This window comes from Ornithodoros turicata, chromosome 5 (assembly GCF_037126465.1).
Source record: "Ornithodoros turicata isolate Travis chromosome 5, ASM3712646v1, whole genome shotgun sequence".
Taxonomy (NCBI): domain Eukaryota; kingdom Metazoa; phylum Arthropoda; class Arachnida; order Ixodida; family Argasidae; genus Ornithodoros; species Ornithodoros turicata.
Window position 1 is genome coordinate 25,105,142 of NC_088205.1, and position 121,896 is coordinate 25,227,037.

General features: G+C 45.1%; 3 protein-coding genes and 1 long non-coding RNA gene across 6 annotated transcripts; 2 read left to right on the forward strand and 2 right to left on the reverse strand.

Moving 5' to 3' along the window:
• The first annotated feature begins 35,026 nt into the window (after positions 1 to 35,026).
• Positions 35,027 to 36,172, forward strand: LOC135395152 (uncharacterized). Its single transcript, XM_064626398.1, has one exon. It carries the CDS (start codon positions 35,027 to 35,029, stop codon positions 36,170 to 36,172), a length of 1,146 nt encoding a protein of 381 aa, XP_064482468.1.
• A 27,290-nt stretch (positions 36,173 to 63,462) lies between these two features.
• Positions 63,463 to 78,236, reverse strand: LOC135394234 (uncharacterized). Of its 3 annotated transcripts, XR_010422799.1 has the most exons (7): positions 77,765 to 78,236; positions 77,502 to 77,688; positions 76,944 to 77,139; positions 76,833 to 76,880; positions 73,281 to 73,445; positions 71,766 to 71,920; positions 63,463 to 64,903 (listed from the first exon to the last, which is right to left on the reverse strand). It is a non-coding gene; the product is annotated as an uncharacterized LOC135394234 (long non-coding RNA). The 3 variants fall into 3 exon arrangements; XR_010422800.1 differs by lacking the exon at positions 71,766 to 71,920 and having other exon boundaries at positions 77,765 to 78,231; XR_010422798.1 differs by lacking the exons at positions 63,463 to 64,903; positions 71,766 to 71,920 and having other exon boundaries at positions 73,073 to 73,445; positions 77,765 to 78,225.
• Positions 78,237 to 79,138: 902 nt separating this feature from the next.
• Positions 79,139 to 80,494, forward strand: LOC135395405 (peroxisomal membrane protein PMP34-like). The gene has a single exon (XM_064626625.1). It carries the CDS (start codon positions 79,423 to 79,425, stop codon positions 80,350 to 80,352), a length of 930 nt encoding a protein of 309 aa, XP_064482695.1. The 5' UTR covers positions 79,139 to 79,422; the 3' UTR covers positions 80,353 to 80,494.
• A 6,997-nt stretch (positions 80,495 to 87,491) lies between these two features.
• On the reverse strand, positions 87,492 to 121,650 carry LOC135394235 (general transcription factor IIH subunit 1-like). Its single transcript, XM_064624873.1, has 13 exons — positions 121,547 to 121,650; positions 120,653 to 120,831; positions 115,636 to 115,837; positions 115,217 to 115,313; positions 108,952 to 109,111; positions 108,708 to 108,857; positions 106,932 to 107,014; positions 105,936 to 106,199; positions 100,834 to 101,043; positions 100,489 to 100,579; positions 95,498 to 95,613; positions 90,760 to 90,852; positions 87,492 to 88,112 (listed from the first exon to the last, which is right to left on the reverse strand). Exons 2-13 carry the CDS (start codon positions 120,804 to 120,806, stop codon positions 88,023 to 88,025), a joined length of 1,710 nt encoding a protein of 569 aa, XP_064480943.1. The 5' UTR covers positions 120,807 to 120,831; positions 121,547 to 121,650; the 3' UTR covers positions 87,492 to 88,022.
• Between the last annotated feature and the right edge of the window lie 246 nt (positions 121,651 to 121,896).

Sequence of the window (121,896 nt, forward strand, 5' to 3'; positions counted from 1 at the left end):
TATCGACAGACATTTACAGAACACACCAAGGTACCAAAATGAACCAGCAGAAAAGGAGATCTTGAACATATGTATATTACAAAAACAGAAGTCTGTCGAGAGGTGACACATTGTGCACAAGTGCGATTCTGATGTGAGGAGAAACCATGGTCGCTTTACCATGTATGTGGAAAAAAGAACTATCTTCTAAGTGAGAAGCAATGCATAAAAGTGCGAGGAAGCTAGCGAGTCAAAACAACTGACCTATGTTTGCTAAGCTGAACACACCCAACGAAATGGAGAATTGCAGCAGAAAAAAATTTATTCCACATTCGTGTTGCAGAGGCGAGCGCAAATGGCAATACAGTATTACATAAAACGCACACAACCTTGAGGAATATGAGTGTACAGTAACGCAGGAGACACTACATTACTGCGTTATCAGCGTTGGAGGCGCTCTGGGACGAGTTTGTGAGGTACTGCATTGCGCTGGTGACGGTATGTGAACCTGCATGTGGGATCCTGGGAACAAAAGTTTGGGCAATGAGAGTAACATTTACGGAACCATTCAAATCCGTACAAAGCACAAGGTACAAATCAGCATAAATGCGGGAAGGCGTTCACTCCGCGATTGAGTCTTAGAATATCGTAAGAATACAACAAGTAGGAAGCTGCGAATTATATATCTCGATGCATATATCCGCAGCTCGCAAAATGCACGCAGGTGTATTGACTTGGCGACCAAGTAAGAGCAGAAAAGTAGCAAGCGTAAGTGGCGTTCATATGCAGGGCCGCAAAACGCTTGCCATAATCACAACAAACATGCGCTAAGAGCTCTTGCTATCAAAATAACGCACGTACCTAGCACAAAATGTACACTTACCCAGTGTATGAAGTGTGTGAATTAGGGCTGCGGTGGTGACGTTCGTTTTCGGTTATATATTCTTTGCAGTCTTTGCACTCACTACACTTTCCCCTCAGAACACCGAAAATATACTTGTTTGCTAGCGACATCTAGCTTTTCCGGTGTTCCTGACGATACTATGATAAACGCGAGGAAAACCACTGATTAAAACAGATTACACTTGTTAACGGACGGACGACGAGCGTTAAGCGTTTCAAGGAAACCGCTCTCAGTGTGGATAGACCTAGACCAGGCTCGGCTACGCAGCGAAATCGGAAATCTTGGTGGTTGCGGCATTGACAATTGTTTTCCACCCTTTAAAAAGAAACATACTATCTGTATTTCAGACTGCGAACTTATAATCTGTGTTCATACAACATTGATAACATGTAGTTGACGTATAGGTGACACTGAAACAGATAAAAAATAACAGCGTAGATTCGCAACTGTCGTCTCGAATGGGAGGCTGAAACGCGGTATTATGCTGAAAAACAAAAGGAAAACAAACGATAAGAAACTAACAAAGAGATTATCGTTGGAGATTTCGCTTAGAAGTTACAGTGTCGGAGTAGAGGGTACATTTATAAGTTACAACAAGCTGTTTTTGTTTTTTCCGAGATGTAACTTCCATTCGTGTTGTAAAGACATGACCTTGGTCGCTTTTAACCTCTAAATATACGTTACAGTGGTGTAACCTATAAGAAATCTCGAAATCTACGTCTATACAGAAGTTACATGTTTCTAAAAGTTACAATAAAAGGTACGGGTTTGAGAGTGTAGGTCTGCATCCTGAGCTCTGTCATTCAAAGCCGGAGACGTCGGCAGTAGCAGACGCCAATAATTCTGTTAACTCTCTGGCGTAGTTCTCCCGGTCGCGGTGTACATCGTGTGCTCCGCACTCCACGTTTGTTGCAGGCTATCCCGAGTTGTGCTGAGAGGGAACCTTTCGTTTTGCGAACGCATGTAGGTCATAGCCTGGGCTATATAGCTACAAAATATGAAGGAAATCGGAGCTGGGGTTTTTGAGAAACGAGAGTCCAAAAAAAAAACATTTTTGAAAACATAGCTGTACTTTACACCGCCTTGACGAAAGTGAGCAAGGTACAGACATGTAAATTTGACATCAATTTAAAGAGCACGCTTCGACCTACACAGCGGTACCTCATATATCTCGATGGCGTATATAGCAGGAGTACAGCGTAAGGACAAATATGAGCAAAATATGAATTTTGTTGCAACTTTGGCGATTTTTAATTAAAGATCAAAATAGAATTGACCGGTGCTGTCTATATACGCTGAAAGTCGTTGTACCTGACATATTGTGCAAAAAACGTCTATAGTTTGGAACCGTCCGATGGCGAGGAATAAAATGTCAAAGTCGTTTCTTCAGAAAGCTCCGTCGCTGAGTCAATTTCTTTGGGATTTTTTTCCGGGCGGACCACAAAACATAGAGGCGAAATATTTATTGCTCCTGTGTGTATGCGTGTTGTGGTACAACATATATTTTTTCAAGGGAAATCGGTGATGGCGTCCGGACCACTCTGCCTGAGTTGAGATGGAATCACCCGTATATACACTCTTAAAAATGAGTTTCACCACATAGCACGCTCCTAACCAACCATCATTCCGAATGACAACGTTCTCGCCCCTGATTTGTTGAAAACATGGGGCGGAGCCTATTTTGTGACACTTATGCTGTTCATAATTGTCACAAGAAAGGCGTACGCCTCCCGTTTTCGGCAAATCAGGGAAGATAACGATATCATTCGAGATTATGGTTGGCTAGGAGCGCGCTGTGCCGTGAAGTTCATTTCTAAGAGTGTATACGCCGCTTATATAGCCACAGTTAGTTCGCGGCGCTAACATCAAAACAAAAAGGAACTTCCAGTCACAACCCAACAGAGGTCCTTAATGGAAAGAACCTCCCATGGCAGCTCTCAACAGGAAGTCACGAACAACCTGAGAGAAACAATCCGATGCCTCTCCAAGCTAAACCCCAGCAGTCCGCCAAATTGTTATTGCGACTATCAGGAGCACCCAAGAACTCCAAATGTGGGACACAACTTGCGGGAGCGAACTTGTACCTAGCTAAACGACAACATGACGGTATAACAGAGAAGGGGAGTTTGCCACGGGATGCATATTACCAATGAGCGTCCTATACGGAAGTGCCTTAATCAGATTCAGTACCGAGCATAAAGTCGGTGTTCGGGTGCCGGTCGGGCGTTCGCATCATCAAGAGACCGGATAGCTGCGTGTAAATTACATTGACCGATCTGCAACACACATGCTTTATGTCTGTACGACTGTCATAACTATAGCTGAGATAACTGAGAGGATGGCGGCTAGCTGGTGATGATTCATAGTGCAAGCAAAGTTTTCAGCAAAGCAAACGGAGTTTTCTTGCACTATGTCACAATTAGAGCGCGGATGAGTATGCACTAAGAACTCCCGAACTAGGCATGCAACAATGTACCAAAATTATTCGAAATATGCAGCAGAAACTGTGAGTATATGCAGTTTTTCATCGTTCTTGGTATGAAGGTACACATCTAATAAAGAGACATTTGGCAAAATTTGAGCATTGTAATGGCAATCACACCGTAATATAAAGCCGCCTTCCTTCGAGAGCACACAACAAAGCAAATCATGTATCAATCACATATAAATTTATTTATATATTGATTTTCATAATTTTATTGCTTTATATATGAAAAACACATACAGGGTATTTGCTCTAACGTGTCCAGAAATTTTATTTAAAGCGAGCGATCAAAGAGAAACGAGCGCTGCTTTTCAGCTACTTGACTAAGAAACATGTGCTACTAGTGAAGCAGTACATGTTTCTTACTCAAGTAATAGAAAAGTACCACTTGCTTTTCTTTTATCGCTCGCTTTAAATATAATTTCTGGACACGTTAGAGCAAACACCCTGTATAAATTATGCAGCTGCAAGCTTTGCTTTCGGCATTATTCCACAGTGCAGATTCAAATGCGAAAGGCGCCTGTCTCCGTAACCGGTAACGGCAAACCGGTACGGCTCACACAGCGAACGGAAGCAAACGCCATGGGAAGGCAAAAGCCTTGGGCGCTTATTCTGTAACAAAATATCTCGAACATATGGGCTGTATTTGGTGGAGTGGAGCATGTGTACAGTGGAGAAGGCAGGGAGCTGAACGCCAAATCCCATCGAAACATCGAAAATATTTTGTTCTGAGTGAAATTCTCGCGAAAGAGGACCCAAAACCCTTCCGAAGCAAGCAAAAGCTTAGTTAAAAGGAAGAAGAGAGCTCTCCCACCTGGCCAATATGGAAATATTGCAAAATACGTATATGCGTGCATTTGCATGCGGAATATGCAATTACGTGCAAAACATTCATTTATGCACCATGGAACCCTACTAATCGGTCCCAAGTCACGACCAAAAGTGGTTTTTCATCGCTGAGATACGAAACCACGTCGAGAAAAAAAAAGATGCTCCTTATCGCGTAAAACACTCACTACGTTAGACGCATACTCGAAGACACAAGTATCACAGAGAGAAAATGCGGTAAACAGGCGGTAATGTTGCACTTTAAGAAAAAGAAAAGGACGATTAGGAGAATAAGAAATAATTGGGAGTAGATTTACACGTAAGGTGATTAAACAGAGATTAATATGTAAAGAGTAATATGTAAAGATCAAAAGCGATCCCGTTGTCGAAAGACGTCATGCGCCTCAGTCCTCAGTTCGTTGATGTCGTCAATATTTGTAAGGAGTCCCCGGTAGTTCCACTGTATATATAGCTCATGAAACGTGTAAAGAGAAAGAGTAAAAATACGACTTTAGTGCCAACTGGTCGCAATGGTTCGGTTGGCTAGAACCAATTACATCGAGCTGTTAGGTCAGTATGTTTTCGATTGGTAAATATTGGCATGCCAATCAATTGCAAATGGCTGAGACCAATGGGTTGCCGAAAACACGACTGGAACCAATTGAGCACAACCAGTTGGTACCAATGCGGAATTTTCCAACTGGACCCGTTTTCGTTTTCTGCTTCAATTTGAGCGGTATAAGAAGCCGAGCTGGATGGCGTACTTTTCCTGCGTACAACGCGCATTCCCACGATATAGCGAAATTAAAAAAAAAAAAAAACTTGCACCAGCGGGTAGTGTAACTTTGTTGGTATCTTTCGTATTTTCGGAGAAGAGTACAATACACTCGAAAAACATAACTTCACCGCATAGCACGCTGCGCGCCAACCATTGCCGCGAATGATATGGTTGTCGCTTCCGATTCGAAGAGAGAGGCGGGCGTACGCCTCTTTGTGACAATTTGGATATATGAAAATTCCCACAAAAAGGCGTACGCCCCCTCTCTCTTCGAATCAGAAGCAATAACCCTATCATTCTTGGCAATAGTTGGAGCACAGCGTGCTATGCGGTGAAGTTCTGTTTATAGAGTGCAGATAATACAGACAGGAAAAGCAAAAAGGGAAATCAGAAGCAATGAATCTACAACAATTCAATTGAAATATATTAGTAGTAATAGTATTGTTGTTGCTTTTAATTTAATGGACACGTCCTTATTCTACAAACGAAAAGAAACGTAGAGGAGTCGCAACAAATTCGTTTGACGGTGAGCCGCTGCCATCAGATGACGATTCTGAAGATTGCAGTACTGAATCAGAATTTCAGCGTCCCACGTCCGATTCAGAGTCTGAAGACAACGACGATGGCATTGCGTACTCGTATCGTCGTGTCCGCTACCTTTTTTACTAGCGATCCAGCTGTATTTTGCACTAGTGGCGGAAAAACCATTTCCGCTACAAATTCGGGTTGCTGCGGTGTTTTTCTCTGCTATCGCTACTAGCACTACACCACCTCGCAGGCATGCGGAAGACTCAGTAGTCCAATCAAGGTCCAACCCTGATGTATGAACTCACGTTTCAAATACAATTGCTCGGCGGATGTCTCGTATCATTGGATGTTCCAAGATTGCAGCACGGAATGGAATGCATTCATTGTGCAGCTGCACTATGCTGCGAAGAACTGGACCACGCCAATACGAACCCCTTCTTTTCGCGTACCGTTCAATATGCTGCTCTCTTCCGGCCTTTGTGTCCCACATGTCTTGATAAAAGGACGGGCGCAATGAGACCCCGGTGGCTGAATTGCAATCACGGGTCAATGCCAACTGAACGAACACAAACAAATCACCTACACGAAAGAAGCGGAAGTTGTGGAAATTATTCCACTCCATCCATTCATTTAGCAGACACCGCTGTATTGTTGACCTCCTTTTGTTGAAAGCAGTATCAGAGGTTGAGTGCAAACATAGCAGTTTATGTGCCCGTCCCCATAGCAAAACAAAGTAACAGAAACCTTCAATTCAGCGGTATCAGAGCCATATATTAAAAGGGAGTCCGGCCATTGGAGGAGTCACAAAAAGAGGCTCGACCTGTCAATCACAGTTTCGCTCCTCTGGTTGGTTTGCTTTATACCAAGGTGGTCGCCATGACACCATACTGGCACCCAAAATGGCGACGAAAACAAACACAGTGAAGCGGGGATTTCGTGACAAAAAAATTTCACAGACAAACCTGATTTTACGCTGCAAATGTACATCCTAATATAATTTTCTCGGAAATCAGTTTCAACTTATGCTCATCCATCGATATCTAACTGAAAACAGTACGTTTTGTCGCCGGTGTTAGGCCTAGTGAACACGGCGATCACAACGAAACCATAACAAAAACGGCGCTGTGCTGTACAATCTTATATTTAATTGCTGGATTTCATGGATATAAACATTCTTGCCTCTTATATTCCAACTATTCATGTGGATTTGTTTAAAAATCAAACCGACAACAGAATGTGTCCCAGCTGCCGGCAGCGGTACAACGACGGAAGCAAAGGACAATTCCCGACGTGCCTTACGCTCCCTAGGTGGCGCTCATCAAATTTGCACCAACAATCCACTACTTTTGCAGATTACGAGAGGTATCCATTTGAATCCCATCCAATCCACTTGCCACCCAAAATGGCGCTGCCCATGTTGGATAGGGGGGGGGGGGGCATTTAGTGGGGATAGGCTGATTGATAGTGCTCCATATTTCAAGACTTCATTGGTCGGAAAGCCGAAAAAGTGGATGGAGCTTCAGGTATAGGCATGACCCATTAATGGCCAGACTCCCTTTTAAAGGTACTGTAAAGCAGTAGACAAGCATGATATGCCGGTGATGTGACTAGAGACTTTGTTGCTTCTAAATACCATATGCGGAACCATGCGGCCGACAACGCACTATAAATATTTTTAATTTGCCATGAAAGATGCGGCGTAGTGGAGCGGTGCGACGCCTGGTGTCAAACAACCCCCTGTACAGCGGGCAACACTGAAAATTGGTATTACACACTATTACACCGGAACTTCGTTATTTTAGGAACCATATTATTAGTTTTCCTGTTTACCTATGCATTCTGAAACCCCTGTTAACAGTGTTTTTTGCGAAGTAACCCAGCTTTGGCGGCTGTTCGATGGAGGCTCTCCCTACTTCTCTGCTGCGCCTGCGCACTCCTTCTGTTCGCGGCCTCTTTCGAACGAACAAACTCTCTCTGTGAACCTCTGTGAACAAACAAGTCCCGACGCTGTCTGGCTTCTTGAATGTCTGACACATTTTTTTTTTCAAAGGCCCAGCATTTCATTTCAGTTCGCTTATCCGTTTATCCTCAGATGTGGATCGTTGTGTGGACTGCAGGGGCGGATTTTATGGTGGATTGTTATGTCGGGCCCAGTGTTATACGCATGTAATGTGGTTACCGCCGTATGTGTCAGGAGGACGGATTCATTTCGAATACCTCGTACAGTGTTGCCCATAATCTTTTATTGTAATTTTCTAATTAATTGCACTGTCGATTCGAATGAAACTTGCGCAGTTTTTGTCCTGGTGGCTTGGACTATCGAATAGCCACACTAAATGACATTTGATCGGTGCTGCTTTACAGTACCTTTAATATACGGCTCTGCCCAGAACGAGCTGAGCAGCCGCTCACGTCATTTTGACGTCATTAGGGTACAGCCCGGTCATTGGGTTAGAGAAAAGTCGTCTGCTACTTTTCACTCGGAACGACGCCGTAAAGCCACTGCGGTGGAAGAAGTGTTTATTTTTGCTTTTTTTTTTTATTTATCAGATACAGTAAACGAACATTGGTCCACGGACACCGTCCAAGGCATGGTTCAAGGTTAGGCCGTGAGATTGTGGCCGTTAGCCAAAAATCGGTCAACCTGTCCCCGCTCGAGCTGGATTTTGTCTCGTGAGACCTTCCGGAGTATAGGTAGATCCTCAAGAGCACCACAGTGGCAGCAGGTGGGAGAGTCAACTTGTCTCAAGCGGTAACGCCACTGAGCTGTAAAGGCCACATCGAGGCGCATTCGGTGGATTAATGCAGCATCTTGACGAAAGGTGTTTCGTGGCATGCGGAAAGCGAGCGTTGGATCAACTCTGCTCAACATAGAGGGGGGAAGAATGTCGGTTGTCCGTTGGCGGGAAGCCAGGGGTGTCACTAGGCGTCGCAGAATTGAACGGCGGTCTCCTCTCAGCAGAAGAACAATCGAAACTGGCTGTCTTCGGGGCAAGCCAAGCTCAAAGCCGCAGGCGTGACATGACAAAGGGTATCGGCGACTTACTTCCTTTCCTTTAGACCGGAGCTCGGGTGCAGACCTTTCATATTGTATTTTTAGAGCTGACGAGGCTACAGTCATCTCTGCTGCATCGTTGATCATTTGCCAATGATCTTTCTTTACTGAACGCTGCCGCTGTACCCTGCTGCATCGTTGATCGTTGGCTATTCTGTTAATGGTAATTCTTCAGCATTTTATATGTTTCATCAACCAGTATTGTACCGTGTACCTAGTACGGTGCCTCAAAACAATGCTTTGCTCTTGGTAATAAACAGCTTGCATCTGATATATTTCTCCTTGTTTGTGTAATGTTTACCTGTACAGGTATATCAAGCAAATGTCTCCCCGTTACAAAAAGAAAACCGCCTGGTGATATCATTTAGGCGTACCCAGGCATAGTTTGTCCACTCGCTGAGGTCCTTGAGCCTGAACAGAGGGGAGCCTTACAGTGGGACTGTAAAGTGGTTCTGAACGGCATTTTCGACAATGTAGTAACGGGAGAGCAAACCGAGAGTCTATTTGATCTCCTAAAGGTCATGAGAGGGACACGCACGGTGTTCCATTATAGCATTCACAGTAAACTTTTTTACACTTTTTTGGTTTAAATAGCTTGTCCCATGGCGCACACCTTTCTGGTGTTGCCTTTACACTCAAATGATGGGTGTTTTCTAATGCACCCTTTAGTTAAGTGTATTCGTAATAAAACACTGTTATAATGGGTGTTTAAAAACAAAAACACCCTTAAAATGGGAGTATTCTATTGAAAACACCTTTTATGGTGGAATTATTTGCTAGCAAATATTCCCTCGCAAATAGGAGCTTCCGCGGCAGCATACCGACACCACTGGCCGAGACATACAGTTCGACGTTCTTGCTTCTATGGCAAGCAGCACCGCGAACGCGGTAGACTTCCATCCGTGGTTCCATCGTAGAACCTAAACCGGTGCGCAATGCGTCGCAGGCACGCCTCGTTAGCTTGCTAACACTGTGAGACCAACGTGAGTGCAGAGGCATAGAGAGACCTGGGGCCCCCTCCGTAGCCTATATTGGCGTGTCGGATATATCATATACTGAAATAAAATTTGTTGGGGCACGTTGGTTACATGTGTTGGGGCGGGAAACGTTTGTTACGGTGGCGGGAATGTGTTTTTGCAATTAACACTCACGCTTGCAACGAGTCAAAGGTATAAGCTAAATTTCTAACATCCCTCCCTGTCAAATACTGTGTTTTTAACTCAGGTTATCGTCTATAATGTGATTACTTGCTGAGCGGAGCTGTGAAACCAGCATAATTTTTCTCTCACGAAATAAAACACAATTTTTAACACCATACTCCCAAATCAAATGGGTGTAAAAAAGGTGCATTCGACGGAAAACACCTGTTTCAACACCCCACTTTATACCCTTAATGATCCACATTGGATAAGACGTGGTGTATGTCGATATTACACCTTTAGTAATGCACTTTTTGCACTCTTTGTGGAATAGAAAAGGGTGTTTTTATAAGAATACACCTTGTTTGAGCAAATAAAGGTGTAAAATGATTTACTGTGTTCCAACAAAAATGCCAGGGCGTAGCTTCATAGCGGGTCTCTTGGAGAACATAAGTAAGTAATAAGTAAGTAAGGTCACTGCTTTTTTTCGAAGTAAACGTCACACTGCACGAAGACCCTCGAACATAGCAGTAAGAAGAACCGGCGGGAGTATACCTACAGTAAGCCTTTCATATTTCCCTCTAATCTGCATGCGTTATGTTAGAAAGCAATACTGTTTGGCAGAATTTGTGATATATCCAAGTAAATTTCTACCGCAAGTGGTTTGGGTATAACTCTACATTATCTCCAGGTGGAATGCAAAGCGGAAACTTCGCGGCGTTTTTACGGTGTACAGACGCAATTAACGCTTTCCGCCTTTCTGTCTCACAAGGTTTTCCGAGGAAGCGATAAAACCTTATTTTTTGACGTTTTGGAATCTGTTATGGTAGCCAACGACGCAACAGTACTGTGTTCCCGATTTCTGTTGTGGTTTGCCGTGCGTTGGCAATCTGAAAGGCGGCATATTTAACCACGATACATGCTTGGCTGCCTGGCTGTGCGGACCAGTCACTGCTCCCGCTCCCGCTTGGGTCCCGATTGGCGCTCGCGTCGCCGGGCAAACTTGAGCGCAACAGGCCTATAGGGAGCTTTCACGTGCGTCACGCGCGCGGAGACTCCTGGGAAGGTTGGAGCCGGTGCGCCATATTGTTGTACTGCCTCCGTTGGGCTTACGTTGTGTGGGTGCGGTGGAATTGCGTGGTCGGGAATAGCTATGGTGTTCTGTGCAATATTTGGGTGTTCCACCCGGTCCCACACAAAACAGCAGAAACTTGAGCGAAACGTGAAGGACCTACGGTTTTTCAAAATACCGACGGTAAGACATAGGGAGTGTACGTGAGAAGACGCGGGAGCTTTCAACTAAGCGAAGAGCGTTGTGGGTCTCCAGGATACGGAGAAAAGACCTGGATAGTGAAAATCTCGACAAATACAAAGTGTGTTCTCGACATTTTATCAGGTGAGCGAATATTCTTTTGTGGGAAGTAATAGAACATAACGCAGCACTACGTAACGCGTGTTTCTTTTTTGTGCAGTGGCTCTCCTGCACAATTGTTTGATGACTGCAATCCCGATTGGGCTCCAAGTCTGCACCTCGGATACGGCTCGTCGCCATCTGAAAAACATGGAGCGCGTTATAGTCGTCTATGCACCCGAAAGAAGGCTAGTCAGAGTATGTTCATGCTTGTCCCAGGCGAACGCCGTCTGTTAGAAGATCGCATTCCACGCCAAACTGGGCCCGATAGAAACCGCTTCAAGGTTGCAGGTGCGTTTATTATTCCAATGCTTCTTTTAAGGTGCCAGCGTATGTGACGCACTGCTACATCCATCTGAGCAGCTGCCACAGGAACAACCAGGTACTTCAAATTGATCTGTTGGGATTGGAGTTCCACAGTGGTATGATATGTCAGATTGCTCCATAGAGAAACTTTGCTTCTCCAAGTTTTTTAACATTAGCTGCTTGCCATTCAGGGGGCCAGGAAACAATTCAACATGCTGATAATGCTGAATCACTAGGTAAGATACTTTTTACAATATCAGAATTTGCAAGTAATTCAAGTAAGTAAGCAAGTAAGGCAGCAGTGACGCACAGATGGGACGTGACATGCAAATGGAACCAAGGACACCAACGTCTGATTCACTCGATGTACCTGCAGTTGTTGAAGACGTTCCCGCAGGTATGGGTGAGCTCATAAGGCCCGGTTTCACCAACGCTGGTTAACTATGAACCGAGATCAAGCGTTGCTAAAACTTGAAGCTAACGCTCAATTCTTTTTTACGAACGTTAGTTGGTGACGCGATGAATGTTTCAGTAACAATAACTCTCTGTACAGAAGCAGAGCTAAGCATTAAATTCAAGTTAAGGAACCGTTGATCTCGGTTCAAGTGTTAATCGGCATTGGTGAAACCGGGCCAAGGTAAGGGATGGACGAGCCCTGGTCGTCATGTTCAGAAGTGTGGAACGAAACCCGGATGACACAACACTTGTGCTGTCTGTCCATCGTCCAGCTGTCTTTCCCGCTTTCGTTAACATCTGAACATAGGCGTTAGAGAAGCGACTGGATAACACCTGATGAAAAATTAACTTCACTATGTTTTAGTTATGCATCACAGGAATATCTTTTGGTTCACATATGCCATGTTTTGCAGGATATGGAATTTGCACATGAACCTGCTCCTTTTTTCTTTTTCTTTCTTAGGCACTGTTACCCATGATGACCTGCAGGCTGAGATCCGCAGGTTGAATGCAGAATTGTACAAGTGCAGGAGCGCCCTTTCAAAACACAAATTTTCGTTCACCAGTCTGGAAGGGGATGATGCGAGAGTTCTCTTCTACACCGGGCTGCCTAGTTTTAAAACTTTGGCAGCTGTCTTTCAGATTGTCGAGGCACATGTGCCACACAAAGAACTAAATGTGCTGTCAAAATTTGAGGAGTTGGTGATGTGCCTCATGCGGTTGAGGCTTAACCTTCCTCTCCAGGACCTTGGATATCGGTTTGGAGTATCCCTGTCTACTGCGTCACGAATTGTGGAACCATGGTTAAATGTCCTGTGTGACAGGCTAAGCCCTCTAATCAGGTGGCCAAGCAAGGAACAGAACATGAAAACCATGCCAATGGCGTTCAGAGAGAACTTCGGATGTGAGGTCCGAGCCATTCTTGACTGTTTTGAAGTCTTCACGGACCGACCGAGTTCCTTAGATGTAAGGGCTGGGACCTGGTCCCAGTACAAGAATCACAATACTGCAAAATTTCTCATTGCTATTTGTCCACTAGGTAGTGTCATCTTCCTATCACAGTCATATGGTGGTCGTACCAGCGACAAGACCATAACAGAGCACAGTGGACTATTGTCGAAGCTTGAGAAGGATGACGTTGTCCTGGCCGACAGAGGCTTCCTGATTGCCGAAAGTGTTGGCATGTGCTGTGCAAAGCTGAACGTTCCAGCTTTCACCAGGGGCAAACAGCAGCTCAGCTGCGCTGAAGTGGAAGCGACCCGCCAGTTGGCAAATGTGAGAATTCATGTTGAAAGAGTAATTGGAATGGTTCGTAATAAGTTTACAATATTGAGGGGCCCTGTCTCAGTGGAAGCACTGTCTACAAACAATGGCAGGGCAACTCCACAAATAGATAAAATCGCAACAGTATGTTGTGCCCTCGTAAACCTGTGCAACTCAGTTGTCCCTAGCGAGTGAGCACGGTTCGTATCGCAGCCCTCAGCTTATTAGTGTTATACTTTTGTATGGTGAATTAACATTATTACATTAATATTAATATTTTGTGAGCATGCATTCTCATATCATTGTGTGTAACATTCTCATATCATATGATATGTCGTACCAATAAACAGTATAATGCCTTTTATTGCAAGCATTGAACATTCTATACCTCACCATCAACAGAACAGCCACATTTTCACGTCACATGTGGGTGTGAAACACTTGAAATGACACTGTCGCTTGAAGGCGGTGGCAAGTTTTCATTTTCACGAGTGAACCATTTTGCTACTAGCTCTGGCAGCAGTGCATGATGAAAGAACGTTTTAGCTTTCTCTAATGCCTGGGAGATGAATGTAGCAGCAGGCAGTATCCGCTGAATACTGATCTCCCTAGCATTCCAAAGGACAAAGTCCCCATATTTAGCTCCATGCACAAAGATCTGACCCTGGACCTGAAAGTAATACGCATGGTCAGGCACAAGTAGCAGTTCACCCTCATGTTCATACACACTTGGCGGTGTCCTGGTAAGCAAGTCACGTAGGGTAGAATCTCTCACGGTGTAGCGGCACTTGACCTCAACTGTGCCAAGCCCACAGCAGTCGCATTCGACAACCAAATCTGCTGTTGCTCCAAAAAATGGGTGGGACTTCGAAAGTAAGAGCCCTGTCTCCTTAAATCTCACATTGACATGTACCTCAGATGCAACTGCTTTGTATCTAGTCAGTGCATTTGCCTCGTTCTTTCTGCCATACCGGACTTCTTTACTTGAGAACTGTGAGTCCTTGGGGTAGCATATTTTCCGAATAAGGCTACGAGATGGATTTGTGATATTTGTGCGGCAAGCGGATTTCAAGTTTGAAGCAATTACTCTCCCTGTGCGGTACATGTACCACTGTGGTGCTTGAGCTTGCTTTCTCGTGGCCTTTTCAACAGCTGCCACTGCTGCATCGTCAATGTGTAGCCTATCTGCCAAGTCACTGCAATTTTTTAACAGGGTGTCCCAATCCATGTTCATGGCTTGAGGGTCATGTAATTCAGTCAACACTGCAGCATTGCTTCTGACTACTGACGGCACATAAAGGTCACTGTAGCGGGGAAGTGTACCGGCACACACAGGTCGTAGTCCTGCACTAATTAGTTTGTCAAAGAGCATATTCCATTCCTCTTCTGTTGGCTTGGGAACTTGCCCTCCTTGTCGGAACTTGTCCGGATCTGGCAACCACCCATCCAGCTTGCGTTTTCGGCTCTGCGGAGAGGAGAAATCCATCTCCGCAATGGGTGCTGGCACAATCTTCCGTGTATGTGCAGGCAACCAAGAGTTGCTCCCATCCGTGCACGATGTGTTCTTCAGCATGTTTATCCCAATTTCAATGTAAAACAGGATGGCTGCAGTATGGGAACACACTTCTCCCCTTCCTGCCATGCAGGTACAATGGCCAAAGACGATTTCGCCATCTTTCCTTGAATACACCCACGCCGTCAAAGGTGGTGATGAGAGTGTTTGTGAGTGGTTCACCTGAAACATGAAAATTGCGAGGTTACACTTCACATGACGTTTACTTACTCCGGTCGAATTAATGGACAGGAAATCATAAGTAAATATGCACAGTGAACGTAAATTAGCCAGTGAAATAATAAACCGTTGGGCAGAACTCACCTTCGCCATGATCACAACGCCGTTCTGCACATGCTTCACCAGCGGTTCTTTTACCCATCCACTCGTTACGTAATTATAAGCATCGAGGGATTTGTGTGCCTTCAGTTGCTTCCGAGTAAGGTAGCTAGTCTTGCTCACCAAATAATCATGAATATCCATGATAGTAATATCAGGCCAGACGTCGGAGCCCCTTTGACACTCTCCTTCTTCAAGCATGAAGGGATCGACTCCACAAACGTTCACTTTATACTGGTACCGCCGCAAATCATCTCCCGTGAGTGTCGAAGAATATGCACGAGGCTGAATAACCTTCGGGGGCGCCATACAGTATACCTGTGTAAACACAGGCCGCGTTCACAGGGACACGATGTACGTAGAGTCCGGCAGCGCACGTAACACAAGGCACACGTGGAACAACAATATGGCGCCGGGTGCTCTGTCGTCTGCTAGTGACGTCACGTGCAAGCCTCCTATAGGACGTCCATAGAGAGTTCCATCGGGAAATCTTGTGATTTCAGACGTGACGGCATCGCGACGACATCCTTGGGACATTATGTGTTGTCTGGGCGTACACTCTTAAAAATGAACTTCACCGCATAGCACGCTCCTAGCAAACCATCATCTCAAATGGTATCGTTATCTGCCCTGATTTGTTGAAAACGGGGGGCGTACGCCTTTTTTGTGACAATTATGAACAGCATAAGTGTCACAGAAAAGGCGTACGCCCCCCGTTTTCAACAAATCAGGGCAGATAACGATATCATTTGAGATGATGGTTGGCTAGGAGCGTGCTATGTGGTGAAGTTCATTTTTAAGAGTGTACGTGTGGTGTACACTCTTAAAAATGAACTTCACCACATAGCACGCTGAAGGCCAAACATTGTACAAAAGTGATGCCTCTATCACGCTTGATTTGCGGAAAGCGCAGGACGTACGCCTTTTTGTGACAATTATCATAACAGCATAAGTGTCACAAAAAGGCGTACGCCTCCCGTTTTCAACAAATCAGGGGAGAGAACGATGTCATCCGGGATGATGGTTGGCGAGGAGCGTGCTATGCGGTGAAGTTCATTTTTAAGAGTGTAACCCACAATGTACAATACAAAAATGCACGGAAATGTTAAAAGTTAAATATGAAAAAAGTACTGTACTTAATTCTTACGTTGAATGTGTGATACAACACAATGGGCATTGTAAGGGGTATCGGGCATTGATCGCCGTCGTACATTCTACAGTTAGCAGCAACGAGTAAAACTGTGTGCAGTTATAGTGCAAGAGGCCCTGATCAGGAAGAACACCTGTGGTAAATATACTGCAATGAACGTCATGCACTCCTGTAATTTGACTGATTTTATGTTTTCAATGTTAGATTTCTTTTCAATGCAGAAAGAATAAATTGATGTTGAACATCTAAATCCACAGTACATTACACCCTATATCACACCCTCATCACAATACTTCAGATAAGGATGTAATACACCATATTCACACCCTCAAAACTCCGAAACGAGACTCATGCGGTGTAAAAAGGGTGTACTACTACTATATACACTCATTCTGCACTTTTAAAGATGTGAAAAGATTTAGAGCGTATCGACTACAGTATTCCACGCCTTTATCCTGCTACTCCTCGCATGTATGCCATTTGCCAACAGAACAGCGCACACCAGAGCTCCCATGCGTAATTATTATCAGGATATTTTTAACACGCAGCAACGCGCGTGTTTAAACACACCACCGCGCGTGTTGATTATGCACCGCGTCCTCCTTGGGTTTACATAAGTACCAATGCCATCATTGTAGATTCTGCTGTGAATTCGGAACAGGACTGGAGTATGAAGTTCCCATCCTGGCCTTCATATGTATACAGACCGTCGTCAGTTAGCGGGACATAAATATGGAGTGGTGTTAGCTATGCTCCTTATGCGTCTTCGGGTAAGAACTTTCTCGTGAAAACGGCCACGAAGTGCCGTGTTTCATTCAGCATTCTGAAGCGATTCCCGGTGTGATCAAAACAAACCTTCGCCAAATTTTCTCTGGCTGTAGTAAAACTATATGCATACTTGTTCCGCTAAACCGCTTACTTGAATAGATGTTCCTCAGTTTTCTGGCGAAAGGAACTACAAATGAGTTCACCTTTGACGTCACTCCTACTTCGGGCAATGGGGACAAGTTATGGAAGGCACCGGAGGACGACACTATAGTTTCACGCAAGCTGAGCATAGCCAATTAATCCACCCACATCGGATTAGACCACTATAGATTCAATCGGACGCTTCCCCCATATTGTGAGTCAGGTGAAACCAGATTATGCAAATATATGTTCTGCACCTACGATATTACGATCGTGTTAGATGCACGTATACTAGACCGGATTAGATGGGGACAGAGAACACGTCGGTGGCTTCGCCTCGAGTTACTTATTAGTTAGCACCAATTAATAAGCGGAGCAATCAATTTTAGGCAGAAATTCAAAAATACCAAATATCAAAAATATTGCTATTCTTGTGCACGCAAAGAAAGATTACATTACCATTTAGCTCGGTCTCGCTCCGTTCTGTCTCCAGCAGTAAACATTTTCAAAGGTCATAGTTATCCAACGCAACAGTGCCAACCACGGTGGTGCTAACAATGTGACATCAGGCGACTGAAGAGTTAAGACAACCACTCAACAAACAGGACAAACGGGCTCAGTGATTCACGTATGTTACCAGTGCTATGGGCCCGGAAAGCAGAGGCCATGGTTAGAGGCGAGCGCAGATGAAATACGTATGTCCGCACAGGTATTGAGTACGTCTGCACATCCCCGTTATTGCATTTTTACGAAAAAGGTATTCATGACGGAAACGTTATGTCACAAACGTCTTTACTTTTCAGCATAGAAGCTTTTCCAGGAACGGTATGTCACCCGCAGTTTCCCAAATATAATTAAAGCTTCAGCAGTATAGGCAAATAACACCGGACAGCAATGCAAGGGATGGCACATTTGGACACCATACTGAATTTACTGCGTGCTCTCGACAACGGCTCCTTCTAGGGGACGATGGCAGAGACACTAGTGCTTATTTGCGGATAAAATGCGGATACCTGCGCAGATCCGCATAAAGAACCGCACCCGAGCATGCTTATGCCCATGGTACCCCGACAGTTCGTACATTTCGTAATGCAGTCCCGCAACGTTCCGCGAACGAAACGATGCACTTTATAGAAACTCATTACACTTTCTCTTTCTTCTTCGTAAGGCAGCGGCTCTGCTATCAATTGTTTACCTCGCAAGAAATTCCTTTCTCTGAAGCTGGCGAAAGAATGCAGGACAGGAGAATAAAGAAAAATCCTTCATAAAAACGAGAAGGAATAAAGCCATTCCCTCTCCCCCCCCCCTGTTTTTTTTTTCTTTTTCGGCACGCCGCACAATATGTGAGCAAATGCACCTTTTACCCACCGTCAACACTGTGCGCTTGAACGAAAGAAATGAAGTACATATATGATCGCGCCACACTTTCAGGCATTCCTGTGAGATGGCCTTTATGCTATGGCTCCAGGCTACGCACAGCAACAATGAGCAAAAGGCAGTGCAAAAGGCAATGCGCAACTCACGAAGAAACGACCATGTTATCACTGGAGCCCGACGAATGTAGGGCACCAACCTACACGTAAAAATAAAGTGGGAGGCGAATGTAGTGACTCTATAGGCCAAACGACAGAACACAAAGAAAGCGACGATCATACGAAATGTAATTTTTATATCCCGCTTCTTTGCAGTCGACGGGCCGGTAGCCTATAAATTTCTAGGATTCGGTCCGGACCCCGGGCCGAGGATTACAAATTATTCGGGCTCGTGCCCAGCCCTAGCCAGATATGGAGCAAGTGGGCCGGGCCCGTGCGGGTAAATATTCCTGTAGTTAGCACGCCGCGGGGCTACTTTTGTCGTCGCAACACGGCTCGCAAAAAAACAATTCTTGCGGACAACTTCTCAATTAGAACATCCTCAAGACCATCATGATCGCCGCGGAAGTTGCACTATGACAAGGAACCTCATTCAAGTATCCCAAGTGACAACTTCGTAGCACTGCTTTTGTTACTTATGGCCCTCACTTGTTGTGTCGTGTGAAGTTAATTGTCAGCAAAAGCGAATATATCGGGCCTCAGACAAAACTGTGCATGCCTTCATAAGAACATATGCAATAAACGAGGCCAGACAGTCCGGCTTCAGCTGCCAACGTAGTAGAGACTATGCGCTCGCTCAGGGAAGCATTCTTCAAGCTATCGTGTGACTGAAGGATTAAAAGTTATTTCGAATGCGATGTCCTCCTTTTGTTCGACGTTGCATGTGCAGCATTTCTTGCCTTTTTCTACGCAGATGTTCGGTTGGGTGGTGTTTCATTCGGTATTGCTCACGGATCAAGCAGGTATTTTTCGTATACAATCGAGAACTCTATGGGAGGAGGGCACTGACCAACAAGGATTGAGACATGACGCTAACGATTGTCCAGATTTTGATCCTCAGAGGCTACACAGTTATACATCCCACTGAAACGCTGCCTTTATGCTATGGCTACCACACCTCGCCATTAGCAGGGGTGGACATGTATTTTATTATAAAGTATTATAATAGTATTACTGTAATATACTTTTTGGCCGGCATCAGCCCCATCTCATCATCGTCTCTTTATGTGTTTGTGTGTATATTAGTATTATAATACGAGCTTGAAAAAAGTATTTCTACTAGTATTATGATACGCAAAAATATGTATTACTTGTATTAGTGTGACTCATAAGGAATACTGGGCTTAATCGCTCCGCACGTGCAACTTAACGAGTCGTTCAGGTTAACGAACCGGGTAACTTTATCGATGCTTTGCTGTGGTCACAATCTGTGCTCCTCGTGAAGCTTCTTCTTTGTGGCTATTGTGCACGTTACGAGCGCTCACGTATTGTGATGTCACCGCCCTGAGCGAAGAGCAGGCGGTGGTGGTGATGAAAGGGCTTGCCGTTGTCGGCCTCACATAGGTGGCCAACGTCACGACTGACGCCCTGGGGGAATGTGCGTCCTGGGCCGACTTCTTATGGAACTGTGACGACATATGTCTCAAAGCGTCTGAGGGAAACCGAGGTGAGGGAAAAACCAGCTCGCGTGGCTCAGTGGTTAGCGTGCTGGCCATGTCACGTCGAGACTGGGAGGTACCCGGGTTCGAATCCCGGTGCCGGGTGAGCGAAGAGCAGGCTGCTACTAGGAATCAATTTTTTTCCTCAGTTGGGGACTAATTAACAAATATTTTAATCAACTTTTTAATTATTGACTTTAGGGAGCACATTGCAATTCCAATATTAAAGCCTGGTCACAACATAATCCGCTCGAACCACTGATGAAGCACTAAGGTAATCTGAGCGCCTATTTCACCTCGGCCGTCCGCTGGAAACAGAAAGTGATCGCGCAAAGAGCGACGGTGACGTCGATATCTCCACCCTCACTTACCGTCGCACAAAAACGTAATGCTTCAGGTCTTTGTTTCCTTTTGTTTTTCTTTTTTGCTTGCAAAGAACTTTGTGTATCACCTCTACATATCAGCGCTTATCGTACCCAGGAAGGGCAAAGGCTGTGTCCGGGAGAATGAAATGACTGATACGGCAAGGGACTGCGATCACATGAAAGAACGAAAGGACGGAAAAGAAAAACAACACAAAGATCGTGAAACATACCGCGATAAGGATTTGCCAACATGGCGTATGACGTTTTTCTGTGACGTTAAGCGAGGACAAAGATATCGAGGTCACCGTCGCTCTTTTTATGATGACTTTGTTTCCAGCGGACGGCCGAGGGGTGAAATACCTGGGTCTACAGCGCGCGCTGAGATTACTTTAGTGCTCCATGAGTGGTTCGAGCGGATCATGTGGTGATCAGGCTGTAATACTGGAATGTGCTCCCTAAAGTCAATAATTAAAAAGTTGATTAAAATATCTCTGTTAATTAGCCCCCAAGGAAAAATTGGATTCCTATAGTAGCAGCCAGCAGCCGAGTAATCGAATGCCAAAAGATCAACCACCCTGTTGAGTATGCCGAAAGGGGGTGGCAGTGGGGGAAGAGGACCGAACGCTCTACTTGGCACGCGCAAATCGAATACACAGTTCCCCGTAGAATACGGTCTGCGTCAGCCTCCTCTATCCTTAACAATTGGTGCCGAAACCCGGGAGAAGGCTGACCTCTGACATATTCATCCATGGAGAAGCTTCGGCGTAACCGAGCTGTCCTTCGTGGCGCCGTGACCTGTCATTCGCTACCGAACTCGTGCAACAGCCATCACCCGGCCCATCTGACTTGCAGGTAGCTGGATGAACTTCTCGACAAGGACCGGGCTCTTACCGCTCTGAACGATAAACGATAAACGCTAAAATAAAAACGCTCAGTAGTAAAGGGCCTTGTCCAGGCTTCGGCGGTGAGAAACTACGGCACCCTGCCCTGAGCCCTGCGCGTATTTTTCCCCGCGCGGCGCGTGTGCGGAGGCTTGTCCGTGGGCTTATAACATGCAGAAACATGCAAAGAAGGGTCATACACAAAAAGTACAAGTCAAAATATTTTTATTAATGCCAATTGTAATGCCAATCAAGTTGCCAATTGTAAAGCCAATAGTGCTGGGAATGGTGCCAATCAGGTGAAGGAGAAAAACCCAGCCGAAAAAACCTTCACCACCTGTAATAGAAGAAACAAAAACACAAGACAGTACATGGGAATAATATACAAATTTATTATATCCAGTCCCTAGATTCTGGAAGAAAACATAAAATCAACATTCGTCAAACTGCTTACCAATTGATCACTTACAGACCCCCACACCAGCGACCTGAAAGACGACTTATCTTTATGACATCACCGGAGGGCTGCGTGCGCGCTTACCATTTACCCTGGGCTGACATCTTTCACCATTTTCCATAGCCATACACAAAAGTACAAGTGAAAATATATTTATTAAAATCATTAGTGTCAGAAATTATGTTATGACTCTGCGTGAATGGGAAAAACTTAGCCAAAAATCTGAAGTAGAAGGAACACAATACACGTAACAGTACATATACTTATTACAGGTGTGATACAATAGCATTGAATAGGTATCACAAATCAAACACAATATTTTTATTAACAGTAATCACAAGTTTTCACTGAATCAGAAGTGATAACACATTTTATTTATTTATTTATTTAAAGTACCCCAAAGGCTCATCAGAGCGCTACATGGGGGAGTAGGATGGTACATGCATGTCAGCAACACAAAAACGATGAGAGAGAAAGAAAAAAAAAGTACAAAACACTGAACCAGTCATATTGCCTGGCTGGCACGAAAAGTAGAGCATACAATAGAAAAACATAAAACATTATAAAAAGAATACAAACATCAAACGGAAAGTTGGCCACGGAAATTATCGTAATCAACGAGCTCAGCTAGGTCAGAGGGAAGATCGTTCCAGTTAATTGGCGGTTCGACAAAAAAATGATTTCGCAAAGATGTCTGTTCGACATTGAAAACGATTTACTTTGCATCGATGGTCGAAACGTGGGAATATAACTGTAGAGCGGGTAAGCGGAGAAATGTTAGGTGGGATACTGTGGACGAATCTGTGAAAAAGTGATAACCTTGCGACGGTTCGGCGACTGTCCAGGCTAGTGAGCTCAAGTAGCTGTTTAATTGGCGTTACCGAGGAACTTCGCGAGTAGTCGCTGACAATAAAACGAGCTGCTCTGTTCTGGACAGCCTCTAAAGTAGAGCACAAGTACAGCTGAGGGGGATCCCAGATAGCTGAACCATACTCCAATTTCGATCTAACGAGAGAAACGTATGCTAATTTTCGGATACCCTGTGGGGCCGACTTAAGGTGACGTCTAATGTACACCAGGGAGCGGTTAGCATTCTTAATTATTGATTCGATGTGTTTGTTCCAAGATAAATCCTGGGAAAGATGAATACCGAGATATTTGTAAGAGTCGACCCTGACAAGAACGTAGCTGTCAATTGAGTAAGGAAATGAAAACATTTGGTTAGGACTGTGACGAAGAAAAGATATGAGGTTACATTTATCAAGATTAAGAGGCATGTCCCAAGTCAGGCACCAGGAGTGAATTAGAGAGATGTCATATTGTAATGCAATCTGGTCGGCAGGTGATGAGATTTTCCTATAGATTACACAGTCATCGGCGAAAAGACTTATAGTGGAGGAAATGTTCTTAGGGAGATCATTGATGAAGATTAGAAAAAGAAGGGGACCAAGTACCGAGCCCTGGGGGATACCAGGCGTCACAGCAAAGGAGGAACATTACAAATGAGGAACGGTTAGTGAGAAACTCTCTGATCCAGTTGTAAGACAGAGTCAATATGTGTCGCACGGAGCTTTTCGAGAAGGTAATGGTGAGGTACCTTGTCGAACGCTTTGCGAAAATCTAAAAAAATGGCGTCAGTTTGTGAGCAGGTATCCGCATTCATGAAGAGGTCGTGAAGAAAGCATGCAAGCTGTGTCTCTCAAGACCGTTGTCTGCGGAAGCCATGTTGTAGCGGGTAAAAAAAGTTGCTCTCCTCTAAAAACTGCACAACGTGAGAGTAAATAATGTGCTCCAATAATTTACAACAGACACTGGTCAGCGAGATCGGCCGGTAGTTACTGGCAACTAGGCTGTCGCCTGACTTAAAGACTGGAACAATCTTTCCTACTTTCCAATCATTCGGCAGCACAGACTCCTGTATGGATTGGGAGAATATGTAGGAAAGGAAGACACTCGAAATTTCCTTTGTCATGCGTAGAACTTTAGTATTGACGTCATCAGGCCCTGAACTTGTGGATGGCTTCAAAGATTCAATTAATTTACAAATGCCCCGGGCACTGATGCTGCATAGTTCTGCACAAAAATGAAGGGGAGCATACTCGCAACGGTCTTCGTGACTAGTAGCGAAAACCGATGCAAAATGTGTTGCGAATAAGGAAGCGGCCATGTTAGAAGATACCGGGTTCCCACTGGAGTCAGCTATACAGATTATGTTATCTTTTCGGGGGGATATCTCCTGCCAGAACCTTCTTGGGTTATTAATTAGCAGAGAGGGTAAGTCACGACTGAAGTATTTGTTCTTAGCTTTCTTCAGCGCAGATTTATAAGAACTAGCGCACAAATTGTACTCCCTCCAAGAATTAGAACAGTTAGAGCTCTTAGCCTTCCTAAATAGTCGCTTTTTCTTATGACGCAGTGCACTGACTTCGTTATTAAACCATGCCGATTTTGGATGGCGTCTTATACGTAATGTAGGAACATGTAATTTTGTAAGGCGGTTGAGGGTGTCACGGAAAAGGCACCAGTTATCGTTAACGAACCTGTCATAGAAGCCCAAAGCAAAATCATCATGGAACATGCGTAGACCATCGTTAATCGCGTCGAAGTTTGCGCGTTTATAATCTCTGATTAATTTCGTTGAAGTGCCCCTATGACGGGTAGGAGTGCTCGATTTTAACAAGAAATGTATGACCTTGTGGTCACTCAACCCATCAAAAACAGAAAGCGATGACACGTTATCAGGATGCGAAGCAAAAACTAAATCAAGTACAGCATCCGAAGAAGATGTAATTCGCGTAGCAACAGACACAAGTTGCTCTAAGTTGAACGTTAGGGACAGGTCAACCAATGCGGCACCATTAGCAGATGAGCGAGCTCTCACACTGGTCCAATCTACATTAGGGTAATTGAAATCACCGAGCAGAATTAAGTGATGACATGAAAACTTGCTGACAATATACGATAAGGAATCGTGCAGGGACTATACATATGAGTCAGGGGTACCAGGTGTTCTGTAGCACACTCCAATAAGAAGATTAGGATACACTTGTGACAAGGACACCCATACAGATTCAATTTCAACGCTAACTTCAACATGGGTGGGCGACAGTGTTTTTTTTTACTGCAATTAGTACACCACCTCCTCTCCTTCCTTCTCTATCACATCTGAATATATGGTAATCGGCAAAACATGGGTTAAGCTCATCATTACAGATATCAGACGATAACCACGTCTCAGTTAAAATAACAATGTCCGAGGAGCAGTCATACAATAGGCTACACAGGGCATCAAGTTTGGGCATTACGCTTCTAATGTTCGTATAGAGCACAGAGAGCGATGGCACTGTTTCAGTGATGACAACGGGTGAAACAACATGAACATTATTTAGCTACGATGAAGTTTCTTTAACACAAGATTCTTCCTGGCTATAATAGTAGCTCTTGGATCCGATGACTAGCTTGTCGTACCTCAGTTTGAATGGAACAGCCTGGCTTTTGCCAAACTCGACGAGTTTCTGCCGGGCGAGTCGAGTAGCGGCAGAAAAATCATTTGAAATTCTTAGGTTCGTTCCCTTAAGAGCAGGGCTGGATACGAGTACCTTGTCTTTGAGTTTAAAAGAACAAAACTTTGCAACAATGGGGCGGACCTTATTGGCATGATAAGAACTTATGCGATGTACACGTTCAAAATCCGACGGTGAACACTGAATACCAAGTTTACTGTTACACAGATCGATGACCTTCAATTCGGACTGAGACCATGTTTCTCCAGCTACGTCAGATAGCCCATAAAAAATAAGGTTAGATCTTCGAGAGCGATCCTCAAGGTCATTCAACCGGGACTCAAGGCCCCTCACGCGTGTTGAGGTGGCACTGCTGGATAGCCGAATCTCAGAAATGTCCGTTCGAATGCTGTTCAGAATGTCTGATTGAGTGCTCTTAACCTCTGACAGGTCTTTCTGAACCTAGTTCAGCTTAGAGGATAGGGCAGATAGGGCTTCATCGCTGGATAGCTGTCTTTGTTGGAGTGATTTCACATCGGACATTAATGTGGTTACATTGGTATCTAGTCTAGACAGTATTTCCAACACAGTGGCTAGCTGTTCTTCCTGAGCCTTCGTCATCGAGCCAGGATTTGTTTCGACATCACCAGATAATAGAATCGCTAGCAACTTGTGGGCAAATTGTTGCATTGACATACAAATACAAACAAGCCGTGGGGAAGGCAGCAGCAGCATCAGACAGGGATCATCACTACTATAGGAGTTATCATCAGCATTACTACCCTGTAATGCAATGAAGAACGGATGGGGCATACTGCCGGAACCGCTGCTGCCGTTCCCACTGAAGTCGAAGTCGTGAAGACACGGTTTTAAAGGATCATGTGATGACGTAATCAGAAACCGGAAGCACGGAGCTTGAAGAGGAATGCCGGTGAAGTAGATGCTTAGTCCACGTGCCGAGGAACTACTATCTCCTGCGGAGATAGTGCCCTCGTCGGGGACGATAAGGTGGACCGGTAACCACACGCTGTTGGATCGAGGCACATGAGGGTTGCCGAGCACTGGAGCTATCAGCAGCTGTAATGCAATGAAGAACGGATGAGGCATACTGCCGGAACCGCTGCTGCCGTTCCCACATTATATTTAACACACACATTTAATCAAAGAAGATATTCTTAATCACTACGATTACAATGAAAATTACAAGTTTTATTATAAAAGCCTGAGACGTGAGAACCTGATAGATCCAAGTAATTTCGAGCACAATATGGAAGATGAGTTTAATATTCCAACATGACACAAATTTAATTTCTCATGAAGTAAATAGCGCAGACATAAGGCAATAATTCGAATCAACACATAGCATTAATATAGAACCAATCATAGGCATGTAGGGAACAACAACAACATATATATTGTGATGATGAAGTGGGGAGGTTTTCCACTCTAGGAGTGGAACGCTACCCCATAGCTACCCCATGTAGGGAAATAATAGCTACACCATATCAAAACGAGAAACGATCACAACATTTAATCAAAGAAGATATTCTTAATCAATATGATTATAAACAAAATTATAAGTTGTATTATAAAAAGTCTAATATTCCTATACGTGAGAACCATCAGTGCAATAGCTGGAAGTTCTGATAGTTTTATGTAATTAACTGTGAACAGCAGAGACCCTGGAAGACTATGGGACACGAACACAAGACGAAATAAAATCTATACCACTACATTGGTTAATCAAAACAACATAGTAATCTATCATTCAGAAAATCAGAAGAAAAAATCAAACTCATCAGAAAATAGACACGTTAAAAATGAACTTCACCACATAGCACGATCCTAGCCAACAAACAGAACAAAGAACGGCACAAACACAAGAGGAAATAAAATCTACACCACTACAAAGAAGATATTCCTAATCAAAACAACAGAGTAATCTATCATTCAGAAAATCAGAAGAAAAAATCAAACTCATCAGAAAATAGACATGTTAAAAATGAACTTCACCACATAGCACGCTCCTAGCCAACAAACGGAACAAAGAACGACACGAACACAAGAGGAAATAAAATCTATACCGCTACAAAGAAGATATTCCTAATCAAAACAACAGAGTAACCTATCATTCAGAAAACCAAAAGAAAAAATCAAACTCGTCAGAAAGTAGACTTGTTAAAAATGAATTTCACCACATAGCACGCTCCTAACCAACAACGAGATCTGATGATATCTGCCCCGATTTGTTGAAGACTGGTGCCGATAGATGTATGGAAGACCGCGGAACACGAACGACAAGAGGAAATAAAATATATACCACTACAAAGAAGATATTCTTAATCAATATGATGACAATCAAATTACAAATTGTATTAGAAAAAGTCTGAGACGTGAGAACCATCATTGCAATAGCGTGAATATCTGTCATAACATTTCGAGCGCAATAGGGAATCTCAGTTTCATATTCCAACATTACTCATTTTTTAATTTCTTATTAAGTGAACTGCATAGACGTAAGGAAATAACGAGAAACAACACAATCAACAGCTACAATTAATAGAGAGCCAAACCTGCGTACCATCCAACACATAGAGAAATAATAGCTAATCAATCTATCAAAGGCGAAATAGCAGACTTAGCGCTGAAGAACAGAGGAACACGCGGCGACATGTAAACAACAACAGAGGAAAATAATCTATCATTGAACCACCATAAAATCGACCAATATACAATTTTCATTCTAACAAACACTACGAACATTGATGGAGGTATCCAAGACGTAGAATATATGCACTGTTTTCACTCTTTTCCTCAAAGCCAGGAGTCTTTATGTCTCTATCTATGTGACCATAGCACCACGCATGCTTTATCACTCAAAGGGTTAGGGGCTATATTACTTCGTCCAGAAAACGGGGCGCTCTAGAGGTCAGATAAGAGAGTTCAAAGGCGATATATTTTATTGTGCAGCGCAAATAGATGTCGATATCACTCGCGGGGGTCACTATCTTTTCGCATCCTTTCCCTGAAACGGAAATCTTTCGTCAAAGTGGTTGACAAGTCGGCTAAGTTTGTAGAGAAGCGATATTGTTATTGAACATGTAGAGAAAGTCCAAATTATTAATTGGTAGCAACGATACTCAATCAGAAACGAGAAACAAATTTAATTACATCAATTTTTGTAATATCTTGCAACAGAAATTTCTAATGAACCACACAGAAATATCAAATGTGAAATGCAACTCAGAGTTATGAGGCATTCACATCTTAGAGGTACTTACTTATGTCAATCGAGTGAACAATTGAAACAAATACAAGAGAATAATTATTTCGAGCAGTAAGTTCACAACTCATAGAATATCAGTCGAGTGAATACTGTGAATACTGTAGTCGAGTGTAATTTCAACAAATCCGTAATGAATCGTGCGATATAGCCCGCTTGTATATGATAATTTGATTCGACTGCCTTCTTGATGAACGCAATGCCCATTGCAATGATTACAATTACATCTGGTCTAGTGTATTTCAATTCTTCGTTGGCAAACCTCAAAAACTCCGCCATCAATCCCAGTGGCCCTTCCGACGTTGATGTGCAGATATTTTTATAAGTATTGTAGATTCGGCATATAAATTCTTGCACTTTCAGTTCTGTAGTTTGTACCATTTCTCCGAATACGACCATGTCTAGGACGTATTGAAATGCAGCGATGATGAAATCGTTTCGCGGCTGATCCTTTTTGAAGCAGTTTTTTATCACATCTTCCCATGACTTATGGTATCGAGTACAAAATCTGTCCATCTTTTGAATGTAGAGCAATTGTCTCTTCTGTTTTCAAGTGCACATCTACACTTAATTAAAAGCATATCTATGTTTATTTTATTTATTAAAATTTTATTATCTGGTTTAGAATGCTATAATCTCCACCTGTCGTGAGAATTATTGTTTTGATTTTGTTTCAAGTATTCACTCGACTGATATTCTATGAGTTGTGAACTTACTGTTCGAAATAATTATTCTCTTGTATTTGTTTCAATTGTTCACTCGATTGACATAAGTAAGTACCTCTAAGATGTGAATGCCTCATAACTCTGAGTTGCATTTCACATTTGATATTTCTGTGTGGTTCATTAGAAATTTCTGTTGCAAGATATTACAAAAATTGATGTAATTAAATTTGTTTCTCGTTTCTGATTGAGTATCGTTGCTACCAATTAATAATTTGGACTTTCTCTACATGTTCAATAACAATATCGCTTCTCTACAAACTTAGCCGACTTGTCAACCACTTTGACGAAAGATTTCCGTTTCAGGGAAAGGATGCGAAAAGATAGTGACCCCCGCGAGTGATATCGACATCTATTTGCGCTGCACAATAAAATATATCGCCTTTGAACTCTCTTATCTGACCTCTAGAGCGCCCCGTTTTCTGGACGAAGTAATATAGCCCCTAACCCTTTGAGTGATAAAGCATGCGTGGTGCTATGGTCACATAGATAGAGACATAAAGACTCCTGGCTTTGAGGAAAAGAGTGAAAACAGTGCATATATTCTACGTCTTGGATACCTCCATCAATGTTCGTAGTGCTTGTTAGAATGCAAATTGTATATTGGTCGATTTTATGATGGTTCAATGATAGATTATTTTCCTCTGTTGTTTACGTGTCGCTGCGTGTTCCTCTGTTCTTCAGCGTTAAGCCTGTACTATTTCGCCTTTGATAGATTGATTAGCTATTATTTCTCTATGTGTTGGATGGTGCGCAGGTTTGGCTCTCTATTAATTGTAGCTGTTAATTGTGTTGTTTCTCGTTATTTCCTTACGTCTATGCAGCTCACTTAATAAGAAATTAAAAATTGAGTAATGTTGGAATATGAAACTGAGATTCCCTATTGCGCTCGAAATGTTATGACAGATATTCACGCTATTGCAATGATGGTTCTCACGTCTCAGACTTTTTCTAATACAATTTGTAATTTGATTGTCATCATATTGATTAAGAATATCTTCTTTGTAGTGGTATAGATTTTATTTCCTCTTGTCGTTCGTGTTCCGCAGTCTTCCATACATCTATCGGCACCAGTCTTCAACAAATCGGGGCAGATATCATCTATGTGGTGATGTTCATTTTTAACAAGTCTACTTTCTGATGAGTTTGATTTTTTTCTTTTGATTTTCTGAATGATAGGTTACTCTGTTGTTTTGATTAGCAATATCTTCTTTGTAGTGGTATAGATTTTATTTCCTCTTGTGTTCGTGTCGTTCTTTGTTCTGTTTGTTGGCTAGGAGCGTGCTATGTGGTGAAGTTCATTTTTAACATGTCTATTTTCTGATGAGTTTGATTTCTTCTTCTGATTTTCTGAATGATAGATAACGCTGTTGTTTTGATTAGGAATATCTTCTTTGTAGTTGTATAGATTGTATTTCCTCTTGTGTTCGTGTCGTTCCTTGTTCTGTTTGTTGGCTAGGAGCGTGCTATGCGGTGAAGTTAATTTTTAATATGTCTATTTTCTGATGAGTTTGATTTTTTCTTCTGATTTTCTGAATGATAGATTACTATGTTGTTTTGATTAACCAATGTAGTGGTATACATTTTATTTCGTCTTGTGTTCGTGTCCCATAGTCTTCCAGGGTCTCTGCTGTTCACAGTTAATTACATAAAACTATCAGAACTTCCAGCTATTGCACTGATGGTTCTCACGTATAGGAATATTAGACTTTTTATAATACAATTTATAATTTTGTTTATAATCATATTGATTAAGAATATCTTCTTTGATTAAATGTTGTGATCGTTTCTCGTTTTGATATGGTGTAGCTATTATTTCCCTACATGCCTATGATTGGTTCTATATTAATGCTATGTGTTGATTCGAATTATTGCCTTATGTCTGCGCTATTCACTTCATAAGAAATTAAATTTGTGTCATGTTGGAATATTAAACTCAGCTTCCATATTGTGCTCGAAATTACTTAGATCTATCAGGTTCTCACGTCTCAGACTTTTATAATAAAACTTGTAATTTTGATTGTAATCGTATTGATTAAGAATATCTTCTTTGATTAAATGTGTTATCACTTCTGATTCATTGAAAACTTGTGATTAGTGTTAATAAAAAATATTGTGTTTGATTTGTCATACCTATTCAATGCTATTGTATCATACCTGTAATAAGTATATGCACTGTTACGTGTATTGTGTTCCTTCTACTTCAGATTTTTGGCTAAGTTTTTCCCATTCACGCAGAGTCATAACTCATAACATAATTTCTGACACTAATGACTTTAATAAATATATTTTCACTTGTACTTTTGTGTATGGCTATCCTTTGCATGTAAACAGCCTACTGCACACCTGTTGTAGCTGAAAATGACGAAAATCGTCGGGCCAGGCTGAAGGGTAAACGCACACGCAGCACTCCGGCCACGCGCCGCCCACAACAGCAGCCCTCCACTCGACCGCCGCCCACCTGTCGCGGGAAGGAAGTCGGCCCAAGTAGGAAAATGGTGAAAGAAGTCAGCCCAGGGTGAATGGTAAGCGCGCACGCAGCCCTCCGGTAATGTCATATAAAGATTAGTCGTCTTTCAGGTCGCTGGTGTGGGGGTCTGTAAGTGATCAATTGGTAAGCAGTTTCACGAATGTTGATTTTATGTTTTCTTCCAGAATCTAGGGACTCGATATAATAAATTTGTATATTATTCCCATGTACTGTCTTGTGTTTTTGTTTCTTCTATTACAGGTGGTGAAGGTTTTTTCGGCTGGGTTTTTCTCCTTCACCTGATTGGCACAATTCCCAGCACTATTGGCTTTACAATTGGCAACTTGATTGGCATTACAATTGGCATTAATAAAAATATTTTGACTTGTACTTTTTGTGTATGACCCTTCTTTGCATGTCTCTGCATGTTATAAGCGCACGGACAAGCCTCCGCACACGCGCCGCGCGGGGAAAAATACGCGCAGGGACGCGCCGCGCAGGGAAAAATACGCGCATGGCTCAGGGCAGGGGTGCCGTAGTTTCTCACCACCGAAGCCTGGACAAGGCCCTTTACTACTACGCTCTGAACGATAAAATCGCAGAGCTCATTGACGACGACACCTACGAGCAAGAAATCAGCACCGCTCTCGATTACCACGAGAAAATTTGCCGTTGCGTAAGCCGGATTCGGTTCCTTCTGAGTTCTCGTCCCGCATCTAGCGCTGCAATGACTAGTACCGCTACTCAAGACCAATCAGGAGAGCGCTCAGGCCAAGGGTCGGGTACCGTCAATGCCGCTGAGAGCACTACTGCGAGCAGCTCGCGCTCAGGAACGCAACGGGTTAATCTACCGAAACTCCAAGTGCAGTCTTCTCCGTGAATGGCAGGGGTTCTGGGAACACTTCTACGCAACTATCCACAGACGTCAAGATCTCCCCGACATGGAGAAATTCCAATACCTGAAGACCTACTTGAGTGGATCTGCAAGGCGTGCAGTCGAGTGGATTCGCCTTAACGAAGGCAACTACCTGATGGCGGTGAGCGTGCTCACCGAGCGATTTGGCCGTACCGATGATCTTGTTGATGAACATATTGATAGCCTTCTTGCCATCGCGCCTATCCCAAGTTCATCTCAGATAACTCGGCTCCGAGACCTCTACGAACAGATACGGTTCCGCACTAGCTGCCTCGAGAGTCTTAGGGTTCCTGCAGCGGAGTACGCAGTAGTTCTCCATCGGGTCCTCATGCGCTCCCTACCGGAAGATATCGCAGTTCTTTACAGACAGCGCTTGAAGACGAAAGATAAACAAGATTCAGGTCCAGCTCCGCAGCAGGCTCTCGTGCGGAAGAAGTAAAGACTGTCATGGAGTTTCTGAAGGTCCAAGTGGAGAGCCGAGAGGAGACCAAGGCAGAACGCGTGAAAGAAAACTCGAATCTCTCATCAACCGAACGAGTGCAATCGGTGCATGCCGCTTCGCTTCGCGACGGGGTGTGCCGTCTACCATCTATTCGGTTCGGACGACGCCAAGCCATTCCGTTACTGCTCTAAAGTGCTGCGCGCGCTCTTCGACGATTCTGTCCAAGACCATGCCAGTTCCCTCCGCAACCAGTGGAAGTTTATCGCTGAAGGTGCGCCCTGGTGGGGCTGTTTTTGGGAACGGCTCATTCGTACTATCAAAGACGCACTGAAACGTTGCCTAGGGCGCAGTAGTCTCTGCTATGAGGGGCTTCTCACCATGCTACTCGAAGTTGAGGCTGCCATCAACTCTCGTTCCCTTACCCACCTTGTCGACGACACAGAAGACTGCGAGGCTCTGACTCCTTCCCACTTCTTGAACGGAAGGCGCGCTGTGGCGTTACCGACTAGTCTGGGGTTAGAGCTGCCTAATTCCAGTCCCGTAGATCTTCGTCGACGAGTTTGGCACAGACAGGCCCTTCTTCGGCAGTTACATGCCCAAGAATTAGGGACAAAACGTAAAGCAGGCTTCACCTAAAACGGCTCCCATAGAGCCTGTGTATTCTGGAACGAAAAGCGCGTGCTACATATTCTGCTGACAGCGCTTTGCATTCGTTCTCTAATGGCATCTTGCCTCTGCCAGGACAATACTTTTGAGCAATTTTTTGGGCATGAATAGTGGCATCTTCAAGGTTCCATTCGGGTTCCAAATTTTGAACCTGTAAAGGAGCCTTCAATCGCCGCACGAACGCGTAGCGGCGAGGCCTACGTTCAAGGCCACGCGCAACCACAGGTTTGGAAATGGCTCGCCGCAGAAGAGACTACAACAGATAAAGAAGACAAACAAGAAATAACAATACGAGGAGCAAAGGTGTGTGTGTTATTTCACGTGGTAAGGGTATAGGATATAAAAAACTAAAAACTTGACAGCTGTTAGGAGAACTAACATTGTTATAAAGAGCAAACGTGTGTACATTATTGCTGTTACGAAGTCTGTTGGTATCTGCTAAACTGTGAGCAATCAAACAAAACATAAAATAAAGGTGTGGTCGGAGTGAACGGCACAACCGATGGGATGGGGTGTTTCACCGCGGAGGTGCGCAATACCCCACTGCACGAGGAACATTATGTGAAGATGATGAAGGAAGGATGAAAACACAAGAAAGAACTAAAATGAACGGCAGAAAATAGACCAACGACAGCTTAAGACGGGACACGTACTACTTTGCATAAGAAAATGTGGTATCTGAGGTTCTACGATGTGCTAGGGTTGTCAAACCAAGTTTATCGAGGTTGTGGTGACCCAGTTTGGGGGACACATGGGGAGCCGTCCCGTGACCTCATCTCCCCCAGGCGATCCCTCGACACAGGAACTTTCCACTGGCCAGTTTGGCCGCGTGGGCCGATTTGGCGCATGGAAGTAGGTCAGTGGAAGGTGTCGCGGGAGGGGACCCTGGGGAGGAAGAGGTCACTCGTGCCTGGGACTTGGAAGTGAGCAGACATTGCAGGAATAAAGTCAGAATGTAAGTTATTCCAAACCTGTGTCAGAGTCATTCTTGGTTGGCGATAGGGAACGTACCGGTTATTTAGACCGCAACCCGGTGGGGAAGGCTACTTGCAGGAGCAAATCCCACATCTGGCGCCCAACGTAGGCCTACGTTCCTTTGTCGTCAATTGAGAGTGGTTCTGAGCGCTCTACATTTTGGGGGCCCTGTTAGGATTTTGGGGGAACACGGGTGTTAGGCGCCTCGTGGCATGGTAGTGCATACGCGATCCATGGAAAATCAGTCCGGGTCAGCAACAAACGGGGACACTATTAACCCCGGCGAGGCGGGAGCACGTGGCGGCAACGGCGATGCCGGAACCAACACGGGGGCAGGTGTGCATCCACCTCCCCCCACTCCACAAGCGGTTGATACCGCTAGCTTATTGCTGCAAGTGACAAATATTGTCGCTTCATTGACCCAGCAGTTGAATGCGGCGCAGACTAGCCCGCATTCTACTTTTCCCCCACGGCTCCACCCGAGTATGACAATTCCGACGTACTCGGGATACTCTGATAGAAAGTCGGTAGCTGACTTCATATTGGAGATGGAGACCTATCAGGTTGCATCTAGAGCGTCCGACGAGGTAGTGCTAGGGCAGGTCTTGCCAGTAGCGCTAGTGGGGGACGCCGCTCGATGGCGAAGGCTGCAGGAGCCTTTCACCTCGATGGCGGACTTCCGGCAGCGTTTTAGGGAGGAATTTTTGCCACCCGACTACGCAATGCGTGTGCGCGAAGAGTTAGCTTTTCGCACACAGCACGCCGACGAGAGTCTCATTGAATTTGTGCGCGCAATTCAAGAGCTCTTCGATAGGGCCGACCCGACGGCCACAGATCAGGATAAGGTTTCGCGTGTTATACGGCAGAGCCATCCCAGCTTCCGTCCGTATCTACGGGGGCGAAATTTCGAGATTCTTGATGCGCTTGCACGAGAGGCTCGTGTGATTCAGGCTGATTTATTGTCTGAATTGCGGTACCAACCTCCACCGCGCCCGGAACTATCAGTTGAGCCGGGTTGCGCTTGGGCGGGTGTGAAGGACTCCGTTCCACGGGGAAGGGAAGCGACGTCCTTGGTTGCGGACGCGGGAAGCCGGTCGGACGTCATCGTCCCGCCGCGCTCCCTGGATCCTTTCTCCTTCGAACAGAGGCGCCGTGCGGGGTTTGGCGAAAACTCACGCGGCGGTCCGAGGAGTGGAACATCCACTGCTCGGAGGGTTCAGGATAGGCAGAACCAGGTAGAGAGGGACCCCAGTAGCAGAATGCCACAGGCGGACCGCGGGCGGGCGCAGCCCAGATGCTATGGCTGTAATCAACCAGGGCATTACAAGCGTGACTGTCCTGTGCGTCGGGGAAATTTCCGCTCGGCGCAGGGAAACTAGTTACGCCGGCGGCGGCAGTTGGGGTTAGCCCTAATCCGTCGTCGGCAGTCAGAGAGAGCTCGGGGCGTGTGTTTCATACCTCGCCGCAGTCTTTTGCCGAGGATGGATCAGTTTTCGCCCCAATAGCTTGTAGAGTTCAGGAGTCTGCTCCTGTGTTCGGTCCGTACATAGGCGTAACAATAGCTGGGAAAGAGTACATTGGCCTGGTGGATACCGGTGCCACGCTCTCGCTAATTGGAGACGCCGTGTACGCGCACTGTCGTGAACGAAATGTCCGCGTCAGGAAGGTTGATATCCCTTTGCGGTTAGCATCGGGAATGTCCAGTGCTACAGGCGCAGTGAGACTTACAATGCGCTTTAGCGGGGGACGGTGCAGACAACGGTTCATTTACCTGTCAGGGCTGTCAATCCCAGTTATTTTGGGACGAGATTTCATTGTCCGAGAGGGATTGATTCTCGATTTAAAGGCAAACGGATATCGGTGTGGGGGACCGCTAAGCCCACTGATTCCTTTCGCCTCTCCTTCACCGACTGGCCGTTTAACCAGTCGTGTGGATACCCACTCGTCAGAAACTAAGCTTGTGCAAACTGTGGGGAGAATCCCACAGGATATCGAGCGGGTGGTAGCGTCTTTCGGGGGCAGAGGAGTTGAGCGCGCCAGGCTCTTGGACGCTTTGCTACCCTTTTCCGAAATGTTTACGGAGCACCCAGGAACAACCGATGTTCTAGAACATCGGATTGATACTGGTACTGCGAGGCCCTGGCGGTGTAACCCCAGGCCCCTCAGCGCGCGTAAGAGGGATCTCCTTGACGCGGCGCTGGATGAGATGATTGCGACAGGCGCGGTTAGGCGGTCGCAGAGCCCCTGGGCTTTCCCGGTGGTGCTGGCACCTAAAAAAGATGGGACGGCAAGGCTGTATGTGGATTATCGCCAGTTAAACGCCGTGACGGTCAGAGATGCTTATCCTTTTTCGTCCATCGAGTCGATCATGTACGCGTTGGGGAATGCCAGCGTGTTCACGATTTTGGACTGTAGCAGGGGCTTTCTGCAGATTCCTGTAGGGGAGGAGGATATCCAAAAGACGGCATTCACGTGTCACAGAGGCTTGTTTGAATTTACGAGACTCCCTTTTGGATTGTCCAACTCGCCCGCTAGTTTCCAGAGGCTAATGGACGTCGTGCTGGATGACGCGAAGTTCAATTACGCCATGGCTTACATGGACGACGTAGTGGTATTTTCTAAGTCGTTCGATGAGCATCTCGTTCACTTGGGCAATGTGCTAAGTCGGATGAGGGACGCGGGGTTGACCATTAATCCCGGCAAAGTTCAGCTTGCATCCCCCAAGGTGGATCTCCTTGGTTTTGTAGTTGATCTTGGTACGCTAAGTCCGAATGAGGATAAATTGAGGGCCATACTCGAGTATCCTCGTCCGCATGACGTCAAGAGCCTTCAGAGGTTCCTAGGAATGGTTGGCTTCTATCGCCAGTTCATCCCGCATTGCGCGTCCTTAGCAAAACCACTGTACGAGCTACTGCGGAAGAATTCCCAGTGGGCTTGGGGGCCTAGGCAGGAGGAGGCGTTCAGCTCCTTATCACAAGCTATAGCGGATACAGCTAAATTGTGGTTGCCAGATCTTAACAAGCCTTTCGTTATGCAAACTGATGCAAGCGATTACGGGCTTGGTGCAGTGTTGCTACAGGAACACGACGGTGGTCTATGCCCGGTCGGGTTCGCTAGTCGCACACTGTCGCCGGCGGAGATGAACTATTCCGTTACGGAGAAGGAGTGCTTGGCGGTAATGTTTGGCTTGAAAAAGTTTGACATGTATCTGGATGGGACAACCTATACCATTCAGACCGACCACCAAGCACTCTCTTGGCTGCAGCGGTTGAAGAAACCGTCAGGCAGATTAGCACGCTGGGCGTTAGCACTGCAGGGCTATTCCTACCATGTAGAATACCTGAAAGGAAACGCGAACAAAGTGGCAGACGCTTTGTCCCGTGCGCCACTGGGTTACAGCTGTGAATTACGGCAGGAATCTCAGGGTCAGGGCAGGTCATCGACCGGTTGTGTGGGTGACTTGGACCTGGTTAGAGCCGCTAGACGCGGGAGGTCCTCTCTCCCAGCGGAAGAGAGAGGAGGGGAGATTGGGTGCGCGTGCGATTACGCTAATCTCCCGGAAGGCGTGGAACGGCAGACCGAGGAGGGGGATCTCGTGGCCGCGATTGGTTTGAATCGGGCAGGTAACTCCTTGTCTTGTGGCACGATCGTAAGCAGGGAAGAGCTCTTAGAGGCACAGAAGTCGGACGGTTTATGTCAGCGGGTGTCGGAAAAGCTGGCGGATAATAGCGCAGCTGACACCGGTAACGCTGGCAGGGATGACGACGGGTGCCTCGACTCATATCTCTTGAGTGAGGACGGGCTTTTGCTGCGATATGTGCCCGGGTTAGACGAGGAGGACGAGAGTGTTTCCCCCTTCAAGGTCGTAGTTCCCAGGAAATTGCGAAGGGTGTTTATGCGTTATTTCCATGACTCAGCCCTTGCGGGTCACGGCAGTGGCAGCAAGACTTTTCATAAGTTATGCCGCGTCGCGACCTGGCCGGGGATGAGGCAGGATGTTATGCGCTTTACCCGGAGCTGCCCCGTGTGCCAGAAAGCAAAACCAAGGGGTGGTAAACCCCCAGGGTTCATGCAGCCAGTAGTCAGTAGCTACCCCTGGCACATAGTAGCGTGTGACGTAATGGGTCCATTTCCCAGAAGTCCACGGGGGAATCAGTACCTGTTGGTGGTTACTGACCACTTTTCCAAGTGGGTGGAGTTATTCCCGCTTAGGAAGCTGGTGTCGGAGCGGATATGGGACCGGCTGATGGAGACTTTCTCCCGGTTCGGTTTTCCGGCACAGTTGATCACTGACAACGCCAGTTATTTCACTGGCCGAGTCTTTGTCGACTCTTGTGCTGCACTTGGTATTCAGCACAAGAGAACGACGCCGTATCATCCCCAGGCGAACATTACTGAAAGAGTGAATCGCAACCTTAAGCATATGTTGGTAGCTCTAACCGACAGGCACAAGGATTGGGATGTGCGTCTTACTGAGTTGGGATTTGCAACCAGGACGACAGTAAACAGGTCAACGGGGTTTTCCCCGGCATACCTTAACTTTGGGAAGGAGGTTGCTTTCCCATTGGAGAACGGACTGAGACAGTGCACGGAGCCGATTGCTCGGAATCTGTCGAGGTACGCGAGCGAGCTGCGTAGTCGGCTCTCGGATGCGGTGAATTCCGCAAGAGAGAGCTTGGACGCCGCCCGCTCGTAACAAGCGCGTCAGTACCATAAGGGGCACCGTCCTCTGTCATATGAAGTAGGGGATTTGGTCTTGAAGCGCACACACCCGCTGAGCAACGCTGCTATAGGTTTCGCAGCGTCACTGGCGCAGCGCTGGGAGGGACCTTTTCGGGTGATTTCCCGATTATCTCGCTTGTCGTACCGACTCCGTCGTGTGAACACGGCGGAGGAGACAGGGCCCGTTCACGTTGGCGACTTAAAACGCTATCATGAACGCGACCACGCGGCGGACGAGGGGGGGCGAGTCTATCCGCCCACCTAATCAGCTGCAGGGTGACCAGGGCGGCTTTAGCCCAAGGCAACGTGGTAGGGCGGCATGCCCTACCCGCGGCGGAACACGGGCTGTAGGTCAGCGTTCTCGCGCGTACAATTTGCGCGCTCGATAACATTTCCGTGTCTCCGCACGTTCTGTCTTTTCAGGACCCCCAACCCCAGGCATGCCACTCCGAACGCGGTCGTCAGAGACCGTTCGGCAACGAGGAGCACCTGTCTCCCGAGAAGAGGCTCGAGGACTGCGCCCTCGGCCGGACCCACCCCGCGGGCGACTCCCAGTCACCATTCCGTAGCCACCTGGACCGTGCAGGTCGGGGAGGAGCCAGTGTGCTTCGTGTCATCGAGGAGGTGGCGCGACCAGCCGCGTCCCCTCCGTGGCGGTGCTTCGCAGACCGTGGCAGCCACCTTCTGGGGCCATCTCCTGTCCGACCGGCACCCCTCGGAGCCCCCGGCCGTCTACACGGAGGAGGAGACGGCTCGTCTCTGCGGGACCTGCGGTGGGTTGGTGATCCACCGCACAACCCACGAGCTGGGTGACCGTCACCGGACTGCAGTGGCCACCCGAACACCGGCAGTCCCGGACGCTCCACCTGCGCCCTCCGCCGAGGACGCTGTCGCCGCCGCCCTGCGGATCCTTCGGGAGTTTCGGCCGGAGCTTCTGCTGGAGGCTGGGTCACCGCCGCGCGGCAGAGCCACCGCCGAGGACCTTCCCACCGCTGGCGTCACCCCCAACCCGGTGCCCCCCAGCGACCAGGCCCCGAAGTCGACCGCTGCGTTCGACCAGGAACTCCGGACTTTCTGGGTTCGAACCACCCGTCGGGGCCTTAGGTGGGGGGGGAGTGTGGTGACCCAGTTTGGGGGACACATGGGGAGCCGTCCCGTGACCTCATCTCCCCCAGGCGATCCCTCGACTCAGGAACTTTCCACTGGCCAGTTTGGCCGCGTGGGCCGATTTGGCGCATGGAAGTAGGTCAGTGGAAGGTGTCGCGGGAGGGGACCCTGGGGAGGAAGAGGTCACTCGTGCCTGGGACTTGGAAGTGAGCAGACATTGCAGGAATAAAGTCAGAATGTAAGTTATTCCAAACCTGTGTCAGAGTCATTCTTGGTTGGCGATAGGGAACGTACCGGTTATTTAGACCACAACCCGGTGGGGAAGGCTACTTGCAGGAGCAAATCCCACAAGGTAAGGTTCATAATTATAGACACCAATGTGTCGGTCATAGAGAATGTACAATGACTCCAAGGGATTCGATGCTGTCATTCGGTCAATCTCTTATCTTTGAAAATTAGTAAAGCTAATTAAGTATACCATTTTTGTTAGCCATCGAACACTGATGCGACCGGATAGGAAAGATATCCGAGAGGCCAGGTATGTTGGGCGCCCAAACGGCACGTCCGGGGCTCTCATAAATTTTTAGTAACTGTGGCACCGGACAAAGGACAACCTGTATATCCTTATGTGTTTCCATACTGACACCCGGAAGAATTCGAGGCCCGTTCGAGAAGACCGAATGTACAATCGTATTTATGAAATAGCACACAAAAAAAAAAAATTGGACAAGGTTGCAAAATTTGAGACATACACAAATAAAAGATTTGACTAAAATTGGAGGGCTAAAGTGTGCCTAACGAACCAACATTCAGTTTACTTGTAGAAACAAGGTATTCTGAGGCACGATAGATCTATAAGTTGAGTGAATGTTGGCGTGGATATGTCGCGGTGACGGAGATGGTGTCGTCTAGACGAAAAAAATGCTGAAGGCTCGAAGGTTCGGCAGTGCAGAGAACCTACGGATACGCATGTAAGATGAGGGAAGTAGGGCAACCATGCACGCAAGCGCATGACGCTGAACTATAAAACCGATCTACAGGGTGTTACCCTATAAAAGTCTACCCGCGTCGGCATGCCGTGCTCGCCAATCACTCAATGCAGGCGGTACAATGTGTTGTCTACGTATAAACCTCATAAGGACATTCATCCATGGCAAATATCGACGTGATTGAGCACCGTTACGCAAAGTTATAGCGCAAAACGTGAGGTTCCCGTAGGCAAAACAGCCAAGATGGCGCCTCTCAGTAAGCAGACGACATCCCTTTTGGGTATCGTCTGCTGAGTACGTCGGCATTTTTCGTACCTCACGGTGCTTACTTCTGAGCAAAATACGACAGTTAGACGAAAGCGAAATGAAAACTGCAGTTCTATCCGGCTGGCAGGATATGCGACACGTCGTCGTCTGGGGAGCAGCATGGCAAGTGCTCTTCTCAACGCCGCCATCTTGATTGTTTTGACTAGGGGAATTTCACGTTTTGAGTTATAACTTCGTGTTGCGGCGCTTGATCACTTCGAAATTCACCAAGATTAAATGTCCTTACCAGCTTTATATGAAGATCGCACAATGTGCCACCTGCATTGAGTAATTGGCGAGTACGGCATGGCGGCACAGGTAGATTTTTATAGGGTAACACCCTGTATATATTCCGAAACTCCGAGTGGCTGAACACACCGTTTGTATAGACTGCGGTTTTGTTTCTTCTTTCTCGCTCTCTCCTTTTTCATCTTATTTTGCGGGGGGGGGGGGGGGCTTATTAATACTTTAAGACAATTTATGATACAGCTATAGGATGTCAGGCTTCCCCGCCAATGCAGGAGCCTCTCTAGCGAGGAAAGTGCAATTGTAAAAGGCGGTCACGTGGTCGGTTTGTATTATAACACATTACTCTGCTCTCTTTTGACCACAATAATGCTCGTTGCCCTGTCAATGTCATCTGCATTTTTTAGATACTCTAGGTATGTCGTTCACGACTTTCTGTTGTTTTTGTTTGATTTGCGATTATCTGGCGACTTTCTGTTGTCGTCATCTCTCAAAATCTATCAAAATAAGCGCAATTTCAGACAACGAAAAAAAAGCAAATATCGTTCTGCGTTGCTGTCTTTTATTTTCCATACTTAGTACAGCTAACGCCGTAGTGGCTCAAATCTATCCCTTCCGCAGCCTAATGCCGCGTGCTTTTCGACAGCCGTACTCCTGGCTTTTCTTTTCGTCAGTGGAGAGGGTGCTAGCGGGTGTGCTGTCTTATCAGCGTAGTTCTTCTGAAGATTTACAATCTTGATCCAGCCGTACAGGCTCGCGCTTTCAGCAGGCTGCTTGGGACTGTGTTGTTCGCTATCGCGTCTTTTTTCATTCGATCATCTTTGTTTCTGCAGGTGTGAAGAAAAGTTTATTGACTGGTTGATAAGCAACTGCGTGCACCACGTAAAAGTCAGTTGTGTAGCATCGATTGCTAGTACGTATGAGTTTAATAAATACGAATGAAGCACGATGAACATTTGATTTACACATAAGAGTTAGTGACATCTTCATGTTGGGAAAAACTTCGCATGGCTGCATATGCGATCACAATGTCCTCCTTTTAACGTTCAAGCCAAAATAATCGGGGGCACTTCAAACCACCTTACTCAAACTGTGACGCAACATTTGCCTCAGCTTGCCGTCGTCTGGATCTTTGGACGTCGTTCCCGATTTCCGTTCTTAGCTCACCTCGCGTCATAGAGTCCACATCTAACATGCGTGACACGCGCTGGTTGAGTTCAACACTTATACGTGGCCTCTTTCCTCTTGTCTCTTGGATGCCACCTTCTTCGGTGTACGTGACGTCACGTTTCTAATATCTCCTAGCCTGTAGCGCAGATGAATTTTCTTCTATCCTTTAACATGTTTTAGCCCATCCCGTGCTGCGTCCCTTTTGTTTGTTCGCCGATGATGTAGGTTCTCTAAGACACAATTTTTCTTTTTTAGTCCTTGGCTAGAAGGCCATCCTAGTCAGCGCTGCTGCATGTGGCTCATCGCGGCGTGAGGCGAAAAACCATGTATATACGGGGTCACGCTCTACTATCCGTACCCCTTGCATTTGTTTCCCAGATCTAGAAACATAGTGTCACGAAGCCAAATGGGCCGGCGAGTCGTCGAATAAACAGCAAACGGTTTATTAAACTATATTTGGTAGAAAAAACACAAGAGTGATAGCTCTCTGAACACAACTGAGTCCAAAGCAAGAATGCTGCAGCCTGGAGCGCACAAGCGTAGCGTCGAAAAGTCTAGAAACAGCTCGTGCGTTTGCCAGAGAGCAGGCGATGTGTCTGGAAGCTTCTTGCCTCTTCTTCAGCACGCGCCGGGATGGGATGTACCGTTTCGTGCCTGCCCTGGATGTTTCTCGAAGATGATTCGTGGCAATAGTTAGGACGTTTAACGTCTCCTGACGCAGATCTTTCCCTGCAGTACCTTGCTCAAAAATTATTTTACCACACGTCTGAAAAGATCCCATAAGTGTACTAGTTCATCTCTGGTGTCTGAGGAAAGGACTGGAGTCACAACGCGTGGTAGATTATCAAGAAGTGAATCGACATCCTTTCCTGTTAATGATGTGAATTTAGCAACTTCCGTTTTGCTGTCAGTGAGCAGTCTGACGTTCGCGTCAGTTTCCTTTATAATGTCCACCAGTTTTCTCACGGACGTGTCTTTTCCTTTCGGATCGCGCAATCTATTAGCAGTGTCTACGTCCTGCATTTCCAAGAGCAGGTTTTCAAGATGCTGCTCGACTATTCGTATCTTCATGTGCAAAACATCAGGGACAATGAAGCGGGGTTCCATAGAGAACAATGGGGGGTGCCGCACCGAGTTTTTCATGTTGCCGTACATCTACGTCTGCTTTCCACTCGCCGAATAATAACTTGTGAGTGTTCGTTTCACAAAATTGATTATCATAATAATACCTAAGAGGATCGTTAATCCAAGAGCTCATATGCATTCCATCACCGATGCCAAACAATTTAAGAAATGATTATGCGACCATTTCAGGTGGAGGGGTGACGTGGAAATTGGAGTGATCTGCATGCCTACACTGGCGGCACTTTGCTCGGGGAAGGGATGAAGAGGGGGAGATGAAGCAGGAAGGCTCACGCGTCTGGCTGGCATGACCATTGCGCTGCATCGCCATTTTTCAATTTCCACTTTGTACGTGTTTGCTCCAGTTGACCAAAATTTTTCATGTACTTGTTTATTTACCTCCACGTATCTGCACATTTTTTTCATGTGGTTGTATGCTGCTATGTTCATTATGCTACCAAATGCTAACTTCTCGTTTGTATTGCCTCATGGCCGCCAGGGGAAATAAATAAGTGAGTCTGTAGGTCTCACAGCAGGGCTGGGCAGTATTACAAATACATTGTATTATAATACCGTTACTGTAATACTTTACAGTATTTGTAATACGTATTATAATATCCATCTGATAAGTGTATTTGTATTACGTATTACGGACGACGACAACGATGGCCACGCGCGTGGAGCACCCGCTTCTCAGTTCCACCGGCGCGGCCATGGAGATAGGCCACCGTCACCGCCTCTCCATGGCATACCATCATCGCCGGTCGAGGCTCATGTAGAGGAAGACCACCGTCCTCTACACGAACGTCAGACTGCTCACTGACAGCAAAACGGAAGTTTCTAAATTCACATCATTAACAGGAAAGAATTATGATTTACTTCTTGAGAATCTACCACGCCTTGCGACACCAGTCCTCTCCTCGGACACCAGAGATGAACTAGCACAGTTATTGGATCTTTTCAGAGGTGTGGTAAAGAATTTGAGCAAGATACTGCAGAGAAAGATCTGCGTCAGGAGACGTTAAACGTCCTAACTATGTTTCTAGATCTGGGAAACAAATGCAAGGGGTACGGACAGGAGAGCGTGACCCCGTATATACATGTTTTTTCGCATCACGCCGCGATGAGCCACATGCAGCAGCGCTGACTAGAATGGCCTTCTAGCCAAGGACTAGAAAAAAAATTGTGTCTTCGAGAACCTACATCATCGGCTAACAAACTAATGGGACGCAGCATGGGATGGGCTAAAATATGTTAAAGATAGAAGAAAATTCGTCTGCGCTACAGGCTAGGAGATATCAGAAACGTGACGTCACGTACTGGGAAGAAGGTGGCATCCAAGAGGAAAGAGGCCACGTATAAGTGTCGAACTCAACCAGCGCGTGTCACGCATGTTAGATGTGGACTCTATGACGCGAGGTTAGCTAAGAACGGAAATCGGGAACGACGTCCAAAGATCCAGACGACGGCAAGCTGAGGCAAATGTTGCGTCACAGCTTGAGTAACGTGGTTTGAAGTGCCCCGATTATTTTGGCTTCAACGTTAAAAGGAGGACATTGTGATCATATGCAGCCATGCGAAGTTTTTTCCAACATGAAGACGTCACTAACTCTTATGTGTAAATCAAATGTTCATCGTGCTTCATTCTTATTTATTCAACTCATGCGTACTAGCAATCGATGCTACACAACTGACTTGTACCTGGTGCACGCTGTTGCTTATCAACTAGTCAATAAACCTTTCTTCACACCTACAGAAACAAAGATGAACAAATGAAAAAAGACGCGATAGCGAACAACACAGTCCCAAGCAGTCTGCTGAAAGCGCGACCATGTACGACGGCTGGATCAAGATAGTAAAACTTCCGAAGAAATACGCTGATAAGACAGCACACCTGCTAGCACCCTCTCCACTGACGAAAAGAAAAGCCGCGTTAGCTGTATTAAGTATGGAAAATAAAAGACAGGAACGCAGCACGATATGTTCTTTTTTTTTCGTTGTCTGAATTTGTGCTTATTTTGATAGATTTCGATAGATAGATTTTGAGAGATGACGACAACAGAAAGTCGCCACAAAATCGCAAATCAAACTCGAACAACAGAAAGTCGTGACTTCTTTGCAGTTTCGAGGTGAACGACATATCTACAGTATCTAAAAAATGCAGATGACATTGACAAGGCGACGAGCATTATTGTGATCAGAAGAGAGCAGAGTAATGTGTTATAATACAAACGGAACACGTGACCGACTTTTACAATTGCGCTTTCCTTCCTAGAGAGGCTCCTGCGTTCGCGAGGAAGCCTGACAACCTATAGCTGTATCATAAATTGTCTTCAGGTATTAATAAGCCCCCCACCCCCACCCCACCCAAAGAAAAAAGAAAAGAGAAAGGAAAAAGGAGAGAGCGAGAAAGAAGAAACAAAACCGCAGTCTATACAAACGGTGTGTTCAGCCACTCGGAGTTTCGGAATATATAGATCGGTTTTATAGTTCAGCGTCATGCGCGTGCGTGCATGGTTGTCCTACTTCCCTCATCTTACATGCGTATCCGTAGGTTCTCTGCACTGCCGAGCCTTCAAGCCTTCAGCATTTTTTTTTCGTCTAGACGACACCATCTACGTCACCGCGACATATCCACGCCAACATTCACTCAACTTATAGATCTATCGTGCCTCAGAATACCTTGTTTCTACAAGCAAACTGAATGTTGGTTCGTTAGGCACACTTTAGCCCGCCAATTTTAGTCAAATCTTTTATTTGTGTATGTCTCAAATTTTGCAACCATGTCCATTTTTTTTTTTTTTTTTTGTGTGCGCTATTTCATAAATACGATTGTACATTCGGTCTTCTCGAACGGGCCTCGAATTCTTCCGGGAGTCAGTATGGAAACATATGAGGATATACAGGTTGTCCTTTGTTAGGCGCCACAGTTGTTACTAAAAATTTATGAGAGCCCCAGACGTGCCGTTTGGGCGCCCAACATACCTGGCCTCTCGGATATCTTTCCTATCCGGTCGCATCAGTGTTCGATGGCTAACTAAAATGGTATACTTAATTAGCTTTACTAATTTTCAAAGATAAGAGATTGACCGAATGACAGCATCGAATCCCTTGGAGTCATTGTACATTCCCGATGACCGACACATTGGTGTCTATAATTATGAACCTTACCTCGATAAACTTGGTTTGACAACCCTAGCACATCGTAGAACCTCAGATACCACATTTTCTTATGCAAAGTAGTACATGTCTCGTCTTAAGCTGTCTCTATTTTCTGCCGTTCATTTTAGTTCTTTCTTGTGTTTTCATTCTTCCTTCATCATCTTCACATAATGTTCCACGTGCAGTGGGGTATTGCGCACCTCCGCGGTGAAACACCCCATCCCATCGGTTGTGCCGTTCACTCCGACCACACCTTTATTTTATGTTTTGTTTGATTCCTCACAGTTTAGCAGATACCAACAGACTTCGTAACAGCAATAATGTACACACGTTTGCTCTTTATAACAACCTCAGCAATGTTAGTTCTCCTAACAGCTGTCAAGTTTTTAGTTTTTTATATCCTATACCCTTACCACGTGAAGTAACACACACACCTTTGCTCCTCGTATTGTTATTTCTTGTTTGTCTTCTTTATCTGTTGTAGTCTCTTCTGCGGCGAGCCATTTCCCAAACCTGTGGTTGCGCGTGGCCTTGAACGTAGGCCTCGCCGTTACGCGTTCGTGCGGCGATTGAAGGCTCCGTTACAGGTTCAAAATTTGGAACCCGAATGGAACCTTGAAGATGCCACTATTCATGTCCAAAAAATTGCTCAAAAGTATTGTCCTGGCAGAGGCAAGATGCCATTAGAGAACGAATGCAAAGCGCTGCCAGCAGAATATGTAGCACGCGCTTTTCCTTCCAGAATACACAGGCTCTACTATGGAAGCCGTTTTAGGTGAAGCCTGCTTTACGTTTTGTCCCTAATTCTTGGGCATGATGGACGCGTTGGAACGAGGAGTATCTCCTGCTTCTGCGTTCTGCGCACCACAGTCCACCGAGGGCACCGCAGCGCATACGCATCGGCGACGTCGTGATAGTCGAGGACAATACACTGCCACCTCTGGTTTGGAAGGTTGGACGCATAGTTGGTTCCTTCCCAGGAAGAGATGGTGTCAAACGCTGTTTCAGAGTTCTCCTCCCGAGTGGTCAGCAGCTCCGGCTCCTCCCCAACGCTTGTACCTCCTGGAAGCAGACTCGTCCAACGCGGCCGTGGGAGGATGTTGAGTACGCCGGAAGGGGGCGGCACTGGGGGAAGAGGAGCTAACGCTCTACTTGGCACGCCCAAATTGAATAAACAGTTCTCCCGTAGAATAAGGTCTGCGTCAGCCTCCCCTATCCTTAACACGCCCTAAGGAAACTCCCCCTTTTTTGAAAATTTGTTGCAGATCAAAGGAAACACCCTGTATAGATTTTGCCATGAAAGTTTCTCCCTGAGAAAATTATTAGTTACGTTTACTGGTTGATTGCTCAACAAGTGATTACTTGTAACCAAGTTGCCTCCCAAGACGGTTATGTGTCCCAGACGCTATATACAACGTTACTTGTGTATGTACATGCTTCCCTACACGTCATGCACATAACACGGCCGATTTTTCAGTCTCGCTACAAAGCGAGTAATCCTCCGGGTCAGCATGAACCCCACAAACCTTCGAGTCAGCAGCCTTTATTTTTGTGAGGGAGATGCAGTTGAAAAAAAAAGGACATAGCACACAACAAAAGTCAAAGCGACCACCCTGCATTCCAATTTGCCAAGATGTCTACGACGGCTGAAGTTGGAGAACTAGCGTCCGCGTTTTATCCCGCGTATTCTCAACGTCCTCTCTGCGCTATCTCCATTCCAATGCGGCGCCTGCCTGTGACATGTGCTCTCAGTGCTCCAATCGTGTTGCGTATGCTATTGGTCTAAGTGCAGTAGTGAATGGGACCGTGTTCTAAAAGAGCTGCCCGTGAGACGTGAAATCTGAACCGTCTAACGAGGGAAGGAAGAGGAAAGGGAGAACGCAAGCAACGAATATGGGGCATTTTCAAAGAAGGCCTGCACTCCTCTTCCTTTCGTCACCGCCGCTGTTGCTGCTGCCGGATCCAATCGGGTAAATGGATTCTGATTGGTGATGAAAACACATCGACACCACATGATGAGAGCCTTGCTCAAAGACGCAAAATATAAACGCCGTCAGTGTGCGCTTCCACAAAGTTTCGATAGAACCCACGAGTTTATAGTAGTTTCGAATTCTCCTAGAGTAGTGATGTCATCGGGAGTTGGCGTCTTTCTCCCAGCAATAGCGCGAGCAGGTCCCCCAAACTCACCTCGGAAAAGCGTGCAACGAAGAAGGCCGCCACTAGATACCCCACTGTTGCCGTTCCGGATCACTTCAGCGCGCTAAGTTTAGCGGCAAAATGTTTTTGTTGTTTCTGCGAATTAATCTAGTCTTCATATGTCCAAATAAAACGCGTATAACAACTTTCTGTGTCGTGTTTCACTTTTTGGTCCCGTTTTTAAACGTGTTGAGCGATCGGAAGGATCTAGTGCACGGCTGCGTGCATCACATAGCGTACCTGTCGTACGAGGCGCCGCAGGCGCAGTCGTCCATTTCTCCTTCGGTGACTTGGCCTGGCTTGGATTGTGCTTCAACTGGATCTTTAGCGCGCTACAATCAAACGCAAGCCAACGTCTGGTAACAATGGGGTATCTAAGGGCGACCTCCGGCATTGCACGCATCGGGATAGGAACAAATACATGTGAAAATGGCGACCTTGGGGGACCTGAGCGCGAGCGTCTCCGCTCTTGGCCCAACTTTGGAAGTCTGCCAGCTGGCGATAGGAGACGGAAATCGACCTTTGGGGAGCAATGTTACCAGACAGTGTCCTTGAGGTTTAGTCCGAAGTATGTCACAACGGAATAAATCTCGCGCCTTCAGAGTCATTCACAATTCAAAGACGGTGCAAAACCATATTTGTGACTCCCACTTGAATCCAACCACAACAGCAGTCAAAAAATGAAGAAAACACAATTTTCACTATCTTCCAAGTGGATTTTCAAACACCTAGATGCCATCTATACAATTCGGAGAGAGCAATTCAGTCCCAACTGACTCGCATCAATACCAAGCCACTCAGCATTGCCGCAATCTGTAACTCCGAGCAGCACTGTCAATCTATGTACTCATTTCACCAGTTCCTGGCGTATACTGGTCTGCTTGAACACCTTTACCCTCAGAGACTTTTGCGGAAATGTGATCTGTGAGACTTGATCGTACTACATCATGTGTGGCCGACTGGATGAACTGACTGCCCCTATACGGCGCCTCTGCACGTGCTGTATCTCACTCGCTATGTGTCCTGTCATGTGTGCGTGCGTATGCGCATGTCGGGTTCCGGAAAAAAGGATCCCGGAAAGAATGGTCTCGGAAGAAAGGGTCCCAGCTGGCATGGGAGGGAAAAACGTTCTCGTGCCCGCCGATGGTGCCTCGGCTGTGTATGTCCACACGTATAAAAAAGAAAGAAAAAGGGAAACCCAGAAAATTCATTTGTTCCTTCGTAGAGTCGCCCTCATGGTTAAGTGAGCCGAGACTGGGAGGTGACCCGGGTTCGAATCCGGGCACTGGCTGTACTGTCTGGGTGTTTTCCCGGGGTTTTCCTCAAGTGCTTTAAGGCAAATGTCAACACAGTCCCTTGTGAAGTCGGTCCAGGACGCACGTTCCCCTCTGTGACGTCGCCCGCTTATTCTGGCCTCATCAGAATGATTAAGAAATTGATTCGTCACATGACCTCTTGGAGAGGTGAAGAAGCATTCCTGTATTTCACCCTGAGTTACATGTTCGGACAGAAGAGAGCGAGAGCTCAACAGTGGGACTACATAAGACACAAGGGGAGAGAACAAAGGCACGTGATACAGACATCCAAAGCCTTGTACACGAAAGGAAAGGAAAAAAACCGTAGCGAACCATAAGCACACCGAAGCCACTCACCTCATCCCGCCAGACCGCCGTAACGCAATCGTGTTAAACCCAACTCTTGTTGTGGTTATGGCCTGTGGAGTCAGACAGGGGTTTTTCGAACTGTATCGACACCGGGTCTCGCTTCGAGAAGGGTGGCATGTTACGGTTCCCCCCAATCTGCCTTTTTGTCTGATACTTTGACTGCTATGATTTGGTTAGAGTACAAGAAATTCACACTATAACAATACAGAGCAAAGAAACGAAACCCGTGCCTTGTAAGCGGCAGCACACCGCCTGGGGGTGGCCGACTACGGCAAACAATCCCATGACCACCATTACGACCACCACCTTGAGTGATGTGATGTGATAGGAAAAGAAAAAAAATGGGATTTAAGTCACGACAAAGTCAGACTGGTTACCCCAGACTAGAGCACCGCACGGGCTAAAGGAGAAAAAGGAGAAAACCTAGTAGTTGGGGGGCCGGGAGACAAACATACCGAACTAGTAGGTGGGAGCACTTGTCACAAACGAGGAACCAGAAAGTCAGTCAGATGCGTTCCTTCAAGGAAACGTAGGAGCGCTTTCAATGCAGCTGCTTGATGATTGAATGGCTGAGGACCCTGGAGCTTTACAAGGTCCAATGGCCGGATGTCCAGGCGAGCCAGACTTGCTTCTAGTGTCTTGCGGCTGTCGGCATACTTGGAGCACCTGAGGAGGAAGTGTTCTATGTACCACCTTGAGTAAGCCTGGCTCTAGAGCAGACACAAGGCCCGTTTGAGTCTAAAGTTCCGGTTTTGGTGTGATGGAGGATTGGCGGCCCAACAGTTGATATAAACCAGAAAATGCATGCCGTTTCCCAGTTTAGGCCACTCGCTGTTATTCGGAAAGACCGCAGGTACTTTGCATTTTCAACTTCGGTGCTAAACTGAAACCATGGTTTTGGGAGATGTGAAGAGCACAGAAGAGGGGATAATATTTTTCAATGTCATCATCACACGTGGGCGGATCCAGGGTTGGTGGTGGCCTGGGAGCTACTTCGTCTAGACGAAGCCCGCGTTAGGCAGTATGAGGATATGGGCTTCACATTTATTTGTGAGGGGTTAAACCCGATTCCGCCCGCTTGTTCCCTCCCGAATTAGTTTCGGACCAATTCCGGTTAAACCCAATTTCTAACGGAATTCCAATCACGTGTCACGTACACGATTTTGTGGCAATCTGTGCGCACGTCTGATGAAAATATTATCTGAGTGCAACAATAAACTATGTGAAGCACATTTAATGTTACATCATGTGGTGTTACCGTGTTTGTGACCAGAAATCGAGAGGAATGCATGTTTTCTCAATATGTGCACCTTAAACCGCTTGCTGGACAGAAAAAAAAAAGTTACCCGATAACACACGATTGTATCAATAGCAGCCGAATTTCAGATTTTAAAATAGCACCCGATTCCCCCCCCCCCCCCCCCCGAATCTGGGAAAGACGTTTTACCCGAAAAAGTCAGACCCTAATTATAGTCAGTCGTGCAATTTTCCGAATCAATCACCACAGAGACCGGAATAGAAGTGGCACAGATAACGGTAATCCGATAACGGATATTCCCGTTCTGGTTCTCCGGTTGCAATTACAAGAAAGTTTGCACGAACACGATGAATGTAGTCGTCTATTTCGATCTCCAATGACAAAGAACGTACCCCAAGGTCTGGTATCAGCTGTTACGCAGTAGATATCCATATGAGCTGCTGTAGTTGTCTGTATGTAAGTTTGCCCATCGCTCAGATTCTTTTTTCTTTTTTTCTTTTTTTATTCCGTGTTAGCGCCGTCAAGCAACTGCGGCGGCTATTTAGCGGCGTACAGATGTGGACAGATGGAGAGAGGACAGCAGGAAGGAGTGGGATACAGTACAGAAGGGTTTGTGCGCGTCCTGGGCCGGCTTCAGGGGGAACTGTGCCAACATTCGTCTGAAAAGTCTTCGGATAACCCAGGAAAAACCTCAGACAGCACAGCCAGTGGTAGGATTCGAACCCACCACCTCCCAGTCTTCAGCACGACAGTGGCTACCACCAACCAGGGAAAGGTAACGGTAATGGTGATGGAAACAGAAATGGTATATTACCGAAATTGGAGATCGTAACGGAAACGGAAACGCATACCACGGTCCTCCATCACCGGAAATAGAAACGGAAACGAAAATTATCGTCCGGTATTGAATTTGGGTAACGGCTATTCCTGGTGTGCGTTGACGTTTGAGTGACTTTTGATTTTATTTTTGTATTTTGATGACTCCATTCCCTGTAATGCTCTAAATACTACACGTGAGCTTGGAAACAAAGCGCAATATTGGATCTCGAGGGTGCATCCCTCGCTTACCTCGTCCCAGTCCTGATAACTCCATGACATCAACACATGACAATACTCCACCATAGCACGAGGATTGCCGCCTACGATTTTTAGTTGTGTATTTCTTTACTTTTTTTAATTTCACCGTGGCTATGGCAGTATTATTTACTACTGAGAGCGTTCGCTTATAAATGCGACATTGCATCAAGGTTACGCTATTCTTGAGTTGCTGGACTCAGAGTGACTGAAGACATGTTCCTATATTTAAAAAAGAATATATTGCAAGATGTGCGCATCCCAACGACGTAAAATTACTTGTGTAGTGTGTACGCGTGACACTGAAGCAGCACTTGGGCAAAACAAGGTGCTGACAGAGCCGGAAAGGTTGTCCTCACGCAGCTCTCTAACGGCCTTTCCACTAGCAGAAACAGTAACGGAAACGCAACGGAAACGAAATTTAAAGGCTGGTACCAGAAACGGATAACGAAAACACAAATAAAGCAGTAACGAAAATGGAAACGGTAACGAAAATACGTCCGTTACCCTTCCCTGCGGCAGTCCCGACCGCTGGTCGCTCAGGTTTATCAACGCTGAGTTTGTCCACCAGCTTGCCTGAGTTTATGAGATTCTCTGTGTTAATATACAGGGTGTTACCCTATAAAAGTCTACCAGTGCCGACATGCCGTACTCGCCAATTACTCAATGCAGGTAGCACATTGCGCGATTTTCATATAAAGCTCATAAGGACATTTAATCTTGGTGAATTTCGAAGTGATTGAGCGCCGCAACACCAAGTTATAACTCAAAACGTGCAATTGCCGTAGTCAAAACAATCAAGATGGCGGCGTTTAGAAGAGCACTTACCATGCTGCTCCCCAGACGAAGACGTGTCGCATATCCTGCCAGCTGGATGGAACTGCAGTTTTCATTTCGCTTTCGTGTAACTGTCGTATTTTGCTCAGAAGTAAGCAACGTGAGGTACGAAAAATGCCGACGTACTCAGCAGACGACACCCAAAAGGGATGTCGTCTGCTTACTGAGAGGCGCCATCTTGGCTGTTTTGCCTACGGGAACCTCCCGTTTTGCGCTCTAACTTTGCGTAACGGTGCTCAATCACTTCGATATTTGCCATGAATGAATGTCCTTATGTGGTTTATACGTAGGCAACACACTGTACCGCCTGCATTGAGTAATTGGCGAGCACGGCATGCCGGCGCGGGTAGGGTAACACCCTGTACATTCGAAACCAATGTGTGCAAACGGGTTGACAATTCATCCCGGCCGGATAACAGCCGCCAGAAATGCAAGGACGAAGGGAAGCTTCCAATATGACAGCTATTCTTCTTCCGCGCGTATTGTCACCGAATAAAGAAATTAAAACAAAGCAATCCTGGAGCCATATGTATTTCGCTAAAAGCGTCATTCTCAAAAACGATTTTCGCTAAAACATAAGATGTCGCCATTTCCCCTCTCATAGCAGAGCCTGTGACATAGTATTTTCTAATAGAGGCTCGTCAGAAAACTGTACAAGCAGCTTCGCTCTCCTCCCTCTCCCACATACACACAGACACACATATTCCGACATACGCAGCCAAGAGGCACCATCGGTCATCGGAGAGCATTTTTCCACACCATGCCAAACGTAACCTTTTTTTTTTTCTCCCTTTTCCCTTGCACCGAACCCTTTTCTCCTGCACCGGTGCATGTCTCAACTCCTTTATAGCCACTCTCCTCATATGTTAACTCACATGCACTTCATACTATCATCATGCATGTAGCAGTTGTTTTCAAACACCTACGAGAAAATCCGGCTGCCTCACTGCATTTAGCTTTCTTCTTTTCTTAAAGTCATTAAGCCCATTATGAAACAAGCCACGTAATTTTTCATTAACTCTTATTTGTCTTTCATGCTTATGGTTCTGGGAACAAAAGTACGGTTTATATATTTCAGCCACTACATTCGTTCTCGCTGAATTAGAGCAACAACATGTTTTCGTCGCTATTCCGCTTTCCGTTTGAGTCGTCCATTCCGAGCGGTTATATTTCTGGTGACCATTACAAAGTGGAACTGCCATCCTATGTGTGTATACGTAAAGCGTATATGTTACATTGTTGTGTGCTCATGTAAACAGAGGACGTATTTGTTTACACGCTTTTGCCAGCACGACACAATGGACAGTCCCATGAGACGACACAGTAGCGCTTTTAGTTTCCACAATAAATGTCTGTTTGATCTTGTGTTGCGGATGCAGTTGGAAGCTGTTTACTACATGATGGAAGACTTCCTATCATCTGTTCACTATATTTCACTCTGTGGACTCCCTGGAGAGCAGAAAAAGCAGGACTGGGTTGAACCTTGAAAACGGTGAAAAGCGTCTTCAATGACGTGGTCCCATCGAAAATCGGACGCGTTAGAATGCAGGCTAAACACGGGTGCTGCCAATCTTTATCTTTTCTCAAGCCCCAGCAGTGTAATATTTCTTCTAGCGGTCTTCTTTACGATGTTCGCTCCCCTGAGATCTCTCAACGTTTTTTTGTCTCCGGTAACGCTCCTAGTGTACATTGCTTTCTTTTGTATTTTCTTTTTTCGCGCCCTCAGTCCTCTCTAATAAGAATTTGTATTTCCTCCTCACCACCTTCGTCGTCCCCTTTCTCTGATGTACATTAATATAAATATCTCTACCAAGTGTTCAATGTATCGCACCTGATGAAGGACGGACTCGGTCCGAAAGCTTGTTTTTCAGTAAAATAAATGTTTCAATCTCTTTAAATACTTATTTTATCCACTTGCGAGTGCTAGACTTCTCCCATTTTTGCCTGTTAGTTTCCTTCCGAACATGTCTAGCCAGAAGAGATTGGAACATCTTCCTAGTATCGTGATCATTGGAAATTCGCTCATCAAGTTAGTACCTAAATTCCTGAGTTCTCCACAAGTTACCTTCAAGCCAGTCATTGGTGGTCGGATTCTGGACGTCATCGAACTTTTGAGCGAGTTACCCTCAGACGTTTCTGTCATCCAGAGTTGTGCTTAACTCGTTACTTGGTAACGGTCACTTTTTTTAGTAACGAAGTAACGATTCAGTTACTTTTTAAAATATGGTAATAGTAACGGAATCAGTTACAAAAATTGGTAACTCGTTACTGACGTTACTCGTTCCTTTTCTTCAACGTGGGGAATCACATTTCGGCACTCCGTGTGGCGCAATGTGTGCAGATCTGACCTGCGTTACCCACGACCACGTGTGACTCAAACTAGTATTGCATTCCTCGCTGGATGTGTTGTTGTCTTTTCTATTGTTTTCCGTAATCTCCGACCATCACTCCTTCCCAAGAATGGGCACCAATTGTGCAATGGCTACAAAAAACGCGTTTCGACTTCTAGCCTTTTCTTGTCTTTGCTAAGCGTCTGAGCGCCCTAAATTATGACGCAGCCCCTCGTCTGTTTTGGGGAACCGTTGGTGATCGGTGGCACGAAAACCGGTGTCTTTTCTTGTGTTTTTATAGTCTCCGATCACCCCCACTTCGGAAAGAAGGGAGGGTCCAGGCAAGCTGATATAGACTCATGGTAAGAGGCCGAGAGACACGGAACACGAAGGACGGACTACAAATTATCAGACTCAGCAAAAGGTTTATTACAATGACCCATACCCAAGATGCGACGCAGAGGGGCAACAAGACAAAACGAAGGGTCACTAATGACGTTGCCAGGTGTGGCGGCATGTTTGTTGGCTCCTTTAACTATGCGGAGGTAACGTAAAAGTAACTCGTTACCTGTAAGTAACGGGAACTCGTTACTTTTGTATGTCGGTAACGAGTAACGTATTTAGTTACTTTTTTTCTGAAGTAACGGGTAACGGTATTTAGTTCCTTTTTTTTTTTTGGTAACGGGCACAAGTCTGCTGTCATCATCCTGCAAATCGGTTCCATTGATGTCAGTGAAGTGCCGATACACACTTGCGTAGAAAGAGTGGAAACCCTACTGTCGCACGTGCGCTCAACACACCCCAACGCACTGGTGGTATTCTCCGGCCTGCCCCCTCTGATTCCATCGTCCTACACCTCCCACAACCAGTCACGTTTCCTTCATCGGACCAACGCAACGATCCAGCTCTTCAACCACCACCTGTGATATCTCTCCATCATGGCCAATGAGGTGGCCTTCGTCCGCCATAGAAACTTCGAGTGGAACCCCTGGGAACTACTTGCTTTAGATGGGCACCATCTGAACCTGCAAGGAGCCCGGGTTCTAGCCTCTCACTACCACAGCTGTCTGCTACACCACGTACCGCCAGCTCGCACCACCCTGACTCACCACCTGTTCAATGAAGAGGATTTCCCGGTCCTGACCTCTCAACCGGCTCCGCATTCCTTATACGATCCTCCAGGTAGTTCTTCCTGGTTGCCGCCTTCCTCCCAGCACAGTTCAAGAGGCCGCTTTCCATCTAAGACCCCCTGCAATCGACGCTCTGTTTCACCACAAGCTACAACGTCGCGTCTCCAACGTCCTCCTCGTGATGTTGTGTGTGCACCTACCCAGGCACGTCGTTTCGTCGGAAGAAGAGACACGCAGCCTAGACGCAGCAACATGGACAGTCACCTGTGACGTTATGAAAACTCTGCGCACTCAACCAGCTCTCACTTTCTCAAAGCACGTAAGCTGTTAGACAAAAATATTAGGTTTCTTTCCCACCGAATGTTCCTGCCGGATTGCATTTCTCACAATGTTACTCCCAATGGATTTGCCCTCAGAAACCACCCTACTTTTGAATTCCATTCCCCACGCAATGCCACCCGCACCCACACAGCGAGGTTCACGTGGGTTAGCAGACGACGGAACCCGAAGACGAGCGAAGACGAGGTGACGCACCTAGCGTAATCCAAGCGTCTAAAGCCGCTAGGTGCCTAGCATTATGGTGGGCTAGAAGGACTGGTGTGCCGTTCGGTGGTTGTCATATGTACCCGCCGATGTTCCTGCCGAGAGATGGCACCAAGCGTATCTCGGCGCTATGCGATCTAATCGCCTCTCGCGGCTCATTTCAGTGCTACTCGTCACGTGATTACACACCTGCCGTTAACCCATGAGCGTGTCTTTTCTTTGCTCTGAATGCAAAATGCCCCTTGAGTGTCACCTGCAGGAGCAAACGAATGGCACACCTAGATATCACTGCTGACATCGCCGCGTCCCTATCAGCCCTCGGGTCTGGGACACGTGTACTTTGATAACGATAAAGACGTGTTCGAGCAGCCGGTTCTGCCTTTGGGTAGTAATATTCGTGTTATCTGCTCATCGTTCCCTTCATTTGAGCGACCTTTACCTTTAACGCGACCTTTAAGGTTGCGAGGTCCCGTGACGGGGGATTGTGATAGAAATGTTTAAGTCGGTGGTGGGCTATAAGCGTGAGATACACGTTAACTGCAGCTAACCAACGGAAGCGATAGAACTGCTGATTACAGTCTGCATATGAGCAGTCAGTAGAGGGAAGGAATCCGGAAGACAAAGGGGACGACACGAAAATATAACGATTTATTCATTTATTTCAGAATACTGCTGGTCCCAGAAGGGACCCGGGAAGGAGTAGGGAACGTACATTAATTATATAATATATACACATAATACACTCATATAGTGGCGACAATTCGAAAGAAACCCGCAAAAGAGACGATGCTAAGGGGTCCCAAGTTACCTTCGCCAACGTGACGATCGGTAGCACGAGTGTTCTATATACCGGTAGTCTGACCTAAGCAGTAGCACAATGAAGTGCTCTTCTGAGATAGAAGAGGCGTTCGCTATGACGCCCATTAAGCACACGTGCAAATTCCATCCGAAATCGGACGGGACGGAGACCCCAAGATATTTCTACTAAGCTGTCTAAGCAAGTATGTGATGTTGGCAAAGCCTTTGTTCTACATATAACAGCATAGACACAGTTTTGTCGGTGTTCAACTTGATTTGCAATTTGTAACACCCCTCGTTGATGTGTTCTAAACTCCCTTGCAGTAATATGAGGCGAGCAAGGTGAGCCATAAGCAAAGCACACAAAAAAAAAAAGAAAGAAAAAGAGAGAGAACGATCGGCCTATTGAAGACGCACTCTCAGACATCCCTAGATTTTTCGGAATATACTACCGCGATATGTTATGCAGAATAAACATGCTTTACAATTAATGTTACTTGACATATCGTGCTTATAGACAAGAAACAGTGAAAGTCTCAAGACTGACTCCTGTCGTATGCCCCAGATGTATGGGGTTCGATCAGACAGGGAATCAGTCCCGAAGCCAATCCATGATCTTGGTACTAGGTGTGCGCAGCTTACTCGGCGTACCTTCTAAGAAAATCATTCGGAATATTGTCTTGCCCAGAAGACCACAATATCGCGTGCTGGAGTAATCAGCCCCGCGACTTTTTGGGCTAGCATATCCACTTTTTTCCTTTGCCAATCTACCCGCAGAAGACTTCTTCATATTTACCTCCCACAGTGGCATAATAAGAAATAGAGATACAAGTGCTGATTTAAAGTAATATCATACTAATAATAATTTGGGGGTTTAAGTTGTGCGACAACGGTGATAGATCTATAGGATAGATCTATTAGGAGTTTGCCACATCTTCTATATAATCTGTTCTCTGCTGTGCGTCATTTTGTTCCTCTTTTGCTCGATACTTTGAGTAGTCATATGTCAAATTTGCTGGGAGTACGCAACAAAGACGTGGCTATAATATTTCTTTTCAGTCTCACTTAATTTACTCATTTCCTCTTTCAGTGCCTTCGTCAAACCTGGAACCATGGTTAGTTTCCATCGCCGTCTAATTTTGTTTATGCGACGTTTAAGATGCTAAGCTTCGCGTGTCAGCCATGGTCTTTGAGTGTAAACTTTGTCTTTTCTTTTTCGTTTTCCCCGTTTTTTCCTTTGTCTTTCCTTCCTTCTCTTCTTCGTTTTCCCCATTTTTTCTTGGAATAGCAAGCAAGCTCATGGCTAACCTTTCCTTCTTTTTTTTCTTAATAAACATATTACCCCCCCCCCCCCCTGTAAGGCTTCTTGGACACGAGCTTTGTTGTGGACAGTGGCCTTGAAAAAATTTCAGGCCATATTAACATTTCTCGAGATGCTACAGATCCAGTTAAAATTGTACAAGGATCTGCCCAAGGAAAATCGTGGAATATCTGGATTTTAGGTCTGTCATATATTTTATATGGTGCACCTCAAGAACCATCTTGTGATCTGAATGTCAACCAAGTACTTGGCAGTCCCATTTCCAGTCAATACTCTTGAATTCTAGTGTGCCTCATAGCAAAAGGCAATATCAAGTAATACATTCTCATTTATGAAGTCTCAAACTCCGGTTAGGGTTTCCTAATTTACACTCCAACATGGGATCATATACTCAACAATCATGACATTATACCCTTAACCGTATTCAATGTCAATATGTTTAATTTGTAACTATATGTTACACCCTTTTTAGTATAACCTGATGATGGCTGTGATAAGGTAACAGAAAAAGATGGGGATATGAGTCGCGACAGAGTCGGGGACACGCCAGGACGCCTACAAGCGATGAAAATGCAAACAGATGCAGATACGGTGAACGGGTCAAATGCAAAATGTAGGACAAAGGTCTCAGAACGAGTGAGGGTAGTATGACAGAAGTAATATGACGGGGGGCGGGGGGGGGGGGGGACACCAAGCGCACACTTAGCAAGTCATAGGGCACATGTATATTACGCTTTTCAACTTGAATCTTCATAATCTATCATGTCGGCATTGTGGCTGTCGGTTGTGGCCACAAACCCAGGTGGCGAATTTTCCCTTTTATCATCATCAGTGTATTTGTTGTTATTGTATAATGTCACGCTAACAGCGCTCTTAGGCCGCCGAGTCAGGGGAATGAAATGAGTTTAACATGATGTTCTAGGAACCCTTTGTATAACATCAATTCCATTCAAGCATTTTCGGTTAATAATACAAGTGTGGCATTTTTTCTTCTCTCTCTCTCTCTCTCTCTCTCTCTATATATATATATATATATGACTCGGTCGTTCTACTGGTCAACAGTAAAACCGTGCGTGCACAGAGAATACTACTGCGGTGCTACAATTTCGTGTTTTACGGCCGATACCATGTTCCTTTATATCGTTACATAAGAAGCAAAATAATTACGTAACAACTAAGATGTGCGGCGAGGTACAGGTTGGGACAAAAGTTTACGGAACACGCGAGCGGCGTACTTTTTCTTCGGTGCGACACCCTAGCGGCCACCGGAAGCGGGTGAGTTCACTGCTTCGGAGGGGTGGAAGGATGTGCTGTTAGCGACACACAGCGGTAGCTTCAACATCCCAGACACTCCCAAGCCACACTGGACCTACCACTGTGTGTCGCTAACAGCGCACGCAGAGGAGGCACAGCAAGCGGGTTTCGCCGCCGCGAAAATAGTGTCGCCCCTGGCATTTCCCGCCAAATTCCGGCTATTTACTTTCCATTGGCTCCGGTCCCCCACGTGACCTTTCTCGATCATGATTGGCTGAGGCTCATTTAACCGGTGGATTCTCCCGCGTTCGTTTCTCCGAGACGCCGACCCGTCTGACCGACCGTTGTGTACCTGGCGTCTACGTATGTGAGCAGACGGTGATTTCGTTTCGTGGATTTCGAACGCCTGAATGAAAGGTAAGCAGACAAACGTATGATGCATGTCAGTGATCAGACGTTTAATACTGTCGCCTAACTGTGTGCATGGAGGTACGCCTTGTCCCGTATTACATCGCTTTCTGTCGGTTATCAGTCATGATCTGGTAGATAATTATGCGTGGCGTTACTTGTTGCGTTCTGTTGCGCTATTTGAATGTGTCTGATGTTTAATACACTGGTGTGCATGAAAAGGAAAACAGCGTGCATCGCGTACGCCAGGCTCCTCGAATGTTGTCATTAGACGCGTAACGATAGCATGTCTTACATAGCGTATTCAGCCAATTAACGTTGCCTGTACTCGGGTTTACCATATCATTAACGGGTTCCTTTTCTTTTTTCTTTCATTCAGACGCCGACAGCTGTTCGTTGCCTTGCGATCCGCGAGCATGTGGCCCCTGTCACCTGAAAATTCTACAGTTGTGCTCGGATGAAACGGATGGCTTCTGCGACTCATCACGTGCTATGTATGTGTGTAACAATATCTACTTTGTCCAAACCTAATAGGTTCCCTTAAGGATTGTGTAATATGATAGTCACGCTTTCTGTTGCTCGGCACCATTTATTCTTTATTTATTCTGCAGTATTCTGTAATAATCGTGTAGATTTACTTGCATTTAAATGTTGCTTCTTGTTTATATGTTTACCGTGTCAATAAATTTGTACATGTGAATTCCTTCGTCTTCTGGATCTTCATTTTCTGCTTCTCGATAATATTAGCAGATGGCCTGGCGAAGCTCTCGGAACAGGGGGGAGGGAGAGAGAATTCGAGTGAGAGGGTGTGGAGAGGGCACGCGGTGCACATGCGCAGTTCGATCAGCCAGCGCGCGCTTTTTGGCGCCGTTTTCCGGCTACTTTGTCATGATTCGTTACGGATGATCACGTGGTCAAGGGGGGCGGTGGTGTTCGTGGCGAAACTGTGGAAGCTACAGCTGCACTCCACTGGCGCACGCTTCCACCCCTCCGAAGCAGTTGACTCACCCGCTTCCACCGGCCGCTAGGGTGTCGCACCGAAGAGAAAGTACGACGCTCGCGTGTTCCGTAAACTTTTGTCCCAACCTGTACACTGTATGGAGAGCGCCATAGTTAATTGACAATTTAGTTCAACAATCCACCATCAGCCTATGTTCCGTGACAAAATGTTCCCAGCTTCCTGTACACAGCAACTCGATAATCTAGGCTGAAAAGAAAGAGTGAAGAGAAAGAAACCATCAAGGAGGCGAGCTCTCAAACGCAGTAGCCGCTCTTCGTTTTGTTTTTCGACACGTCTGTCATCATCCAACGAAGATACGACATGCGGTCACGTGCTTCGCAACATTCCGATATCTTTCGCTTGCAGGGATCGTCGACTAGGCAGACGTGACGATAGCAAATGTCACGTGGTTTAGCTACAAAAAACTGCGGATGCTAGTAAACAGTCAGTGCGGCAAACCAACGTAGTGCTGGTCCAAATATATTAGCTATAAAAATAGTCAAGCACACATAAACCGTCACACACGGGACATGTTGGACTAGTTCAACGAGAATCCGCTTGGTTCGCAGCGAGCGCATAGCGCCAGAGCTCGGGAGCTTGGCTTCAAAACAGGGGCATCGTGCATTCCATGTATTGGATATGGCGGTAAGCACACCAGTCCTTCTAGCCCACCATACTAGCACGTTCTGGTGGCAACGGTCACATGACCCAGCGCGAGCGTCGACCTGGCAATTTCCGAGCTCTAGACGGTGTTGCCACGAAATGTCCACCCGAATTCGCCGTAATTGGGCGCGTTAAGGTGGTGCTCCGGGAACGTTCCCTCTCTCCCGGGATCACTTAAAGGTACTGTAAAGCAGTAGACAAGCATGGTATGCCGATGATGTGACTAAAGACTTTGTTGCTTCTAAGTACCATATGCGGAACCATACGACCGACAACGCGCTATAAATATTTTTAATTTGCCATGAAAGATGCGGCGTAGTGGAGCGGTGCGACGCCTGGTGTCAAACAACCCCCAGTACAACGGGCAACACTGAAAATTTGTATTACACACTATTACATCGGAACTTCGTTATTTTAGTAACCATATTATTAGTTTTCCTGTTTACATATGCATTCTGAAACCCCTGTTAACAGTTTAACCTGTTAACCCCTGTTTTTGCGAAGTAACCAAGCGCTGGCCGCTATTCGAAGCATGGAGGAAGGAAACACAAGGAGCGGCTCTTCCCTCCAGCGTGTATGCCTCCGTGTATCTTCCCTCCGTGTATGCCTGTAGCGGACGCTGGACGACGACAACGACGACAACGATGGCCACGCGCGTGGAGCACCCGCTTCTCAGTTCCACCGGCGCGGCCATGGAGATAGGCCACCGTCATCGCCTCTCCGTGGCATACCATCACCGTCGGTCGGGACTCATGTAGAGGAACTCCACCTCCTCTACATGCCAAAGGGAGTCTGGCCATTAGGAGGAACCTAAAAAAGAGGCTCGACCTGTCAATCAAATTGAGCGTTTTTCATTGGCTGCCGTTTCCTATGCGGGCCACCATGACACCAAAATTTTCCCGAAAATGGCGGCGTCGCTTGGAACGGCGAAGCGAGGATTTCATGGCAAATTTTTTTCACAAATTACTTCAATTTTATTCCGTAGGTGTATATTCTGTTGCAATTATCTTGCAAATCACCTTTAAATTACGCTCCAGTGTTGATGTTTACCTGAAAATAATATGTTTCGACGTCCTTGTTAGAGCTAGTAAAGACAGCGATCACAGGCAAATAGCAAGAAAAACGCTACGGAATACGGATGGCTAAAAATTTGCATTGTATGACATACTTTTATTCATATACACACCTTTGCCCGTTCTTGATTTAATCTTATGTTTCATAGTTAAAATATATATAATACCGGCAGCCTGTTCCAACCACGACCTACTAGATTATAACGACCATGTCAGGCGCACCCCTTCTATGCGCCGCATTTTTGGAAGGTAGCGGTGGCGCTTACCATCGTCCCAGTTATTGCTTCCTCAACTTCTACAATACTTTGTACTTCAGCTTACCTTACTATTTCTGTTCAAGCGGTGGACGTTCCACAGATGTTTCATTCTGAGATTGGTTATCATCATCATTCTATGCGTTTTCATAGGGGCTATCGCTGTCGTCTGCTATGGTAGTCGTACACACGCATCTGCGCGTTCAGAATTCAAATTTCCATCGTCCAATCGTGTTGTGCCGATCAGTAGCGCCCCTGGCGGGTCTTGCGGACAGGCTCCTCATAGGGTTTTCTGATTGTGACATGGTCGTTATAATCTAGTAGGTCGTGCTTCCAACAAGCGGTTCTTCCGGCCAATCAGTTCTGCTAGCAAGCACTTCTGCTATTCTGAGTCTTCCCGACATGCCCCTCTCCACCCAGATGGCGCCTTCAAAAGTGGGCGCAAAATCCGTTATGTTAGTAGGTCGTCAGGGAATATCCTATTCAATCTAATCCAATCCAGTTTTCCGAAAATGTCGGCACCCAGTAAATACAGGTAATATATAGTTTGGATAGCCTGGGATTAATAGCGAACTGTATTTTGGATCGTGATTGGCCAGAGAGCTCAGAAAGTGGGTGGAGCTCCAGGTATAGGCAGGTCCCATTAATGGTCAGACTCCCTTTGGCATACACGGCACTGCTCTAGACCAGAGCCGTATATTAAAAGGGAGTCTGGCCATTAATGGGTCATGCCTATACCCGAAGCTCCACCCACTTTTTCAGCTTTCTGACCAATGGAGTCTTGAAATATGGGGCGCTATCAATCAGGCTATCCTCACTATTTGCCCCCCTATCCAACATGGGCAGCGCCATTTTGGGTGGCAAGTGGATTGGATGGGATTGAAATGGACACCTCTCGCAATCTGCAAAAGTAGTGGATTGTTGGTGCAAATTTGAGGAGCGCCACCACGATTCACAACCCCTTTAAGTGCGGACATCTAAGCTATGTTCCCCTAAGAACCCGGGAAAGGACGCTCGAGAGCCTGCTTAACGCACCCATCCTTAAGTGGAGAGGTGGCGCTACGCATGCCGGGACTTCGAACGTCCGGTCCGAAATTTTAGTTTCGCTCAATTGGAGCAAAGCAAAAGTTTATAAACTATGGCTCAAACGACAGCCAAGATGAGTTCGCCCGCGGAACGCCTGCCCCCCAAACAAGTAAGTTACTTTAACAAATACTTCGCGCGCACTTTTTGCAAAGATTAGATTTCGCGACACTTCGTACATGTTTCGTTTGGCGCGCGCTTTGAAATCGCGATCTTTTGCTGTGCGAAATGTTCCGTTACAACGCGGTCAACTTGACGTTTCAGATAATACAGATAACAAGCAACATTTAAATATGGTACAACAAAATGTACAGACAGTATTTTACGCAGCAAGCTTCTGCACTCTGAGGATCATACGCATGTAGTCGTTTCCTTTTAGTTTGAGACGAAGTCGTGACATCAATGAAATTACTTTCACAGTATGAGTTTACAATGTTATCACAGCCACTCTCAGTATACAGCATTGCATTTGGTGATAAGTGCCTGCACCTCTTAGTTGTTTAACGGTGATGACATTTTTCCAAAGGCGCAGAATCCTAGGGTACGCGATACATTTTAGGTCCTTTTTCCGGTAGCACCCCGATTCGTCCAAATGTTTACTTCGTCCAAGTATTCACAACGTCCAAGTACTCAGCACGTCCGAAAAAAATTGGACATAGTGGGCATTGGACGAACTGAACCAAAGGGGGGAAAACTTGACCAACCCGTCCAAATAACCGTACCGTCCAAACGCTTGTTTCGTCCGAAAAGGGAGGGGGATCTCCGAATGCGAGTGAACAATTGCTTCGTTTACGATTGAAGGTAGGATTTAAACATTCACACCGAAAGATGCCGTGCCATACACCAAGTAAAACGAAAAACAAATGCTCAGCCTGCTCTGTTTATTTATTTTTCTTTCTTTCTTTTTTTTCATTCCAACAACTGACTTATTAGTTGAAGGTAAGATTTAAACATTCCCACTGAAAGATGTTATACACCGAGTAAAACGAGAAACAAATGCTCAGCCTGCTCCGTTTAGTTTTTTTTTTTTCCTTTGAACAACTAACTTATTAGTTAGCATGGCCCAGCAAGTGGGACATGCGCTGCAGGTATGCCTTGATGACATGAGCAAACTGCTCTGTTACGTCTGTGAAGGGTGCTTCGTTTCCCAGCATGGTTTCCCCTGAGCTGTATTTGGTATCATCTCATATGGCCCAAGTGTGCATAAGGCCCAAGTGATCAGAACGCCCAAATGTTCATAAGACCCGAAAAAATGTTGGGCCTTTTGAGCATTTGGGTCAAATGCGAAGGGCAGGGTAAGGTGTCCAGAAGGCCAAAATATTCATATGGCCCGAATGGTCATATGACCAGGAGGGAAGACTAGGAGAGACCTAGATACTGTATTTTCTTTGCACATATGCGCAATATTAATTAAACGCTGAATGCGACAGAGGAGAAAAAGGTAACTGAACTAAAAATAATAATAAAATAAAAGTAACTTAACTAAAAATATTAATAAAATTACTGAAATGAACAAAAGAATTTTCAAGCAAATAAGATATAAATGTGACAAAAAGTAAAATACAAATAAATATTGAATCCTTACAGCGTTCAATATTTCGCTCGGTACAGATTGGTAAGCTCTGTGCCTAATATATTTATTGAACAACTGATTCGTTTGCCGCATTAAAAGCTTTTCAACTTTCGCTTGAATACTGCTATGACGCACAATATGTAGCGCTTTTTCTGCGAAGGTATCCAAGCCGGGCACGGCAGTAGCGTAGCTAGAAAAAAATATTTCTGGAGGGGTTCAGGAGGAAATTTGCATGGGAGATAAGGGTTTACTCCTCGTTTCTCTCTTCCAGATGCGCTACCAAAGGTACGATTTCGGGAGGGGTCTGAACGTCGCAAACCACGCTTACGCATGGGACCGTTTTTTCCGCTCTAAATTAACCCATCGGTGTAATTTTTTTCGAGACCATTTGTTCCGTCACCAAATTTTCCGGGGCCATTTTTTCGGGGCCGTTCGACCAAATGGCGCTCTATCAAATAGGCGGACACCTTCGAATTGATTTTGTAACTGAACTCTTTGGAGACTACATTTCACAAAACCGAAGAAGCGCATTGTTTGTGTTCACGTGAGATGCGCGCTGCAGAAGGAGCATATTCCACTGAGTGACCGAGTGCAATTGTCCAAAATGGGCACTGCTTGATGAACATAATAAATCTCAGTCCCGAACAAAATACCAAGCCGTAGCGATTCTCGGCAAAGTGTGGAATTCCTGCGCAGTCACACCTGAAAAGCGATTTTACAGAAAAATATTTCTCGCATATAACTCACACTGATAAAAGTACCGCATTTTTCTGTGTACAAGCTCCGTTATATATAAAAAAGGTTCTCTGAAGAAGTCCTGCGCAGGATGATGACGCGCATATGATGACATTAGATGACGCGCAGGACTTCTTCAGAGAACTTCTTTCAATGTATAACGGCGCTTATACACTGAAAAATACGGTCGAAAAAATACACTGTGAGTCTTAATTCCTTTCTGGGTTTTCGGGCCATATGACCATTTGGGCCTTCTGGGCGTTAGGGCCTTCTGGACACCTTATCCTGTCCTGCTCATTTGACCCAAATGCGCAAAAGGCCCGATTTTTTTTCGGGTCTTATGAACATGTGGACGTTTTGGTCACTTGGGCCTTATGCCGTCCGTAACGTCATGTGGGGTTGGCTCTTGAATTTCATGCGCAGCGAATTATGCCACCCTTCGGCGTGATTGTTTGTGCGGAGATCGTCCTCATCCGCAAACTAATTCCAGAGATGAACGTTGGTAAGCCACTGCCGCTCGAAGTAGTCTACGTAAAGGCAAAGGACCGCAAGTTTCCTTTCAGATCCCTAGATGTTTCCAAGAAAGATCACTGACATTGGGAAACAACACATAGTTAACTGGACGGTCACTGTAGGTCAGCGGTCCTGTGAACGGGTTTGTGTTTTCAGTGATTTCCCGTTTGATCGATAATCCATTTGCTTTCATGAATACAGTCACCTGCCATTCACCCAGTGTCAAAATGGCCTGTGCTTTCATGAATGCAGCCAGGCAGTCGCCTGCCGAAAGATTTTGGGAATTCCCCCATTTGGACGAAATGGGCTATTGGACGGTACGGGTATTGGACGCGCTGGGCAAGTTTCCCCCCGCCTGTTCATTTCCTCCAAGTGTTCAGTACGTTCGATTTTTTTCGGACGAATTAAATATTTGGACGTTGTGAGTACTTGGACGAAATAAACGTTTGGACGAAATGGGGCGTAACCCCTTTTTCCGCAGAATGTAAGCTCTGAACATCCGCCCATTGTTACGTTGAAAACACGCTGATGCCATGCGACTCCAGCAGAACTTCGGATGGGACGCGTAAATACACGTGACATTGCAACTTCCCTTACGCCATTTTTGACCATGCGGATGACCTTGTTGGCTTTCTTTTTTTCAAACCTCGGAAAATGGCACTGCACTGGCGCGCTTCTTGTGCGGTTTACCCACAGTCACACCCGCGTACTTTTATGAATTGCGGGTATAAATTCGGTGTTGTTGCGAATTACGAGTGAAATGCGGGTATACCCATAACGCGTCCAACCGACCACGCACAAACAAGCCGACAATCTTGCGTAATTCTGGTATCGCCCCCAATTTTCAAAGCCGGAGCACATTCGCAGAACACGAAACAGACAATGAATAAAGAGAGAAACAATTGTATTGTCACGAACACTTTTTTTAACAGTGATCCTCACGAGAGCAAAACATCCTCGAAATACCCGCAAGCATCTTTAAATGGACTATCACATCCGGAAACTTGTGCGTGAAACCGATACGGTAATATTCGTCACCGCGCTTCAGACAACTTGGCCAAGTTTCCGCAAACATTAAACAAAGGAGTTTTAAAGATGCGCACTCCCTCTGCAGCTAAGGAAGCTCCAGCGATAGTAACACCATAATGACGTAAGCCAGGCACACAAATCTGAGCTCAGCGCAGGCGACCGCCAAGGCTACAAACATGAAGGAAGGAAACACAAGGAGCGGCCCTTCCGACAGTTTTCTATCGGGGCGAGCGTAGCCTGCTCGCATTGCATTCTGGGATACTCCTGTCTACTACGTGACCGCTCACGTGACCCTCCAGACAGCACGGCGCCACCGGAGCAGACGACGCAAGCTGTAGTACTGTCACAGTTCAGATTGCAGTATTACGTTGAACGCGTGCTTGCACTTTATTTCTGTATGTTCGAATGTTTACTCTTCTGTTAGAAGACCAGTCACAGTGTGCAGAACGCAAAACGAGTACGCGGGACGGGAAACATCACGTGTGGCAACGGTGACTTCCAACGTATGTACTCAGAACAGTATTAATCAGATTTGTACAACAACAGAGGATATGAAATGAATCTGCGGCACAGTGTCAGGTCTGAAACGAACAATTGAAGATGACTCGAACAGACACAGGCGACTAAAACAACTGACCGTGCACTTACGAACAAAACGTGTTCCCGTGACAGAGCTGCTTTCAGTTCAACGAGAGCCGCAGCCGGGACAGGAACACATTACATTACCATACGTCGTTTCTACGATGGTGGTCACATTTTCACAATCAATTACTTTCGAAAAGCAAAATCATACGGAGAGCAGTGCGAGAAACAAAGCCTTGCAAAACCGAAACTCTAGAGGGGATCACGTGGTGGACAGGACGTAATGGCGATTTTGACTCGAGCGACCGCTAGAGGGTGGCTACGCTAGTCTGGCGCGAAGAGCCGCTCCTTGTGTTTCCTTCCTCCATGGCTACAAAGGTCCCTGCAGCTGCTCCCTGACTGCCTTGTCCGCGTGACGTTTTATTCGATTTCCAGAGAGGGAATTCCGAAGTACTCTCAAATTCCGTCGTCCGAGTTTCGGAATCGACCGCGACGGATACGATAGTCCCTTTAATGAATTTCTGGTCGCTAATACATTCACCGACTGTTTATGAAATGAACATTGATTAGAATAACAAAGATAACTAAAAACTACCGCCAGGAAAGACTTATGATGATGATGATTAGGGTTTTTTTGGCGCATCGACAACTATGGCCATAATGCGCCAAAGGACAGTAGACTGCTGCGACCCGACCTACGACCTGACATTCTTCTCCATTGCCCACACTACCACCCTTCCCGCTCCATACTCTCCGCCTCCCTCAACGAGCTAGACTCCTGCCCCCTCCCCCTCACAAAATTGCTTGGCCCCTGGCCGCATCCAGCTCACCAATGCTCTGTCCTCAAGGTTCTCTTCGCCTTTTTGGACGCCACAGGACTTCGATCCTCAATGTAACGGGACCCATTACTTCATTCCCCGCTTCATGTACCTCCAGCAACAGGGTAGAGTGTCGCCCCCGGCGATGAAACTCCCCATCCATCATCCTGAAATAGTTATTTGACCATTGCTGGAGCAAGGGAGAAAGTACACATGTTGTCAGAAGCAGGTAGTCGTCCCCATCGCAGCTATTTTTTCGTATGAACTGCGCCTTTGTGGAACGTATTTCCCAATTCATCATCATCAATTTATCTGTTTGTTGTTGTTGAACGTATAATATGTGTTTCAACTAAAAGTCCTTGATTTCTTGATTACCATCTTCCGCTGAGAACTGCAAATTTTAGAGAATCTCTTCAAGTTCCCCTACTATCTGACGAAATGGACACTGACATGAGATGCTTATCTGATTCTTTCACCATGTAGTGATATAACAGCATTGTTGTTGTCACCGTGACACCTGGCTTCATGGGCAAAAAATAAAAACAAATAAAAACAGTAGTTTGCCATTATGACGACTGGGTGTTTAAGTGAATAACTTAAAAACTGCACAGTTGTTAATGGGCTAGGGGTTGTTGCGAAAAAAGAATATTACAAAAGAAACACACTGAAAGACCTTTGGTTCAAAGCCTTTGAGGTACCAGACGTGTCAATTAGGGGAATTAATCAGCAGCGACTGTATAGGAGCAGTGTTATGCACTGGAGACATATTGAGCCTAACGCAGCAAGTCGCACGCTTATTTCAATAACTATAGTGCAGACATAACAAAAGGAGAACACTAAGCTCCTTTGCTGCAGGTAACGTATGCGAGCGCCGCGCAATAACATCATCTTGAGTGTCCGTTGAGTCTCTCTGCGGAGATCAGAGTATGGAAGGAGCTCGTTCCATTGCTCACATGCATTGTTCGAGATGACATCACAGATAGCATAATCGTAAACAAGCCGTAAAAGTCACCTCTGAGTAACACTGAAAGGTATTAAAGGTCAAAGCACACCAGATAAGCAATTTCAATGTCTCTGAACTGTTATTTGAAGCAGAAACCCGAATTCCTTGTCGGTTCAGTTCCAGTTCAGTCCCAAGATGGCAGCAGCAATATTGGTCCTGTTCAGTCCCAAATCGGCCGAAAAATTTCGGTTTCCGGTTCAACTGGACTAATGATGGCCCACCGCGACCAAGTGTCTGCGATACGGCGGTGAAATATGCCAGATTAGGTGAGCAAACATAACTACAGTGCTTGTGTAATTATAACGAAGACACCATATCGTATACTTTCACATTTAGTTTTAGAAATACTATTACAAATCCAACTCCTGCATATGATAAAAAATGAGAGACAGGACACTGTGCACTAGCGTGCAATCTCGCTGCAGTTCATGCTATATGCCGCCGCGATCACTTTTATGCGAGCTGCCGGCGGTGGCCAGAAGCACGCGCAGTGCAGCGTCTGTAATCGAAAGGACGCAAAATACCCTATGCTTGACATTTCCTTCCAGCAATATTGCATACGCAGGTCCAGCCATGCACAGGTCTCCATCGTCTTCACTCGTGTGGGCACACCAGTACTGATTCAGACCGCAGTTCTCATTCTTTGTGTCTGTCGCTCATTGCAGCCTCGGTCATTTTCTTCTTAATAGCTGGAAGGAAATGAAGAATTTGTACATGTCCCTGACAGAGGAACTCCAGAGTTTAATTGCCCAAGAGTAGCACTAATGACAGTGTATCTGTACAGCACCCATACAGCGAGTGGGTATTTTATGCAAATTTCTATGCTTACTGTTCAAACTTAATTTCGTCCACATATGTTTGTTCCATAAAATTTTTTACAGAGTTCGAGGTAACTCGTTACAAGTAACTCGTTACTGTAACTAAGTTCCTTTTTTTGGTAACTTGTAACTTAACTCGGTACTTTTGCGCCGTGGTAACTTTCAGAGGAACTCGTTCCTTTTTCAGGTAACTTTGCCAAAGTAACTTAAGTTAAGTTCCAAGTTACTTTTAACTCGCTTTTCACTCACGTCCACATATTTTCTTGTTTTCTGTCCCGTTGTTTCATAGCATTTTTTCCCATAAAACGTGATATTCAATCAAAGACAGTATTTTATTCAGGAAAAGAATCGCTGCCATTGAAATGAAGCTGAACCATTGTGCGCTCACAGGGAGTAAGATGCATAGCATTCGAATAGGCCTCTACTAGAGAAACGTCGTCATGACATTGGTAGACAGACTGAAATCGAAACAAATCGGAAGGGCAGGGCTGGGTTCCACGAACTGGCACTTGTTCGCTACCTCCCATTGAAAGAAAAGCAGGACCGAGGGTCGCGTCTCTTTAAGGGACCATATCGTAATCCCCTCAAGACCGTGGCTTTCAAGGGCGACCTTGTTCACCTCTAGCTATCGAGCGTAGTTCAATTCTACCGAATTTTTGGCGCTGAAGAACACTATTACGTCATTTGTTTATAAACAGGGAGAGGTCTATTGTTGGACATAAACGAAAACGATCTAAGCGTGTTGCACTCCTCCGCAGACAACTCAAGATCTAACTCAACTGCTCACGCGCGCTGCACCTGCGTAATGCTATTTTGTGTCCGAAATAACTTGGAAGTAACTCGTTCTTTTTTATAAGTAACTCAGTAACTGCGAGTTACATTTCAGGCTGAAGAACTTCGTTATTAACTTAGTTACATTTTGCACACGGTAACTTAACTTGTAATGAGTTCTTTTTGACCGGTAACTTCCCAATCTATGATTTTTTATCGCAACGCGACTTTAAAATCTTCTTTGATCACACCACCATCGTACGTTTCCCTTCGTGTTGATCATCGTCAAAAAGTAGGTGTAGTGCGTTCTTCAACGAGATCATTCCAGGGCTCATTCATTTCCCGCACCTCATCAGAATGGAATAGCTTATCAGGTTCTGTTGCTTCGATTACTAATATTATAGAATTCAAAAACAGCCTGTGCGATCTCCTTCACATGTAATGTGATTGTATATTGTCGCGTGTGTCTCACTAACATGTTCTTATCGAAGTTACTCGTTTATTGTGATTTTGTTGCGTCCGCACATTTATCGATTGGTACTGTGCTTTGACCTTGCATCGTGTACTCCAACCTGCGCACTCCCCTCTTTAATGCCCTCTGGGCCTCGAGGGTATATGTATAAATAAATAAATGTATAAATAAAATAAATATGAACTTGTCATCGCCCAAGAAAACTTGTTAATAAAATAAGTACACAATCTGCAAAGTTACAAGTAGGGCATAAATTTTTAAGTACTAAAAAGGTCCGCAACTGGCCTTTTTCATTATATGCGATACTCGTGCTTGCAGTTAATTAAATACTATGATACTGTACTAGCTTCAACCCGCTCGTACAAGAATACTTGTACTTGTGCATGGAGACTATCCCTGAGAGGCACCACCACTTATATATTAGCCGCTTATTGTCCTGAAAGTACACTATAACGAATCATGCTGTCAGTATCTCGGCAAGCCTTGCAGGTTAGGACACACCAAGATAGACTGCATGCCTTAATAGACGAGTTCAGAAAATCCCAGAGTGTTTAATGTCGCTTTGAACTGTGGGAGTTTACTAATACGAAAGAAACGGGTGGCCTCCAAACTGTTCCGACTTCTTCCCTTCCGGTCCATTGACGTGTCAAGGTCAACGAAAGCAAAATGTGAAGGATTATTCTTTGCTTCCCTGCTCAGCAAGCGCCCAGGATGCAATGCGTGCGCAAAGAGCACTGGGATTTTCTGAACACGTCTATTCCTTCTATCTGAATGTCGTCTAGCTAACCAAAGTACCAAACGAAACCAAAGTGACTGGTACTGAAATGAAAGCAAGCCACGGTCATGAATAAAAGAAAAAGGAAAATATGGCATTGCACACAGACCTAATATCGCACAGATACATGACGCTTCTACCATGCTCTTCCATGGCCGTTGGAGGCCAAAATCAGGCTGTACTTCATGGGCTGCGTAGTGCATGTCGCACGAAAAATGCAGCATGTTAGCCCCCTCGTTCTTAGTTTTTGTGTGTAAATATACATTACAAGCACAACGAGATGATCAACAAGGGCCTGGCAAGGTTAAAAAAAGGCAATTATGGAATGAAATCGAGAAAAGGGCAGGCAATCTGAAAATGTCGCATTCAGGCACTTTTAACCATGTACAGGGTGTTTCACTTTACTGGCGATGTACTCACCGGAGGATTGTAGGACTTTTGGCAATTACCTTCTGGGAGCTTTTGCCGCCATTTAGGAAGGCTTTGGACAACTTTTAATTGAGGGAAATTTATTTTTGTCAATTGAACTTTGAAAATTGCCAAGCGAACCTCACTTTTTTTACAGAAATATGAAGTACTCCACGGATAAGCGCAGACCCAACAAAAGCTATGCACAGTATTGCAACAGAAACAGTCGATTCGAAATAGTCGAAATTCGATTGTCGCGAAGAAGAGCGCACAGGAGACGCGGGGAAAGGAGGAAGTTTTCCCGCCTCTTGTTTTACCTTTCTTTCCCCTGCTATGACCTTGATGCTGGTGACAACAGTCTTATCACGAAGAAGGCAAAAGGCCCCACTTCCACCTTTTAGAGGCACATTTGGCACATGCTTCATTACAAAAATCAAGCAGGTGGGGCTAAAGCGTAACTTTTACTAATTTCTTTTCAACTATTTCTGTTGTGATACTGTGCACAGTTTTTGTTGGGGCTGTGGTCATCCGTGGAGGACTTCATATTTCTGTAAAAAGGTGATGTTCGCTTGGCAATTTTCAAAGTTTAATTGAAAAAATAAATTTCCCACAATTAAAAATTGTCCAAAGCCTAACTTTGCGGTGGCAAAAGTTTCCAGAAGATAATTGCCGAAAGTCCCACAACCCTCCGGCGAGTACGTCGCCAGTTAGAATTTTTATCACGTTAGGTGAAACACCCTGTATAGGCAAATGCCTAAAGATTCAGGCCCTAGTTATAAGGCTATCCATCACTTAATATGACAGACTGTAGGTGCAAACTATGAATACATACTCCTCAGACTGGTTCGGATAATAGGTGGTATCATGGTGGTCCACTGGACTGAAAGGGATAATAAAAATAAGTTCAGCTATACAAACATTGTCCATGATTATTTCAACTTACTCCACTACGTCATCTTGATCAAACGAGACTAGGGTCACTAAGCATCAAGTGGCGTATGTTGACATCAATATACTGAGGCAGTGGTGTTGATGCACATGGAGTGTCCCAGGAGGAAAAATAATCTGAGCAGCAGCCTCCATATACTGCCTCGGTGAAGGGTGAGACACTGGTGACTGTTATGCAGCTGTCTGGGTGCCTATGGTTCACATTGTATACAGACATTCAAAATAATGTGTCAGCAGGGTATACATGCTTTGTAAATCATGCCAAATGCATAACCGATTGTGAATGCTGCACATCTTCTATTTCACTGCTTATCATGATCTACTGCAACACTTTATAAGATCTACTACATATTGTTATGAAGTTTTCATGAAACATGAAAGCTAAGCATATCACGACTGGTCATCCTGAACTTTGTCTGCGTGGACTTCGTACATGTATACGTAACTGCTTGTGCTGCAACATGAGAAATGTAGAGTTCTCACAAAGCGTTGTCAGTACTAAGAAAAAAACAAACAGAAAATACAATTCGACAACGGCTGGAAATGTACGTACGCGTTGGAAACCTGCAGTGCGATTCATCTGCCTGGGTTCCACTGCCATCCGTGCTGTGTTGAGTGGCGATCACCAGCGTGGCGTTACCGCTCCCGAGCATTGTACACCCTGTAGAGGGGGACTCCACGGAGCTGTTCGCTTCAAAGCAAGCGTGTCCATCTGCTTCCTTCAGAGCTTCATCTACAATCTACATATTTTTAGTTCTATCAAGCTTCAGTCAATTATCAAAGACGTAATATACAAACGTCACCTTCTATACATACCTCTTTGCGTCTTCTTTTGGCGTACGCGCCACGTTGAGTTGGCTTTGGAGCACCCCGGAATAGCGTAGGAACAGCGTGGCTCGCCAACATTTTTCGCTCTTCGGAAAGTCCGAGCTCGTGCATCAGACGTGCCCTGATGTCGAACATCTCAGTGTCGAAATGGTCAGAACATATTCTGCTCTGTGTCGAATTACTTGACCACTCGACCTTGCGCAGCGCTGCCTCCCACTCACAGCGACGCTTTTCATCTTTCGGGAAGCGAAAATAAGAGACTCCCGACGTAAAAATTGACTTGTTGCCACAAGTTTTGATGCAACACCTCGCACCACCTCTTTTTTCACTCATTCACGCGAAAACCGTGAGTCTATGCGCCGTTCAGTTAATACATTAATTACAAGCGCACACCAGACACCAAGCGGAGGAACACCCAGTGACGCGGACATACAGCGGACAGGCAGGCAGGCCGCTAACAGGTCCCCCAAAGTCGCCATTTTCCCATGTATTTGTTCCTATCCCGATGCGTGCAATGCCGGAGGCCGCCCTTAGATACCCCATTGTTACCAGACGTTGGCTTGCGTTTGATTGTAGCGCGCTAAAGATCCAGTTGAAGCACAATCTAAGCCAGGCCAAGTCACCGAAGGAGAAATGGACGACTGCGCCTGCGGCGCCCAGTGGCGGCGCTTGGTACGACAGGTACGCCATGTGATGCACGCAGCCGTGCACTAGATCCTTCCGATCGCTCCACACGTTTAAAAATGCGACCAAAAAGTGAAACACGACACAGAAAGTTGTTATACGCGTTTTATTTGGACATATAAAGACTAGTTTCATTCGCAGAAACAACAAAAACATTTTGCCGCTAAACTTAGCGCGCTGAAGTGATCCGGAACGGCAACAGTGGGGTATCTAGTGGCGGCCTTCTTCGTTGCACGCTTTTCCGAGGTGGGTTTGGGGGACCTGGCCGCTAAGGCCGCCCAGTGTCATTTGCAACCATTTGCAACACGTCCTTCCCAGCGGCGGCCCGAGCAGCCGCTCCTCACATTTCAAAATTAATTTTTGTGATCCCTGTACCGTTTTCAGACGAGACATTCCGAAACTGAGTTCGAAACATCTCAATCGTAAACGTAACAGAAGCGTGAAACTGATTTTGTTGAGCGAAATAGTGGTGCAAGCGAGCTGGTGTACTGTAGAAAGAGGGAACATTTCCTTGAGGAACACACAATATGTACTATTTGTATTGTGTGTTCCTCAAACTCAAAAAAATGTTACATCTCCCTGATTTTGTTCCGAAGCTCCCTTTAACCTTTAACTCTGCACTCTGCCCGGACTAGAATGTTTCCTTCTACGTTTGGCAACGCTGCGCACTGCACTAGCGACATTAGAGACATTCGGTGGCCGTTGTCTCGTACGCATTTCTTCTCAACAAGGGGGAAAGCCAGGGAAAACTACCTGTCACCCCAACACCGTTTGTTCTCTATTTGTAGTTTTGGACGGGTGATTGCAGACTTGCTTTGTTTGCGAGCACTGACAAACTCTTTAACTGCAAGTGCGGCTGGCGTATCGTGACAAGTAAGCTGACCGGTGTATATCCCTTAGACCTTTGGTCACGTCAAACAGCCTGCCTCATAGTTACCCGCACATCAAAAACATCGGACACCATGTCAAAACCAGTACGGTGGGACAATCTCTTCACCTATGACACGCTGGTTCACGCCATCGCCGGTGCAGCAGGAAGCACCTTTGCTATGACCGTGTTTTTTCCTTTGGACACCGTGAGGTCTCGTCTGCAGGTAGAGGAGCACCGCGAATGCAAAAACACCGTCGCCCTTTTGGAAGAACTGATTAAGGAAGAGGGTATTTCTACTGTTTACAGAGGGCTTGGTCCCGTTCTGACTTCTCTTTGGTGCTCGAACTTCGTGTACTTCTACTCATTTCACGGACTCCGTGCTGTGTTCACCCGCGACGCCTCACAACACAGCTCCTTGAGGGACCTTTTCTTAGGATCTGTGGCCGGAATCATCAACGTACTCCTAACTACGCCTCTCTGGGTCGTAAATACCCGCATAAAGATGCAGGGTGTCAAACTCACGGCAGCCGACCGCGAGAAACTGAGGCGACACCCGAAGTATCAGGGAATATTTCATGGTCTGGTGGAGATTGCCAAGACAGAGGGACCTCAAGCCTTGTGGGCTAGCACGTTGCCGTCGATGATGCTGGTTTCAAACCCAGCCATTCAGTTCATGATGTATGAAGCTTTAAAGAGGAGAGCAGCTCGCTTGAATGTAAACGTGAACTCCCTTCTAATATTCGCATTCGGCGCAACTTCGAAAGTTGTTTCGAGCTGTATAACGTACCCTCTACAGGTTGTTCAGTCCAAGCTTCGTTATGGGGCAAGTGCAGAGTTCCAGACGAAGAGCTTGATTGGAATGTTCATGCACATACTGAGAAACCAAGGAGTACCCGGTCTTTATAGAGGGTTAGAAGCAAAACTGTTTCAGACGGTGCTCACAGCAGCATTGATGCTTGTTGCATACGAAAAGATTGTGAAATTTGTGTTTCATATTCTACGACGTTCAAAAGTGGCGTAACGTCACTTAGGGCTTTGCTGGGATCTGGCTATGCACACTGTGATTTGTTACATTACCGGTGTATTTCTGTTAAACTATAGTGTTGAGCTTCTAGGATGTGTATCTTTTGGATAAAATAAAATTGATTTTGGTCGAAGGTGGAGACAGTGGTGTCTGAATATTGCCGAAAAGCTGCATTTGCTGTTTTATGCATTAACTTGAATGCATCTGCAAATCGGTACAAAATATGAGTAGATTTTTTCTGTTATTCAGCATTTTTAGATTCAGCCTAACCAAAATGCAGTTTCCACAGGGAAATCTGTAATGGTTTACAAAAATGCCCTGTGTAGTCTGAACATGACAAGGCACTAAAACTAGAATATAGGGTCATACAAATTTTTTTAAAGATTTACGCAAATTTATTTTTTGTCAGCTTGGTTGCTTTTGGTTGCAATTCTAGAATGAAGATAGCACAAGAGCACAAAACTAATTTCCATGAATAAGCGGTACAATTTTCAACATATAATGAGAATGCCTAGAATTAGTTGGACTGGGGAAGCAGAATATCATCAATTACAAATTTCTTTCGGATGAAATGCCATGATGAACATGTCTGACTGTAGCGACAAATATTTAGGCAAATTATTAGGGGGATGCTTTCTTATTCTCTAATTCATTGTTCTTAAGATGTCCAGCTATTCTGGTAAGCTGTCCAGCTCCCTAATAGACAGTGTAGAAATTTTCATGTTACAACAGTAAGCATGCACATGATTATGCACGGTATATGTGTATGGTGCACGGTATTATGCACGGTGTATGTTAAACGCATGCAACTGGTAATGCAACGATGCCGCTTAACACAGTGCAGAGATTAAGGATATTAATTAATTGGTGGCATTTAATCAAATAATTAATCGAAAAGGTGGGAAAATATGGCAAATGAAGGCGAATATCTCTGTTTTCTGCTCTGCTCACACTCTTGCTCGTTCCCTCCAGTGCTCTTCGTTTAATTTTGTGAGTTTTTTTATTTCCTGAGGGGAGGTTTAGCCACCTTAAAGCAGCACTGACAGTCTTGATTCAACATACACCCTAGATCGCACTGACAGTGACGTAACACATGACCGAGCATGACCAATGCCAGGCAAAAACATGCTTCACCTGGCCAGGCAAGGCTCAGGATATCGGGTAAGCCTGAGCATGTGTAGTGCTTCAATATAGGCTGCTCGACATATCATTCCAGTCTATGTATGGCCAATATTGATACTGTGGAGCTTTTTCTGTTTGGCATTGAACCCTGTCTGTGGCACAAGCTGCCCCTCGCAATGTGTTGAACTTCTCAATTGGTCTTGGCCTTCATTTTCTGCATTCATTCATTCTGTATTTTGTGTCCGTGATCGTAGACTTTGCATGTGATGTGGGTCCACTAATTCAGGGAGAAGGTACTTTTTGTGAAGCCTTCTGAAGAAAGCTAGTATTGAGTCTTCTCAAAACTTTTTATCTTTCAAGCTTTGTCCATACTAACATGTTTCAGTGTCCCACCAGCTGCATATTTATCTCTCTGTGTGAAGGTGTAGCTGTCCATGCCCCTGAAAATTTGGGTCATGCAATGATGCTTTTTATCTTCACTGCACCTGATTTTTCTTTGGCAACATTGCTTCTGAAGGGGTTCGAAGCTCTGGAGCAAGCAAATACTTGACCTCTTCTAGCATGTTAATGGTTTTGTAACCAGCTGAGCTTGTCACGAGTCATCTTCCAGTTTGTATTTTGTGACAAGTGTGCCTCATCATGCATTTTTCGTGAGGACGGTTTGTCATGTGTTATGTAGGATAGGGTAGAGCCATAAGCAAATTAAACCACTTGATATAGACTTTGCCTGAAAAAGTGGACTATTACATGATTACGCTGTCATCATTAATCAGGCGATCAGGGATTGGAGCATGGACACTGTGGCCACTGTCCACAATAAGACAATACTGCGTGACGGTGGCATTTTCTTGTTTTCTCATGCACTGCGTGACTTGAGTGTCATAATAAGTATTTATCTACGTTGTCTCGTGTCCTCTACTTTAATGATATGGGTACTGAAGAATTTGTTATTCTACTGCAAAGGGAATATTGAAGAGCAAATCATGAGTGTTTAGTGCCAGAGAAGGGTAAATTAACCAAATCACTCCCTTTTGTCTGATGTGAGAGAAGAAGATCTATCATGTTGGTCAAATTACCTGGTGATCATGCTTGGTTACTGAGCTTACACAGAACCCATTCAGTTCCACTGTCACTACTGCTGCCCTTACACTAACTTACATAATACAAACATACGGAAATAAAGTACGAACAATCCACTGTTTTCCCCTTTTTTCTTTACTCCCTGTACTGTCACATGCCAGTGATAACTCTTGCTGTTAGTTTTATGCTCAGGTTTCGTTATTGTCTGTGGTGCAAGCTGAGATCATGCACAAGTAAAATCAAAATCCTGAAACAGAGTAATATTACTTTCTATGCAATTGATAAGCTCTACCACTGAAATTTCAACGCTACTGATGGAAGTTTCTACATTTGCGACACCAGTGGTGCTTAATTATAACACTGGGAAACGTACATTCTCTCCTTTTGTTGCAATACGAGGAACAACAATTCTAGCCTGTTTCCTATTCTCCCTCACATTTAAGGGCGAGGGAGGCTGTACACTTTGGCGGAGAGGCCTTCAAGTGACCTTCAAGTCTGCCATTGTTTTTGCTTTTCGTTGTGTTGTATTCGCTCTATCCATTTTCTCAAAATTGCAACAGCATCGGCGCACCCAGAAGGAAGAGGGAACTGTGCCGACATATATCTGAAGGCATCTGAGGAAAACCCAGGAAAAACCCCAGACAGCACAGCTGGCACTGGGATTCGAACCCCGCTACCTCCCTGTCTCGACGTGACATGGCCAACCCACTAACCAACGAGCCACAGTTCCCTTAGAAGTCGGCCCAGGATGCACATTCCCCAAAGGCGTTAGTCGTGACGTTGGCTACTTCTGTGAGGCCGACAATGGCGAATCCTTTCACCACCACCACCAACAGAAGAAAGAGATGTCATTGTGCTCAACTTCTTTTTTTCACAATTATAAAGTTAATTGAGAAAAATTAAAAAGGACAATGCCGTAGGGCGTTCCTAAGTGCAGCCAGGATGCAGCTCACTTAACCAATATGTTGCATGGGCATAGCCGATGGGGGGTTCAACCCCCACCCCCCACTCACACACACACACAGACACACGCCTCTGTAGTGCATTTGGGAGAGGGAAACACCTCCTCTCCTATGTGAAATCTTCATAGAGCCCCCCTAAATATTTTTCTGGCTACCATGCTCACAGAAAAAGACACTTCCCTGTTTTGTGAAATTTTCTCCATCGTCAGTATCCCAGTAAACCAGAAATATCCCAGGTACGTCCCACAAAGGTCGCACATGTCGCATATCTCCGCCACGTCTATGCGACGTTACCTGTACATCCACAATTGGACCTCGAAAAGTATCTTACTTTCTATATCCCTGGGACATCTGATAGATGTAAAAAGAAAGGCGCAAGCGCGCTTTATTTTTCGGAGACATTTAGGACACGTGACCTTTAGTGGCGTGACGTAAGCAAACGGAGAAAAATTGTAGGTTTACTGCTTTATCTACCAAGTAATCACATTATAGACGGTTGCTTGAGTTAAAAACACAATATTTGCAGGGATGGGGTGTAAGGAACGCTCGCAGCTATACGCTGACGTCGTTTGCAGACTCTCAAGTTAACGGCAAAGACGTTGTCACCGTTGCAAACGTAATACGCCACGATACACTTGATGAACGTACTCCAACAATTTATATTTCAGTATATGCTCGCTCTGGTATCTCTTGAAATCCCCGTACGCGGCGGAGGGACCAAAAAGGGAGCCTGCGTCTCATATCAGTCATATGGTGAAAGGCGAAAGCTCCTTTACTATCGCGCGGTCTGCATTGGTCTTGCATTATGACCGAAAGTTGACCCCCCCCACCAAGTGGGGTGTGCTGCCAAAAGTAGATGCCCTTTTGTTTAATTAGTGTGTGCAGCATTCAATTGCTATAGCAATCAATCACTATCAATTTCAAATTGATTCAACACAAGAATAGCATAACTTTTAAAATATCCCAGGAACATCCAAATATCCAAAATAGATGTCTATGCGACGGTTCTGGGATGTGAAAACAGTAGGAATCTGGCAGTCGCATGGATGTACTTTCTACGTAAACGGGCTCTCTGTGAAGCTCCCATGGATATCCTAACATACAATTTGCGATATCCCCAGGATGTACCTGGGATGTATATGGTTTGTTGGGATGGAAACCCTGCATAAAGTAGTTGAAACGTTATGGGCAAGAAACTGACACAAACACAATGGCAGATATTTCGCTGAATTTGCAGGCATGTACATACAAGCCGTACACGCTCTTTTCAACGTATTTGGACTCGAGTCCCTCAATGTGTCATGAACAATTAAGCCCATCGTGACCTGCATCAGTGAGGGTAGCCACGTTTGGGTAGTATTCCTCATAGAAGAGGGGCCAGTCTGCTGTTGTCAGTATGCTTACAAAATACCAGAACATACTATCTACACAGATCTAGGCGGCCAAAGAAGACCTTGCTACATCAAGGTGCATTAGCTCAAACAATCATCACTTGTGTCTCTGGGTTTCCGCCACCAACACATTTCGTTGTTTGAAATGTGGAAAAGAAACACAAATGACATGCCGAATGCTTCAAAATGTTGGTCTCAAGTGACAGAGATTCAAAGACAGCCACCATCAACAAAGCCTCAAAGCATGTACCAAATTGCCTGGAATAAGGAACGTCAGCCTCAAACCTAAGCAGTGGTATACAAAGTCAATTTTAGCAACAATGATCACTACCAGTGTTCCGGGTAACTTATTACTGTAACTACTCTACTTATTTTGGTAACTTTTAACTGAACTCAGTGCTTTTTTCTTCTAGTACCTTCTGGAAGAAATTGGTGCTTTTTTCAGGTAACTTGAGCAAAGTTACAAGTTACTTTCTTTTCCACTTCTCATCCACAATGAACGCAGACTTGTAAACACCCCCCCCCCCCCCCCTGAGACTAGGGAACATGAAGGGACAGATACAACACGAAGTCTCATTACATTATGAATCAACCTCACCAGCTCACTTGCTTCTTAGCGATCTTTTCATTGTCATATCCTCATGCAAGCTTCGTCCCACATAACTAGGGAGTGACTTTTTCGGGTTAAATGCCTGCCTCAGATTCAGGGGGAGAAAATTGTGAATTATTTTTAAATCTGTTATTCAGGGAGAAATATGACGATAATTGTGCCTTCGGGTGTTGTTGGGTGATTTTGTTTCTCCTCTTGTCTATTAAGTCCTTTTCTAATCTTTTTCTTTTTTAGGGGGGGGGGCTACCAGGGCCAATCCCCGAAGGCACAGACGGTGCTGACACACATGGGTGTATTTCTGGGAACATAACTGACCCATTCTTACACATGTCACACGTGGGTAGCTTTGTTTTTCTTCAGTGGGAACGTCACTTGAGGGTTTCATACATAGTGACTGGAATCCGGGCAGAAATCGGGTTGCAAACAAACTGGTCGGACGTCAGTTCGGGGGGAATAACCTGGCGGAATCTGGTTTAACCTGAAAAAGTCGCTCCCTACATATACCCCACCTCTTGAGACTTCGTGAGAACCTCTTGAGACTTCGTGTTGTGTCTGTCCCTTCGTGTTCCCTAATCTCGGGGGTTTTATATTATTCATCAACTTCACCAGCCCGCTTCCTTCTTAGCCATCTTGTCAATGCGGACTTGTTTCATTTTATTTTTCTGCTTGTCTGCTCTCCTTTCTCATAGCTGCAAGGTAAATGCTTCCAGATCCTCACTTATGTGGGGGAGGTGATTTCTTTGTCGAAACGTGTAGTGGGTGGAGGGGAGGGGAGAGAGGGAAACCCAATGTATAAACTAACGTTTTGGTGTGGCATCTTGAAGTGGCAAGGAATGCATGACGGTGAAATAAACTGATGAAAAAGCCGTGCAGCAAATTTTTGGGGCTACAAAAATAAATGTCCATCTTCCGGAAGGATTTCCACATGAGCTGCACGATTTTTGACAACTTTTAGCTCAACTTTTACTCATTGTGTACATTTACCCGTTTCTGTTCAGGATCCAAAATAAATTATAGCGCCATACGTTTTTACATTTTTCATAACCACTAAGCCCTGATGTACTAGATTTAGTACAGGACGCCATCTTCTATGGCACAGGAATGGTAACCACGTATTTTCTATATTTTGGGTCATTGGACGCTATACAAACCAAGTCAGGTTGGGGAAAAAAATTCAACTGAATATTTAAAAAATCAGGGCTGAAAGGGTTAAAATTTGTCTATTTAATATCTAAGCACTTTTCGGGAAAACAGATTAGCTGGGTAGATTGTCGGCCAATGCCCAACATAGTGGTACCAGTTTCATAGATGGGTTTCTTGATGTGACCGTCCCTATAAGGAAACACATAAATGTACTGCTTTTTCCATCATATAGATCACTGATATAATTTTTGAATAGTTTAATCATACTTTGCTGTATCATACGAACAGTACTTCAGTTTTGTGTGTGTGTGTTCTTTACTTTTTTGACGTAAGCTTACTCTCATTGTGAGACCAATAATGTTGTGTGCTCTACGCAAAGCATTTGGGAACCTTCACCGCTGAAACTCAGTCTGGTACCCATCACCATTTGTGCACCCTTGGAAGCCGAGAAACATTTGAATTATGCCACATACCAAAAGCATTCTGAGCGTGTTGCTATCCCACACTCCCAACGGTGATGACACCAAGGTCTCAACTGATTATGCACACATAGGTCAAGACCTAGTTATGGCATGGTAGCAAGTAACTTGTAAGAAACTCATTCCTTTTCATAAGTAACTAAGGAACTTAAAGTTCATTTTCAGAACTTGTAACTTGTTAGTAACTTGTTAGTTGTGTTGTAACTTTGTTAGTAACTTAGTTACATATTTAGCTGCATAACGTAACTCGTCACTAACTAGTTTCGTTTAGAGGGTAACTTTCTCATCTCTGATCACTTCTACTTTTACGAGAGTGAAGCTGACCAAGATGTAAATGATCTCCGCAATCGTAGATTCACATTTTATTATTTAGTGTCTACTCTGTTATTACAAATCGTATTGCCAGTATACCTAAAGACAACGCAACCTCGACTCCATGTGGCAGGGTATTTGTGCCCAAAGCACTCACCCCAGATCATCCACTTACACACATGCACTTTCACACCCTGAATATGTGCTGCAGACTACTGGTCCAACAAAGTTCTGCTCACATATATCCTTGACGCAGAGGATGAATCTGCAAGGTGTCTGATGGAATAAACAACCGCCCTGGTGATATTGGGCCCGTAAACCAGTTGGGTCGACAGATGTCCTTGAGATGACGTTCTTGAGACGACGGCCTTGGCACAACTCTCTGCAGCTTGCAGCATGATGTTTCCACAGCAAGGAAAGTCCAACATCTGCATGACTTGCACTGTCATGTACCATTCTGTGGCACTTGTGTCCTTTGTACAGATGCACTGCACTTCAGCTAGCAGCTGCTCGTTCTCATGCACTTCGGGTTTATAGCTTTGTTCTTTTTTTTCATAATTAGAGTTTTTCATTTGAGACCCAGTGACATTCGTCTCGACTGCCACGTTGTGAATTTGTTGTAGGCCACTTGCAACATGCTCATCAGGTGGTCTGCCAACTGCATGTATAGGAAAAAGTAAACAGTTGTGAGTCGCATAATCACAATGAAATCCACATTTTATACATTTTGACGTGCCACGCGTTTACTAATACTTGCGCCATAGAGCTATGAACACACAACACGCAAGAGTGAAGTCCATAATGTGGTGCAGAAGCTCCCACGTGTTTGGGTATAGGTACGAGCATTCGGTGAAAAAAGAAGCCTTACAATCCTAGACAGACCCTGACTAGGTGACAAAGACCCCAAAGGGACGGTGTCGTCCGTAAACCCACCTATGAAACCGATGCCACTGTGTTTGGCATGAGCCAAAAGTCTACCTGGCTATTTTTTTCGTCCGAAAAGTGCTTCGATAGTATGTAAACAAATTTTAAAGATTCGCGCTGCCTGCGCAGCTGCAGAAGCTCCAGTGGCGTGATATCACTCCGTAAGCGGAGGAGTGAGAGGGCGGTGCGTATAGAAGGAAAGGTGCCGTCCAGACGCCCCTTAAAGGAGCACAGAAAGAGCTTCACGAGTAACGACACGACAGAGTCACGACAATTTTTTTCAAGCCAAGCCATTAACCTGACTGCTAAAACGCACCATGCGAAGTGATTCACTCGACAGATGCATACATATCGTGGAATTCGATTTTGAAAATCGCGACCGCACGCAACGGTGGCAATGCCCGCAACTAGCCGCCAGAGTCGTTTTGACGTCATCGCGGTGCAACCCGCTAACTCGTTTGCTTGTTTGGAGAAGCGCCATCTGTTTCAGAGAGAGAGAACTAGGAGTACAAACAAAAAAGAAACAAAAAGTGTAAAAAGCGCCGGCCCCAATTGGAGCGCGGTCTCTCTTGTAACCCCGATGACATGCCAACCCTCCTCTTCCTCCTCGTTTCAGCCTGCAGAGCGAGTCGAGCGGGAAAGCGCGCGTTCCAAGAAAAATACTAATCCTCACCTGAGGAAGCGTGGACCTCCACGCAAAAGCTTGTACAAATTAAACTTAAACAAAAATCTTCAGTGTCGGTTTCTGTATTTTGTTTATGTGATCTACAGGCCTTGGACTCCCCCCTCTTCGTATACGCTTCCAAGAAAAATACTGCGTACAGCGAATTTCTTTTGTGTTAGTTGTCACGTCAAGTTACATCCTTTCGTAATTCGCCAGAAACAGAAAATCTTTTGGATGGCTTTCTGGCCTCCTTTAACTCTATGAGACACCCGCACGGCCGCAGCATTCCTTTTCTCAAAGACGTGCCATCACTGGCTGGTTACAGAATGACGTTTTCTCATTATTCTAGAGAGGGAATTCCGGCATAGTCTCAGCATCCGGCGTCTGCTCTTGGCATGCATTCCGTCGAATAACAGTGAAGCCAGTATTTCGCGTATGATTTTCGTTACCGTCGTTAGGGGTCCGTAAGAAATTAAATGACACTACAGTTCCGAAATCGACTGGAACGGATGCAACCGTCCGTTTAAGTAAAGTCACCACACAACACAATGGATGGCACTGAGGATAAAATTTTGCTGAAATGCAACAGTGACAGCAAAAACAACAATGACCTGCACAAGAGCTGCAGTGCAGGGTAGTTGGTACATGATCACACTAAATATCAGCAGCCAAAAAAAACAAAGATGGACAGACAGTAGCACCAGGCAGACACCACAACTGCTAATTCTCAACTAACATAATTTATTCTGGAACAGTATAAGCTTATATACGACGAATGAAAGCACTATTACTCTTATACAAAGAACCACACATTCCTGTACTCCCATGCAGATAGTCAGACCAAGCAGTTTAGATAACTAATCTTCTGTAAGCCTGATAGACGGAACGCTAGCACAACCATTGCTGCTGTTAGTCACAAAAGCCTCCCAAGTTACTCTAGCAGATTGTGACTGATATGATGCCTTTACCATTGTACTTCCAACAAAGGTCCACATCCGCATTCGCGACAATGGATAGAAAGATTGTTTCTTTGGCTGCTTGTATTTAGTGTGAACAATGATCTGGCAAGATATTGCATAGACCTGGATAGTACAGGGCTATACAAAACAAAATAAAGAAGACCGTGTCTTCATACATTTTTCTATCTTTCTTAATTGCTGCATGAGACATTGCACCATAGATGACATTATTACTTCCTAATTTTAGCTGTGGTAGTGAAGATCACATGATCGTTTATATGACGCGTCAGCCCAGGTTGGGTGACAGTTTTGTGCATGTGTGAAAAAAGTGTTGAGAGGCACATAAACCAAAACAGGGATTAAAGAGAAGATAATGTCAGAGAGGCTGAGCTCCCCTTGATTTGGCAGCTCAAATTATCAATAGTACATCTTTTTAACTTCTTCTGTCCTGATCATAGGCATGTTCTAGCAGTCTAAGTGTTCTCAATCCACGAAAAAAAAAAAAAAAGCATTAAATAACTTCAATTTGCTTTTGCCCAATTACTGCAGCATGCATGAAGCATTTCATCTTGTACCTCGGGCTTTTGTTTACTAGCTTGAGCTAGTTCACCCCTTCCCCCACTTTTTCCTCGTCAAACCTCTTTTAAAACAGGTCATGAAATCTTTGGGTTACATGCACAGGACTGACATTGTCAGTATCAGCTATATTGAACACCTCACATAATGAACGTAAAACAAACGTCCCAGAAGAAACTTACATCAGGACTGTAATGCTCTCGAAGCAGCTTATCCTGGAATGGCTGCAACTTTGCATACTGGAACCTTTCTAATGTACTCCTCATGTTCACCACCTATAAATTCAATGAGTAATGTTACGTAAGGTTTTTTTCACTTCAAACGTGGGACTATACAGCTCGTACACCAGCAAAGTGCAGACTGGATTTCCAGCTCGTATGGAATAGTCGTCTTCTCCGAAATCGTGTACGGCTCAACCACCAAGCACAGGGAACTCTTCAAAGTTATTATCTTTGCAACCACCCACCTACAGACATACTGTATTTTCACGTGTATAAGCCACACCGCCGATAAGCCGTAGGACACGTTTTTAGGAACTTTTTGAAAATTTTCGGGCAGATAAGCCGCGGGCAATATGACACGACTTGTTTGTGGGACAAAGGAGATCATAGGGAAGGCCATAAACCCTGTGGTCTATACTCCGAGGTCGGCAAGGTGTACGACAAAGAAGGTCAGTTCTAGCATTCTACGAAGATCGGATTGTGCCCTTGTTCTATGTTTTTCATGGATCGAGGGTCAGTTGCCTTCCGGAAGACACGAATCACCGTCACCACTTTCGTTAAAGCTGCTTGAGGGAAGGCACCAGGAATATCAGTCTACTCGAATGTGGACGCACCTAGACGCGCCCCTAGAAGTTGAAAAAAAGCTTCGTACGTGAAAATGCAGACACAATGCAGCAGTGAAGCTTTATCTTTGAATGGGTTAACGAAATCTGAATGGTTCAATGAAAATATTTTGGTAGGTTGAGGTGTTCAAGTAGTATTTACTAGAATATTTAACTGTAATCAAAGACCACATTAGTTGCAATAACATTCACCAAACTGAATACAGTCATAGTCACAGCTTCCAGGCTTCCGAAATTCTGGTTTCTGCCACTTACACAGGCACGGGTCAGCACTAAATACAGTAGTCCCTCGTTAGAACGAAATCGCTTTTTACAAATTATCGCTTATTTCGAAGCTTCACCAGGTCCCAATCAAAATACATTTATTTTGAACCGCTTTATTCGAAGTTCACCGTGGGCCAACTCCGCATAGTACGAAAATGCAAGACGCGGGAACGTCTTGATGCAGCATCCCGCTTTTTCCCTCCACTCGCAAACGGCAACAACGGCCGATGGGCAACACGAAGGAGAGCGAGAGCGGTGGCGCACGTGCAATTGCCCACCTCTCCGACTCTCTGATCACGTGATGCGCCTGTAGCGGTGGGGAGGGAAACTGTTGGTTCGCTTTTCGACATGACGCATGACACCAGCAAAGTCCATTTGACTTTGGAGCAGAAAGTCGCCCTCATCCGCCAAGTAGAAAAGGGTGAACGTTCAAAATTTGACATCTCCAAGGACTTCAATATTCTACGCTCGCAACCATACTGAAGGAGAAGCACGACGTACTGGATGGCTTCGAGAAAAGTTTGTCAAGCAAGAGGATGCGCGTCCGTGATTTGAGACACCCTGATATGGAGGCTGTACTTTTGGAATGCCCGAACAGAGCCGGAACATTGCACAACTCAGACCTGTACAGGAGGGTTCACGAACTCGTTGGACAGGAAGTAGACGACGACTCCGATTCTTTCATTCTTGTCGATGCGGACAAGCCCGTTGTTGGTGTCACTATGAACGAGGAAATCGTCGATGTTGTGTGGGGTGCGAAAAGTCAAAACGAAGACCTGGAAGATGTATCACAGGAAATTCTGTTGACGGCGGAAACCCGTAATATACTTCATCTTTTGCGCAACAAAGTCTGATGTGGCGTGGAGGTGACTGCACCCTTATGCACGTCCTCAAGAAACTGGAAGACACGCTGTTGCTGTTGCGATTACGAGCTTTTTCTCACCACAATAAAGGTTTGTAAGACTGCATTTTTCATTGTGTTCTTGAAATTACTTGTTCAAATGCGCTCCCACACAATTTCGGTCAAATTATACCGTATTTATTGTGCTCCCACTTTTATCAAAATACTCCTTATATCGAATTTTTTTCCAGTCCCGACGACTTTGTTGTAACGAGGGTCTACTGTACTCCGCAACAGTGATGTAGCCAGGGGGAGAGGGTTCATTGTATCATTGGTAATGCATTTGGAAGAGGAGCAGCGAATGACAACAATTGTTACCCCCTACAACATCTTTGGTTTTGCCAATAAAATGGCAAAGCAGTATGTACCGAACCAGGACACAGCAATGAGAACAGCTGTCTACATAGCAACAATAAGGCAGAAGCATGGTAGCATTATGATGAAGCTCTCCCATCAAAGGTGGTCATCCTTGCCACCATGAGGATATTTCTCGCTGTGTACATAAGCTGCCAAACACTTGCAAAATTTTGTATTGCATATATAGGGAGTGACTTTTTCGGGTTAAACCCGATTCCGCCCGGTTATTCCCCCCGAACTGACCTCCGACCAATTCAGGTTAAACCCGATTTCTCCCCGAATTCCAGTCACTATGAAACCCTCAAGTGACGTCTCCACTGAAGATGAACAAAGGAACACATGTAAGAATGGGTCACTTACGTTCCCAGCAATACACCCATGTGTGTCAGCACTCCCAAGCAGAACAACATCTTGGCCCAATATTGGACTGATATTGGCAATGTCGGCCCAATATTGGGCCAAGGTGCTGTCTATGCCTTTGGGATTAGTGCCGGCAGGGTAACCCCCCCCCCCCCCCCCCCCACATACACACACACACAAAAAAAAGAAGAAAGATTAGGAAAGGTCTTAATAGACAAGGTGAGAAACAAAACACCCGATGACACTCGAAGGCATAATTATCACCCGATTTCTCCCCGAATTACAGGCTTAAAAATAGCACCCGATTTCTACCCCCCGAATCTGAGAAAGGCATTTAACCTGAAAAAGTCACTCCCTATGTATATGTAGAGCCTGAAGTTCTGGGAAATATTTTCTTTCCTAAATTCGGGGGACAAAAACCGGGTAAATAAACATGTGCTCTAAATTCATGCAAATTCGGGTGGAAAAAACCTCCAGTATGCTAAATTCGGGGAGAAATAGGGCTCCGTCACTCAAGCTAAGTATACTAGTTTGGAACAAACAATGATGTAACTGCATTTGCTGCCAAAGAGGTTCCTGTGCATTCCTACAGATGTCTCAGTGAGGGCAATTTGCTGGGTAAAAATCTGGTTTCATCCTAATGAGGCAACCTTCAATTTGGGGAGCAAATTCGGGGGAAGGATCTGGTTAAACCCAAAAACTTCTGTCTCTGTACAGTCGCCAAACGATTTTTCAGACTTCTAGAAGCCACAAGATCGGTCTGAATTATCGAGCAGTCCAAATTTTTAGTCAATGACACAAATTTCTCCCAAAATGATTTTTATTAAAGGAAGCTCAAAGAGGCACACAAAGCTATCAACGCACATCTGCTTTGCTGCGTGTATGCGAGAAATGGTGCCGCGACGTACTTCGGCTAATGTCATGTTGTCACGGTAAACATTTCCGAGCGTATCGACGGCTGCCACTACTGCTGCCACTGCAGGAGTAGCAATAGCACTCACGTCATCGTCGGAGCCTTCTGTCGCCAGGTCAAGGACTTGTGAAACGATTTGCCCATCAGCCATTTCGGCACAAAATTCTGCACATTCATCCACTTCGGCGTATGTTTCAAACGTTACACTTGCAGGTATCGTCACACCTGAGCGTCGGAGGTCCTCTACCAATGGTCATACCAATGGTCATACCGATGGTGATACCAACGGTGCTCGTACTCCGTATTTGCGTACTGTCCTTGCAAAATCCACAGTGACGAAAACTGTTTGCTATAGTACTCCCTTTCACTGCTTCCCACGAGTCGGCAAGAATATGAAGCGCGGCGACAAGCGTAACATTATAAGTTAGTTTTGTTTTCGTAGCATAGCGGAACATGCGAGAGCAGGAGGGACCGGTAGAGGACCTTGAGATTTTTTATCGTTCCTTGGTTCATGGGCTGCAGGACACTTGTTGTATTCGGAGGCAAGAACTCTAAACATATCACCTGGAGGTTCTGTAGTGCGCCATGAGCTGCACAGTTATCGGATCCTCCTGACATCGTCAACACCAAAGACAATGTTGACGGTACTGCCGTCACCGTTGAAGAATCAATCGCGGTATCAGCGGGTGTCTGTGCCGCTGACATGCTCACGTCTTCATCGCATTCGTCAGTATCCACAAAGTCGATCAAGCCCCCTCAGGATCACTTGAAGGCGTGGACATCATTTTGTGATCTCACTTCTTGTCTCCACCAATAGCTTGTTTATGGGTGCTTGTGCATAACCTCATCAGTGGTGCGTGCGCATAAACTCCGCCTCCACGCGCGCGCGGAGGCACGCCGTCAGCAAAGGCGAAGCGAAAGATAAGAGAAGAAAAAAAAAAAAAATAGAGGCGAATATGTACAAAAAATCGAACCTTACCTGCGAAGAAACAGTCCGAATGTTTGTATGTCAAAGTACATTGGCTCAATGGGGCGTCTGATAAAGCCACAACTTTTATCCTAAATATTGGAAAGTTTGAATTTTCGGAGTCCCAAAAATTGGTCGGTGACTGTGTATGTTTGTGCCTTTTGGAAGGCACTCTGATCATTTTGAATAATGCTTTGAAGAAAGCATTGTTTTTGACTAAAGATTCTTACAGTTTGATAATTCAGAACAACTTTATGGTTCCTAGAAGTCTGAAAACTATTCTGACGTCACTGCAGAATTACGAAAGATCATACTTTTTCTTCTAATTGAGGTGTTGTCGTTGGAAAGCAAGACCAGAAATGCCTGAGAAGCTCCTGCAGAGCCACGTAGGTACTCCGAAGCTCACGCTGCACATCTTCTGGAACTGTATCTGGAAATAATAAGAAATACGAGCAACCTATGAGCGCCTGAAGTTCTATGTGAATCTGCACCTCGATAACACATCCTTATGAAATGTTTTTACACACACTGACAGTGTACAGGTAAGGACAACATATTTTGTTCTTGTTTGAAAACATCCATGTGACTTGGTTTCCATGACAATATGACTGAAGAATTTTCATGGGAACCAATGCACGTTGTGTATTTTCTGCACTGCACTTCCATCAACTCAACCATTTCAAAACGACTTTCGATTGTGTGTAATTTTCTGAACCAGAGTGGAATGAAAGTTACCGTCTGCTACATGGTTCACGGCCATTGTGTTTCAGCTATGAGATGCATTTTAAAGCCTCACTGTCACGTTACACTGGCCGCTTCAGTTGCCTGCATCACAGTATGTCACGCCATTTTTTGGTGCATTGGATCTCCCAGAACTGTTGATGCAGAAAATGCTTACAACTCTCTTTGCTACAGATGACGATGACTCCACACTTCAGAGATGCAACTTTATACTTTAATTACAGATTTCTTGGTGAAATATGGGTGAGTCGCAATTTAGGCCTGTGCGAATAGTGATTTTTCAGTTCGAATCGAATACAAATCGAATAGTAAAGGGCACCAAATCGAATACGAATAAGTATCGAATCGAATCAAATGCACAACAAATAACGCAGGGGAACTAAAACACGACGTACTTTAATTCAGAAAATACAAATACAACTGTTACTACAGTTCAAGCTGCCCGAATTCTGTCAGTCAGACCTTGCTGCCGTGGAGAAAAGCCAGCTGTTCAACATGTTCAGGCAAGAGATCACAATGACGATTTGTGACAGTGCTGCTGCAGGTAGAGAGAAGTCGTTCGTTGTCAACCTGCATTGCTGGTATGGAGAGGTACCTTCGGGCTGCTCTTGCAAGATGGGGGTATTTCTGTTTTCCGGTTGTACCGCACCATGACAAAGGATTTTCTTGTCGAGGGAGAAGTGGTGGCTCCAAGTGCTGACACAGCTGGTCTGGTCATTTATTGGTGCCTCTTGAAGGTACACACTTTTTCCCATTGCCAATTGTTCAAAGATGCCCCACACAGCCAACTTCTCCGTGCCTTCTGCATTCTCTTGACGAGCAGGAAACCTTGCAGGTTCCAAAGGGTCTGAAAAATCTCTCTCAACAGTTGTGTATGTCGGTGTCTTGATGTAGCTCTTTTCTGTTCCAGTTAAGAAACAGATATCTTTGAACCTCGGGTCAAGTACAGTAGCTAGAACACAAAGAGGAGTTGTCTTGTAACTGGGGAATCTTGTTTTTAAGGATGGTTCGAAGTTCTTTCCAAAGGTGGCACTTTCATTGTCTCCACATGGCAGTTCTTTTTTGAGTACACTGTGCACACAGTGCAGAAGAAGGATAACTTCTGATTCTTCAAAGATTGAACGCAGTTCGCACTCCACGCGCTCTTTAGCCTTCTGAAACATTTCTGGCACAATGGATCTTGAGAACGTCCTACATGCTGGCACAACATATTCGGGAACAACGCAGTTCAAAAGACTCCTGAATGCCCGTTCTTCAACAACAACAACAACTTTATTTTGGCTTTGGAGAGTGGGGAGGTTCATCGCCACAGGCGATACTCTAGTTCTTCAACAATACTGTAGGAGTGCATGCCTTTTACAATGAACGAGGCAACCTTCTCTGTTACCAAATGAGCCCGCGAGGAATTCGGTGCTAGTTTCAGTTTGAAACCACTGAATGACGCAATATCGTCTTGCGCGTGCAGCTTCTTCACTGCGGGATGAACGGTTGCCGTTTGCGAATTCAAACCTTCAGCATTCAAACTCGGCAGGATGTTGTCTTAAATGGTTCAGAAGCGGAGTTGTTGTTGTTGCTGTCGGCGTCTTTAGCAAGGCGCCGCACGTTGAGCACTTTGACTCTCCATTACGCCACACAAAAAACTTCCAAATGAGGCTCCTTTGAGCCCCATCTGGTTCATCAGTAGCACGAGCAGTTGCCATTCAAGTCAGCAAGAAACCACGGATCACACTTACGAGTTACAGCATGCGGGTTGACCAGCCACAGGCGCAAAGCCAACTTTCAGCAGTAAAGCGCAGACACCATAACAAGCTGCAAGCGACAGCGACACGGTACAAGCGACAAAATCGACGACGGCACCGCCATGCGAGCGACAAAAAAGCTCTGTCGCGGCTACAAAATTTTGCATCTACTCCCTGTAGATATTTGTCGCTTGTCGCCAGAGACCGTTGCCCAACGCGTGCCCAAATCCGCTAGATTTGGCGGTATGTAACTGAAGTGAATGATAAAGGACAGAAATGTGGGGGCCACGGCGTTGCGTGGGTGGCAGGTCAACTTTCTTAAAACGAAATTTCGAGCTTGTAGGTGGGAAGCAATCGAACTTCGAAAGCAAAAGTGCCAGAATGAGGGAAAAGAAACAAACAAACGAACAAGAAGACGAAAGCGCGGGAAACGCAGCGCCACCAATAGCCGGCCTCATGAAATACATGTACACATAATTTGATGCTATTAATTGGCGACTCCGCATTTGGTTGTGTGGTGTATATAAACTAAAATCACTTCATGACGTGAGGCGTTACGTTGGGAAACGCCGATTTCTTTTCTGAAATATTGTTTCGCAGCTCACTTTTGTCGCCGCTCAAATGAGTCGGAAAACAGCAGCACTAACACCCGCGACAGCGACAAAATCTGTAGCATGTCGCTTGTTATGGGGTCCGCGCTTTAGTGAACAGACATGTGCGCTTGTCACCAGACGCGGCGTGTGCACAGCAGTTCTCGCGATGGCGATGAGACCATCTCGGAAAACAGCTTTAGCAGTAGTTCCTTCCAGCGATTTCTCACAAAAAATTTTGTACGTAAATCGAAGGATTGACGTGCGTTTTTAAATTGATATGACAGAGGCAAACTGATTACGCGTGCACAGTGGTCATTTTGATAAAGACAGCGTGCATTATTCGAAAAAGTATCGAATATATTTGAATATCGCTATTCGATTTCGAATCAAATCGAATATACAGTTATTCGCTTCGATATTCGAAACTTTCGAATATTTGCACAGGCCTAGTATTCATAATTGAACCATGACATTGGAACCATAGATCGCATGACAGCAATCCCAAACATAGTTTCCTCTTTTGAATAAGGATACTGTGTTGTAGCTATCCTCTAAGGTCAGATACATATATCTATGTATAAGGCCCTCAGTTTTCTGCTGCGGCAAATTCAGAATTTCACGGCACCGACCTGTAAATTCCGTGTTTTTCCATGGCGATTAGCCAATGGCTGCATGAAACTGGAAGCACTTTATTTTCTCGAATAATGTGGGAACAAAAACTATTTTATAAAATTACAGATTCAAAGCACTGTTGTGTCTCAGCATTACGTACATCATATCTTGTGTTCTCTTCTGATGCGTTCTGTCACCTGCAATCATTTTGTACCAGCTGAAAGATCTTTCAGCATCTACAGGGTTTATGGGAACTTTATAGGAAGGAGCTTACAATACATGCCCCGAGGAAGTTACATCTTTAGGACACCATACCTGCCAACCTGACGAACTGAAAATTCGGGAGACTGCCCGTGGCGCGACGGGGGGCATTAATTTTGTGCACACAAAACAGCGTTGCCACACTATTGAGATTCCTCTTATCCGAAGCAATACCGTTCTACCGTTGCTCCCATCAACCGCAATTGCAAACACACGTCGTCTCAGGCTCTCCAATATTGCATTTTGCGCAGCCACGGACGTTACACCGATGATGGCAACGGTCTTCGTCCGTTGACACCAGCGGTGCTTCGCTTCGTCAAATTTTGGGAACACCATCCGGAGCAGCTGTCACAAGCTGTCTCTCACGGTCCGCGGCTGGTTTCCTCAACCAGAAAACGCGTGAAAAGGTACTTGTCACGTATGAGGAACACGTGCAGGTACTTCTTCTGTTTGGAGAGCGCCATCGGAGGACGGCCACGAGACTATCGTACGAAACTGGACTGACCATAGCACGTCATCTCAAGAAACACGGACACAACGCGATCTGCTTCGACCTCCAGACATTTGTAGTCATGCCGCGAAATACGGGCGGGCTGTCTAATTCTTCAGGAATGGGTTTTGCGCACCTTTTAAAGGAAAATGGAAGAAGAAAAGCCCAAGCCCTAATTTTCCGGGAGATCGGAGGGCGCGTCCGTACAATCGGGAGATTGAACGAAATTCGGGACTCTCCCGGATAATACGGGAGAGTTGGCAGGTATGGGACACCCTTTTTTATTGCTGGGCTGTAGGCATTATTTAAGGGTCTTAACTTTTTGAAGGCAACCTCCCAGACATCGAATCGAAATCCCCCACAGCCATCGCTAAGCTGCACACGGGAGGGATGCCGCCCCTACCTCAGGTGAAGTATGCACAATAAACTTGGGCTAACACTATCTTAAGTGTTTGCCCTGCAGCATGGACAATTTTGTAAAGCAGGTTTCGCCACATGCAGGGAGGCATCACGTGAAGCCCACATTTGGAAGGTGTCATTCGTATTCGGCGAATAGTCGAATATCCGGAAACCCGAATACTGGGTATTCAGTTCGCGAATTGAATACTTCGATTGATTGATATTCTATTCGAATTCGAGAATGCAAATATCTGCACACCCCTTAAAATAAGGAATTCCGTGAAATTCTGTGCCAAACGAAGGATTCCACGATGAATTCCGAATTGTGCAAAATTTCGTGGAATCGTGGAAAACCGAGGGCCTTTTGTGTATACAAGGATTCATATATCAATTGCAGCTGCGAGTGACAAAAGTGGTCCGATGTAATCCCACAAAAAACTGTGTTGTCTAACCCCACATTATCGTCTCACCTTTGAGGGGTATGTGCTGCACATTCTTCATAAGAGCGCCACCAGGTGACAATTCTCCAAGGGCAGAAAGAGCACATGTTGAGGACAGTACCTAAGGAGCACAGTACATATAAGGAAATCCGTGGACATGTCCAGGAAATTTGCACAATCATACTAGCTCATCCATTCAAGCAAAAATTATAAATTGCTTAAAAAGAAACAAAAAGAAACAAAAAAAAAGCAAATCTGTAGTTAAATGCAATGACTTTTTTTTTACTACTTATTCTTAGAAATATTGTGTTCATTACACTTTTGATGTAACCAGTTATCGTGCAATAATTTTCAGCTGCTACACATTTTGCATACATTTGTACCGCTGGGGTTCCAGGCCTCGATTTCTTGATGGAGCTGCCAAGCTGACTGGTCTTGGTGAGCATCATCAGATGTTGATGACGTTTCTGCGATTGGTGTTGGACCATGCCGATACCTTTCAGGTCGGGTGAGATTCACTGTCAAGCCCCTGTCGCCCCGTTCCTTCTCCAAGTCTTCCAGCTCCACTTTCTCACGTATGCATAACTGTTCTCACAGTAAATGCAACAATCAATCAGTCTCCACACTGTACTGTTGCTATTAACAGGACAAGTTTTGGTTGCATTACAATTTGATCTGATAACAAAGGTACTGTATGACACGGAGCTGTGAGGTGAGGTCTGTGGCAGATCCTGATACCGAGCTTTAACAAATACATACACTGTAGATCAGACAATTATAAAACCACACTGAAATATGTTTCAGGGTCATTTCTGACACCTTCTAGCACGGTTTAAAAGGTAAGTCTGGCGGTTATTAACCTAATACTAATGATTGAAATTAAATTTTGTCTAACGAAAGCCACCTTTAAAATGAAGGAAATGGCATTAACCCTCACGTCATGTTCCAAATTAAACTGCACAGAGCTCCTAAAAGACGACGCATATTTGAATACCGCACAGTTGTTATTTAGAACATGAAATATCATGCACATAAGAGTTCTTAGCAAAGTGTCATGCGAAATGGTTACAATGATGCAGGATCAGAAGACAATGAACGTACCTACATGCAGCAGCTGTTACTCTGTCTATTGAAGTAGTTAGTCTTACTAGTTAAGTCAACCTTTATCAGTTACCCACGTGCCAACCAACAAAGACTAAATTGTGTCATGTTGACTACTTCGTAACTGTAACCCGCATTTGAGTTCACTTTATTATACTTGCTATAAATGCAGCCAAAGGCAACAAACATGAAGAAAACTTCATGTACAACAGGACACAACTGCTACTCTCAACTAACAGATTTACTTTTCATCACAATGTATATTTACACACAGTCCTAGGAAACAAGACAAACCAGTATTTTTGGTGAACCATCAAACACATGGTTGTTACGGAACATTTTTCTTGAGCTTGCAAATTTTGATCTGATAAGTAGTTCGTTCCATTTCCTAGGACTATGTACATATATGTCGTGATGAAAAGGAAAATCTGTTAGTTGAGAGAAGCAGCTGTGTCCCATTGTGCCTGTGTCTTCTTTGTGCGTGTTGCCTTTGCCTGCATTTCTAGCAAGTACAGGTACCAACTAGTCCAAATAGCAATGCCTGTACTTCGTTATAGTAGTTGAAGCTAGCCAGAAAGAACAAAAAGTATAGGTGTGCAAAAATTGAAATTTTCGAATACGAATACAGTCAACTCTTGATTTGTGAACACCCTCGGTTCCTAGAAAAATCGTTCATAAATCAAGGGATTAATAAATCGAAAATTCCTTTACGTGAGTACTATCGAGCAGATGAAACAGTATTTGCGAGTTGGGATTGCGTTTATAATGCAACATATCGTGTAATTTTGCTTTCGACCATGCCTACTGCTGTAACAATCTTACAAAGAAGAGACATTAGCGCATTCACACTCTGTTTATTATGCAATGCTAAACTGTGTAAGGCCTGCTCGCTTCTTTTGGGCTCGCGATGCTTCCGTTTCAAAGTCTTGAGGAAAAGTGATAGCTGAGTTCCTCATTGACATGGTGTATTCCTCCCGGACATTCCGTCCAGTGAACAGCTGAGCCACACTTGCACACTTCGCACAATAGCTGACACAGATGTGGACCACGTCACTGGTATGCTCTGAACTCCTTCTGACCCCATAGTTTCGCTGCTGGTCTGCGTTTATTGAACTCTGGGTGACTGCGGCCACCTTATCCATAAATTGAGGTCAGGAACACTTGGCCCCTAATGCGTCCCTGGAAAGCCCGTTTGTTGTTCGGATTTTCAAGGGGTTAAAAACCCAGGGTGGAATACTTAGAAAATGTTTCGTCCGTTCCGGCATCATTCATAAGACCACGAAATCATCCCTTTGATGATTTCTGTTGACCTCGTAACGAACCGTTCATAAATTGAGGGCAAAAATGCTGGGCAACTACCAGTTGATCCCCAGAAACTCCATTCATTATTCGGATATCGAGGTTCATAAAACGAGAAAAAAATGCATGTAAAAAGTTTGGTTCCTTGTGCTCCTGTTCATAAAACGAGGGAATACATAGACCCTGATGTTTTAGGGTTAAACCCGATTTTTCCCCGAATTTGCACCCCGAATTGAGGTTCACCTATCTAGGGTTAAACCCGATTTCTACCTGCAAAACTGCACCTAGGCTAGGCACCTCAAGGCATCGACATACTAGTTTCTCACAAAATATGCGACTGCCCCTTACTTCTGGCACTCTGGATAAACGGTACAGTGAACGTTTATTCTAGAATAATGCCCAATTTCTCCCCGAACTCAGTCTGATGGTAATTTTTCTGCCCGAATTTGCATGAATTTTCGGCATCAATTTATTGACCCGATTTCTACCCCCCGAATTTGGAAAAATATAAAACCCGAAAACTTCAGTGTCTAGGAATACATAAATCGAAGGTTCCTAAATTGAGGGTTGACTGTATCTGCAAAATTTTCCTTCGAATATCGAATATCACGTCATAGACGTCATAGGATAAAGGCTTCTGAGAGAAACAATTAAGCCCCGAAAACCAGCATGGTCACAGTTGTGTTCTGCTGGTCCTTACACACGGTTCTTCCACATGTACAGTCAAATTGGTTTTGCAATGAAACGATGTGCCATTCTCATGCAGCAAGCTGAAAACTGTAAAAAACTTGCACTTCAAACATCTTTCATGGACAATGAACACCTGTAATGGCATTGCAAGTGCTAGTGAAACAGACAGAATAGAAGTAAAGGGCAATGAGCTAAAGCCCTTCTTTTTCTGCTGCAGCTAATCCTGAATTCCGCAGCAGGGAACTATGAATTCTGCATTTTTCCGCGGTAAAAGGCAAATTGCCCTAGTTCGGATAGAAAATATTCTCTGTTAGCTCTTAGTGTGGAAGAGCACGGTCACAACTCCAAAAACATTTGTGACTTAGCATAACAAGATACATTGTACTTTCTTCTGAGAGGGAGTGACGTATGTCACTGACTATCAAATTGTACTTGCTAAGTGACCTCTCTGCAGGTACAGAGTTTACAGTCACACAGAGTTACTTGACAGCTATGGACACCAAAGCAGGGGTCAGCGTTTGCATTCCACTCCAGAATTCCAGAGAGTTGAGGGTTAGAGAGAGGAGTTAGAAGGTTGTTCCAGCACACAGATGGGGCCATATCACGGCCTGGTGGCCTTACCCGGTTGGCACATCTACGCTGTAACGCAAGCCGACCCGGTGTGAGCAAAGTCCATTCATCTCGCGCATGAACTGAGTTAAGCACGCAGTTTCTGCAAAATTCTGCGCAAAACCTGATATTCCGCAGCAGACCCACAATTCCGCAAATTTTTGCAGAATTGCGGAATAGCAGAAAAAGGGCCTTAGCAATGACATGTTCAGAATGTGGGATGGTCTAGGATGAGCACATCTCACAAGGAAAATTAAGGTGGCAAATGCTCGCTTCTTGCACTGACAATGCCTTCTGCATGTGTCGTGTAGGGAAGGAACTGCATGGTTTCACTGTGCTCTCACGTGTGATGTCACGTGATGCGAGACTATCGTTCCTGACAGTAATGCATAGTTTGGAACACTCTCATTCGTTACCGCAGTAAAACTGAGATCCTCGATGATGTTGTATGGCTGTGCTTATCATGTGTGATTGTTTCCGCGATGTTCGTGTTCAGCGCTTCCATTCATTTCACAACCAAAATCTGCGCGTGTGCCTCAAAACTTTGTTGAGCAGGCGCCGACGTGCGCAAGTAGTGAGCAAAATCACTTCGTGCAGGTCAGGCTTCAGGCCATATGTGTCTTGCTATCATCTGTAACAACAGTTAGTGCACTTTCAAATGACTTTGCAGCATTATTGTCGTCCTAGTTGGCACTTCTAACATGTGGTCGCACAGCGCCGGAGTTGGAGAAACTATGTCGAAATATCGCCATGTCCCATTCTTCGATTATCGCCATCATCACGCGCAACCATGATTCTATTACGCTGACGTGATTACCACAAATTGGAATCGAAAAAAACGTGTGCGAGTCACGGGTTTTGGCTGTACATGCAGTGGCACGGTGAACAGCGGTCTCCGGCTCGACACCAACAAAATTTCAATATTTAACCGGAATTTCACCGAACTGTAGGCCTAACACGAATGTTCAGAGTTCGTTGGCAATCCACTAAAGCCGCGAATGTGCTGACGATGCATGAAGCAATCCACGGTTTGGCGTTTGGCTGGGGCGGACTTTAATGGCGGCTGCACAACACCGCATACAAGTTTTGGTTCCGGTTACCGAATGTGCAGCGACGCATTCGCAGATGAGCACACCTCGAAAGCTCAGCGCGTCGGTTTGCAGCTGTTATACTATTCAAAACGAGAGGAGAGAGAGGTAGCAAGCGAGCTGGTGGTATAGTTCGATAAATTAAAAACCCGAGACTGGGGGGTCGTTTGTCATTTTTTGTCCTCCAGTCCCGTGTTTATAAGTTATGTATCAGGATGACAATACTGATACAAGTTAAGGATCTACTATTCATGTTTGTTGCTATTACCGCAACAAACAAATTCCTGCGCGCAGCCCGCAACAGCTTTGTAGTAAGCTGCTATGACATCTGAAAAAATTTGAATATTCGAACATTTACGAATACTATTTGAAAACTTCAAATATTAAATGTTCGAATACGAATCGAATATTCCAAATATCCCATTCGTATGCAAACTTTCGGATATTCGCACACCTCTTCCAAAAAGTCTTAAATACTTCTAAATAGTGTGAGGAAATATTTTCTAAGCTCTCTCACTCTAAGCTGAGCTCTCTAAGCTCTACTCTATGATCACACATTACGATAAATGACAGGAACACTACAGCAGGGGAAACAAAGCAAAACGAAAGGGCAATTTGGAAAGAAGATTTTCACAACACAAAAGGACTGCTGAGATTAAGCCTGGTCTCTCGGAAAGATTGTATACACACCCTCTTTACTGCCACTTCATTCCCTAAGCTTTCGTCATGACCGTCGTGAAGCCTGTCGTTGGTCTTGTTCATGCCGTTGGGATGAGCGGAGGCGATGCCGTTGGGCTGAGGTGTGGAATCCGTCTTTGCATCTGATCCTGAACTGGAGGCACCTCGGCATGCTTTCAGTACCATCATAGAATGGTGGTTAAACCTTCGAATCATAGATTGATTTGTTGTACTTGTCGAGCCCAAGTTATTTTTTGGATCTTGAGAATCTGAGCCCTGACAGAGAAAAGCAGCAGTTAGTGAAAAGGTTGCCATATGTCATTTTATACAAGGATGTACAGGGCTGGTTAATACACAAAATGATATCCCTTCTCCAGGTATAGATGAAAGGAGTCACAAGAGCAGAACCACATCATCATCACACTCAATTTGGGATCTTGTTGTTTTCGTGTCCTCGTTTTGAAGCTACATGTTTCTTTTCTGTTCCTGACTGAATTTCATGATGGGGAAACATCAAAAAGTTGTTGCTTTTTCATCAACTAGGCTTAGACAACAACTAGGCTAACGTTCTTGAAACGAAATATGCAACTTGAGGTGGTGAGGGGCATTATGTGTTAGTCTTTCTGGGCCACTGCCACGACGTTTGGAGGCACTCCGAACCGTATTCTGTAGCGCCATTTGTGGTCGTGCGGCTGCAGGTTTTTCCGCATATAGGGACATATCACCTACACTGAAGCTCTGAAAAATCGTGGCGCAGGGATTTCCACAAAACAGATGACATTCCCGGTACGGTGGTAAGGTAGGGAACATGCCGGTCACGACCGGCTAATAAGGGCGCTCTACACTAGGGCAGTTAGGACAATAAGGAGGGCAGTCGGCACTGCAGTCGCCAGACGAAACTTTAGAGCAACAGGCCCATAGGCCTCAAATACTAGTACTACATGTATGACATGCTGCAATCCACGCACTGTGCAGGACCCACATAACTCTTTCTTATGGCAACTGTACCTCTAAAAATGTAGTCCCATCTTCAAATGATGATACGTCTATTAAAGGATTCTGAATGCCAGCTGTTATAGCCTCTCGAATGTCTGAAAGAAAGAGGCACATGAAAGGAGAAGTACAAGACCAAAATAGAAAATCTGTTTTCGATTGTAGCGAAACATCTGTTCACTACATAACATTTTCAAGAAACATAAGCCTAGTACATGATGCACGTGCACACCAGAGAGTCGATCCCACGTGAGTAGAACACACTTTCTTAGCTCACATGACTTTTCACATCACTCTCCTGACATCGCGCGTAACAAGGTTCAGGTGCCCATGTGACGAAATATGTCAACGCCAACCAGAAGGATCATGCAAGGATGTCAGCCGCCACTGGCCACTGATGCTGTAAAGTATACTTACAGCATCGTACTTTAGGGTTCAACACAGTAAGTCCCGTTTTCTGCAACTCTATCAACATCGTTTGCGATGTTGAACCCAAGTCAGCCGCAAACCGTGCAAACGTGAACGTCGCCAACCCCGTTCGAGAAAAATATCAGCCATCATCCACGCCATTTTGTTGTCTGTGTGGTCAACAGGAAAGGTCTTGATATCGTTAAGCAGTGAGGCTCACTTGTTTTGCCGACCTCGAGCAAGAGGCATCGTTCCGCTCCAGTCACGTTAGTGCACACTATTAGGGTGGTTTGTTGCTCCTTTCTTCTCTGGCACAAGTATGGCCTTCATAAGTAACAATCTTACAAGTAGCAAGTAACCTTAACACTCTATAGGTAGACGTGTCCTGACACGCCAGCATCACAACGGACGGCCCACGGCCATGCGCTTCAGGACTGGTGTGTAGTCAGTACGACCGAGAAATCTTGTTCGAATAAACCGTCGCACATGTTAACGTGTTTGAATTACTTGGCGCTAGGCATTTTCCCCATTGAAATACACGACATTCACAGGACCCGGCCGTCAGTTCAAATTATCCAGTTTAATTATTGAATTAATTGTTGATTGAATGAGTTAATTATTGAATTAAGAGATTTTGAATTTCCGTAATTTCACGTGTATAAGCCGCACTGCAGATAAGCCGCAAGATCCATTCCTAGGAACGTTTTGAAAACTTTCTGGCAGATAAGCCGCACGTGTAGATAAGCCACGGGCAGTACGACGCGACTGATTTGTGTGACGAAGGAGACCATAGAGAAGGCCATAAACCATGTGGTCCATACTCCGGGGTCAGCATGGTGTACAACAAAGGGTGTCAGTTCTAGTGTTCTACCATCGGACTGTGCCCTTGTTGCTTGTTTTTTATGGATTGATGGGCCAGTGGTCCTCCAGAAGACATGAATCACAGTCACCCCTTTTCTTAAAGCTGTTTGGGGGAAGGCACCAGGAAAGATCAATCTAATCGAATGTGGACCTTCCCATGTTAAGCACTCTACGTGCATTCCGTTCCGGGGAACCGTCGGCCCTTTCGTTAAAACCGGCATATGGGGAAAATACCAGCGAAAAACAGTCATCAGATAAGCTACACCAGTGGATAAGCCACAGAGCGTCCATGAGACGAAAAAATCACGCATAAGCCACGACTAATACGCGTAAAATTATGGTGCGATTACGCTGCGATAAGCCGCTCGCAAAAATATTTTGCGTGGCTGCGCATTGCATCGAGCATGGCTTTAAGCAATCTACAATGTCATTTCCTTCATTCTTCGGGACACCATCGCCAGGGAAATTACCAGTTTCTGTAAATTGTTAAATGCAAACTGGATTCTCAGAAGTAAGACATACCTAGTTCATCGTTTTTAGCGCAGTCCGTAAAGAGATCTTTGGTGCCCGTGTGGAGGCGGTCTCTGTGGAAATAATGTGATTGGAAGAAACGTGTCCAAAATTCACTTTCCGACATCTTGTGAGGTACATTTTCCAGGTGCTTCTTTTTGACTGAAAATTAAAGAATATCATTGTGATAAATGTTTCCTTCAAATCCTTCACATTAGACTGAGACAGTACTGCTAAACATAGATGTAAATCCTACCCGCTGGATAAGTGCGGAAAATGGAGTCAATGATGTCGGCGGTGATATTATACTTTAGACCGTTGGATCCGTCTGTTTGTGGCTTGACGTCTACTAGAAATGCAGCAGACACTCCGACATTTTGTGAACCTGATGTCGAAGCTGTTTGGCTGGCTTTTTTCTGCGAAAGTCAGAAATAAAGCAGGAACAAACATGACTGAGTTATTGAATTGAGGAGTAGCAGAGCTCATTGCAGATGCTGTAAACTATAAAGAACAAAAAAACTCCTCCTTAGCACGGCTGACATGCTAACAAGTTAACTGTATCCATGGATTGACATTAAGCAACACTGTCAACACATATGCAATGCACTTCCAACCAGGGCCGACCAGAGAAATTATGGGCCCCAGGGATGAGTCCTGCCAGGGCCCCCCTCCACACATCTCCTGGTGTTGGCAACCGCCAGGCCTTGGGTCAGGCGGGCCCCTCAAGAGGTCGGGCCCGGCAGCTCCATCCCCGGCTGACCCCACCAACCCCAGCGCCAGTCCTGCTGTCAACACTGTGCAATACATATGAGTTACATACAAGGTGCATTGGATGGATGATAATAATATAACAGTCATAATTTTAAATCTGGTTTCACAAAATGACTACAAACGTAAAAATTGTGAGCCCTTAATTGCCCAATTCCACTGATTAGCCCCTCATGGCCTTCCTATCTTCTTTCCTGTATCGAGCTGTTGGGATCATTTACGGGTGTTGTTTCCAATGCAGCCCCCAATAGACGGATTATCTCCGATGAATAGAAGGATTACCCATTATGTAGGGTACACCACTAGAGGGCGCTACGAGCGACGCCTCACCACTAGGGGTCGCTGCTGTCGCATTCCGCGGATGACGTCATTGCTCCTTTGGGGAGCATGGTGAGAGATAGTGGGAGGCATTGGATGGCGATGCGAAATAGAGCGCACCCTTGTGCAAGGCTGTGGTGGCGCTGCGGGCGACAGGACAGACGCTCTCGGCGGCGGCTCTCCACGGCGTTGTCATGGTCTCGTGACCGCGATACCCGGCGTCGGCGGCAAAAGGGTTTTGGGTCCAGCGTTGTGTACGAGTCTTTGAGCGAGTTTATATTAATCTCACTCCGTTTATTGTTCAACTGATGGTTGTTGTTTGAGAGCTCAATTGCTATGCTGTGAGATTGGGGTGTAAGGCACGCATACGACAATATAAATAAATAAATATAAACAAAAGGACGTGCACGATAAATTACGCCACATTATTAAGGCTTCCCGTGTTGCTACACTTTGCATTATAAAGGCGCTTTCGCGAACCAGTCCGTTCACAAACAGCCGTGTACATCCCGTCGTGTATATATTAGACTTGGATACTTTCCTTTTAATTGACTAATAACGCTTTTGCGACTCGAGCGCGTATATTAGCAGGCTCCAGACTCGCGCAATATTATTGTGGTGATGGTGCATATGTTCAGACAAGAGCGGAGGAAAGTTGTTCCCCCCTATTTGCTTTATGTATTTATTCACTTCAGTATATCATTCTCACATACTAGTTTAAATTTAATTAGCGATTAGTAATACTGCAGTATATTGTCACGAAGCGAAATGGGTCGGCGAGTCGTCGAATAAACAGCGAACGGTTTATTAGACTACTTGGTAGCAAAACACAAGAGTGATAGCTCTCTGAACACAACTGAGTCCAAAGAATGAGTGCTCCAGCCTGGAGCGCACAAGCATTTAAGCGTCGCGCCGAAAAGTCTAGAAAGAGCACGGTGCGTTTGCCAGAAGAGCAGGCGATGTGTCTGGAAGCTTCTTGCTTCTTTTTCAGCATGCGCCGGGATGAGATGTACCGTTTCGTGCCTGTCCTGGAAGTTTCGCGATGATGATTCGTGGCAATATGCAATTTAGCACACTACAGTGCTGTAAGATAAGCACCTTGGCTGCAGAATCACTGGGTGGATATCTGTAAAATTTTAGTGCCTTCTTTTCTGTGGTGGTCACTGTCACTAATAGGGATTCAGTTAAGTGTTATGGCAATTCCAATGTAAACAGTCATCTGCTATATTGCAAAGTGAGTGATTATGGTCAAACAAGTCAAAATAAACATGATACCTTCTACAATACCATCTGTGATTCCTAAATGTCAGTATGACAAGGTATGAAGAAATGTTAACGTAGTGCATGCTATTCAAAGCAAGTTCTTCCACATACCCCCCATCTACAAACACCCAGAAAACAAAAACAAAAAAAAAACGGGTCTTGGGTTTGCCTCTGGTAACATAATTTAACTACACAAATGCAGATATGAGCAGTCAAACACATTTGCAATAAGGAAAGCATGAAGATTATTGCAGTTGCAACGGTCATGTCAGTAGGTCATGTACATCTTGGTATTTTCGAAATTTCTCAAACATTTCCATGTCTTTTATATTCAACATGCTGGACACCTAGTGTGCAACACCTGATATCGAATCAAAATCTGAGCCAGTATTGGGTCATGAACACACCAGTGTAACATGAGCAACAAAAAGGCAGACCACATGTCAACAAGTTGCAAACCGCTGTTCCATCTTGCACATTTGTCATGCTCATCTAGGTATTTTCGAAATTTCTCAAACATTTCCATGTCTTTTATATTCAACATGCTGGACACCTAGTGTGCAACACCTGATATCGAATCAAAATCTGAGCCAGTATTGGGTCATGAACACACCGGTGTAACATGAGCAACAAAAAGGCAGACCACATGTCAACAAGTTGCAAACCGCTGTTCCATCTTGCACATTTGTCATGCTCATCTAGGTATTGTTGAAATTTCTCAAACATTTCCACTTTTATATTCAACGTGCTGGACATCTAGTGACATCCAGCACGTCTAGGTATCTAGATGTCCAGCACGTTTAATATAAAAGATATGGAAATGTTTGAGAAATTTCAAACACATGTGGTCTGCCTTACTGTTGCTCAGGATACACCGGTGTGTTCATGACCCCATACTGGCTCAGATTTTGATTCGGTATCAGGGGTTCCACACTAACATGTGCAGCACGTTGAATATGAAAGATGTGGAAACGTTTAAAAAATATCAAAAATACCTAGATGTGCATGACAAATGTGCAAGATGGAACAGCGGTTTGCAACTTGTTGACATGCCGTCTACCTTATTGTTGCTCAGGATACACCGGTGTGTTCATGACCCCATACTGGCTCAGATTTTGATTCGATATCAGGTGTTGCACACTAGATGTCCAGCATGTTCAATATGAAAGATGTGGAAATGTTTGAGAAATTTCGAAAATACCTAGATGAGCATGACAAATGTGCAAGATGGAACAGCGGTTTGCAACTTGTTGACATGTGGTCTGCCTTTTTGTTGCTCATGTTACACCGGTGTGTTCATGACCCAATACTGGCTCAGATTTTGATTCGATATCAGGTGTTGCACACTGGATGTCCAGCATGTTGAATATAAAAGCTATGGAAATGTTTGAGAAATTTCAAAAATACCAAGATGTACATGACCTACTGACATTTGCAATAATCGTCATGCTTTCCTTGCAAATGTGTTTGAGTGAACGTATCTGAATTTGTGTAGTTAAATTATGTTACCAGAGGCAAATCCAAGACCCGCTTTTTCTGTTTTTGTTTTCTGAGTGTGTGTAGATGAGGGGGGGGATGTGGAAGAACTTGGTTTGGATAGCATGGACTACGTTAACATTTCTTCATACCTTGTCATACTGACATTTAGGAATCACAGATGGTATTGTAGAAGGTATCATGTTTATTGAGACTTGTTTGACCATAATCACTCACTTTGCAATATAGCAGATGACTGTTTACATTGGAATTGCCACAACACTTAACTGAATCCTTATTAGTGACAGTGACCACCACAGAAAAGAAGGCACTAAAATTTTACAGATATCCACCCAGTGATTCTGCAGCCAAGGTGCTTACAATATATCTTACAGCACTGTAGTGTGCTAAATTGCATATACTGCAGTATTACTAATCGCTAATTAAATTTAAACTAGTATGTGAGAATGATATACTGAAGTGAATAAATACATAAAGCAAATAGGGGGGAACAACTTTCCCCCGCTCTTGTCTGAACATATGCACCATCACCAAAATAATATTGCGCGAGTCTGGAGCCTGCTAATATACGCGCTCGAGTCGCAAAAGCGTTATTAGTCAATTAAAAGGAAAGTATCCAAGTCTAATATATACACGACGGGATGCACACGGCTGTTTGTGAACGGACTGGTTCGCGAAAGCGCCTTTATAATGCAAAGTGTAGCAACACGGGAAGCCTTAATAATGTGGCGTAATTTATCGTGCACGTCCTTTTGTTTATATTTATTTATTTATATTGTCGTATGCGTGCCTTACACCCCAATCTCACAGCATAGCAATTGAGCTCTCAAACAACAACCATCAGTTGAACAATAAACGGAGTGAGATTAATATAAACTCGCTCAAAGACTCGTACACAACGCTGGACCCAAAACCCTTTTGCCGCCGACGCCGGGTATCGCGGTCACGAGACCATGACAACGCCGTGGAGAGCCGCCGCCGAGAGCGTCTGTCCTGTCGCCCGCAGCGCCACCACAGCCTTGCACAAGGGTGCGCTCTATTTCGCATCGCCATCCAATGCCTCCCACTATCTCTCACCATGCTCCCCAAAGGAGCAATGACGTCATCCGCGGAATGCGACAGCAGCGGCCCCTAGTGGTGAGGCGTCGCTCGTAGCGCCCTCTAGTGGTGTACCCTACACAATGGGTAATCCTTCTATTCATCGGAGATAATCCGTCTATTGGGGGCTGCATTGGAAACAACACCCTCATTTACACCCCCCACCCGATATCCCTAGAAGAAAAACAAAAATTCACGGGATGGTTGCCAATTTCAGGAACAGCTGTTGCGGGTGAATTTTGACGCTCTTATTGCTGATGCATGCACAATTACTTAGAGTGACGAGTACTGCCTTATGATCTGTGAAGTGAGTGGTGATGTGGTCGATATCTTTGACAAGGTCTTGGTTTTGGAAGACCAAATCAATGCAGGTCTTTCTCGAGCTTGTTATGGCACCGGTCCTGGTGGCCAGTTCCAAGATCAATGCTTCTTGCAGGTAAGTGATGAAGTTGGTAGTCTTTGTGTCGATGCTGAAGTCCACCAGCAGCAGTATGGACAATGGCATGTGGACTGGCAGCAAACACGTTGGGATCCTGACGTCGCACTCTCGTCTGCGGACTCGGCTGCACGACAAGCCTGGCCTTCGCAAGCTCTGCGCTTCCGTTCGCAATCTTGTGCTCACCGAAAAGTTTGTGCATCAACAGGATCCGATACCTCCATGGCGTCTGAAGCAGAATCACTAAGGGTGTTTTTCGCTCAAGCACCACTTTCTCCCTCTCCCCTCGGCGTGCCTTCTGTCCCCTTCACCACTTTCCTCCTCTGACTCCTTCACCTTCTCTCACTCCTTCCTTCTGCGGACGACGCCTACGCCGCGATTTCGGGAAACGAGGCACTAACAGCTGTTGCCGTAAAAATCAATTTTCCCTCAATGACTTTTCTGGTCTTATTATGTGCTATGAACTCCTACTCATTTGTCCATGATGGTTTCAATTTTTGCTTGTGTGTCACTTGCCCCAAAGTTGCATCGCTGCCTCATTATCCCTCTCCTTGTTGTTTGCTACGTATTTCACTGCATGTTCAATTTTTGTCACCTGATGAAATGCAGAATCTGCACAAAAGCTCATAAATCATTAAAATTGTTGTGGGAAGCTTCATTCTCTGTGTATTTGTACTACACTGCAATGCTTCCACTGACTTTACACGAAGCACCTTTGTCTACATAGTCTTATCTCATCATCACTGTCACCGACTCGCACAATCACATCCTGGATTGCCAAAACCAATGCCCTCATCTGTTGAGTTCTTGCTTGAATGGTGGCTAACCAAAATGCATTCGGAACAATGAATCTCGAGACACAGAGAAAACAAACATTGACTTTTGCCATTGATGTTTGAACATGCATTCATTACCAAAATGATATCTTCCTTGTTTCAAAATCTGCATCTGTGTCCACATGCAACATAGAAAGTACAACAAAGTATACCACTTATGCTGACTCAAAATCTCAGAATGTCAGAGAGAGCCGAGGCCTTCTGCAACCTTTGTGTGCCACCAGAGTTCCAAACATGATAAGACTACAGCTTAGCTATGGACAGTAGCAAAGATAGAAGTGAACAAGAGTACAGCAGGGACTTACAGGTGCATGATTTGCCCAGAATTCTTCCGGGGTGGTCACTTTAGTCACGACCAAGTTTCGATACAGCTCAAATAACCGTGGATCTTCCTGCAGTATTCTGTGAATTCAAATATATAGTAGTTTCATGTACTATCTAGTTTCTAGTTGCTTTCTGTGAAATTCATCTCTCCTGTTTTACTGTTGCAAACACAGACAAGGTACAACACCTTTTGGCTAAGAAAAGAAGCATTTTTAATTATGCAAATGTTTGCTGTGCATGTGTGGTCGGTTTGACTGACAACAACATTTCCCGATAGTTGAATACAGCAAAATCTGACTGCATAAACATCAACACATGAACAGACGCGTACTTCCTCTCGGACTACATAGAAAGCTACATGTAAGTGTAATACATAGATATGTGTAATTTGAAAACCTACCTGTTCTTTTCTTCCAGCTCTGAATTGAGAGTTCTTTTAAATTTGGGCAAAAGCTGCTGAAGCAACTCTTTGACACCATTGCGGTCTTCCAGCTGAGCATCTGTACCCATTGGATTGACGAAGTGGAAAGTGGTTGCTTCACCATTATGGAGCACAACTTGAAGCTGGACCTTGGGTTTCCCTTCAGGCGATATCTTTTGCACTGTCAAGCAAAAACACAACACACACCTTGTTGTACGGTACGACTGTTGATACACTAACATCGTGGTGTGCAGCGTAAGTGCAAAACGCTCTAAGTGATGCTCAAGATGCCAAATCATCAATGATTAATCAAGTTACGTGGAAAGGGTAAAAAAATAACAACAGTTAGCATTCAAGATGTCCCTTGCAAACAACAAATGCCAAACGGTTGGAGTACTAAAGGGGTTCAGAGACTTTCATAGATGTGCTTCATTACATCATGGACGTATTGTACTGCACGCCAGAATACTGAGGAAAAAGAATTCTTCTTCTACGTGTCTTACTTAGCGAGATACAAGCCCTCGAACACACTCCCGAGCAAAGCGTAGACGTCAGATAGCTCAGAGTTGCGTCCATTCCCATTGGCAACCGTAAACATGTGACTTCTCGTGTGCTGCTTCACTGGCGGCGGCGATAGAGCTACATGAACATGGGTTCTGGGAACATGGGAACACATAGAGTTTTGGGATTTGCGGTGCCCATTTTCTCTGCTTCTGTTACGTACCCTCTTTGCTGTGAAACTTTAAATGCAAGTTCACATTGGTACAAGGAACAGTCATTTACGTTTACCTGGGATAACCTGGGATGACCTGTCGCAACCACTTTAACCTTTAAAAATTACAGTCAATTGGCCATCATCGACATTGTGTTGCCTGGAGTTTGTTAACCGTTCCTCAGAGCAGGACCCATGGCTTAGGGGCTATGATGGTGAAGTAGAAGATCATGCTCAAGCTCAAGTGAAGCTGTCTGTGGGTAGCTAATACCAGCTTAGTCGTGCTCAAGGTGACCAAGTTGCACAAAAAACGAGTTCTTAGACAATTTAATGTTACTCTATAGTTTTGAGAACCCTGATAATAAAAATCTTTATGCAGAAAGACAGCACACATATTTCAAATTTCAGACACCAAGCAAGTCCTAAAAAATTTAGTTATAGGCCACAAGGAAATCGGAGACACTGCAGAGAAGACATGGGACGCCCAGAAGGCATAGCAAGGCGAAGGTGTTGTAGGTGGTCCTATCACAAAGGAAAACACATGTCTCAGATCTTCACCTTTTAGCCATTTTGCGACATATGTTTATGGATATCATTGGCACCTGAATGCACAAAGTAATGTCATGTGATCACTGTATCTAGTGTTCTCATTAGTTAGTGAAGGAGGGTGAAGTCAAAATTAGATGCTTTCCCCCTATGCATATGAAATTCTGCAAACATGTGTAATGTAGGTAGCAGTACCTAGCTGCACAAGCTTAGCTTAAACCTTTGAAAACACAGCTGCACAAGTTTGTCTAACTCGACACTGACAAAGACGTACTTGTGAATTTTATGTTCAAACTCAGGAGAAAATCGTCACCCACGGACCTACATGAAAGACACTACAACTCTCTCTGGACAGCTTGCCGTGCATGATCAGCACCAGAATATCTGATCTGTCTTCAACGTGCAGCCCTCAATACGTGGCCCTATATCCCAGCACTACTAAAGACATTGACATAAAGCAGTTTTGGAGTGAAGTCACATTTCTAGTCTTCCCTATTTATCTTCAATAATCGTTTTCTCTAGCTCATGTAACTAGAAGCTGATCAATGTACCTTCAAGTAGCACAGAAGTCATTTTTAGTACTGTTTTCTTTCTATAAAACTGTTAAGCAGGCCAGTAAGATGCACCATGAGAAGTAATTCACCCCACAGTCATAATTATCACAAAGACCGAATTTAAAGTATGCCGTAAAAAGCAGCGCATCAAACCGAACCGGAACCAAACACCAGAATCAACCGTTATTTTTGCAGGAACCAAACCGGAACTGAACCAAAAAGGCTGCCACCATCTTGGAGCTGAACCGGAACAGAACTGATTGAGAAAATTTCGGTTACCGTTCTACAACCGGTTTCAAAGCATCGAGAGTTCAGGACTGACTGTTTTTCATCTTACCTACCTTAAATGCCCCAACCTGTTCCAAAAGTGACCAGTTGATGCAACATTTTTTGCAACCCGTGTCTCCAATACAAGCGGAAATGCATAGGTGAATGACAGCATCGATGGAGACAACACTGGATAACTGCACTCTATATAGTTTCGTTTTCCTGTGGACAAGCATTCTTGTCACAGCTTTGCAGCTAGCTATGACATGTGAAGAGAAAGGAAGCTTTCGGAACTTTCCTACCATTTATTTTAGGGCGCATACCTTGTGCAAGGAACTGGTTTAGAGCATGTTGAACCGGTTCAGATCTGACATATGTGTCCTCCTGGAGCTGAACCGGAACTGAACCATTATGCCTGGACCCGAACCAAACTGGAAAAAATTTCGGTCTGATGCTCTAGCAAAAAGCGACCATACGCAACAGTGGTGAAGAGCAGTACCATCCTGTGATCTGCCTGTAACTTTGCGCTAACGCTACAGGGTCCGCGCTCGCTGATTGGTTCAGAGAAATGTTGCCTGCTACTCAGCTGTCCAGGCCTATTAAAGAGCACTGCTCCAGGCTTGGTCATGATTCCGCTGTTCCTTCTATCCCCAATTCTCTGGGGGAACAGGCTAAACTGGTTTATGGCAGCAAAGAAACGGGGCACTGACACCCATTGTCCAGCGAACCAGACACTGTGTAACGTCATCGTTGACGTGGCATCATGCTTCTCCTCCTGGTCACACCCGCAGTCGCAAGTTAAGGGTGAACGCGTGGAGCTATGTTTATGTGAGTTTTTTTTCTGGGAAACAAATTGCACACATCAAAACCTTTCCTGCTACTCGGTAAGATAACACACACACTCTCATCAGACGTCTTAATCTAAAAATTTTTTGGATGGCCCCCTGGCCTCTCCATTAAAGGCACAATGAAGAGATCCTCAAAACCTCTGTAAGCATATGAATGAATTCCTGGATGGCAATACATTCGCCAAGCAGAGTATGATCCAAGCATCGGTTAGAATAACGGAGATATTAACTACGGCAGCTAAATGCGCCGCCACAAGCAGGTAACCTTCCCTGCTGGACTGGATTGGTGCAACCTCAAAGTGAGCAAATAATGCCAGCGACATCAGGCGACAGGTCGACGCTTTTGTTTTTGCATGTGAACTGCGCCCGTGTTGAATGCAATATGGCAAAAATCGGACACATTTCAGAAAAAACTCCCCTTCTGAGCTATTCCCCATCGAGAACTCAATTTTTCTGGGACCTCTTCATGGTCCCTTCTATGGTATTATACTTTACCTTTTCGTACCCAAAATATGTATTACTGCGTACTTCAAGGGTTTGCTCCTTGCACACCAGGATTGATTACTGCACTCATGCTTTCACCACGTTTCATCACATTACTGCCAGCAATGCCCGGCCAGCTCCTAGCCATGAGTGTTTGCCTCCTTGACCTCACGTTTTAAGGGCCCGTTGCCCCCACACTTTCATGCAAAGAGATCGGACAGGCTGTCTCGCATTTTCGCTTATACAAATTTTTACAGGATTTGGATGTTGCTGTTAATGAAGTCTGATTACTGTAGCTAACATTTTTTTCTAAGTAAGAAGAATCCCTTACATCACACGAAGGGTACTTACTGACACCGTCAGTACACCTCTGACATGAAACACGGTAAAGACCCAAATTAGTCTATGTCTGATAATCGCGTAAGGAAGGGGCTTTACCCAGTTAACTGAATGTCGTAAAGTGAAGCTGTTCCAGGATATCTCGAGTCATTCTGCACTGTGCACAGCATGGTGCCCCTTGATACACTTATCTTTTCTGCATGTAGAAAGTACTAATCCTTCGAACTTCATCTCCCCCATCTGTGTCGAGGGACTTCTGACGCCCCTGACTACCTCGATGGAGACTACTGTAGAAGTGTTTTTTTTTCACATGGAAAATATTTTTGCTTTTTCCGAGAAAGCTGGTTTGAGGAGTGATTCGCAAGAACTTAAATTCGCGACACAGGTTTCCGGGAGTGCTTTCACCGGGAGTGCTTGCCAATCGTGCCGCGGTCACTACTCGGGCATATTTCGGCACGTACTAAGACATCCGGTTGTTCACGGGGATGGCGGCGTTCTAGGTTAATCCCTTTCTTCTCCTCACAGACATGGGAGGAAAAGCCCTGTACAATGGCCTTTAGGGACCACGCAGAAGGCCATAGTACTGGCCGTGTGCAGGTCAGCCAATTCATTTTAGCAGTTCTCATTCATTATCACTCAGGGCACTGAACAGTTCGGTTGAGATGTTGTACTATCATACAAGCTGGTTTTGAGACGGTGGGGAAAGGCATGTTGCAGCTTCGTGGTATAGATCTACAGTGCAATGCGTTCGTAGGAGTAACAAAAGCGTGATCAATTTTCGTTTCTTTACATCTTGCCTCATGGGATAAAACCGTCTTCTGCGGCTTCCTTAAACTACCTACGCTGCATGAAGTAAAAAAGGGTCAAGGTAGTCACGGTATAGCGTCGAGCACCGCACGATTTTCGCCCTCGTGTGCCAGAGTTATTCGCGGGAACTTAAATTCGCGATTTCGGAGGAATGCGCGAAAAATAATTCCACGCGAAAAAAAAAAAACACTTCTACCGTATATAAGTTTCCAATTTGTAAACATTTTACTTTTTTTTTAAAAACATAAATCCCTTCCAGATACTTTTAGATCACTCCTCATATGTATGACTACAGACTAGTCCAAACAGAAAGCCCTCGTCCAAAAGTGAAGAGAAAAGCATAAAAGTGAGGGAATTTGCTTCCAATAAATTTTACAAGGATTATATCACTCATACAGCATGCAAAACAGGAGTGTAGGAATAATTGTGGCCCAACATACTTTTAACATCGGCATATTTGTGGCTGACTGGAAATGTGTCCTTTCCTTCCAACATCCATGCAATGCGTTCAGCCATGAGGTAAAGGGTTCCATTGTTCTTCTTGAAGCGAACATGGCCAACCATTAGAAGTACATCTTCTGAAGATGTGCCCATTGCTGCTCCAAGACAATGGAGCGACCTAAAAGCAGGAAGACAACATGGTGCTCAATACATACAAGACATACGATGTGAGAACACTGGCGGGATGACGGGATGGCAGTGTTTCGCGACGCGTGCTTCGGTTATTAAAGTGACAGCGCCAAAGCCGCCTGCGTCGCATCATCCGCACTAACATGTTGTCGTAAAGATCGCTGTCATCTAGGCTGTGTCGATATTGTTGTCGATATCGTCAATGAAACAATCGAATACGGAAATCGAAAGACGGAATAAAAACGCCATGACGGTAAGAATTGCGCTGCACACATTTGATTTCGTTGATGTAGGTCTCTCGAGCGGGTTGTGTGGTACAGGCAATAAATCGTGTGCCATAAGCAACACAGCTAATGACCAAAGGAAGGTCTGAGTGCTAGAACACTAATCATGTTGAATTTGGACCTTGGATCACATTTCAATGAGGACAATGCCACGACAGGTCGTGTGTGTGTGTACGCAGTTTATTGTGGTTTATATCAGGTGGAAACGTGCATGTATAGTGTCCACTAAATGCAAATGGCTCGGTTCATTTTGGTGAACCCGTTACAGGTAGCAAGTAATTCAGGGGAACAAGGTATACGTCAACTTTCAGCATATAAGTGTCCGTGATCAGTGTAATACGCACCAAACGGTTCAGGTGAGCGCGGGAACATTCTTCAACTTTTCTCAAGCGAAAACATATTACCAAATAGTATACTTACGCTTTGAAAAGTTAACCGGTAACAACGATAACACGAATACGATGCAAAGCCAAACCAAACCAACTGTACGCTTCCATGATGTTTCCTTTCATTACTCGTGGTTGCCAGGATTGATACTTTGCTGCGCTATTCCTCTCGTCTAAAGCGCTCTGAAGAAGATAACAAAATTGAAACTGTATGCCGAAATCACTGGTTAGACAGTGAATGCAATATCTATTTAAATGAGATTAGCTTATGGTACTTGTCATAGCACCTGTTAATGCGAGTCTATTTTGGACCGGCGGCAGCACCGTAAATGACGCCAGCATTCAGCAGAGACCGGCGGCGGGAGATGCGAATTAGAGCCCTGC

Coding starts and splice junctions, on each gene's coding strand:
- LOC135395152 (XM_064626398.1), top strand. CDS start 35,027: ATGGAAAATCAGTCCGGGTCAGCAACAAACGGGGACACTATTAACCCC.
- LOC135395405 (XM_064626625.1), top strand. CDS start 79,423: ATGTCAAAACCAGTACGGTGGGACAATCTCTTCACCTATGACACGCTG.
- LOC135394235 (XM_064624873.1), bottom strand. CDS start 120,806: ATGGGCACATCTTCAGAAGATGTACTTCTAATGGTTGGCCATGTTCGC. Junction 109,112..115,216: donor TCTGGGCAAATCATGCACCT/GTAAGTCCCTGC, acceptor TGACTTTCGCAG/AAAAAAGCCAGCCAAACAGC. Junction 88,113..90,759: donor GAGAGCATTACAGTCCTGAT/GTAAGTTTCTTC, acceptor CTATACATGCAG/TTGGCAGACCACCTGATGAG.